The sequence below is a fragment of the Dendrobates tinctorius genome, unplaced genomic scaffold, assembly GCF_039654945.1.
Source record: "Dendrobates tinctorius isolate UK_male_01 unplaced genomic scaffold, ASM3965494v1 ptg000016l, whole genome shotgun sequence".
NCBI classification, from domain to species: Eukaryota; Metazoa; Chordata; class Amphibia; order Anura; family Dendrobatidae; genus Dendrobates; species Dendrobates tinctorius.
Window position 1 is genome coordinate 2,302,667 of NW_027361684.1, and position 144,179 is coordinate 2,446,845.

Sequence of the window (144,179 nt, forward strand, 5' to 3'; positions counted from 1 at the left end):
GGTCTTCTTACAGATAACCTTGGCCTGATCATGAGGATTTTGTTCAAAAAAGTGCCACACTGCACTCTTCCTACTTTGGCAGACATTTTGCGGCCTAGCACGCTGTGATCTTTTGACCCTCTGGACAAGCTGTCCAGCAACTCTTTTGATTTTTGGAACCTGTCTTTGGAGTGCTCCGGGCCTGCCAGATAACAGCTGTTGCGATGTCGATGTCTGCTGTGGATGCTCCTCATCTGAGCTATTGGAAGCAGCACCCTCTTCCCCCAATGGATGCCAATCTGGGTCAACAACTGGGTCATCCATCACCTCCTCTTCAATGTCATGTGCACCTTCCTCTGTGTCACCGTGTATGGTGGTATAGTGTGCAGGAAGGGGCACCTGAGTCTCATCAGGGTCAGAATCTGGCTCTGTACACTGCGAGGACAATGTAGTGCTCTGAGTGAATGTACCAGCAGAATCATCTATCAGCGGCTGTGCATCAGTGCACTCCATGTCAGATTCATCTAGGCCTGGGTAATTCACCATTTCACATGATAATCCAGACATGGTATGTGAAAACAGCTCCATGGAGTAATCAGTAGTATGGCCTGCATCATGCTTCAATCTTGGTTGGGGTGAAGGACACAAGGAAAGGTGTGGTTCATGAACATGAGCCTCCAATGACGACTCAGTGCTTTTACTTTTTACAACTTCAGAAGAGGAGGCGATAGAGCTGGAGGCTGAGTCAGCAATGTTAGACAAAACTTTTTCCTGATGCTCTGGCTTTAAAAGCGGTTTGCCAACTCCTAGAAAACTAAGCCTTCGAAGCCTTATGGAGCCAGACGATGACGCAGGCTCAACACCTCCTTCATTCGGTCCTATTTTGCTCTTGCCACTACCATCAGATCCACCACCAACACCATCATTACCAGCTGCCAACCCCCGCCCAATTCCACGGCCTCTTCCACCAGCCTTCCTCATTTTTTGTAGAAATGTAGACAAAATAAAACAAACTATATAGTAATGTAAAACAAGGTACAAGGTGTCTATAGGACAGGGGAGATTTTGAATTTCTGCACACACTTGTGGACACTGGACACTTATGGATTGTGTGAGGCCCACTGAATATCACAGCGCTATGTCACAGGCTCGATGGCACAGGTGTGAAAAAAGTGACTACAGGATAAGGGAGATTTTGAATTTCTGCACACACTAGTGGACACTGGACACTTTTGGATTGTGTGAGGCCCACTGAATATCAGAGCGCTATGTCACAGGCTCGATGGCACAGGTGAGAAAAAAGTGACTACAGGATAAGGGAGATTTTGAATTTCTGCACACACTAGTGGACACTGGACACTTTTGGATTGTGTGAGGCCCACTGAATATCAGAGCGCTATGTCACAGGCTCGATGGCACAGGTGTGAAAAAAGTGACTACAGGATCACAGAGATTTTGAATTTCTGCACACACTAGTGGACACTGGACACTTTTGGATTGTGTGAGGCCCACTGAATATCAGAGCTCTATGTCACAGGCTCGATGGCACAGGTGTGAAAAAAGTGACTACAGGATAAGGGAGATTTTGAATTTCTGCACACACTAGTGGACACTGGACACTTTTGGATTGTGTGAGGCCCACTGAATATCAGAGCGCTATGTCACAGGCTCGATGGCACAGGTGTGAAAAAAGTGACTACGGGATCACAGAGATTTTGAATTTCTGCACACACTAGTGGACACTGGACACTTTTGGATTGTGTGAGGCCCACTGAATATCAGAGCGCTATTTCACAGGCTCGATGGCACAGGTGTGAAAAAAGTGACTACAGGATCACAGAGATTTTGAATTTCTGCACACACTAGTGGACACTGGACACTTTTGGATTGTGTGAGGCCCACTGAATATCACAGCGCTATGTCACAGGCTCGATGGCACAGATGTGAAAAAAGTGACTACAGGATAAGGGAGATTTTGAATTTCTGCACACACTAGTGGACACTGGACACTTTTGGATTGTGTGAGGCCCACTGAATATCAGAGCGCTATGTCACAGGCAGAAATTGGCTAGTGTATCACAAACTACAAGGTGTATGTAGAATTGGGCAGAATAGGAATCTCCCTAGAGTGTAGGTCTGTAAGAACGGAACAAGTCCTCCACTTATCCTTCCACAGTGACACACAGATAGCTTCACTGTGGCCGTGATAATAGCCGTTACACGGTACTGAGAGGAGCATGCACGTACACGGCTGTCCGGTGTACGTAAAATTGTCAAGCTCCGTGTTTTTTAAGTATACGGACTGACACACGCTGTCTCGCTATAGTTTTGAATGTGATCAAACAGCAAATATATTTAACTGTTTGAAAGCTAGACAAAACTAGTAGGTGCAGGTCTGTAAGAACGGAATCATAGAATCATAGAATCATAGAATCGTAGAGTTGGAAGGGACCTCCTGGGCCATCTGGTCCAACCCCCTGCTCAAAGCAGGATTCGCTAAATCATCCCAGTCAGATGTCTGTCCAGCCTCTGTTTGAAGACTTCCATTGAAGGAGAACTCACCACTTCTCGTGGCAGCCTGTTCCACTCATTGATCACTCTAACTGTCAAAAAGTTTTTTCTAATATCTAATCTGTGTCTCCTCCCATTCAGTTTCATCCCATTGCTTCTAGTCTTTCCTTGTGCAAATGAGAATAAAGTTGATCCTTCTACAATGTGACAGTCCTTTAGATATTTGTAGACAGCTAATAAGTCTCCTCTCAGTCTTCTCTTTTGCAAACTAAACATTCCCAAATCCTGCAACCTTTCCTCATAAGACAGGGTGTGCAGACCGGTCACCATTCTGGTTGCTCTTTTCTGAACTTGCTCCAGTTTGTTGATGTCTTTTTTAAAATGTGGTGCCCAAAACTGGACACAATATTCCAGATGAGGTCTGACCAAAGAGGAGTAGAGGGAAATAATGACTTCACGTGATCTAGACTGTATGCTTCTGTTAATACATCCTAGAATTGCATTTGCCTTTTTTGCTGCTGCATCACACTGTTGACTCATATTCAGTCTGTGATCTATTAGTATACCCAAGTCTTTTTCACATGTGCTGTCACTTAGCCCTATTCCTCCCATTCTATATATGCTTTTTTCATTTTTATTGCCCAGATGTAGTACTTTGCATTTCTCCCTGTTAAAAACCATTCTGTTAGTTGCTGCCCACTTCTCCAGTTTATTTAAATCTTTTTGAATCCTCTCTCTCTCTTCTCTAGTATTAGCTATCCCTCCTAGCTTTGTGTCATCAGCAAATTTAATCAGTTTACCCTCAATTCCTTCATCTAAATCGTTGATAAAGATGTTGAACAATACAGGGCCCAGGACAGAGCCCTGTGGTACCCCACTTGAGACATTCTTCCAACTGGATGTGCAGCCATTTACGACCACTCTTTGGGTCCGATCACTAAGCCAGTTATGAATCCACCTAACAGTTGCCTTGTCCATTCCATACTTAGTCATTTTTTCAATAAGGATTGTATGAGAGACTTTGTCAAATGCTTTGCTGAAGTCAAGATATACTATATCTACAGCATTTCCTTGATCCACCCAATCAGTGATACCATCATAGAAGGAAATTAAGTTAGTCTGACATGACTTATTAGTTACAAACCCATGCTGACTCTGTTTGATCACTTCATTCTTATCCAGGTATTGACATACATGTTGTTTAATAATTTGTTCAAAGATCTTTCCTGGTATAGAAGTCAGACTCACCGGCCTATAGTTGCCTGGGTCCACCTTCTTCCCCTTTTTGAAGATAGGAGCAACATTTGCTCTTCTCCAGTCTTCTGGCACTTCTCCTGTTCTCCAAGAATTTTCAAAGATTATGGAGAGGGGTTCAAAAATTTCTTCTGCTATCTCCTTCAGTACTCTGGGGTGTAATTCATCTGGACCTGGAGACTTGAATTCATTTAGGTTAGCTAAGTGTTTCCTCACTATCTTTCTGTTTATAGATATCCTGGATTCTTCTATTCCCTTAATAGGACAGTGAATAACAGTTGGTGTTACATTTCCTTTCTGAGAAAAAACAGATGCAAAATAGGAATTTAAAAGTTCAGCCTTCTCAACATCCTGTCTTACCATTTCATCATTTTCATCCTGTAAAAATCCTATAGCATCTTTGACTTTTCTTTTACTTTTGACATATCCCCAAAATCCTTTATTATTGCTTTTGACATCTCTTGCAAGCCTCAATTCATTTTCAGCTTTAGCTAATCTGATTTGTGCCCTGCAGGTTCTGCAGACAGCATTATATTCTTCTTTAGATATGCCTCCCTCTTTCCATTTTATAAACATTTTTTTCTTCCTTTTTAGCATGTGCTTAAGTTCTGTGTTCACCCATCCTGGTTTCCTTAAATGCTTCCTATTCTTCCCTCTTTTCGGAATTGTTAACAACTGTGCTTTGAGAATTTCATTTTTCAAGATTTCCCATCCTTCCTGGACATTTTTGTCTTTAAGGATATCCAGCCATTGGATCCCTCCAATTATCTTTCTGAATCCCTTAAAATCTGCCTTTCTGAAATCTAACCTTGACGTCTGAGTCTTCACAGGTCTTCCGCCTCTAGTTATCCAAAATTCTAAAATAGCATGGTCGCTACCTCCTAGGGTTCCAGCCACTTTTACCTCCTCAACCATTTCCTCCCTGTTTATAAGGATTAGATCCAAGGTAGCAGTTCCCCTTGTTTTCTCCCCTACCTTTTGGAAGATAAAGTTGTCAGCAAGAGAGGATAAGAATTTCCTTGACCTGTTAGTTTTGCCTGAGAGAGATTCCCAACAAATGTCTGGATAGTTGAAATCTCCCATGACAACTATGTCATATTTTTTGGAGAACTTGGCCATTTGATGCATAAAGAGTTCATCCATAGCTTCAGCTTGCTGACGGCACCATCGACGTAGCCAGTTGTTCACCTGCAGAATCTTATTCCACCTCCTTGTTCCATGGCCATCCACTGGGAGGATGGAAGAGAAGACCACCTGCGCTCCCAGTTCTTTCACTTTCTTGCCTAAGTCTTCAAAGTCTCTGCAGATGGTTTCCAGGTCGTGTCTTGCGGTGTCATTTGTCCCCACATGTAGTAGCAGGAATGGGTAGTCATCTGTAGGTCTGAAGAGTCCTGATATCCTGTCAGACACATCTTTAATTTTTGCACCTGGAAGACAGCACATTTCTCTTGAAGTTATATCCGGTCTGCAGATAGCGGCCTCTGTTCCTCTCAACAGGGAATCCCCCATGACCACCACTCTCCGTTTCTTCTTCACAACATTTTTCTTTCTCCATCCAGGAGGACTCTGAAGGCGTACAAGGTTGCTGTTTGTTGGCAAAGTCTTATCCTGATGTATTTCTTCATCGTTTTCCTGCGTGAGAGCCTGGTACTGGTTTCTGAGCAGTATGGGTGCTGACTGCCTCCTGATCCTCCTGCTTCTCTGGGTCACATGTCTCCATTCCTCTGTTTCTTCAGGTGCACTTCGAATTTCTTCTCTTTCTGTAACATGAAGAGATAATTCTGCTCTGTCCAAGAACTCTTCACCTTCCTTAATGATCTTCAACATAGCTAACCTCTCTTCGAGATTTTGCAACTTTTCCTCCAACAGGGACACAAGCTTGCATTTGTGGCAGGTGAAGTTTGGCTTTTCCACTGGTAAATCTGTGAACATGTAGCAAGAAATGCAGCTCACCAAATGGCTCCTGGCCTCTTCCATCTTGAGATTTCTTAGAAACGATGAAAGATGAGCCAAAATATCGGCGCGCGGTTTTTCCGATTTCCTCTTTTCAGCTGCAACAGCCAAAACCCAGTGATCGTTGAGCTCGCGGAGACTCTTCACTTATCCCAGAAGGCACTGGGAATATGCAAATGATCTCCTCAAGACTCTTCCCCTGGTTTTCCGATTTCCTCTTTTCAGCTGCAACAGCCAAAACACAGTGATCTTTGAGCTCGCGGAGACTCTTCACTTATCCCAGAAGGCACTGGGAATATGCAAATGATCTCCTCAAGACTCTTCCCCTGGACATGTCCTCGACTTATTCTCACAGAGTGACACACAGATAGCTTCACTGTGGCCGTGATAACAGCCGTTACACGGTACTGAGAGGAGCGTGCACGTACACGGCTGTCCGGTGTACGTAAAATTGTCAAGCTCCGTGTTTTTTAAGTATACGGACTGACACACGCTGTCTCTCTATAGTTTTGAATGTGATCAAACAGCAAATATATTTAACTGTTTGAAAGCTAGACAAAACTAGTAGGTGCAGGTCTGTAAGAACGGAACATGTCCTCGACTTATTCTCACAGAGTCACACACAGATAGCTTCACTGTGGCTGTGATAACAGCCGTTACACGGTACTGTGTGAGGAGCGTACACCGCTGTATGGTGTGAAAAAATGCACGCTCAGTACCTCAGCAGGACAAAAAAAAAAATTGGGATTGCTTTTAAAAAAGCAGTTTGCAGAGCAGTGGGTAAACAGCAATGCAGCTGTCAGGAAGTCTTAGAAGGCAGCCTAACAACCAACACCGCTGATCCACCACAATATAGCCTCCCCTTGCACTGCACACACAGTGACTGGTGTGTTGTACAGGCAAAATCGCTAGCAGCAGAAGCAGTTTTTTTTTCTTCTTCCCTGCCTAACGCTCTCCCTACAGAATCAGCAGCAGCAACCTCTCCCTATGCTAAGATCGGCAGAAGTAAGATGGCGGTCGGCGTGCACGCCCTTTTATAACCCCTGTGACGCCCACCAAAGCAAGCCAATCACTTGCATGCCCTTCTGAAAGATGGTGGTGACCCCTGCCTATGTCATCACGTTGCCCACAGTGTCCGTGGATCCTGATTGGCTGAAAAAGAGCGCAAAACAAACTTTTGAAACGGGACTTTGGCGCGTAAGTCGCCGACCTCGTGGCCGACCTCATCCTAGGGTCGGGTTTCGTTTCATGAAACCCGACTTTGCCAAAAGTCGGCGACTTTTGACATTTTTCGACCCGTTTCGCTCAACTCTAATTATTATTATTATGGATTGACCTTTCTGCTAGAAGCTCTGAAAGGAGTCAGCATAGGTTTACCACCATATTTTAATAGCCGGGCATGCAGAGATGGATTGAAATGTATTAAAGGGGTGGTCCGAAATACAAATTAATTTTCATTCTAAATCCTTTTCTATTTAATACAATAATCTAAACTATTTTTTAATATACTTTAAAATTCCACATCCTTCTCTCACTGCAATATCTAACTGCCATTGTTTTTTTTTATCATACTTCATTTTTGATGACACTTCATTTGAGAATTCCCTCTGCATGCTGACATACTCAAAGGAAGTGTCATTGGGGACAAAGGCTGCAGTCACTGCCACAGCCTCTGCCCCATCCCTGAAATGAAGAATCATCAGTCATGTTCGTTTCAAGGGCTGGTCTCATCCCTTCTCTGTCATTGTGCAATGTGCACAAAGACAGTGCGCTCTCTTGCCAGCTCAGATGAGAAGTGATGAGCCGGCAAAAGAGTGAACTGTCAGTGCGTAAGATGAATATTCGACGTGTAGAAGCCAGCACTGTACCCCACAAGGGACGTCACTTGCGGGGTGCTGTGCTGGTCTCTGCTTGCCAGGTATTCTTACAAGGTGCACTGGCAGTCGCTCTGTTTCTGGCTCGTTACTATTCATCTGAGCCGGTGAGAGAATGCACTGCCATTGTGCACATCGCAGCTCTTGAAACGAAGTTCACTGATGACACTTCGTTTGAGTATCCCAGCATGCACTGGGATTCTCAAACGAAGAGTCATCAAAAAAGGAAGTAGGAAAAAAGAATAGCAGTTAGATAGTGTAGTTAGGGAAGGATAGTGAATTTTTAATTAAAGCATATTACAAAAAAAGTTTAGATTATAGCAATAAATAGACAAGCTGAAAATTAATTTGAATTTTGGACCATCCCTTTAACACTGTATTTGAAAGCAATGTGGTACAGATCACAAATATGATTGTGTGCACAAGGACCTAAGCAACTGACCCTTTACATTGTGATTTCATGGATGACAAAGAAGAGGAGGAAGATAATGTGAAATGATACAATGGAAATAAATGGTAGTTTGTATAAAGAATGTAAATTTGAGCAAACATTTAGATGTTCTTCATTTCCAGATGTTACACAAGCAGAGCCACAATAGAAGCCACATGTCTAACCACACTATGTTGATTATTCTCCACATTGCCACAGGTATTATTCCAGATTAAATCAAGTATAAGTGTTATCAAACTCTCTGGCAGGGACACAAAGTTCCCATACTATCTTCTATACAAACTGCATAAGAGGGGAGAAAAAAAAGTAAAAATGTGTGCAGCTATAAGGGGTGACCTTTCATAGTGATCAGATCCAGAAGTCCCACCACTACTGTACATTATTTACATGAGCTACTGGCCTTTCTCCAACCACAAATAATCACTACAGGATCTCTATAGAATATAGTCTGGCCTGATAGGAAAAAAATATGAATTCTATGGATGCCATAATACACACTATGAAGGGGCAGACACTGACAGCTTGGGGCCCCTGTGCAAGAAATACATAGTAACATAGTAATTAAGGTTGAAGGGAGACTTTAAGTCCATCTAGTTCAACCCATATCCTATCCTAACTTGCCCTAACATGTTGATCCAGAGGAAGGCAAAAAAAACCATGTGGCAAACAGTATGCTTCACATTGGGGAAAAAAATTCCTTCCCGACTCCACATACGCCAATCAGACTAGCTCCCTGGATCAACGCAACACTAAGGAAACTAGTGTATATACCCTGTAATATTATACTTTTCAAGAAAGGCATCCAGTCCCCTCTTAAATTTTAGTAGGGAATCACTCATTACAACATCATACAGCAGAGAGTTCCATAGTCTCACTGCTCTTACAGTAAAGAATCCGCGTCTGTTAGTATGCTTAAACCTTCTTTCCTCCAGACGTAGAGGATGCCCCCTTGTCCCCGTCACAGGTCTAAGAGTAAAAAGATCATTAGAAAGGTCTTAGTATTGTCCCCGCATATATTTATACATTGTAATAAGATCACCCCTAAGCCTTCGATTCTCCAAACTAAATAACCCCAAGTGTAATAACCTGTCTTAGTATTGCAGACCCCCCAGTTCCCTAATAACCTTGGTCGCTCTTCTCTGCACCCGCTCCAGTTCAGCTATGTCTTTCTTATACACCGGAGACTAGAACTGTACACAGTATTCTAAGTGTGGTCGCACTAGTGACTTATATAGAGGTAAAATTATGTTCTCCTCCTGAGCATCTATGCCTCTTTTAATGCATCCCATTATTTTATTTGCCTTTGCAGCAGCTGCCTGACACTGGCCACTAAATGTGAGTTTGTCGTCCACCCATACACCCAGGTCTTTTTCAGTGACAGTTTTGCCCAGTGTTTTACATTTAAGCACATAATTATACATCTTGTTCGTTCTACCCAAGTGCATGACCTTACATTTATCCCCATTAAAGCTCATTTGCCATTTATCAGCCCAAGCTTCTAGTTTACATAAATCCTCCTGTAATATAAAATTGTCCTCCTTTGTATTGATTACCCTGCAGAGTTTAGTGTCATCTGCAAATATTGAAATTCTACTCTCTATGCCCCTTACAAGGTCATTAATAAATATGTTAAAAAGAAGTGGGCCCAAAACTGACCCCTGTGGTACCCCACTGCTAACCGAGTGTGCTCCATTAATAACCACCCTTTGTTTCCTATCCCTGAGCCAGCTCTTAACCCACCTACACATATTTTCCCCTATCCCCATTGTTCTCATTTTATGTATCAACCTTTTGTGTGGCACTGTATCAAAAGCTTTTGAAAAGTCCATGTACACCACGTCCACTGCAATGTCCACAAATGTGTCTGGGCCCCCTTGCTTTTATGGCAGCAAAGCTCTCTCTCTATTATATATATATATATATATATATATATATATACTGTATATATATATATAGCCACACACACATACAGTACATGTGTACATATATTACATAGTCTCCTTTATTATGTATATTGTCGCCCCTTATTACTCAGTGCCCTCTCTTGCTATGTACAGTGCCGTCCCTGACATATCAGATTTTATAGCGCCATGTTTTTTATTACATACTGTCCTGTCTTGTTAGATGTATAATACAATGATGGGTGATGGAGCATCGGAAAGCTTATTTTCTAATGGAGGAGCTGATGGACTGGTTGTCTGGTCACCGGCTCCTCCATCAGCAGTTATTTTATATCTAACAAGAGAGGGGACTATGTAATAAAAGAGGGCGCTGTGAATAACAAAATTAACAGGAATACACTATGTAAGAGACAGCACTATACATAACAGCAGAGGAAGCTATATAATAGTGGACGGAACCATATATAACTAGAGAGGATGGTACGTAATAAGGGACGGTGTTATACAGAATAAAAGAGGAAACTATGTAACTAAGGATTGGTGTTATACAGAATTAGTGAGTACACTATATACTAAGGGATTGTGTGATACATAATAAGTGACTACACTATATACTAAGGGACTGTGTTAGACATAATAAATCCATTATAAGTCCCCCTTCCTCCCATCCCAATCCCCCACACCCCTCATTGTCCTCCTCCCCCTGCATCCCATTACTGTCCTCTCCCCCACCCCATCATTACCCATTCCACCACCTCCTTCAGGGTCCTTTCCACCACCACCATCATTGCATTCTCCCCCACCACCCCATCATTGCCCTTTCCACCACCACCATCATTGCTTTTTCTGCCACCACCCCATCATTGCCCTTACCACCACTTAAATCATTGCTTTTCCCCTACCACCCCATCATTGCCCTCTCCATCACTTCCATCATTGCCCTTTCCACCACCTCCATCATTGCCTTCTTCCCCACCACTCCCATCATTGTCTTTTCCACTACCACCATCATTGCCTTCTCCCCTACTGCCATCATTGCCTTCTCCCCCACCCCCATCATTACCCTTTCCAGCACCTCCATCATTTCCTCCTCCCCCACCTGCCCTATCATTGACCATTCCACCACCTCCATCATTTCCTCCTCTCCCACCACCAACTTTGTCCTTTCCCCCACCCCCATCATTGCATTCTCCCCCACCACCCCATCATTGTTCTTTCGCCACCACCCCATAATTTCCCTTCCCACCACCTCTATCATTGCTTTCTCCCCTACCACCCCACCATTGCCCTCTACATCACTCCCATCATTGCCCTTTCCACCACCTCCATCATTGCCTTCTCCTCCACCACCTCCATCATTGCCTTCTTCCCCACCACTACCATCATTGTCTTTTCCACTACCACCATCATTGCCTTCTCACCCACCCCCATCATTGCTTTCTCCCCCATTGCCTTCTCCCCCACCCCCATCATTGCCCTTTCTACCACCTCCATCATTTCCTCCTCCCCCACCAACCCCATCATTGCCCTTTCCACCACCTCCATCATTTCCTCCTCCCACACCATCCCCATCATTGCCCTTTCCACCACCACATCCTTGCCCAGTCCACCACCTCCATCATTTCCTCCCCCCTCCACCCCCATTATTGCCCTTTCCACTACCTCCATCATTGCCTTTTCCCCCACTACCATCATTGCTCATTCCACCAAGTCCATCATTTCCTCCTCTCCCACCATCCCCATCCTTGCCCATTCCACTACTTCCATCATTTCCTCCTCCCCCACCATCTCCATCATTGCCTTCTCCCCATTACCCCCAAGATTGCCCTCTCCTCTACCTACACACACAGACACACACAGCACCATTCACCTCTCTGCACGTTCCCCCGCAGCGCTATGCATGCCCGCACACACACCACCACTCATCTCTACACTACACACACAACACATACAGTATAAATACAACAAAACACACAGACACCACCACTCATCTCTACACACACACACACACACACACACACAGCAAAACACACACACACAGCACCTCTCACCTCTCCATACACTATCCCGCAGCTGAGGCATCACCGGAAGCTTCCTCTCTCGCACAGCTGGCCTCTGAATGACTACGTCATCCAGCAGCGCTGCTGTCTGTGTGAGAGGAAGCGTGGGCAAGAAGCAGGACAGATCCCTGCAGCTCCGCTCCGCTGCCATTTTCTCTTGTAGGCAGCGGAGCTGCAGGGATCACTCCCTGCCCACTGCACATGAGGGCAATCTGGCCAGGGGATCCCCAGAGCCTCGGAGCTGGATAAACAGGCCAGATTGCCCTCATTATTAGCCACCCTGCAAGAGCCCCCCTCCACCTCTGGGCCTCGGTACAGCAGCACAGGCTCCACATGCGGTATGTCCGCCCATGACACCATGTTTGGAGGCCAAAAGACACTGCAGATCACCCCAATAAGCACCATATCAAAAGTGAAGTTTGGAGGTGGGAACATCATGGTGTAGGGCTGTTTATCCACATATGGCACTGGCAAACTTGCTGTAGTTGAAGGAAGGACGAATGGATAAATGTACTGAGATATTCTTGAGAAAAATCTGCTGCCATCTTTCCAGACGATGAAGTTAAAACGAGGGTGGGCATTTCAGCAAGACAATGATCACAAACACACAAGCAAGGAAACTCTCAATTAGTGTCAGAGAAAGAAATTAAAGCAGCTAGAATGGCCCAGCCAATCACCTGGCCTGAATCCAATAGAAAATTTATGGAAGGAACTGAAGCTCAGAGTTCAAGGAAACTTCAGGATTTGAAGAGTATTTGTGTGGAAGACTGGGCCAAAATCACATCTGAGCAATGCAATACCTTAGTTTCTCCATACGTGAGGCATCTTGATGCTGTCATCACCAACAAAGGCTTTTGTATGAAGTAATACATTTCAGTAAGTGTGTTCAATACTTGTTCCTGTCTCATTTCTCATTATTACACATAACTTTATTTATGGACATCTGTGGCTTGATTCCTTTACCTGTGTGGATTGGAGGGGTTGCTACCAACATCTGGTGAGAATTCATGTCAATAGCACCCTTAGAAATATATTTACTTAGAAAATTGGTGAGGTGTCCAATACTTAATTATTTAACTTGTTGTATATACAAGGACTGATTTGTTTCAAAGGTAAAATGGGTTTTCCACTACTCTAAATTATTCTTAATGGGGTTTTTTTTAGTTGAACTACAATTCTACAATCTCACAATGAGATTGCAGATTGGTGAATCCTAGCTGTGCATTAGGTATACTGTCAGGATCCTCCTAAATTGCCAGATCCAGCAGGACGTCCGATGTCGGCTAGAGTCTCATCTGCTTCAGTCAATGTTCAGTTCAGAGATGTGGATGAGAATCTAGTCGGGATTTGACCGCCAGAATGTAGATTGTATGCTGGCGGCCACGTGTCTAGCTGCTTGATCTGGAAATTGAGGGGAATTATGACAGTGTACATAACGTAAACTGTCAGAATTCGCCAATATGCAGTCACAATGTGGTAGCTGCTATTTAACTCAAGCCTGGAAAATCCCTTTAATGGGTCCATTGTGGAGTTAAAAAAAAAATTCTTCCTACACTGACCCCTTGGAATGACACTGGTTCTCTGCACCCGCTACTGTGTCCTTCGTCAATCATGGTGCACAAACTTCAGAACAGGGGTGGGGGCTCACATAGATTCTGCAGTCAATCAATGACCCTGATCGACTGCAGCCTTCACATTTTGTACAAATAGGAAGGGTGTAGCCCTCCACGGATGTTGATGCTCAAGACTGAAAGGACGACACCTTAACAAGCAATTAGCAACTAGTCTGGAAGGTAAGTATGGGATTACCGTATTTCTTATTAACTCATGCTTTACCTAATGAGAATAATTTTTAAAGAAGGAAAAACTCTTAAAACTTTAATCATTTGAAAGTCTGAAGAAACTCCTGATAACAAGTGTTACATTCCCACAATGAGCTTTTGGCGAGTATTTCATTTTGTAGATTTTCTACATCTTTAACCCCTTAGAGACAGCCAATTTGGTACATAATAACCAAGTCAATTTTAACAATTCTGAGCACTGTCACTTTATGAGGTTATAGCTCTGGAACTCTCCAATGGATCCCACTGATTCTGAGAATGTTTTTTCGTGACATATTGTACTTCATGTTAGTGGTAAAATTTATTCGATATGGCTTGCGTTTATTTAAGAAAAAAATGAAATATGGCAAAAATATTGAAATTTTTTTGCAATTTTCAAACTTTTTATTTTTGTGCCCTTAAATCAAGAGAGTCATATAGCACAAAATAGTGAGTTAATAAATAACATTTCCCACATATCTACTTTACGTCAGCACAATTTTGAAAGCATAATTTGTGAGGATGTTTTAAGGGTTAAGCGATTTCTAATTTTTCCAACAAAATTTAAAAAAAACAAACATTTTTTTAAGGACCACCTCACATTTCATGTGAGTTTGGGGGGTCAATACAACAGAAAATGCCCAAGATTGACGCCATTCTAAAAACTACACTCCTAAAGGTGCGCAAAACCTCATTCAATAAGTTTATTAACCCTTCAGGTGCTTCATGAGAACTAAAATGAACATTTTACTTTTTTCACAAAAAATTTACTTTGGAACCAAACTTTTTTAACAAGGGTATCAGGAGAAAATGGACCACAAAATTTGTTGTGCAATTTCTCCTGAGTGCGCCGATACCCCGTATGTGGGGGGAAGCCACTGTTTGGGCACATGGCAGGGCTCAGAAGGGAGTGAGCACCATTTTTCCATCAGAGATTTTCCGCTGCTGGGGGGCGCTATACTGTTATTTCTCAGCGCTGTTAAAAAGCGGCACTGAGGAATAAGTACCCTTAACTGCCGCCGTTGAAAGGCACATCGGCGGTCAGTAAGGGGTTAAGCAAATTAAGTTACTTGCGTTTTTTTGTCTCTTCTTGTTGTATCATGTTTAAAAGATAGCTGCTTTGTTTTTGATGCATTGTTTGGCTTTGACAAAACTTTATTGATATGGTCAGGTGCTGTTTACATGCGTTTTTGATGCGTTTCTGCAGCCGAAAAGCATTAATAATAATACATGCATTTTTTACCTATGGATATTTTGCATCTGATGCAAGTTTATGCAAAATAGAAATTGTCATTTTGCGTATTTGAAACACACACCACGGGTCAGTTTATGCTGAGGAAAAACAAAAAGAAAGCTCAGTGGGCACGAGATCTCTATAAATCCCATAGGCAGTGGCAAAAGCTCACTGTGGGCACATAGCCTAACACTCCTGCACTCACCACCGTAAATGTCAAGGTTGGTTCATATGACAATATAAAAACTTGCTCAGAGTTCCATCCAGGATTTTTTTAAAATTTTTTAATTTTTTTTACAGCAGCAGCTTTTAATCATTTGCAATCAGCACCATTAAAAGTTTTGTATGTTACAGAATTGCAATGCATCTGGAAAAATCTTGAATGGGTGATTCTTATCCAATTTTCGTAAGAAATTGGTGCATGCTTAGATTTTTTTTACTACGCAGATTTGGTCAGTGAAAAAAAAAAAAACTTATCTGCAGTGAGCCAATGAATAACATTGGTCTGAGTGTTGTCCATTTTTTTCACGGATGGCATTCCGACCGAAAATACGGTCATGTGAACGAGGGAAAGTATCCTTTAGGCAAAGGTGTGTTATTATATGCTGCTACTTAAATAAAAAACCATCCATGTAACGTACATTAAAGATGAGATTATACTGGCCGGCTCTCCGTCCCGTCAGATAGAGGGAGGTCAGAAACAGAATCTCCCCCATGAAAGGTCAGTGTCCTCTAGAAGGGTACATGAAAGAGGGTTTTAGCTGTGAGTTATGCCACTTAAAAAATGTTTGGCATATCAACAAGATGACAATTGATGCTAAACAACCTGAAATAAAGATGATTGCACAGCTGGATTGAGCACCTTTTACATCCATACCTTGTTTTATTACTTTTTTTTTCCAAACCATAAGCAATCTACTCCTTCTTTTAAGCCCAGATAACCATGCAAGTTGCTTACAATGAGCTCAAAAAATTTCAGATCTTCATCCATAACATGATCTGTGTAGGAACTTGTATTTCTTTGTTTGCCAAGAATAGTATAAAATCCCGAACATCCAAAAAAGGTCTTAAAAGTCCAAACCTACTATGAAGCACAAATGTTTTTGATTATCTCAGCCATTGTCTGGTAATGTGAGTGGTGATTTCAGACCCACGTCTGGACTGGAATGTTTACTGTTGCAGATGTTGAGGATTGCAGCTCTGCCGGCTCTATAAAACCGCCACATTTCACTTGCCTAAAGTAGTTGTAATATCTTGAAAGGTCATAGACAAGCTGAGAGGAAGCACACTAAGGTTGTAACCCTAATACCGCTACTGATTAAGAGCATTGTAATAGCTGACACTAGACTTATGTAGTTGTAACATCTAAAAAGGTACAAATATGACTTCTCATATCTTCCAAGGATAGAGTTTAAGTAAAATTTCTGGAAATTTGCAGCTTCACATAAATTTGAAGATTTTCACATTCCAATCGCAGTACACAAAAAAAAACCTTGCCTAACACCATTTCCCACACTGCAGAAGCATTATTGAGCAGGTTAATGTAATTTTGCGTTTCCATGCGTGCCTGATAAAATATTGTCCTGCAGCTATGACATTTAGCGAGTGTTCTCATACATTGTACAGTGGTGATCAGTACCGGGGCCATCACAGATCAGCAGCTCCCAGCGGAGCACAGTTTGTACAGAAGAGTAATTCTCCATCTCCAGAGTGATAGCTTAAGTCTCTCTTCGGTAGCGTAAGATCGTATGGTGAGCAAGTCGTGTCAAGTGTAGGCTCTTATGCCCAGTGAGGTCCTATCTTGTGTAGAGTGTAAGCTCTTATGGTCAGCGGGTTCCTCTCTCTCTCCTGTAGAGTGCAAGCTCTTATGGTCAGCGGGGTCTTCTCTTGCTCTATCTCTCGTAGAGTTATCTCTAATGGTCAGCGGGGTTCTCTCTCTCTCCTGTATAGTGTAAGCTCTTATGGTTAGCGGGGTCCTCTCTCTCTCTCCTGTAGAGTGAGAGCTCTTATGGTCAGTGGAGTCCTCTCTCTCTCCTGTAGAGTGTAAGCTCTTATGGTCAGTGGGGTCCTCTCTCTCCTGTAGAGTGTAAGCTCTTATGGTCAGTGGGGTCATCTTTCTCCTGTAGAGTGTAAGCTCTTATGGTCAGCGAGGTCCTCTCTCTCTCTTCTGTAGAGCGTAAGCTCTTATGGTCAGTGGGGTCCTCTCTCTTTCCTGTATAGTGTAAGCTCTTATGGTCAGCGAGGTCCTCTCTCTCTCTCCTGTAGAGTGTAAGCTCTTATGGTCAGTGGGGTACACTCTCTCTCCTGTAGAGTGTAAGCTCTTATGGTCAGTGGGGTCCTCTCTCTCTCTCCTGTATAGTATAAGCTCTTATGGTCAGTGGGGTCCTCTCTCTTTCCTGTATAGTGTAAGCTCTTATGGTCGGCGGGGTCCTCTCTCTCTCTCTCTCTTCTGTATAGTGTATGCTCTTATGGTCAGTGGGGTCCTCTCTCTCTTTCCTCTCCTCCACGTGTATTTTCCAAGTAATTTCAAGTCCTGGGAGCCTTACCCCTCCAATCTGATATTGATGACCCTTTCTAAAAATAGGTCATCAATAGCATATACCTAGACAACCCCTATAAATATATATCCCTGTAAGGCCCCATTCACATCATTTTTTTGTTACATTTAGTAAATTTAATGCATACACCAAAAAAGCGTGCACAATAAATATCTACATATGGATCCAGAAAATCACACAGAGGTTAAACAAGGGCTTTTTGGAAGTCACAAAAAGATGGAACATGCTCACAAGTCGTTTTGACATTTGCTATGCATTCCATTCTGTTCATTTCGTATAACTTTTTTTTACCGAGTCTTTAGGTGGGTTCTAAGCGGAATCCATCTGACAAACGATGGTTCGTGAAATTACCCTTAACCGTTAACTAATCACATGGGGTCCATTGGACCTCAAGCGGGTTTGTTTTTGTCATATCTCCACAAGTATGGAAGGTAGGCAACCGTCTGTTTCCAGTTCTAGCAAGTGATCAACTAGCTCAAAATATATAGGCATTGCAGCGGGCCAGTCATGTATAAACTAGAAATGTAAAACTAATCTACTTTATTTAAAAAAAAATATATATTTGTAAAGGAGTGTTGCTGCTAGTCCCAAACTACTTTAATTACGGGAAAAAGCTGTACAAAGGAGAGATTAAGTAAAACTCTCTCTGTATAGGAGATTTGTATATAGATACTGAGACTGTAAAACCCGATTGAAGTTTGGGCATACTATTTACCGCGTCTTCAAGAGCGGTTTCTGTGTCTTGTTGTTGTTTGTGTTTTTGTACATGTGCAATTTTCTTAGCGACTATAGTCCTTTTTTTATATATTTTTTTGAAATAAAGTAGATTAGTTTTATATTTCTAGTTTATACATGACTGGCCCGCTGCAATAACCGTCTGTTTCGGTAGCTTCCTAGCTCAGGCACCCCTCCCTCCTCAGTGCGTCGTGAAATGCGACGTCGACTACAGCGAGGTGCGAGCGACTAATTGTGTAAGTATGTTGGAGCGACTAACTGAAGGTTAAGGGTGATGCTGGCACAGTTATGCATCTCTCACAGCCTCTGTTCAACATATATGTTGGGAGATTTTCCTAGTTTGTATGTCAATTGTAATCTAGATGAGGCTAAGCTTCACTTAGACAACTATTGGATTTTTACTAATAATAAGCACCCAAATAGAAACCGTATGTAGGATAAAGACCAATTGGACTCATTCTGGAGGTAGTTTCATGCCCAATTGACTTGTACATTGTCTTATTATGTCAATCATACAAGTTCATGCATCTAATTGTATACAGAAATATTTTTCTCTCTAATTCATTTGGCATCCAAGAAAAGTGTGTATGGCAATGTGAATGAGGCCTCACGCTTGGTCCTACTCCAGTTCTCTATTTGCCCAAGAAAAAACTGGGTGGGGCGTGCATCACTCCTAATTCGTTTTAGTATTTTGCTGCATACATGTTGGAAGATTTGCTCAAAATTTTCAGACATACAAGATTAGTCTACTGAAAAAATGTTTCAAATTTTTTGTTTTCTGCTCCAATTCTTGCAAGAGCCATAACTTTTTTTTTATATTTCTGTCAATATAGCCATCTGAGGGCTTGTTGTTTGTGGGACAAGTTGAACTTTTGAATGACACCATTTATTTCATCATGTGATGTACTGAAAAGCAGGAAAAAATGTCTAAGTATGTGGAATTTGCAAACAAAGTGTGTTTGGGGGGTTATTTACCATGTTTACTAAGCGGTAAAACTGACTTGGCAGCATAATTCTTCAGGTCACTACAATTACGCAGATATCAAACATGCACTTTTTTATTTAAGTGGCGAAAAAAATCAGAAATTAGTAAAAACAAACAAACTCTTTTTCTTGTGTCGTCATTTTCCGAGACCCATAATGATTTCACTTTTCGGAATACGGGGCTCTGTGACAGCTAATTTTTTGCCCCAGAGCCGACCATTTAATTATACCTTTTTTGGTAGATATGGTGTTCTGATCTCCTCTTATTGCATTTTATCGCAATGTTGCAGCAGCCAAAAAATGTAATTCTGGGGTTATGATTTTTTTTTCTCGATACGCAGTTTACCGATCGGATTCATTTATTTTATATTTTGCTTAATCGGACATATACGAACGCAGCGATTCCAAATAATTGTATTTTTTTAATTGTTTTATTTTAATGAAGAAAAAGAAAGGCGATTTGAACTTGTGTTTTTTTTATTTTTCCATATTTTTAAAAACTTTTTTTTTTACAGTAGTGTATTAACACTGTTATGTATAGAGAAAATCACAATCTCCTTTCAACGCCAGCTACAGGCAGGTCTTCAAAGGAGACTCGTCATGACAAGCATGGAGGGTTCAGCAGACCTTGGCTGTCATTGCAACCAATCACTGGCCCATGATCACGTCACGGGTGCGCCAATGGGCATGTGGAATGACATGCCCCCTGCCAACACATGTTAAAGGCAGGTGAACAGCTGTTAAAGACATAAGATGGCTGATTAAATCTGCCATCATCTGCCAGGAAAGATGTGGGTGTGCAGACGACCCCCATGCCGGTCATTACAACTCCTGTGAATGACAGCCCATGGCCGGCGTTCATAGGAGATCGTGAATGATTTTTACTACACCTGGCAGGGCTGAATCCCTGCTATGTATAGCATAGACGATCGCAGCTTCAATTTTCCTAAGGGGACTACTGAAGCAAGTAAAAAGTGTGAACATTTTTTTTTACCTCTTCATGACCTTAGGCATTCCCAGTACGTCTTGATCGGCAGGTACTTACTAACATTAAACGTACTGGGTGCATCATGGCTAAACTGTGGCACCGCGACTGCTGTGGCAGAGATCGCATCTATGTGCCTGCATCATCTTAAAGCAGAGAACATATCGGCATCCAATTCTAAACAGCCAATCACAACGCTTTCAGTGTTACAGATCACATTGCCTAAAACACTGACGTCCAGTCTACGATTGGTGCTGTAAGAGCACCGATCATAGCCTGGTGCCTAGTAACCATGGAGTCACCAGAGCGAGCTCTGATTGGAACGATTGACGATGACGTCGATCGCACCAATCAGAGCACACATACGCGATCTGACCCCACAGTGACCGCTCTGCACTTCCCCCTTCCAGCGATGCAGCAGAGCAGTCACTGTACTGATCTGTCACGCTGTGCTGAGCTTTGTGGTGCCACAGAATTTTTGAAGCCTGTGCATCACTGCTGTTCATGCTCCTGCTACTTGTGAAGAAAGAAGAGTTCCTGATCCTTGCCTGATCTTTTCTAACCAACCCCAATCCCCCTCTACCCTCTTTTCCCCCTACTCCTCCCGACTCCCCCTTTCTGCCACTCTGATTACTGATCAGTAATTGATAGTTCGTTTTTTGCCAGTTTTAATCTTTTTCATGCATCCTGCAGCTGCTGAGCATTGATCAGTGATGCAAATCACGGATCTGCACTCGTACTTGCTGTTTTCCAGGACTTCTTTTTGTTCCTGCCTATTTTTTCTCCCCCTCCCCTTTGCACCACCCGTGTGCATGTCTCCTGCAGCTGCCGAGCATTGATCTGCGACTCCAATCACTGATCAGAACTCGAGCTAGCTGTTTTCCACTTTTTTCCCTAACTATTCTTTATTTCCTTCTCCCTTTGCACCACTCTGTGTGTGTGCCCTACAGCCGCTGAGCATCTTATTATAAGTACACCACTGATTAACACCCATGCTCTTTTTTGCAAGGACTTTTTTTCCTGTCTTTTTTTATCCACTTTTTGCACCACATCAGTGCATGTGTCTTTCAGATGTCGAGCGCTATTTGGTGACAAACATCACTGACAGGCCTCCGATTGTTTTGTTTCTTTTTGTGAAAAAGAATTGAGTCAAACATCATTTAGATTAGTTGATAGTAGTAGATAATGGACAGTAAAATTATACTTTAGTAATTGTCATCTACTACAGTATTTTTATTGAATTGAGTTAGGGTTCGTGTCAGAAAAAGAATCATATCCTTGCGTACTACAGCCATCATACACTGATCACTTGTTAGGCGTCAGGTTTCTGCGTCTGTTCTGCAGGAATCCAGACGCTTACATTCTACGGTCTCTTGCTGTTTATCTACCGCAGGGGAGATTGCCTTGCAGCAAATCTCTCCAGGGGCTAAGTCCCTCTGTCCTCCTACTGAGCATGGTCATGAGACGATTTCCCATTGGAGATCGGGAGTCATGTGGTCAGGTCCTGCTCCAGATCTCATTGGTCCATCTCGGAGATCTGGAAACTTCCGGAAGGTCCCGGCTGCTATAAAAAGCGCACGTGGCCATTCCGCCATGCGCTAATATAGTCTCTAGTTGCTACTGTGTGAATGATGATGGATGTATGATTCTGGTGAATGACTCATTTGAAACCCCTTCCCTCTGATATTACGTATGTGGACAGGGACTAAGCTTAGAGTCAGCGCCAGCGCGCCACTACTACATCATCCACAGTTGCTAGTGTCTGACATTGCGCTTGCGTACTAGCTTTGTCGTCTAGCGGCAGTGTCCTACGCCGTGCTGCAGCCCTCCTTGGCGTCTGCAGTTGCACGGTAGATCTAGATGGATGCAGTTCCGCTGTTTTTGTCTCTGCTCCTGTGACCAGATACCGTGTGTGCATTTACTCTGAGTACTGTGACTCCAACAGGCTCAGCCTTATTGTATTTGTCTTTGTTAGTACCTCTGTGACTTAACAGAGATTGCTCTGCGCACCTGGGTGATGTTTAACCCACGTGCGCATTTCCGCCATATGGCTTGCCTGCTACCACTTAGCAGCAGTCATATCATCTACTGCACGGTAGACCCCGAGCGGGAACACACTTTATTATTATTTTTATTTAGTGTGTTCCGCTGTTCCTAACATTATACTAGCGCCAGGGTCTGGCTAGTGATGGCAGAACAGCAGCAACTCTTACAGTATATTCGGCAGCTGGAGGGCTGGTTGGCTACCCTTGAGAGTGCTATCTCAGCTGCGAAATCCACTGAAGCTGCTGTACAGGCAATCGCAGACGCGGTTTCACGTATGTCCACGTCCTCCCACGCGCCGACAGTTACCCGACTCCCGTTGCCCAATAGATTTTCTGGCGATGGCGCCTCCAGTAGGGGTTTCGTCAGCCAGTGCTCTATCCAGCTGGAGTTACTGGCTGCGCGATTCCCTACGAAACGGGCCAAGGTGGGGTTTATTGTTTCCCTTCTGTCGGCCAAGGCGTTGGAGTGGGCTACGCCACTATGGGAGCGTGGTGACCCAGAGGTTCGGACCGCTGCTCAGTTTTTAGCAGCTTTTAAGTAGGTCTTCCTGGGACCACAGGTCACGCACGACACCTCTCTTCAGCTACTTGCTTTGACTCAGGGATCCCTCTCGGTTAGTCAGTATGCCGTTTGTTTTCGGACACTGGCTTGCGAGCTGGAGTGGTCTGACAAAGCCCTCATCCCTGTGTTTTGGAGAGGTTTGGCGGAGCATGTTAAGGATGCTCTCTCTACCAGAGAGATTCCTGCAAGCTTGGAAGAGCTGATTGCCATTTCCACACACATTGATCTCCGTTTTTCGGAGCGCGGCCTGGAGCGTGCTGAATCCAAACGGAAGGTTACCTCGGCTCCCAACTTTTTTGAGCCTCTGGAACCACCCGAGCCTGAGACTCCACTCCCAGAGCCCATGGAGGTTTCTTGCGCAGTTCTCGAGGCGCCTCCTGCACAAAACTCCATTTGCGGTTACCATTGTCAACACGCTGCTTCTCAGGACATCTGTGCCCCGCAATGGCCAAACCCTGTGCCGCCGGGCTAGACCTTTGTCCCTCCATGCCATCGGCAGAGGGTTCTCGCGTGGGCACACGCCTCCAGGAGGGGTGGTCACTGTGGCTACATGCAGACCACAAAACTCCTGGCGGGGTTGTATTGGAGGCCACACAGGGCTCGGGACGTTAAAAAGTATATTCGGGCCTGCGCCTTTTGTGCTCGGAATAGCTTCCTTAAACAGAGAGTGGAGACGCCAGCCGACACACTGCGGTGTTCCACATTAGCTTCTGCTCCTGGTGATTTTGCTGCCTCCGTTGTCTCCCACGCGTCCCTTCTCAAACCTGGCGACCTTGCCGCCTCTGATGCTTCCATGTGTCCCGGTTTTCCTTGTCACCTACCGGGACATCAGACTTGCCTTCGGACGGGTCTGAGGCCTATGCCCCTGATGGGCACAAGGTGGTGGATCGGAAGGCTCAGGGAGGAGGGGGCCCTAGGAGGGGGGTAATGTTAGGCGTCAGGTTTCTGCATCTGCTCTGCAGGAATCCAGACCCTTACATTCTGCGGTCTCTTGCTGTTTATCTACTGCAGAGGAGATTGCCTTGCAGCAAATCTCTCCAGGGGCTAAGTTCCTCTGTCCTCCTTCTGAGCATGTTCATGAGACGATTTCCCATTGGAAATCGGGAGTCATGTGGTCAGGTCCTGCTCCAGATCTCATTGGTCCATCTCGGAGATCTGGAAGCTTCCGGAAGGTCCCGGCTGCTATAAAAAGTGCGCATAGCCGTTCCGCCATGCGCTAGTATAGTCTCTAGTTACTACTGTGTGAATGATGATGGATGTATGATTTCTGGTGAATGACTCCTTTGAAACCCCTTCCGTCTGATATTATGCATGTGGACAGGGACTAAGCTTAGAGTCAGCGACAGCGCGCCACTACTACATCATCCACAGTTGCTAGCATCGGACATTGTGCTTGCGTACTAGCTTTGTCGTCTAGCGGTAATGTCCTACGCCGCACTGCAGTTGCATCCCTCCTTGACGTCCGCAGTTGCGACGCTGCACGCATGGTAGGTCTAGACGGACGCAGTTCCGCTGTCTTTGTCTCTGCTCCTGTGACCAGATACCGTTTGTGCATTTACTCTGAGTACTGTGACTCCAACAGGCTCAGCCTTATTGTATTTGTCTTTGTTGGCATCTCTGTGACTTTTCTCTGTGATTTATCTGCGCACCTGGGTGACGTTTAACCCACGTGCGCATTTCCACCATATTGCTTGCATGCCACCACTTAGCAGCATACATATCATCTACTGCACGGTGGACCCCGAGCGGCGAACGCACTTTATTATTATTTTTATTTAGTGCGTTCCGCCTTTCCTAACATCATTGACACACATCAGTAGTCAACTTCCGGTTGTTGGTTTTTTTTAACCCCTTCATGACCCAGCCTATTTTGACCTTAATGACCTGGCCACTTTTGCAATTCTGACCAGTGTCCCTTTATGAGGCAATAACTCAGGAACGCTTCAACGTATTTTAGCGATTCTGAGAATGCTTTTTCGTGACATATTGGGCTTCATGTTAGTGGTAAATTTAGGTCAATAATTTTTGCATTTATTTGTGAAAAAAATGGAAATTTGGCAAAAATGTTGGAAATTTTGCAATTTTCAAATTTTGAATTTTTATTCTGTTAAACCAGAGAGTTATCTTACACAAAATAGTTAATAAATAACATTTCCCACATGTCTACTTTACATTAGCACAATTTTGGAAACAACTTTTTTTTGTTAGGAAGTTGTAAGGGTTAAAAGTTGACCAGCGATTTCTCATTTTTACAACAAAATTTACAAACCATTTTTTTTTAGGGACTACCTCACATTTAAAGTCACTTTGAGGGGTCTATATGGCAGAAAATACCCAAAAGTGACACCATTCTAAAAACTGCACCCCTCAAGCTACTCAAAACTACATTCAAGAAGATTATTAACCCTTCAGGTACTTCACAGGAACTAAAGCAACTTGGAGGGAAAAAATGGACATTTTAATTTTTCCAACATAAATTTTCTTTTAGCATCAATTTTTTCATTTTCACATGGGTAATAGGATAAAGTGGATCCTAAATTTCTCCTGAGTACACAGATACCTCATATGTGGTCATAAACCACTGTTTGAGCGCACGGCAGGGCTCAGAAGGGAAGGAGCGCCATTTGACTTTTTGAATGGAAAATATGCATGAATATTTAGCGGTTGCCATGTCGCGTTTGGAGAGCCACTGTGCACCTAAACATTGGAGCTCCCCCACAAGTGACCCCATTTTGGAAACTAGACCCTCCAAGGAACTTATCTAGATGCATAGTGAGCACTTTGAACCCCCAGGTGCTTCACAAATTGATCCGTAAAAAAAAGTACTTTTTTTCACATAAATTTTATTTAGTCTCAGTTTTTTCATTTTCACATGGGCAACAGGATAAAATGGTTCCTAAAATGTGTTGGGTAATTTCTCCTGAGCACACCAATACCTCATATGTGATCATAAACCACTGTTTGGGCGCACAGCAAGGCCCAGAAGGGATGGAGCACCATTTGACTTTTTGATTGGAAAATTAGCTCCAATCGTTAGCGGACACCATGTCGGGTTTGGAGAGCCCCTGTGTGCCTAAACATTGGAACTCCCAACAAGTGACCCCATTTTGGAAACTAGACCCCCGAAGGAACTTATCTAGATGTGTGGTGAGCACTTTGTACTCCCATGTGCTTCACAGAAGTTTATAACGCAGAGCAGTGAAAATAAAAAATCATTTTTTTTTGCTCAAAAATGATTTTTTAGCCCGCTATTTTTTATTTTCACAATGGTAACAGGATAAATTGGACCCCAAAAGTTGTTGTCCAGTTTGTCATGAGTATGCTGGTACTCCATATGTGGGGGAAACCACTGTTTGGGCGCACGGCAGGGCTCAGAAGGGAAGGAGCGTCATTTGACTTTTTGAATGGAAAATTAGCTCCAATCGTTAGCGGACACCATGTCGTATTTGGAGAGCCCCTGTGTGCTTAAACTTTGGAGCTCCCCCACAAATAACCCCATTTTGGAAACTAGACCCCCTAAGGAACTTATCTAGATACATAGTGAGCACTTTGAACCCCCAGGTGCTTCACAGAAGATTATAACGCAGAGCCGTGAAAATAAAAAAAAAATTTTCCTCAAAAAATTATTTTTAGCCCACTATTTTTTATTTTCACAAGGGTAACAGGATAAATTTGGACCCCAAAAGTTGTTGTCCAGTTTGTCCTGAGTATGCTGGTACCCCATATGTGGGGGGGACCACTGTTTGGGCACACGTTGGGGCTCGGAAGGGAAGTAGTGACGTTTTGAAATGCCGACTTGATGGAATGGTCTGCGGGTGTCCTGTTACGTTTGCAGAGCCCCTGATGTACCTAAACAGTGGAAACCCCCCACAAGTGACCCCATTTTGGAAACTAGACCACCCAAGGAACTAATCTAGATTTGTGGTGAGCACTTTGAACCCCCAAGTGCTTCACAGAAGTTTATAAAGCAGAGCTGTGAAAATAAAAAAAAAAATTTTCCCTCAAAAAATGATTTTTAGCACCCAATTTTTTATTTTCCCAAGGGTAACAGGATAAATTTGGACCCCCAAATTTGTTGTGCAATTTTTCCTGAGTACGCTGATACCCGATATGTGGGGGGGACCACTGTTTGGGCGCACGTCAGGGCTTGAATTGGAGGGAGCACTGCTTAACTTTTTGAATGCAAAATTGCCTGGAATAAATGGTGGCGCCATGTCGCGTTTGGAGACCCTGTGATGTGCCTAAACAGTGGAAACCCCTCAATTCTATCTCCAACCCTAACCCCAACACACTCCTAACCCTAATCCCCACCCTAATCATAACCCTAACCACACCCCTAACCCCAACACACCCCTAACCCTAATCCCAACTCTAACCCTAACCACAAGCCTAACCGTAATCCCAACCCCAACCCACGCCAACCCTAATTCCAACCCTAACCGTAATTCCAACCCTAATTCTTAGCCTAACCCTAATTCCAACCCTAACCCTAGCTCTAACCCTAACCCTAGCCCTAGCCCTAATGGAAAAATAAAAATAAAAATATTTTCTTTATTTTATTTTATGTCCCTACCTATGGGGGTGATAAGGGGGGCAGTGATTTACTTTTTTTTATTTTGATCCCTGCGAAAGTGATCAAAATAAATTAATGAATCTGCAGGTCGCAGATTCCCGGCAGGCGCACTGCGCATGCGTCCGCCATTTTCCAAGATAGCGGCGCCCATCATCCGGGACGGCGGCAAACCGGGATGACCAGAAGGACTCAGGAGCCACTGTGCAGGGTGAGAGGGGGTGATCGGAGGGCGGGAGACCGGAGGGAAGGCGGGGGGAGCAGATTTTGACAGCGGCTGCCGATCAGTGCCGTCAGATGGTGGCGGCGGCCGATCAGCGCAGTCAGTCAGTTGGGGGGGGGTCGGTTCAGTGTCTCCAGCCATGCCCGATGCTATTTCAGAATCAGCCATGGCTGGATTTGTAATATTTCATCAAATTTCATTGATGAAATATTACAATCGCTCTGATTGGCAATTTCACTTTCAACAGCCAATCAGAGCGATCGTAGGCACATAACCCTCTGTGGTTAACTCTAAGGTGTCCTCTGTGTGCTGGTCGGGTGACCTTTCCGTGACCCCGGTCACCCGACCCACAGGGGGCAATCAATTCATGACGCCACATAGGCGTCATGGGTCGTTTTGGTATGACTTTTCATGACGCCTACGTGGCTTCAAAGGTCGTGAAGGGGTTAAAAAATAGAATAAAAAAAATTTAAATTAGGTATATTAAAAATATACAGTAGTAATCGTTGTTTACTACAGCATTTTTTACTGAATTGAGTTAGTATCAGCATGGAAAAAAGAATCATCCATACATCTGTCCTTCAGCCATCCAGCGCTGATCACTGACACATCAGTGATCAATCTCCCATCATGGCCTTTTTTTTTTTTTTAAGAATAAAGAAAAAATTTAGTTTAGGGACAGTAAAAAATATACTATAGTAATCGCCGTCTACTACAGTATTTTTTACTGCATTAAGTTATGGTTAGTGTCAGCATGGAATAAACAATCACATCCGTGCAACCGTCCTACAGGCATCGAGCGCTGATCAGCAACACATCACTGATCAACGTCTGGCTGTTTTTTGTTTTGTTTTGGGTTTTTTTGTGTGAAAAGAAAGTTAAAAAAACAAACTTATATTTGATAGGATTAGATTGTTTTATCTTCTAAATCAAAAAGTTTACACCAGGCACACACACACACACATCTGAATGAAATTTGGCACACATATAAACACATATTTGAAAAAATGTCGTGTCACTCGTCCCAAACCCAATATACAGCAGAGGAGGCATATGTTTATAGGTTTTCCTTGCCTCCAACACCTTCCTTTGTTGTTCCAACTCATACTCTTCCTCAAGTGATGCCAAACTGCCACATAAACACCTTAATACAGAAACGCAACCAGTGCCCACTGTTACTAACCCCATATGTACCTCACCCACTAAAAACTATGAGCAACAGATTCCTAATTTTGTGGCACAATTAGGAATCCAATTTGACACCACCAGCCTCACATGAATGGTCTTTTTCAAAATCTTTTTCTCTGAGGATTTTGTGAAACTCATGTCACCAAGACAAATTAGTACATCAAGCAATTTTTGTCACAAAACCACCCTTCGTCATTTTCTTAAATGGATCCCTGTAAATGCAGTAGAAATTATGATGTTTTGGGGCCTGGATCTTCACATGAGGTTAGTGAAGAAGCTAGAACTTCGGTAATATTGGAACGTTGACATTTTGTATAACACCACTGTGCCACATGGTCATAACTAGAGTTGAGCGACTTTTGGTTTTTTAGGGTCGAGTTTCGTTTCGTGAAACCCGACTTTTCCAAAAGTCGGGTCGAGCAAGATCGGCCGATTATAGTGAAAAGTCGGGGTCGTTCCGAAACACGAAACCCAATGTAAGTCAATGGGGAATAAAAGTCGGCAGTGAGAGGAGGACAGGAAACACACCAACAGTGCCCATTTGAATGCCAAAAGCATCAATTCTTCTTACTTAAGCTTGTCAACCTTAATTAACTTCATAATACAAGTTACGCACTGAAAAATGGGGGTTATTTGGCTAAAGTTGTGGGGGGGTAGGGCTGGCTCCAGGTTTTCATGTGCCCTGGGTGAAAGAGCGCCCCTTTAACACATACCACAACTCATCATGCTCCGATACGGCAGAGAAATAGCGGTATAGTACAATGAAAAATACTTCACTTTTTACATCTCATGACGAGGCCCATCTATTTCTCCATACAGAATCATTGGTCCCATATAATGTTTGAAACAGTATATGATGAGCTCCACATAATGCTACAGTGTATTTTGGTCCCCATGGATGAAGCTCCACTGTCTTATCGGCCCAAATAATGCTCCAAACATAATGGGCCCCATTTCTAATGCTCTAGTGTATAATGGGCCCTGTAAATGCTGCTCCAGTGTCTGATGTCCACCTTTGGAATGTTCCAGTGTATGGTGGGCCCCATCTATCATTCTCCAGAGTATAGTGCTCCCCAAAAATTGCTGTCCCAACATTGAAAACAATCAAATAAGTCTCCTCGCTAGGGAATCCCTGTACTAGTCTGGACTCCTCGTCGTCCCCATTTTCCATCTCACTACACAGTATTTCAACCTTGCAAGTGCTGTGATCCTGAGCAAGCAGGGGGGGCCCACTCGTTGGCGACGGCATTGGCACAGGGCCCCTGATAGTACGGTGGTGTGTCTGATGGCGGGTGGGCCGAACCTGCACTTTCATCTGCAGCTTTCTCTTTGTCACCGTGTAAGATGGAACTGTATATGGGAAGGGTAACCTGAGTTTCATCAGGGTCAGATTCAGGCCGTGTAGCGTGTGAGGGGAATGTAGTGGTCTGGGTCAATGTACCAGCAGATTCATCGAGCAGTGGTTGGGCATCAGTGCACTTGTGTCGCCCCCAGGAGTACGGTCGCCACAGTGGCATTACCTTCCTCCTAGGGAGTGTGATGTCATGCTTGGGAGCAACGAAGGATCTCTCTAGCAGGTTAACTGATTGGGCGGCGTTATTCCCACGAGTCATGACCCTCCAAACAGCGTTCATGAAGGCAAAGTGTTTGTTTTACGTGGGCAGTATGGTTGCAAAGCTGAACCTTAAAGGAATGTCCAGAAGGGCACCACCAGGAGTGGAGCCTACGGTTAAATTCGACTCCACCTGGGAAACCTCAACCATGCCAGCTACAGAACAGATGCACACATTGCAAGCTTAATACCGTTAACGAACGAGACTCCGTCATGCCCCGCGGTCCGAGTCCGGCTTACTAGAGGGACACGTGAGGCTCTGGCACATGAGATTGGCCAATAACTGGTGTGTCATGCCCTTACATGTCCGTGGCTGCATGTGCGCTACACTGAAAAGGCCAGCGTTTGTCGCTTACAGGTGCAGATAACCCGCTGAACAACGTTAGTGATGGGGATCACGGATTACAATTATTACCCGCGAACGATGATTTCCCAGTAAGTGCAGGTAAACTGCAGTTCCGGAATTAGGCCTAACCGTCATTCCTGAAAAAATGAAAAACTTACGTGTGCAAACCACAGGTGCTGTAGCTTGCTTAACAGCTCGCCAGCCGTTCTCACGCCCAGTATGGATTACACGTGATTGCACAAAGGTGAGAAAGGGTACCGTATCCCCGGATAACATGTATGGATAGCGTACACATTCAAAATATATGTCTATACATCAGGAGGCAGGCTCAGACGGTGTTAGGCCCAGTATGGCTTGCACGTGATTGCACAAAGGTGAGAAAGGGTACCGTATCCCCGGATAACATGTATGGGTAGCGTACACATTCAAAATATTTGTCTATACATCAGGAGGCAGGCTCAGACGGTGTTAGGCCCAGTATGGCTTGCACATGATTGCACAAAGGACAAAGGTGAGAAAGGGTACCGTATCCCCGGATAACATGTATGGATAGCGTACACATTCAAAATATATGTCTATACATCAGGAGGCAGGCTCAGACGGTGTTAGGCCCAGTATGGCTTGCACGTGATTGCACAAAGGTGAGAAAGGGTACCGTATCCCCGGATAACATGTATGGATAGCGTACACATTCAAAATATATGTCTATACATCAGAAGGCAGGCTCAGACGGTGTTAGGCCCAGTATGGATTGCACGTGATTGCACAAAGGTGAGAAAGGGTACCGTATCCCCGGATAACATGTATGGATAGCGTACACATTCAAAATATATGTCTATACATCAGGAGGCAGGCTCAGACGGTGTTAGGCCCAGTATGGCTTGCACGTGATTGCACAAAGGTGAGAAAGGGTACCGTATCCCCGGATAACATGTATGGATAGCGTACACATTCAAAATATATGTCTATACATCAGGAGGCAGGCTCAGACGGTGTTAGGCCCAGTATGGCTTGCACGTGATTGCACAAAGGTGAGAAAGGGTACCGTATCCCCGGATAACATGTATGGATAGCGTACACATTCAAAATATATGTCTATACATCAGGAGGCAGGCTCAGACGGTGTCAGGCACAGTATGGATTTGACGGCCCAGACTACACAGCGGAGGAGCAGGGAGAGGTAAAGATTGCAAATGCTGGGGCCCTGCCCAAGCAAGAGGGGCCCACTCGTGGGCGTCGGTACTGGCACTGGGCCCCTCATAGTACGGCGGTGTGTCTGACGGCGGGTGTGCACCACCACCGTCAGAGACACTTGATTGCACTATGAGGGACCCTGTGCCAGTGCCCGCGCCCAAGAGTCGGCCTACCCACCTGTCCAGGGCAACGGCACTCGCACGGTGTCGTGCGCTAGGTGGTGACCCCGGCCATGGGGGGGAGGCAGCACAGTTAGGGAGTTTTAGAAAGTGGCATATGTTGATGTTGGACATTCAGCTGATGCAAAAGGCGAAATAGGTCAAGTCCCAGGAAGAGGTGGACCAAAGCAAGCCATTTTTCTGTCACCCTATGTGTCATCAGGGGAAGGTGGGACAAAATCCTTGGAAACCCATGCATGGTTCATTTTAATGAAGGTTAGATCATCCACATTTTGGGTTGACAGACGGGTCCTTTTTTCTGTCAGGATTGATCCAGCTGCACTGAAGACTCTTTCCGATAGCACACTTGCAGCTGGGCAAGCGAGCTCCTGTAAGGCATATTGTGCCAATTCAGGCCAGGTGTCCAGTTTAGCGGCCCAATAGTCAAAGGGGAATGACCTGTGTGGGAGAACATCGATATGGGAGGAAAAGTAGTTTGTAACCATAGTTGACAACTGCTGTCTCCTGTCACTTTCCATCGATGCAGTATTACCAGTTGTGTGAGCGGTACTTGAAAAATCAGTCCACAACAATGTCATGAAACCCCTGTCTCCAACGCCACTTCTGCTGTGTGCACCATGAACACCTCTGCCAAGCTGCCCCCGGCCCGTACGGCTCGTGTGAGAACCATCACCGCTGCTGTGTGCTGGGAATGCCTCAAGCAACCGATTTACCAGAGTTGCTTGTTTATTAGCCAATATTAGGTCAAGGTTCTCCTGTGGCATGATGTTTTGTAATTTGCCTTTATAGCGTGGATCCAGGATGCTGGCCAGCCAGTAGTCATCATCGTTCATCATTTTGGCAATGCGGGGGTCCCTTTTTAGGATCTGCAAGGCATAATCTGACATGTGGGCCAATGTTCCCGGTGTCAATGATGCACTGCGAGTGCTGGTTGAAGGAGCACTTTCTGGCAAATCCACATCCCTCCAGTCACGCACAAACCCTGTACCAGACCTTGCCACACCAACATTTTCACTTGCCCCACGAGATGCATCCTCCTCCCCTAAGTAATCATCCCCATCATCATCCTCCTCCTCTTCTTCCTCCACCTCGTCCAGGAGAGGTCCCTGAGCAGACAATGGCTGAATGTCATCAAGGATTCCCTCCTCCTCTTCCTCCTCATCAACATTGGCTGCAGACGCCTGCTCCTTAAGGTGCGTCAAAGTTTGCATGAGCAGACGCATAAGTGGGATGCTCATGCTTAGGATGGCGTCGTCTGCGCTTACCAGCCGTGTGCATTCCTCGAAACACTGAAGGACTTTACAGAGGTCTTTCAACTTCGACCACTGCACACCTGTCAACTCCATGTCTGCTCTCAAAGTGCCTGGCCGTGTATCCTCCCACAAATGCATTATGGCCTGCCTCTGCTCGCACAGCCGCTCCACCATGTGCAGGGTGGAGTTCCACCTTGTTGCAATGTCGATGAGGCGGTGGTTGGGAAGGTGGAGCAATCGCTGCAGCTTCTGCATACGAACGGAGTGTACAGGCGACCGGCGGATGTGCGCGCACAGTCTTCGCACCTTCTGGAGCAGGGCTGTTAACTCCGGATAATTCTTGAGGAAGCACTGCACCACCAGGTTCAAGGTGTGAGCCAAGCAAGGTATGTGGCTGAGTTTTGAAAGGGCTATGGCTGCCACAAAATTACGGCCGTTATCACTAACTACCTTGCCTGCCTCAAGATGTACACTGCCCAGCCATGACTCAGTTTGTCGCTTCAAGTACTCGGCCAGCACCTCGGCGGTGTCTGTCGCCCAAACACATCATCTGCAACACAGCCTGCTGACGCTTTCCACTAGCTGCTCGATAGGGGGACACCTCGTGTGCAACAGTGGCAGCTGCAGATGGAGTGCTCGTACGACTGCGCTCTGTGGACGAGCTTTCGCTTCTGGAGGAGGAGGAGGAGGGTCGAACGCCTACAGCCAACTGTTTCCTATACTGTGGGCTAGGCAGCACTGTCCCACCACCGCTGTCCCCTGTGGACCCTGCATCCACCACATTAACCCAGTGCGCAGTGATGGACACGTAACGGCCCTGGCCATGCCGACTGGACCATGCATCAGTTGTGAGGTGCACCTTTCCACTCACTGACTGCTTGAGTGCATGGACAATGCGGTCTTTTACATGATGGTGGAGGGCTGGGATGGCTTTGCGAGAGAATAAGTGGCGACTGGGTAGGTCATAGCGTGGTACTGCATAGGCCATGAGTTCGCGGAAAGCTGCGCTTTCCACCAACAGATAGGGCATCATCTCAAACGAGATTAGTTTGGCAATGTGGGCGTTCAAACCCAGTGTACGCGGATGAGAGACTGAGTACTTTCTTGACCTACTCATAGTGTCTGAGAGGGTGAGCTGGACTTGAGAGCTGCATATGGTGGAAGTAGCGGTGGACAGGGTGGACTGAGAGAGGGTTGATGATGGTGATGGAGTTGGTGTTCTTTCTGATGGCCTAGATTCAGTATTTCGTTGATATAACAGTGGGATTCCCTGACTGCTGTGGCCTTGCAACGACACCTCAACATTTGCTGCTGTGCTAACCGGTGGGCTTACAGTGGGGGAAACAATGTAGCGTTGCTGACTACCTTCTTTGTGATCAGTTGCATATGTGGCACTTGAGGTTTGGTGTTGTGTCCACGCTTGCAAGTGCATGCTGGTTAAATGTCTAAGCATGCAACTGGTATTCAAATTTTTCAGATTTTTCCCTCGGCTAAAGGTCTTTGTGCACTTCTTACAGATAACCTTGGCCTGATCATGAGGATTTTGTTCAAAAAAGTGCCACACTGCACTCTTCCTACTTTGGCAGACATTTTGCGGCCTAGCACGCTGTGATCTTTTGACCCTCTGGACAAGCTGTCCAGCAACTCTTTTGATGTTTGGAACCTGTCTTTGGAGTGCTCCGGGCCTGCCAGATAACAGCTGTTGTGATGTCGATGTCTGCTGTGGATGCTCCTCATCTGAGCTATTGGAAGCAGCACCCTCTTCCCTCAATGGATGCCAATCTGGGTCAACAACTGGGTCATCCATCACCTCCTCTTCTATGTCATGTGCACCTTCCTCTGTGTCACCGTGTATAGTGGTATAGTGTGCGGGAAGGGGCACCTGAGTCTCATCAGGGTCAGAATCTGGCTCTGTACACTGCGAGGACAATGTAGTGCTCTGAGTGAATGTACCAGCAGAATCATCTATCAGCGGCTGTGCATCAGTGCACTCCATGTCAGATTCATCTTGGCCTGGGTAATTCACCATTTCACTTGATAATCCAGGCATGGTATGTGAAAACAGCTCCATGGAGTAATCAGTAGTATGGCCTGCAATCTTGGTTGGGGTGAAGGACACAAGGAAAGGTGTGGTTCATGAACATGAGCCTCCAATGACGACTCAGTGCTTTCATTTTTTACAACTTCAGAAGAGGAGGCGATAGAGCTGGAGGCTGAGTCAGCAATGTAAGACAAAACTTTTTCCTGAAGCTCTGGCTTTAAAAGCGGTTTGCCAACTCCTAGAAAACTAAGCCTTCGAGGTCTTGTGGAGCCAGACGATGACGCAGGCTCAACACCTCCTGCATTCAGTCCTATTTTGCTTTTGCCGCTACCATCAGATCCACCACCAACACCATCATTACCAGGTGCCAACCCCCGCCCAATTCCACGGCCTCTTCCACCAGCCTTCCTCATTTTTGGTAGAAATGTAGACAAAATCCAACAAACTATATAGTAATGTAAAACAAGGTACAAGGTGTCTATAGGACAGGGGAGATTTTGAATTTCTGCAGACACTAGTGGACACTGGACACTTTTGGATTGTGTGAGGCCCACTGAATATCAGAGCGCTATGTCACAGGCTCGATGGCACAGGTGTGAAAAAAGTGACTACAGGATAAGGGAGATTTTGAATTTCTGCAGACACTAGTGGACACTGGACACTTTTGGATTGTGTGAGGCCCACTGAATATCAGAGCGCTATGTCACAGGCTCGATGGCACAGGTGTGAAAAAAGTGACTACAGGATCACAGAGATTTTGAATTTCTGCACACACTAGTGGACACTGGACACTTTTGGATTGTGTGAGGCCCACTGAATATCAGAGCGCTATGTCACAGGCAGAAATTGGCTAGTGTATCACAAACTACAAGGTGTATGTAGAATTGGGCAGAATAGGAATCTCCCTAGAGTGTAGGTCTGTAAGAACGGAACAAGTCCTCCACTTATCCTTCCACAGTGACACACAGATAGCTTCACTGTGGCCGTGATAACAGCCGTTACACGGTACTGAGAGGAGCGTGCACGTACACGGCTGTCCGGTGTATGTAAAATTGTCAAGCTCCGTGTTTAAGTATACGGACTGACACACGCTGTCTCTCTATAGTTTTGAATGTGATCAAACAGCAAATATATTTAACTGTTTGAAAGCTAGACAAAACTAGTAGGTGCAGGTCTGTAAGAACGGAACATGTCCTCGACTTATTCTCACAGAGTGACACACAGATAGCTTCACTGTGGCTGTGATAACAGCCGTTACACGGTACTGTGTGAGGAGCGTACACCGCTGTATGGTGTGAAAAAATGCACGCTCAGTACCTCAGCAGGACAAAAAAAAAAAATTGGGATTGCTTTTAAAAAAGCAGTTTGCAGAGCAGTGGGTAAACAGCAATGCAGCTGTCAGGAAGCCTTAGAAGGCAGCCTAACAACCAACACCGCTGATCCACCACAATATAGCCTCCCCTTGCACTGCACACACAGTGACTGGTGTGTTGTACAGGCAAAATCGCTAGCAGCAGAAGCAGTTTTTTTTTTCTTCTTCCCTGCCTAACGCTATCCCTAAAGAATCAGCAGCAGCAACCTCTCCCTATGCTAAGATCGGCAGAAGTAAGATGGCGGTCGGCGTGCATGCCCTTTTATAACCCGTGACGCCCACCAAAGCAAGCCAATCACTTGCATGCCCTTCTGAAAGATGGTGGTGACCCCTGCCTATGTCATCACGTTGCCCACAGTGTCTGTGGATATTGATTGGCTGAAAAAGAGCGCAAAACAAACTTTTGAAACGGGACTTTGGCGCGTAAGTCGCCGACCTCGTGGCCGACCTCATCCTAGGGTCGGGTTTCGTTTCATGAAACCCGACTTTGCCAAAAGTCGTCGACTTTTGAAAATTTTCGACCCGTTTCGCTCAACTCTAGTCATAACCCATAAACGTTTTGAGACCCTCTCCAAATGTTTGCATTACAATTATAATGCACAGTGTTCTCCCTGAGATGAGCCCAACTTTGACTGACTTTTCAAAGTTTGGCCAGTCATTGATCACTTCTGCAACAAGTTTGTTGAGGTGTATGTGACGACAGAGCACTTAATCTTAATTATCCAGACATAAATTCAATAATCCAGGAGGCATTAACTTATCTTTATGTTGACTCTTTTTGGAGGTTGAATTAATATTTGCAAATTTGTGAATGGCTGTTATTTTCCTTTTATATCAGCTCCTAGAGTTTATTGTACTGTTATCTTTTCAAAATAGGGACGCAAGGTCACTGAACAATGATGTTTACCCATTTCCCCTTGACCTGTGGATGATGGCTTGAAGGACAGCAGTTGTGAACTATTTAAAGGAGATATGCCTCTATAACACGGCATCCAAGAGATCCAAAGAACCAGAGACTCTTTACAAAATCACAGACAGGAACACTACAGGATAGCTGCCACATCATGGCTCCATCACAAGGGACACGGATTTGACATTCTACAGGATGCAGCTTGAGAAAGCTAGGAATGGACCTACCGGTCACCTGACTTCATGGAGATGTTTGGAAAAGCCAGGTTGTGACCCTCTGGTGACCTGGCCTTGTACCTCAATGGACTGTCAGCTTCCTAAGCTTGGTGAAACCGGGTGTATGTGTCCAAATCTGCGCTGCTGATAAAGATGGATGGCAGACAATATTCTTCAAATCTTTATTTCAAAACATGTTATATACTCATTGCTTTTCGAGGTCAGGGAGGACCCTTTTCCTCAGGACAAAACCTTACAAACCTTATAAATTTCTTGAATGTGTTTTTTGGGGTATTTTCTGTCATATAGACCTCTCAAAGTCACTTCAAATGTGATGTGGTCCCTAGAAAAAGTTTTTGTAAATTTTGTTGGGAAATGAGAAATCCCTGGTCAAATTTTAACCCTTACAATTTTCCTAAAAAAACAAAATTGTCGCAAAATTTGTGCTGATGTAAAGTGGACATGTGGGAAATGTTATTTATAACTACTTTGTGTGACATCTATCCGAAATAAAGGCATAAGAATTCAAAGTTTGATAACTGCAAAATTTTAAACAAATTTTCACTTTTTTCACAAATAAATGCAAGTCATATTGAAGAAATGTTATCACTATCGTGAAGTACAATATATCATGAAAAAAACAGTCTCAGAATCAGAGGGATCTGTTGAAGCCTTCCAGAGTTATTACCTCATAAAGTGACAGTGGTCAGAATTGTAAAATTTGGCTGGTCATGAAGGTGAAAGCAGCCTTGAGGGGTAAAGTAGTTAAAGACAGGGAAAAAAAAAAAACCTCAAAAACAAAAAGTTCAACTCATACCCATTTTGCCCCATTAAAAATAAAGCAATGAAAAAATACACATTCAGCATTCAGAAATGTCCGACCTATCAAAATATAAAGTAAATTAATCAAATGAGTAAACGGCTTAACAAGAAAAAATAAAATAATCAAAACATGAGAATTCGTTTTTTCGCCGCTGCCAACACTGTATCTACCCCAAAATGGTATCAATAAAAACGTCTGCTCAGGTCACAAAAAATAAGCCCTCACTCAGCCCTAGATCCTAAAAAATGAAAAATAAAAAAAGTTATGGCTCTTAGAAGAAGGTGAGGAAAAAAACGAAAGCACAAAAGAGGAAGGTCACAGGTTATGAAGGGGTTAAATAAAGGGCAAATTAAAAAAAAAAAAATAATAAGACATACATGAAAGGTGGAAACACAATAATGTATAGCGGTCCATAGTTTATAGAAAGGTAAAACACAGAGTAAAATATTAGATAACTTCACAGCTTGTTTTACTGTTCATCCTGTACATGAAACTAAAGATGGGTGAGATAGGAAAGTGATCAATGTAAATTATGAATAACCACAGCCATGGTGCAGATATTCAAGATTATTAAACAGATTCTCAATAAAATCCATTTGAGAAACAAACAAAAAAAAAAAAAAAATCAGAATTTTTTAAATGAGATTTTTTTTTCACACTTAAAATGATCTAGGAGAAACAAATATTATACACCGATGTCGGTTTGAGAAATATATTTCTTCACTGCCCCATATCTAGGTAATAGTGCTATAATTATAGGTCACCACCTTTGTAACTGATAACTGTTTCAACTTGTCTTATTTATTACCGGAACGACAATGATTAATATTAATGATGGTGAAATCTCTACAAGGTTATGATCAGTTTTCCTTGATGAGTGATGCAATCTTATTCTTTTTTCCCACATTGCAACATATCTAAAAACATTATGGAGCAACACGTTATATCTAAAAAATGTCTACTGATATCTCTTATTGCCAAGTTTTTCTTAATACAAACTTTTAACCTAGATGTGAAAGTTGTTCCGAGTCCCAATTAAATGCTACAACTTCTCACTGGTGCATTTATAATGAATACTTGACATTAAAGCCATAAGGTCATCTATCTAACTGGAAATATAACAAATGGAAAGAAAGGAGACTAAATGGCAATCCACCAGTTATACAGCCATTAGGTAGCCTGTCAAAAAACTTCAAATTTACCTTTGCAAGCAAAAGCATAATGGAGAAATATTTTAACATTTAGAAGAAGACAGATGAGTATTAAATCATAGTTTTTATAAGCAGAGCTCATGTAATAGACACTAAATGGAGTGTAAGATTGCAGAAATATTGTAATCCAGGCCGGTTCAACAGATGCAACTTATGGCGTCTGTAGGAAAATGCCTTTTCCTTTATATCTAGGTATAAATGTGTAAAGAAACGGAACCAAAAGATGGCTACACGTGAGATATTTATCTGCAGACCATTGTAGAATGGGAGCCGCAGACATCTTAGTAGAGCTCACCAAGTGTAGCTTCTTCTGCAGAAGAAATGTGTCACCCATACGATTGGCTTAAGTCTATAACTACATCACATCATATTCTGGTCTCAGTGGCCAAAACGTTAAGGAAATATCAAAACTTTAGACGTAAGACTTTTACTTTTTTTTTTTTTAAATTGCACGCAAGAAATAGTAATGTGTCCTTACCTTAACACTCCCACCATCGTTGGCAAATGTGTGAAGAAGGTGCAAAAATCCCACAAGAATGCCCCAAACGCAGGTCATATTGGTGCGCAGTTAAGCCTTGGATGATAATGTACAGCTGCAGGAGTCTATTATAATGCACATGGTGTTAAAAAGTCTCATAAAAAACAATGATATAAAAGCCACCAGTAATTGTAAGAAATTTCTAATTAGTGGCTGATAATGGAGCAGCTGCTGGATGAACCTTGTAGATTTGTGTAATTTCCTTTCTTTTGAAACATTATGTACGGAGATAAATGACTAAACTGTTTCTAAAAGTTTTTTCAGAAGTTTTCTACTACGACATTATTAGATTCATAAGAGGCTTCATCATGGTCTTGGTAATTCAGGGCTGAAAGAAGGGAAGGAGCAGTAATCCAAACTCTGTATTGAAACTTTCTTCACAGCGTCCAAGGAAGCATGTGTGTTAAATCTGATACAGGGCTTGGCAGTAAAGGCAGACAAACCTTGGCTCCTTTCCCATTCTGAGACTTAGCATATCACAATAGCCAATAGCCTTTCAGCATTCTCCTAAATGACATCCTGCTGATGTCTATTATATCAGACCAAGATACCCGAAATAGAGATCCCTGGATGAGCTGCGCACAATGACTCAGACTAGCAGTTTCCAATTATTTTTATTACTTTTTACACACCGGTAAAGGGATTATAACGATATGATCATGTAACAACTGAAATATAAAAAAAAAAAAATACATGTACAGTTCTGAAAAAATAATAATTTAGGACCCTAACGAAACAGCGATTCTAGCAAGACAGTCCGTCCAGGTGTCAAGTGGGCCACCAGTAAGCCACCATTTCTTGGCTAAAGTTTTTAGATACAAGGCAAAGTAGTTTTCCAGGAGTCAGAAATAATCAATTTGTCAACCCTGCCCAGTAGCACTACATCGATGCACAAACTAGACAAGCTTTACTTTAAAGAATCACCACATATTTTTTATTCTTTTGCTTACACAGTATGTTTCAGTACTGGATTTTTTTAAAGAATAATGTAGAGATTTTATGTCTATGTTGGGTATACCTGTTTTAGTTTATGTGCAATGTTGGGGTTGTCTGCCATTTTTCCCTTTGATACGGTTCCTCTAAGGTAGATTGCATTTCCTAGTATACCAGAGTCTCTTCTTCACATTGCCCTATCGACCACATAGAACTGCTGTCAGCTGATGCGTATAGCCGAGTCATGAGGTATCAAATGCGTCCGGGACATTCCTACAGACGTCACTTATTTCCTGAGGAGTTGGAAAATCTCCTGGATAGGGAGCATTTCTACAGTATTCATGTTGTCAATATGCAGAAACAGTTAAAGGTGTTGTCCACTACTAGGACAACCCCTTTTTGATCTAATTGTTTGGCCCTGATCAAATAAAAAAAAGCCTATACTCACCTCATGTGCCGGTGCTGTTCCAGCGGTATCAGTACTCGTGGCTCCAGGTTCTAATACGGTTGTATAACACATGGTTCCCAGAGCGTAATCAGCACTGGCGTCATTGTCTCCACCTTTGGACATTTTGAAACCTCACCACAGTCTTCATCCCAACCCTAACCCATCTCTTCAACCTATCACTAACAACTGGTGTTTTCCCCTCAAGCTTTAAACATGCCTCAATCACACCTATCCTCAAAAGCCCTCTCTTGACCCCCTCCTCTGTATCTAGCTATCGCCCTATATCACTTCTCCCCTATGCCTCAAAACTACTGGAACATCACGTCCATCTTGAACTGTCCCTCCCACCTCTCTTCTTGCTCCCTCCTTGACCACTTACAATCTGGCACCACTACACCGAAACTGCCCTAACTAAGATCACCAATGACCTATTAGCCGCCAAGGCCAAGCGACACTACTCTGTCCTCCTCCTCCTGGACCTGTCCTCTGCCTTTGACACAGTGGACCATTCCCTATTACTACAGACCCTCTCATCTCTTGGTATTACAGACTTGGCCCTATCTTGGATCGCGTCATACCTAACAGACCAGACATTCAGCGTCTCCCACTTGCACACCACCTCCTCATCGTGCCCCCTATCCATTGGAGTCCCGCAAGGTTCAGTCCTAGGGCCCCTGCTCTTCTTCATTTACACCTTCGGCCTTGGACAGCTCATAGAACCTCTAATACTCTCGCACACCTCCAATCTATTCTAAACTCTGCTGCCGGACTAATCCACCTGTTCCCCCGCTATTCCCCGGCCTCTGCCCTCTGTTAATCCCTGCACTGGCTCCTCATTACACAAAGACTCCAGTTCAAAACCCTAACCATGACATACAAAGCCAAGCACAACCTGAGTCCTCCATACATCTGTGACCTCGTCTCCCGGTACTTACCTTCACGCAACCTCTGATCCTCACAAGCTCTCCTTCTCTACTCCCCTCTTATCTCCTCTTCCCAAAATCGCATACAAGATTTCTCCTGTGCATCCCACTACTCTGGAACTCTCTACCACAACATATCATACTCTCGCCTACCATGGAAACCTTCCAAAAGAACCTGAAGACCTACCTCCGATCCACCAAATCGGTGCACGACCAGCTCTACCCTCGCCTACTGATTCCTCACCCATCCCTCGTAGATTGTGATACGTTGTGGGCAGGGTCCTCTCTCATCCAGTCGTGACTTGTATTGTTTAAGATTACTGTACTTGTATTTATTATGTATACCCCTCCTCACATGTAAAGCGCCATGGAATAAATGGCGCTATAATAATAAATAACAATTTTGAACAGGAAGAGGAAGTCCGGGCTGCAGCTGATCTCTGACTTCCTCTTCATGTTTAAAATGTCAGAAAGCAGAGACAGTGACACCAGCACTGATTGGGCGTCAGGTATCACGTGTCATACAACCGTACCCGAGACCTGGGAAAATGAGTGTCGACACCGCTGGAACGGCACCGGCACGTGAGGTGTGAGTATAACCTTTTTTTATTTTATTGGCGCCAAACATTTAGATCAAGAAGGGGTTGTCCAAGTAGTGAACAACCCCTATAAAAGCTATGGTTGAGCAGGGAGCCACCCGTATCCTGAACCACTTAGGGCTCATGTAGATGACAGTATTATCAGTCAGAGTGTGTACCGACAAATTATCAGATTGCACACGAAGCAATGTTATTCTATGGAGCCGTGCACATGTGGCGCCCCTGAGGCTTCAGTCACCACAGAGGTACTGTACCTTCTCCTAAGGTGTAGTGCCCCACCATCCAGGTAAGGTGGGAACTCCTTCCACATTCCAACACCTGCACCCCACACACAGGATAGTTCAGCAGGGACCCATCCATGCTTTATGCTGGAAAGGTCATAGGGTGCCTTTTGTGGTCCCTGGCTTCGTAACACGAAAGGTACTGGGGAGGCGGGTGGAGTTAGATACAAAAGAGAGGGAAGGTGTAGGATTTCAAGTCAGTCTGACAGAAGGTTAGTCTGGGGTGAGTCCCAGAGAGAGAGAGCAGGCTGACAGCAGGTCAGCCTGAGAGGAGCTCAAGGCAGAGGAAGGCAGTCAGTCAGGAGAGGCTGAGGACTGGTCTTAGTGGAACGAGCTCCTCAGGGAAGGAAGAGAAGGAGAAAGAGATGTAGACTGAAGACTACAGATTCCATAAGAGAGAGATAGAACAGATCGGAACGAAGGAGAATAGAAGGACGGTGGGAAGCAGGTTGAGAAAGAGAGAGAACCCTTCCAGTCCAGTGAGCTCAAAGGCCGGGGCCCGGTCTCGAAGTTGATTGGATCTTTACGTCCGGCAACAGACACCGGAGGAGTAGTGAGCCGCTAACGCCTCGCTCCCATCATAGACTTGGGACACAACAGCAAAACGGATAGAGAGCCGGGACACAGTGAGGAGTCCCCGAAGCACGCTACAGCTGTCATACGAGTAGAGACTAGGAACACCTAGAGAGAGGCATTCCAGGGTAACTAAGTACTGGAGTGCTTCGCACCTAAAGGCGCATTGGAGGAGTCGTTCAGTAAACTACATGTTGGCGGAGTGTGGAAGGGAGAATCCTAACCTGCCTGCAGGTTGGCCGGAGCCCTGACCTGGAGAACACAGTACGAAGGCAGGCAGTTGTGTGAACTGCAAACAGTGAGTAAAGCTTTGGAACCGCATACTCTGGTGTCCTCCATTTATTCCTGCACCTCTACACCTGGGTACCAGCCGCCATACCATTCTGTGCCTCTCCTTATCCATTGCACCTACACTGCCCTGGCACTACAGCTCCACCTGTGGGGAGCTATACCATCTCTGCTGCACCACACCATCAGTCCCAGTGGATCTGCATGCAGCGTTGGCTTACCACCTTACTTGCCAAACACCACGGGTGGCGTCACGAACTATTCATATAAACTCTAACACCATTAACATCACCGCCATTGATATTGGGCACCCAGGGCCACAGACCGGGTCACCGCAGCTGTGACACATTCCCGCCTTGACACCGGCCCGGTACCGAGTACCCCGCTGCCCTGGGTGTGCGAGGGCAACCCACACATGTCTGATTTTTTACTCTGACAGAGCCGGTTGGTGGTGGGTAAAAACGCAGTATGCACAAGTTTGATCTAATATTCAAATCACACTCGGCCATGCAAGTCACTGAATGTGTGGGAAACCTCAGACTGCACCTGGATGACAGTGCAGTCTGATTTTCAAGGACTGACAGAACTGAGAAAATGGATGCAGAGAAGATACTTAAAAATTTTTTCTCTGAGAAAACATACTCTTGTGTGACCCTAGCCTCACTCTGGAGACAATCATTTCTTTTCATTACTTTGGAATGGTATAGAACTATGTGGTTTTTGTAGATCGAAAAAGTCTGTGTTGCATTCTGCAGAGATGTAGATGAAAGAAGTCATCATAATGGGCTGGGCCGAATGGAGGAGAAAAGGGAAATGGAATGGCTACAATCAGAAAGAGCATCACAGATGAGTCACTATATTCATCTGCACATAATACACATATATGGTCTACTGAGCACCTGTGTATAACTCATATCTAGTCTACCAATAAATGGTCATTGTATGGTGGTAATATATGTGTTACATGGGACTGAAAGTAACGTCTACTACATTAACTGTACTCAGAGAATTGTCACTGGTATTTATGATATTACATAGGATTGTAGAAAACAGGGAACGAGATATTAATTGGTTACTATTGCTTATATTTTAGCGGTGAGGAGGGGGCATGTATATGGGTGTGGTCTGCAAGTAAGGGCATGGCCAGAAAATAAGGGCGTGACTTGCCTCCTAAACGGAAGACGGTTCTCAAAATGTTGGCAGGTATGGTGATACTATGTATTTATATCTCCTATTGTATTACTGATTTATTATATAAAGCAGAAATAATGGTCCTGATTTAGGAAAAATGACTAAAAGTAAAAAAAACGCAGTGAAAAAAATGCTGGAGTGCTTCTTTAATGCTGGATAACCTGGAATCCACAATTTGGGATATTTACGGGGGGTTTTCTATGTACAGACAAAGGTACCAGAGTAAAAAATGTAAAATATAAAGGGTAGATGATTACAGACAATTCCTTGGTCAAAACATATATAAGAAATATATATTCGCATCTCTCTAGATTACAGAACACCCATTTTCAGGTTTTTGATACAACGGGGAATGGTGATGATCATTGCGGGAGAGGTAGTCACTAGAATCTCCTGTAAACAGTTACCGCTGGGGGTTTGCTGCCCATGTAACTAATGGCAGACCCTCCATGGGGAGAGAGGATTTTTGCAGCAACCTTCTGCTCTGGCTCATACATAGGTCTTGTATAGAGCAACCTATAAAAGTTGTAAAGTGTTAGAAATTAATGTTTACAACTTTACAAGTAATCTCGGAACAGACTCAAATCAGTTTGTCTTCCGTTTTGTGAAGGTGACCGGTCTTGTTGAGGTGTTCTGGGAACATGGCTCCTGGGAACCCTGGTTGGAAAATATTGGTTTAAGGGTTTACCGTGTTATTACCAGGAATGTATAACAATTCCATTTGTTCTCATCTAGTCTCTTCTTCAACATTTACACACATATTCTGGCATCACAGGTAGAAATACGCAATATACTGTTTTTAAGACCAGCAAAAATCCTGAATCCAAAACATTATTAGATTTTAACAGAATTCTTCGAAAATTCTACATAATGTTCTCCGTTTATCTGTTTCCAATCTTAGATTTCCATGTTTTGGCATTTTCAAATCCATTTTTGTAGAAGTGGTAATCCTCAATGGTCTTGGAAATTTCCTCTCTTGTGTTCATCACGAATGGCCCTGCAATAAAAAAAAAAAAAAAAAAATACATTCTTAAAATTGTTGAAACATTATTTAAAGGGAATCTGTCATCGGGTTTTTGACACCTAAAGTGAGAGCAGCATAATGGAACAACAGAGACACTCCAACGACGTGTCACTTACTGGGCTGATTGCTGTAGTTTTGCTAAAAATCCCCATTTTATCATATTTTATTATAATTAGAGGACTAGTAATCCTACTGCTGTGTAGACCTCTATGTTCATGAGCTCTGTATAACCACGCCCCCCACAACTGATTGGCAGCTTTCTGCCTAAGCACAGTGGACACAGAAAGCTGCCAATCAGTGGTGTGGGCGGGGTTATACATAGCTTAGCAGTCAGAGAATTTATAGCAGACGAAACAGGGATTTTATTAAAACTACAGGAAGCACCCCAGTAACTGACACATCTCTGGAGACAGGCTATTTCCCACTACATCATACTGCTCTCTGGCAGGGTAGCAAAAACTTGGTGTCAGATTCCTTTCAAGAACAGTAAAGGCATGGCATTTTTAGGGCCATCACTCCCCCCCAGACTATTCCCAAAGCTATATGAGCGTGATTAGTTATATGTGAAACAGCTGATGCTTCCCATTGGTTTTGTCAGTGGCTTTCTACTCTCGTCTTCTTGAAGACCCTAGTAATATGGTCTTTCAGCTATTTAGATCACAGAAAGCGATGCATTTCACTGGGAAACGCCATCATTTTCTGCTATTGGGTCACACTGCTTACACTTTTGCATCACCATCTTGGAGTCTCCTGCATACCTGAGGGTGGGGAGCAGCGATAAGATTTGAAGGAGCTGTAGTGCTAGACAAGAGCTGATACTTCATTTTGAGGACTGGCATATAAACTATAGAGGAGTTATTGAAACTCACATTTGCAATAATTGGTCCTCTTATTCTCGACATAGGAGAATAAAAGGGTTGTTGTGATATAGATTACGTATCCTAGATCAGTGAGGGTGAGGAGTGTGGGACCCCTCCACCAGATATTGATAACCTATCCTGATGCCCACCAGACATTTTAAATGGCTGACATCTCAGCCGGCTCTCCCATACACAAGCCTGCAAACCCCATTTAATCTCTTCTCTGTCATAAGTCCTTGAATTCTTGTCAGTGGCTTAAACAAGGCACAAATTTGGATGCAGATCTACTTAAAGGGGGTTGTCCAAACTGGGGATTGCTGTCTAAAGTTACTCCATGTGACGGCTATGTGCACACGGTGCGTATTCTGTTTTGGAATTTTCCACGCAGATTTCACTAAATCCGCAGGTCAAATGACCCGCATTTTTCCTGCGGATTTCGTGCATTTTTTGCGCAGTTTTACTGCATGTTTTGTGCGGATTTCTAGAATGGAGCAGGTGGAAAACTGCAGCAAAAGCGCACAAAAGTAGTGACATGCTGCTTTTTTCATTTTGCACCAAATCTGCGCGGAAAAAAACGCAGCATGTGCACTGCGGATTTTGTTTTACATAGGCTACAATGGTACTGTACATCACATGCAGTTCTGCTGCGTATACGTAGGGCCAAATCCGCTGCAGATCCGCAGCAGAATCCGCACCGTGTGCACATAGCCTGAATCTTCACAGAACTGTCAGAATTCACCGGTGAATGAGCCAGGAGCAGCGGCACGTGACTGCAAGTATGCAAATTGCATAAATGCAGTCACATGCTGACTAGACCTGCGTTGTCTCACTCAATACAAGTGAATGGAGTGTGGTTAGACACATCTAGTCAGAATGTGGCCAGAAGTATGCAAATCGGTGAAGCCTAACAGCATGCTTTGTGTGCACTGTGAGGATTCGCTAGTCTGCAGTCACACAGAGTGATTGCAGACTAAGGCTAAGTGCACACATAGCAGAAAATTTCTGCTGGAAAACCTGACTCCCTTCCCAGAAACTGCGCGTTTTTTTTCTGCGCGTTTTCACCGCGATTTTTATGCTTTTTTTGCCGCGTGTTTTCTAAACGCATGGAAATAATCAGAAACATGGAAAAATCTGAAAAACTAATGAGCATGCTGCGTTTTTTACCACGATGCGTTTTTTCGCGGTAAAAACGCATCAATGTGCACAAAAAGTGGAAAATGTATAGAAATGAATGGGAAGCTTGTTTTTCCCGTGGATTTTTTGGCAAATCCCCGGGAAAAACTGCGAAAAAAAACGCTGTGTGAACACAGCCTTATAGTTTAATATTGGACAACCCCATTATGTCTATGGCATAAAAATACATGATATTCTGAGTTAAAAACAACCATGAGTGAGAGACTTGTTAGAACCAATGGCATACTGGCATCCAGTATATGCTATTTTCTGACACATCTAGGTAAGATGTCAGACAGCAAGACACTGGAGAACCTCTTTAGTTCCAAAATACTTAATAGATATTACACTATATAAAGGCAATAGCACAGTGCTCTCCATAGGTTAGTAGGTATCAGTACTGTATGTATGAGCTGTACACATGTATTCTACCCTACTGTCTGAGGTCTTTAGGAAAAAAATCCTTCTATGGTCCTAAACAGAACAACATGGTAGACAGACGTCCAAGTCTGCGTTAAGAGGTTCATTACTAGATTACTAATAAGGCAATAACAAAATATCTAGGGGATGCCAGCGCTGTGATCTTGGTCAGCTCCAGGTCAAGTTTCCAAAAAAAAAAAAAAAAAAAAAGAAGAACTACACAGTGGGTGTTGTGGGGGATTCCCGTAGGGAATCCCTGAGAAGTAAATTCAAAATGTAAAACCGCACTGAATCAATCTCAGTAGGCAGAAAAAGATGTACGGATCCTATAATGGCAGATTCCGCACTTGCACCTCAGTACACGCAGGTCTGCAAAATATTTTACATTGTAAATATGTTCTGAAGTGACATTAACAAATCACACATTAATTAGAATGGGGTTTATTTATTACAGTATCAAATAATCCAAAATGTTCATTTGTCTTCCAATTGTGTTTGGTACAAAGCTGCAGAATAACCTGGAAATCCCCAAGATCAAAAGAATAAATATAATGTTCCAATAGACTTCACGAATAACAAACAAAAAGGGGGAGGGTGCAATGGTATTTTTTGAATTTTGCAGATAGAAGCAAATTTTTGCACCGTATATGAAGGAAGTCATGAGCTTCCAGGTGCAGAAGTGCAAGTAATGTGCTACATATAATTTCACATAGGTAGTATGAGCTACATTCACCAAAATGTGTACACTCATTAGGAATACCACTCTTTTAGGGTACGTGCACACGCTGCGGAATGGGGTGCGGATTTGGCCGCGCGGATTTTGTGAAATCCACAGGTAAATCTGCAGGTCAAACGACCTGCGGATTAGCCTGCGGTTTTGCCCTGCGGTTTTTCATCTCCTCGATGGAGGAGATGGCAAACCGCAGCGGAATCTGCAGAAAGAATTGACATGTCAATTCTTTCTGCGGTTTTGAAACCACAGCAAATTCACGCGGAAAACTCCGCAGCGTCTGCACAGCGAGTTTTTTTTTCCATAGGTTTGAATGCTACTGTACACCACAGAAAAAACTGCTGCGGATCCGCAGCAGAATCCGCAGCATGTGCACACACCCTTAGAGTTGAGCAGGAAGATGCGATAAGGACCAGAGAGGAGACAATGATGGCGCAGCAAGGATGCGCATCAGACCGGTCCACTCTCATTTACATACAACGCGGGAGCATATCATATGGTATTTTTGGGGTGTACAGAGGGAATCAAAGTACTTGCATTTCCCATAGAATAAGCATTCTGGGGTCTCTCTTAAAATTTAGCATTGTACCATTCCTCTGTTATATTCTTTAAAAATATATGAATATATTGACAACATGCTGGGGGATAACCATTTTCCTTGTTAAAAGAGGTAGGTGTATACATAGTCAGCAATAACTGGACAATGGTAGATAGTCAAGGAATGCACCTCGCACTGGCAACACTCAGTAGTCAATTTACTTAGGAGATATAATAAGTTATCAGGTGTCCTTTAATAAGATGTGTAGTAGAGGGGTTACAAGGACACTAAACTTCAGGAAGGCAAATTTCCAACGGATGAGAGATGATCTTGGTGCAATTAACTGGGCCGATATTTTGAGACATAAAAATACACAAAGAAAATGGGAGACGTTTATTATCCTCCTGAATAGGACCTGTGCACAATATATACCGTATGGGAATAAACATGTGAGAAATAGGAGGAAACCACTATGGATAAATAGAGCTGTAAGGGGCGCAATAAGAGATAAAAATAAAGCATTTAGAGAATTAAAGCAAGTAGGTAGTGATGAGGCATTAAATAAATACAGAAGATTAAATAAATTCTGTAAAAAGCAAATCAAAACAGCAAAGATTGAGACAGAGAGACTCATTGCCAGAGAAAGTAAAAATAATCCCAAAATATTCTTTAACTACATAAATAAGACACTAAAAAATGATAGTGTTGGCCCCCTTAAAAATAGTCTGGGTGAAATGGTGGATGAGGAAAAAGCTAATATGCTAAATGACTTTTTTTTCAACAGTATTTACAGAAGAAAATCTCATGACGGATAACATGATCAGTGATAAAAATTCTCCATTAAATGTCACCTGCTTAACCCAGCAGGAAGTACGGCGGCATCTAAAAATCACTAAAATTGACAAATCCCCGGGCCAAGATGAGATACACCCCCGAGTACTGCAGGAATTAAGTACAGTCATAGATAGACCATTATTTTTAATCTTTAAAGATTCCATAATAAAAGGGTCTGTACCACAGGACTGGCGTATAGCAAATGTGGTGCCAATATTCAAAAAGGGGACAAAAACTGAACTTGGAAATTATAGGCCAGTAAGTTTAACCTCAACTGTGGGTAAAATCCTGGAGGGTTTTCTAAGAGATACTATACTGGAGTATCTGGAGAAGAATAACCTCATGACCCAATATCAACATGGGTTTACAAGGGACCGTTCCTGTCAGACTAATCTGATAAGCTTTAATGAAGAGGTAAGTTCCGGACTTGACCAAGGGAATGCAGTGGACATGGTGTACATGGACTTTTCAAAAGCTTTTGATACAGTGCCACACAAAAGGTTGATACATAAAATGAGAACAATGGGGATAGGGAAAATATGTGTAAGTGGGTTAAGAGCTGGCTCAGGGATAGGAAACAAAGGGTGGTTATTAATGGAGCACACTCGGACTGGGTCACGGTTAGCAGTGGGGTACCACAGTTTTGGGCCCGCTTCTTTTTAGCATACTTATTAATGACCTTGTAGGGGGCATAGAGAGTAGAATTTCAATATTTGCAGATGACACTAAACTCTGCAGGGTAATCAATACAGAGGAGGACAATTTTATATTCCAGGAGGATTTATGTAAACTAGAAGCTTGGGCTGATAAATGGCAAATGAGCTTTAATGGGGATAAATGTAAGGTCATGCACTTGGGTAGAACGAACAAGATGTTTAATTATGTGCTTAATTGTAAAACACTGGGCAAAACGGTCACTGAAAAAGACCTGGGTGTATGGGTGGACGACAAACTCACATTTAGTGGCCAGTGTCAGGCAGCTGCTGCAAAGGCAAATAAAATAATGGGATGCATTAAAAGAGGCATAGATGCTCATGAGGAGAACATAATTTTACCTCTATATAAGTCACTAGTGCGACCACACTTAGAATATTGCGTACAGTTCTGGTCTCCGGTGTATAAGAAAGACATAGCTGAACTGGAGTGGGTGCAGAGAAGAGCGACCAAGGTTATTAGGGAACTGGGGGGTCTGCAATACCAAGACAGGTTATTACACTTGGGGTTATTTAGTTTGGAAAATCGAAGGCTTAGAGGTGATCATATTACAATGTATAAATATATGCGGGGACAGTACAAAGACCTTTCTAATGATCTTTTTACTCTCAGACCTGTGACGGGGACAAGGGGGCATCCTCTACGTCTGGAGGAAAGAAGGTTTAAGCATACTCACAGATGCGGATTCTTTACTGTAAGAGCAGTGAGACTATGGAACTCTCTGCCATATGATGTTGTAATGAGTGATTCCCTACTAAAATTTAAGAAAAGTATAATATTACAGGGTATATACACTAGTTTCCTTAATATTGCGTTGATCCAGGGAGCTAGTCTGATTGCCGTATGTGGAGTTGGGAAGGAATTTTTTTCCCCAATGTGAAGCTTACTGTTTGCCACATGGGTTTTTTTGCCTTCCTCTGGATCAACATGTTAGGGCAAGTTAGGATACTGGATCAACATGTTAGGGCAAGTTAGGATAGGATATGGGTTGAACTAGATGGACTTAAAGTCTCCCTTCAACCTTAATAACTATGTTACTATGTATGTATGTTACTATATACCAGAGGATGGGCACAAATTAGAGTTCTAAAAAATGATCAAGAATTGGTATTTCATGGGAAATACAAATATCTACTAAAACAGCCAAAATCAGCACAAAATTACTGTTCAATCCAAGCACAGTTGCTTTGCGCACCCTCGGTGTGGCTGAGTTGTTTAGTGCACTTTCCTACCTACTTGTTTTCCATCCATCTCTTGTCTCTTCTCTGGGTCCCTTAACACCTTCACACCAATCCCCACAGGATAGATACTTACAGCTGCTCTGAAGTGAAATTCTTCAGGAGCGCTGTCCTGCTGGCTCTGGAGGTGCTGCAGGACTTTACCGTGAGTTATTCACGCTCGCGCACCACTGCAGAAGAGGCTGGATGAGCACTTGTCACCGGCCGGGATAGTGTTCCTGAAGAATTTCACTTCAGAGCTGACGCAAGTATCTATCCTGTGGGGATTACCCAACAGTGATCATCTATTGGACACGGAAAAGGTGCCTGCATCAAGTGGAAGAGAGGTAAAATCGCACCACCGATTATTATTATGCATTTATATAGCGCCATTTATTCCATGGCGCTTTATATGTGAAAAGGGGAAATATAGACAAGTATAATATATACAAGAATAATAAACAAGTGTAAGACAAGGGACACACAAGTACATAAGGAGAGAGGACCCTGCCCGCGAGGGCTCACAGTCTACAGGGATGGGTGAGGATACAGTAGGAGAGGGTGGAGCAGGTTGTGCGGTGGTTTATCAGGCTACTTATGAACTCACGGCTGATACTGTGACTTTATATTGATAAGTGATTTTTAGTGCATTGCACGCTATATCTGGTACCACATAGGATATCTTGGACTCATTATCTCAATCTACCATATTCATGAAGTTATATTATTAACCTTACTTTCATGTTCTGGGTTAAAAAAAAAAATGTTCTATGAAACTCAGTCTTGTCAAAATGTAGAAATCGTTCTTGTGTTCTGTGAGATAAGGATTAAAATCTTAATTTTCAAAGGGGGTGTACTAATTGATGATGAGCACTGTGTATACATTTTATTTATGTTTGTATGTAGTAGCAACAACTGAATGAATGTAGTTCGGTGTCTGTGGAGAAGTACAAAGTCCCTAATAAACACTTTATTTATAGTTGAAATATTATATACTTTAGATATGGGATGATCTTACCGTGCTGCACGACAGGTTCATTGATTGGTTCTCCAGCAATCAAAACCAAGTGGGCCAGCTGATCACCCTGCATTATAGTGAGATACATTACTTTTGGCACAATGCTTTGATACTATACCATCTTACTACTGCTTTGACATTACAACGATAAGGATTACATATAATGACGCAGAACTAAAGGTCACATGTGGCTGCCGCCGTCTGCTGATGTGCGGCTGAAAACAGCAATCACATAATTTCTTAAATGGAATCTGTCACCCTTTTTTTTTTTGACTATGAGCTGTGGCCACCGCCATCAGGGGCTTATCTACAGCATTCTGTATTGCTGTAGATAAGCCCACGATGTAACCTGAAAGATAAGAAAAACACGTTAGATTATACTCACCGGAGGGGGCGGTCCGGTCCGGTCCGATGGGTGTCGCGCTAAGGTCCGGCGCCTCCCATCTTCATACGATGCCGTCCTCTTCTTCCCTTCCTGTAGTGGCTTAGGCGCACTGGTCTGCCCTGTTGAGGGCAGAGCAGAATACTGCAGTGCGCAGGTGTCAGGAGAAGTCTGGTGCCTGCACACTGCAGTATTCTGCTCTGCCCTCAACAGGGCAGACCAGTGCGCCTAAGCCACAACAGGAAGGGATGAAGAGGACGGCATCGTATGAAGATGGGAGGCGCCGGACCTTAGCGCAACACCCATCGGACCGCCCCCTCCGGTGAGTATAATCTAATGTGTTTTTCTTATCTTTCAGGTTACATCGGGGGCTTATCTACAGTATTACAGAATGCTGTAGATAAGCCCCTGATGTCAATGCCAACAGCTGATAGTCAAAAAAAAAAAAAAAAAAAAAAAAAAAAAAAAAAGGGTGACAGATTCCATTTAAACACCTGCAAAAACCATACGGCTGAAAAGAAAGAGCATTGTAAAACACAAAACAGTGCCATGCAGTGTTCCAGTTTTTCATCAACCAAAGTATCAAACTGTGGCTTAAGGCCAGCTGCAGATACAATTTTCATGGTAGATGTACAGATCGCAATTTTTGTTTCGACAATGGGTCTTTGGAACTGAACTCAAAAGCTTGAGTTCAAGTTAGGAGACCATAACCAGTCTGGATATGACACTCCATCCACAGAAGTGTGAAGCCAAGCTAATCCTTACTCCTCATGCATATAGAAGACTCCACTGAATTATTTCACTGCTGCTGAGCACATATCTTTAACCCCTTCATGACCAGGCTATTTTCTGTTTTTCCTCCCCTTCTTCCAAGAGCCCTAACTTTTTTTTTTTTACTGATGTTTAGATCGCCTCTTATTGCAATGTTGTGGCAGCCAAAAAGTCGCAATTGTAACATTTTGATTTTTTTTCTTGTTACACCATTTATCGATCAGGCTAATTTACATTTTGATAAATCAGACTTTTCTGAATGCAGCTATACCAAATATGTTTGTTTGTTTCAATTGTTTCATTTTTAAAGAGACCTGAGAGGGGTGGTTTTAACCTTTTTTTCATATTGTTAAAAACATTATATTTTTCACTTTTTTCTGTATTTAACAGTCCCTTTAGGGCATTTGAAGCTATGATCATCTGATGGCTCATGCTATACAGTTGTGGCCAAAAGTATTGACACCCCTGCAGTTCTGTCAGATAATATTCAGTTTCTTCCTGAAAATGATTGCAAACACAAATTCTTTGGTATTATCTTCATTTAATTTGTCTTAAATGAAAAAACACAAAAAGAATTGTCCTAAAGCCAAATTGGATATAATTCCACACCAAACATAAAAAAGAGGGTGGACAAAAGTATTGGCACTGTTTGAAAAATCATGTGATGCTTCTCTAATTTGTGTAATTAACAGCACCTGTAACTTACCTGTGGCACCTAACAGGTGTTGGCAATAACTAAATCACACTTGCAGCCAGTTGACATGGATTAAAGTTGACTCAACCTCTGTCCTGTGTCCTTGTGTGTACCACACTGAGCATGGAGAAAAGAAAGAAGACCAAAGAACTGTCTGAGGACTTGAGAAACCAAATTGTGAGGAAGCATGAGCAATCTCAAGGCTACAAGTCCATCTCCAAAGACCTGAATGTTCCTGTGTCTACCGTGCGCAGTGTCATCAAGAAGTTTAAAGCCCATGGCATTGTGGCTAACCTCCCTAGATGTGGACGGAAAAGAAAAATTGACAAGAGATTTCAACGCAAGATTGTGCGGATGTTGGATAAAGAACCTCGACTAACATCCAAACAAGTTCAAGCTGCCCTGCAGTCCAAGGGTACAACAGTGTCAACCCGTACTATCCGTCGGCATCTGAATGAAAAGGGACTGTATGGTAGGAGACCCAGGAACACCCCACTTCTTACCCCGAGACATAAAAAAGCCAGGCTGGAGTTTGCCAAAACTCACCTCAAAAAGCCTAAAACGTTTTGGAAGAATGTTCTCTGGTCAGATGAGACAAAAGTAGAGCTTTTTGGGCAAAGGCATCAACATAGAGTTTACAGGTGAAAAAAAGAGGCATTCAAAGAAAAGAACACGGTCCCTACAGTCAAACATGGCGGAGGTTCCCTGATGTTTTGAGGTTGCTTTGCTGCCTCTGGCACTGGACTGCTTGACCGTGTGCATGGCATTATGAAGTCTGAAGACTACCAACAAATTTTGCAGCATAATGTAGGGCCCAGTGTGAGAAAGCTGGGTCTCCCTCAGAGGTCATGGGTCTTCCAGCAGGACAATGACCCAAAACACACGTCAAAAAGCACTAGAAAATGGTTTGAGAGAAAGCACTGGAGACTTCTAAGGTGGCCAGCAATGAGTCCAGACCTGAATCCCATAGAACACCTGTGGAGAGATCTAAAAATGGCAGTTTTGAGAAGGCACCTTTCAAATATCAGGGACCTGGAGCAGTTTGCCAAAGAAGAATGGTCTAAAATTCCAGCAGAGCATTGTAAGAAACTCATTGATGGTTACTGGAAGCGGTTGGTCGCAGTTATTTTGGCTAAATGTTGTGTAACCAAGTATTAGGCTGAGGGTGCTAATACTTTTGTCTTACCCCTTTTTGGAGTTTTGTGTGAAATGATCAATGTTTTGCTTTTTGCTTCATTCTCTTTTGTGTTTCTTCATTTAAGACAAATTAAATGAAGATAATAATACCAAAGAATGTGTGTTTGCAATCATTTTCTGGAAGAAACTGAGTATTATCTAACAGAATTGCAGGGGTGTCAATACTTTTGGCCACAACTGTACACAGCAGGGCAAAAGGGTAACAATATTCTGAATGTTTGACTTTCAGGCTCCATATCTCACCATCCACTACATCTTTGAACATGTGACTACCATCATTTATAGATAATCATCTTGGCCATCTCATACATAAATTTGACTTGCAACTATTTAGCATTTGGTTAGTTATTTGAGTTGAACCGGTGACCTTTCCTTTGGGAATCAACCTAATAACACACTGCGCTATTAGGGAATGTGAGAAAAAGTTGTAATTTTGTAATTCGCAGTATACAGCAGTGGTCCCCAACCTTTTTTGCACCAGGGACCGGTTTCAAGCAAGACCATTCTTCCATGGCCCGGCAGGGCGGGGATGGAGGTGTGGCAGGGGTGGGGCTTTTGTCATAAGGGGGCGGGGCTATGGACGGTTGTAGTGTAGCAGTGCATACTTATAATTAAATAACATTTATAATGTGACTCAACTCACCATAGGTTTTGAATGAGTGCTCCATCACCCCATCACTCCCTTCTCCCCATCATTGCCTTCACCCCATCACTCCCTTCTCTCCATCATTGCCTTCACCCCATCACTCCCTTCTCCCCATCACTCCCTTCACCCCATCACTCCCTTCACCCCATCACTCCCTTCACCCCATCACTCCCTTCACCCCATCACTCCCTTCACCCCATCACTCCCTTCACCCCATCACTGCCATCTCTCCATAACTCCCCTCACGGTCTTCTCCTCATGTCCCCATCTCCTCCAGGGCCAGGCTACACAAACACAGACCAACACACATACACACACACACACACACACATGTACACACACACAGACATACATGTACACACACACAGACATACATGTACACACACACAGACATACATACATACATACATACATACACACACACACATTATATATACACACACATCACCTCTCTCCTCTCACCTGCCCGCCGCCCGCGCTTCCTCGCTCTGACACAGCAGCGGCCGCGCTCCTCTCTGTGTCAGTCAGAGACAGGAAGCGCGGGCGGCGGGCAGGAAGCTGGACGCAGTGGACGGGTCCTTGCAGCTCCGCTCCTGCTATCCCCTCTTGCAGGCAGCGGAGCTGCTTGGATCGCTCCCTGGCCGCCGCTAAGAACTGCTGCTCGCCGCCCCAGCCCCTGCTACGCCACTGACCGCCCCTGGCTCCCCTTGTGTCCGCGGACCGGCAAGGGCACTGCAGCGGCCCGGTGCTGGGCCGCGGACCGGCGGTTGGGGACCCCTGGTATACAGGATGAAAAACATTTTTCCACCAGCAGGAACAAAATAGTAACAATGGAGTGACATACCAAGAATCTGCATAACTAATAATATGCTCAATAGTTGCAAGTCAAATTTATGAATGAGATAGCCCAAAGGATGGTCTATAAATGATGGTAGTCTCACGCTCAAAGCGGAAGCGGATAATGAGATATGGAGCCTGAAAGTCAAAGGTTCAAAACATTGTTTTGCTTGTCACTGTATAGTGAAAATCACGATCTCCTATGAACGTCAGCTAAAGGACTCATTTCCACTTGCGATGAAATTGGACGAATGCAATCAGATTAAAAATCCTATTTGTTCTGACCAATGTTATGCTATCATTGTGTGCTCATCAGCTTTTTTTTTCCCAGCTCGGATCGGATCATGATCGGACTGGAAAAAAAAATAGCGGCATGCTGCGATTGTAATTGGAAATCGGATCGAATTCGGCAATAGAAGTGCGGTCCGATTTTTACACACCGATATCCTTTGAAAAGCCGGCAATTCAGCAGTGCTACCCGACAGGATAGAGTAGATAGATTACATACAGTAAATACACGTAGAATAAATAGATATATAGATGTCCGTGACAAATACAATTAGTGCAGTGTGTGCAGCTTACTGTACATGCATTTAATTGTTAAAAGATTATTTTTATGAAAAAAATGAAGCCTCTCCATTACTAACCTCTGGGCTTGAAGTCACCTGACAATACAAAGGTGACATCAACCCCCCCAACTATTACACCATTTGCCACTGCTACAGGGCAAGTGCGAAGAGCGAGGCTAAGTGCCAGAAATGGCGCACATTAGAAATGCACCTTTTCTGGGGCTGCTGAGAGCTGATGTTTTTAGCCTGGGGGGACCCAATATCCATGGCCCCTTCCTAGGCTATTAATATTAGTGCAAAAGTATTGTGGCATTTGCCACTTTTTTCACTGGGAACGGGTGGTTTTTATTATTATATGAAATTAAAGTCGGTTTTATAGGGATTATATGTTCACTTTTTGCTAATAATATTAGCTCGCAGCTGTCACCTAGCCTTTGCTGGTTATTAATTAATGGGGGACCCCATTTCATTTTTTGGGGAGTCCCCAATTTTAATAGCCAGTAAAGGCTACTTATAAAGTTGTGAGCTGTTATCAATAGCCTAAGAAGCTTCATGGGTATTACCTCCTTCCCAGGCTATAAACATCTGCCCCCAGCCATCAGCTTTCCCTCTGCTGGTTTAGAAAACATTACACAGGAGCCCACTCCATTTTTTTCAGAAAAATAAACTTTTAATAATTAAATACATGTATAGTAAGCTGCACATGCACTGTACTACTTGTAATATGTCACTGACATCTGCATAAATATACACACACAAACACACTGTATGTAATCATCTCTTGTCACACTGTGATTTTACTTTAAGTGGCAGATGAATTGCCGGCTTTTCACCTATATATGTGTTTTGAAGAATATTTCCCTTGAAAACTGATGCTAGGCATTAAAATAAACACATGGCACTTGCATTACACTTGTCCTACTTTGCAGGAATAAATTAGGACTAATTGTAAAATTACTAGTGTGACTCCGGCCAAATGCTGGATATCACAGGAGTATCTTAATGATAGGCACAGGAGTCTTTAGTAAACTCCGGCTGTCACGGCTTCTCTCTGTTGGTCCGCAATCACATCATGGGGGAGCCGATGAGCGCATGGAATGATGCGCTCCACTGCTAGCACGTGCCAAATGCCGCTGTCAGAGATTGAGCTCTACTCCACTTGCGGCTGTTAGCTGATTTATTCAGCTGTCATCTGCCAGGAAGGATACAGGCTCAGCTTGCATCAAAGTCAGGGATAAGACATACAAGGTAGCTGTTCGTCATATATTGTGAAGGGGGTTAACCCTTTCCCCCCACAGCTAATTTGTCTGTGTGCTTCGGTTTTTTCTTCCCCTTCTTCCAAGAACAATAACTTTTTTATTTTTCTGCTGGCATAGCTGTATGAGGGCTTGTTTTTTGCAGGACAAATGTAGTTACGAATTACACCATTTGTTTTCACATTTCAAGAGCCTCAGCATTTTTAACCTACACAAAAAAAATCTTGTTCCTACCTGATTATCGAATTGTACACAGTCACCATCATCCAGCACGGCTGTGTGGTGAGCCTCGATTTGTCGCTGGGCATCAGATGGACCTTAAGAGATAAAAATGAGGAGTATTAACAATGAACACAACTAATGAAACTATGGTGCAGTGTACTAACAAAACGTTATCTAAAATAAGCAGTGGATGAGGTATTGGCCACACTCCAAAACTTGAAGCCAAGAGTAGAGAGGAGACAATAATGTCAGATTATTAGCTTACATGACACTACTCTGCACAATGCCTTTTTATTCCTGGCACCCAATGGTTCTATGATGGCACCGCCAGCTGGAAAATAACCTTTCTACACAATTACCTGGTCAATGGAGTTTTGGGTTTCTACAAGCACCAATGTGTAAAGGGATTGTCCATCTTTGGGGACAATATTTTTTTTGTTACTTAAATATGTGGAATTATGGCTAAAAAGCAAATTTTCAATTGGATTTCTTTATAAATTTGCACCGTTTGCCTCCTATAACTTCAGTATTAATGTGACGACACAGTGTTTAGTCTTAATTATGCCAAACATATTATTGGGTAGGCCCAGGGTTATGAGCTATTGTTCATATGAGCCAGAATGTTGAATCTTGTTGTAGGCTGAATTGTTGTTTGCTGATTTGTTGAAGGACTGCTGATTACCTATTATCTCGGCCCCTACAGCTTATTGTTCTGCTATCCTCGAGGGACAAAAACGCACGTTAATTAAACAATTCATATTTGCTAATATGTTGATTACCCATAGTATCAGTCCATGCAGCTTGTTGTTCTGCAAACATTACAGGACAAAACTATAAAAAGGGGGATCTGCCTCTGTTTCCAGGGAGACTTTACAAGACCGCAGCCAAGAAACCATGGCTCCAACCAGAGAAATACAGATTTGATACACTGTCCATTGCCTAACCTATGTTTGGAGAACACAGGTTTGGACAGTCAGGTCACCTGGCCACATACCTCAATGGATTGTTAATTTCCTAAGCTTGACGCTACCTCTTCTCTGTGAGTGCCTGCCAAAAATCGGGGTGCCATTGGTTGGGGTAGAATGAGGTAATGGGGTAAGCCACATTATTTCTTATCAGTCCTGTTGGGGACATGATTTTGTGGCAATTATTATACTAGAGGTGTGCCCGATGCTATCGCATTGGGTGGGAAGTGTGTGTGTGTACGTGTGTGTGTACGTCCCACAGCTGCCCACCCACCTCTGTGCAGTCACAGCCGGCAGGAAAGAGGGTGGTTTGCAGCCTGTGCTGGAGATGTGAGTACGTGCGTGTGTGTGTGTATATATGTGGGAGTACGTATGTGTGAGTACGTGTGTGTGTGTGTGTGTGTGTGTGTGTGTGTGTATGTATGTACGTGTGTGTGAGTGTGTGTGTGTGCGTGTGTGCGCGTGTGCGTGTATGTACATGGTGAGTAGGCAGTGGCGGGTCTAGCGGGGGGGGGGGTCTGGTGGCGCGGCCAGCAGCGGCGGGTCCAGCGAAGGCGGCGGGGGGTTTCAGCAGCGGCGGTGGGCAGCCGGCAGGAAAGACCGTGACTTGCGGCCTGTGCTGGAGATGGGGTGCGGCACCACCAGAGGGCACCCACACCCTGTCTCCAGCACAGGCCGCAAGCCGTGGTCTTTCCTACCGGCTGTGACTGCACGGAGGTGGGTGGGCAGGCAGCGGCGGGTCCAACAGCAGCGGCAGGGGGGTCTGGCTGTGGTGGTGGGGGTGTCCCACTGGTGGTATTGTGGAAGGGCCTGGTACCACCAGCAGGTGCCATATTGGAATACCCATGACTTGGGTATTCCAATATGGCGGTCGGCGTACTTCTGGTGTGTCGCGGTGGATTGTGGGATTTGGGGACATCCAGACGGAAGTGGATGACAAACAATTTAAGGCAATTATATATATAGATTGGTATGACAGGTTCTCCTCCTGTAGCTTTCCTCACACACTCCACATCTATTCAGTCCATACATTGGCTGCTACTGGAGGAGCATGTGACCAGCCCTGTACATCAGCCTTGTCCAATTGAAAACCTCACATGAGAAAACTCCTTTTCTATTGGAGGAAATTGATGGACAGGCCTGGTCACATGTTCCTCCACCAGCAGCCATTGTATGGACAGGAGAGTTGTGCAGTCTGTGAGGAAATCTGCACTGATGAGAGCAGGAGGAGAACCTGCCATACTATTGCAGTAATCCAGATGATAATTTAATTTATTTTTGCAAAGAGCCCAAGTACATTTAGTTTTCTACATTTACCCATAAAAGGTTCTCTGCTCCTTTACTTCTTGTGATATTGAAATTGACGTGATGAAGGATCACAGATATCAGAGGGCATAGAATAAATCAATCAGCAGTGATCTTGTGTTCTTACAGTGTTATTGAGCCTAAATATTCATTGGAAACTCACCAACATGTATCTCTCCTTGCAGCGTGTAGATGAAAGCAGTCCAGCCTGTAATTTACAAAAAAAGAGAACATGATTTTTTGCTGGATGACACCACCAAGTTAGTGCAGAACTAAAACTCAAAGAACCTTGAAATCCGCACCACACACAGTCACCACTAGGTGACTTGGCTCACCGAAAATGGTCATGTTATCAGCCGCCAAGACCCTTTTACCTGTGAGTATAACATACTGTATATACAGTATGTTCTTTAGTTTCCATCTTCTTATAACTTTTGAAGCATTAATCCCCAACCATTGGCCCAGGAGCCATATGGTACCAGAGACCCCCCCCCCCCCCCCGTATTCTCACCAGAGGAGACCCGTTTTGACGTTATGTATTGCCTATTACATTATTGCAGATATTTCTTAATCACCAAACAGCCCCATTTTGTATGGTGCAACAGTATGTCAAACTTCACACCCAAGAAGCAAGATATTGTCAATTTGCAAACATTTTTGTCACATATTTCAAAGTAATGTTTTTCTCTCTCTATCGCCATGACTCAGATGAACGGCACAAAAGTCTGGGGACCTCTGTATTAGAAAACTGTAATAAACCATTTGGCACATAATACCTGGGCACAATAGTGGCACCATGTACATTTCTCAGAGAAAGTGTAAAGTTTACGCATGATATATGCAGCTTTTTAGCCAGTGACATAACAGATAAACAGTACTAATGTCATGTCCCGGACTATACAGCTGCACATAACAAGTAGAGCGAGCGAGGCTCCTCTTTGTCTGGAAGACATTTAGATCTAATTCATATTGGAAATCCTGTTCCCCATACATAGTTCCTGACATTTTTTTCTCTTGCATCTGCACAACATTTACAACCAACATTTGTTTTTTTTTACAAACTGGAAAATCAAATTGGTTAAAAAAAAAAGATTGTAAATCATATATCTATTGCTTAAAGCGATTTTCTAATGAACTTAGGACCGGTGGATAAATTTACGAGAGCTGGGGACATCCCCCAATCACCAGCTATTCTACGGATAGTTGATAAACATTGTTCGCTGCATAACCCCATAATTATAATGATTATGAGCTGCACAACGAGACCCTCAAAGAATAAAAGAGATCGGCACCGAGCATCAAGGCTGGTGTTTTGTACTTATATTGCATCCACAGTGAAGGCTGCTGGCCGGTGAAGTGAATTGGGGGAAAAGCTTTCGACAAGAACCAAAAACAAAGCGACAAAATCAGATCTAATAGTTTAGGTAGGGAAAAGCTGGGTTCAAGTCCAGGGAATCGGGGAAAAACATGGTGAGCAAAAAAAGTCCAAAAGTGAAATCCAGAAGGGCATCCAAAAGGTTAATCAGCAGAGTCAGCATGGAATTAAAACTAGGTCAATAATATACAAACGAACCAGTGTAATGGTTAATCAGCAGAGTCAGCATGGAATTAAAACTAGGTCAATAATATACAAACGAACCAGTGTAATGTTCGCAGTACAATAAGTGATAATGGCAGAAGAAAGTATGGGGGATTTACTGTCCACAGGGTGCTACCATCCTGTAACTGGTCCACTGGCTGGACCCAGTGACTATGGGCAACATTTTTTTAGTGGTTTCTACCTGCAGAGAGGCTGCTGCCAGCACTTGGGACCGGAGCTGCGGCTGCATGTATTTTTGGTGATGCCAATCACCCAATGAACAAGCAAAATGCTCTTTCATTGGGTAAAATTATTTTTAAGATTTATTACAAATCATTGTTTTCAGCAGCACATTCACAAGACAATGTGCTGCCGAAAACAAAACAGTCTATGTGCACAGAACGATCTATTACTATTCTGTATGCATTAAAAACGCACTCGGCCTGACTAAGCAGACCATTAAATGGCTACTACTGATCGGCGAACACGTAGCAGATAGGTGGTTGTTTAATGTCTACCCTTGACTAGCATAAGACTACCTGGTTAAAACTCCTAAAGTTGTGCTCATGTAGGATAATATAATGTTGGAAAAAAGCCTAAAAAAGCAATAAAACAGAACATTCATGACATTTGTAAACTATATGAACAGCATTTTGGATGATCAAAGGTTAAAGAACTCATTGTGACAAAATAAGGCTAAGAAGAGAATTTAAGAGATGATGGGGGAAATTCCTTAAGAGTTCTGCTCAACTTTTGGTGACATTTGTTCTTTTCTAGTCTTGGCATTCACATCTGGCACAATTAAGTTCTAAAATAGCTCTCAGGTTCCTACAGGGGACCTCCTTTTATGATGTCCATATGCACTAGTAGGGCATTTTGACAAAAGTTGCTCTGTTGGAGAAGCCCATCAACAGACAAATTAAGCTATAAGGAGAATTTTGGACCCCAAGGGAGATTGGAAGGCACGGAGAGGATTCTCGCAAACATGAGGTGAACATACAAACTCTGTGGAGATAGCAACCATATGTTCCAGGAATATTTTGTTGGTTAAGTTATTTTTTAGCAGTAGATATGTTACATGGATTTTATGACAAATTTTATTACAACATAAAATTACATATGAAAATATTTTGATTTTGGAAAATGGCATCTGTGAAGTCATCAAAAGGTTTTAGGAAAGTAGACATGGCCAAAAGCAAGACTCTAAAAAGTAAAATATTACTAATAAATGAAAAAATGATGTTACTTTAGTCATGGAAAATCAAGTTTGTCTGGATACATGAACTGTGTTTTCTACTTCCAGACATGCAGATAAACTCTTGTCAATTGCCAATATGGCTGCCACAGTGGCTTTACCTTCCTCCAGGGGAGGGTAATGCCAGGCTTGGAGGCAATGACGGACCTCTCTCACAGTCAATCTATGCATGCAACACAGTTCCACTCCAGGCCAGCAGGGGGAACTCTGAACCAGAATTAAGGGGAGGAGTGCTCTCTGAGGGCCAAGAGGAAGAAGTGGTTAGTTAGTCTGCGGAGGGTGAAGTGTGCAGACGTGTGGAAGGAGCGCTGAGATAGAGCTGAGAGGAAGAGCTCATCTCCCATGAGAGCGCATGAACTAGAGCCTGCCACACCAGCGGTGGATGCCGTGTTCACACAGGTCCTGCTGCCACCCATCAATGACAGACATTTGAAACTACAGCCAGCTGCTGTTCTTACAGCACGAAATTGGGGTTTTCTATGAGTCACAGGATTTAACAATCCCACAAGTTCCGATACCATCTGTAATCAGGACCCTGGACTGCATTTACCAAGTAAAGGTACAGAAATTGCACCCCGCTGTGTCTTGTCTGCTTCCTACCTTTCCGGCACCGCTACATCCCCGTGCCAACCACATCTACACTGCCCTGGGACTACAGCTTCACCTGTGGGGAGCTTTTACATCTTTGCTGCACCATACCATCAGTCCCAGCGGATCTGCATGCAGAGTCGGCTTAACACCGCTCTTGCCGAGCACCACAGGTGGCGTCACAAACTATTCATCTAACTACATTCTACCATTCACATTTTCCTATTACTTGGGCGCCCAGGGCCACAGTCCGGGTCACTGCTGCTGTGACACATCCCTCTGATACCGGCCCGCTACCGAGTATACCACAGCCCTGGGAGGGCGACCCACCCTCCTAGAGCCGAAGCCAAGAGTTAAAACTGTGTCGAATGTAAGAAGCAAAGCTCCATAAAGATTTATTAATTCAATATGAATGGAAAGTTCTTCTCTGATCAGAATCAAATCAGCATCAACTGAACCATCTAGGAAAGTTTAGATATGGCTACGCACGGATTCGGTCACAGGTTTGACGTTGAATTCACCCAGTAAAGCGTGAAAATATGAGAATGTTGTGGAATTGAAAATCTGCAGTAAACAGATATTTTTGTGCAGATTTCTACAGCTACATGCAGATGGGGTTGGGAAAACACCAATTATTTGTACTGGTAATTGCTGTAGAAAATTTTTGTTTGCAACGTACTTGCACCCATGACTTTGCACTGCCGCCCTCTTGTGGATATCAGCCTTAACCCCCACAATATAACCAATTTTTCGTCTTCCATGTAAATTACGAGCACATACTCAAACCACAGGAACATATTTCTTTCACACGTACGTTTTCTCCACATCCGAAAAAACGGTCCAATTATTCTGCTCAAACTTGCATCAGTTTTTCTAGGATTCTAATAATCCATGAAAATTGGACTGCATTCGGATGCCTATTGGAAGTAGCGATCCTACAAGTCAATATCGACCCTTTAACGAGCCTAACAATATGACTTAGGATAAAAGCCAAATCAGAATCTCAATTTGCAGACAGTGTTTCGGGTGTACTGCCCCTCATCAGTGCAAAGTATGAGATCTGATTTGACTGGGTGAGTCTCCTCGTGCTGGAATTCCAGACATGGCAGGTCACTCTCGATAGGAGAAAACTTACCCCTCAGGGCATAGATGTATAAACTCCAAAACGACTACAGAACCAGAAATAAATATGTCTGAATCTGTCCTGAAACAAAGACAGAGAAAGGCAAAAAAAAAAATTTTAGAGAATATATATATATATATATATCTATCTCTATCTCTGAAGCGATACATAAATGTTACTCCTTTTGGACAGAAATCAAGATTTTATGAAAACTATTGCAAAGAATTATGGTCTCCACATATTGTATTAAGTAATGTCCATATGTCTATATCAGGAGTGTAAGTGGTGTAAGTGTCTTAAATATGCTTTTTTTCCCCCAAATCTCTTTATGATTTATTGATTTTTTTCAATAGGACATGTCATAAAATGCTGGTCTGTGAGGAAACTAAAAATGTGTGTTGTTTTCCATCAAACTTCCATTGCTCTTTACTGGGTAGAATAATGTGGCATATGGCTGTATTCTATCCAGGCTAAAAATAGCAGTTAAATGACTTTCTAATTAGAAATAGGTTGGTTTTTGAGCTGCTGAAGGCAGTTACTTTTTTTTCTTGGGTTATATACGTTATATAATGGTTGGATAACTTCTCCTAAAAGAAAAATGACAATACTAACTTAAGAAGTGCCAAGAAGATTGCATAGATTTCTAACAGAAACAGCGCCCCACTTGTAATTTGGTTGCATCTGGTATTGCAGCTCAGCGAAACAGCGCCACTATTAGAGATAGGCGACGTCTAGAAATGCAGCTCACCCCTATACAAGTTTAAGAAAGCTAAAATATATGTTGCCGGCACTGCTGTGACATCTAGGAGGAATGCAGCCATGTTGTTCCAATCTCATGCAACCCCTTTAAGGGTCGGAAATGTTTAATATCTGAGGAATGAGCGTGACCTCTCTACGCTAGTGCCCTTTATCAAGTCTGGCCGTCACAAAGTGTTCGTGCCACAATCATATTCCCAGGAACCACATTCCAGACCCCAGCAAAGATCCTTTTCTTCCCCCCAAAAAAGTTCTCTCTGTTTTGTTTCACGTTTGTTTATAATGAACTTGTCTTTGTGTTTTGCGCGCAGAGACATATTTGGAGAGAAAGAGGAAGGAGTCTACTCCAGCAAGATAAAAGTGAACATTCTACATTATAACTTTTAGACACATAAAGCAAAGTTTGATTTTGTATCCTCCCTTACAAAACTGTCTGTTTTACTTACAATGGATCTAAAAAGTCACACTCCTGTTACATGCCACGTTTTCGTCATGTAAAAATAAAGTCATTCATACCAAGAAGAAATATTTCAGATATTTTTCCACATTTGAGGTTTCCCAGAATCTGCACAAATTAATTGAGAAACAAACTGAAATCAGTTTAAAGAAGAAAAAAAAAAAATTGCAAAAACTAAAATAACGTGGTTGCATAATTTTGAACACCCTCTTATAATTGGGAAGGTATACAGGTCATAGAATGCTGAATAAAATGATACCTTGATATCTGAGATTTGATGTTTTATTCTAGTGAAATCCAGATCTTTTCTTAATATGTAAATTAACTGTTAAGATCTATGGGCTGGACATAGATCTCCCTAAAGGTACTGTCACACTTAGCGATGTACCAGCGATCCCGACCAGCGATATGACGCGGTCAGGATCGCTGGTACATCGCTAAGTGGTCGCTAGTGAGCTGCCACACAGGCAGATCTCACTAGCGACATCGCTGGGGACGGGGGTCGCTACTTACCTGTCACACCAGGCGATCCTGCGTCCTCACAGCAGGAAGCGCCACAGGAAGCTGACGACGAGAAACAGTCCTGAACGTTCTCGCGCGATCAGCGATAACCAGCGGGGGAGCCGGTCGCTGGTAAGTATCAGACACAGAGATATCGCTAGCAATATCGCTATAACGTCACTAGTTATAGCGATATTGCTAGCGATATCTCTAAGGCTACTTTCACACATCAGGTTTTCGACGTCAGGCGCGATCCGGCGTCGTGCCGGAACGCCGGATCCGGCAAATGTTTCTGAAAACCGGATGTGACGGATCCGGTTTTCTGCCGGATCCGTCTTTTTCTGGACAGACAAAACCGGATCCGTCTCATCCGGTTCATCCGTTTTTTCGACGGATTACGCCGGATCCGGTTTTTAAAATTGACCCTTGTGGCCTTCCGAACGGGATTGGCTACTGGAAAACTATATATAGCGTGTTCCTACAGCCCTTCTTTGACAGGTTGTAGAGGAGAAAGTGCAGGTTGGAGAGAAGAGCAAGTTACTGGCGAAGATGGATGTTGTGATTGGAAATATTTTGAAGAATTTGGCGGATTTTACAGCGGAGGCGAATCGTTTGAGGGTGATTGTTCTGGAGAAGGAGAGAGCGAGACAGCAGCGCATCAGGCATCGTAGACAACGTTTGTGGATCCACCCCATCACAGCCAAGAGAATGACGCGTGGGGTCTATTCTACACTATGCATGGACCTTCGACGAAAACCCGGATAAATTTTTTGGATATGTTAGGATGAAAATGGAGAATTTTGATTACTTGGTGGAGCGCATTGCACACCTCATAAGAAAAGCGGACACCTATTGCCGCTTCTCTGTTTCACCCGCAGAGCGTCTGATGGTGACTTTAAGGTAAGCCACATTTATTGGATATGATCGCATCAGAGCACACTTTCACTGCAATCTTGTTGGTGGTAATTTGTATCTCCAAGTGTTATAGGTCAGTTTTGGTATGTAATGCTGTGATTTAAAACTAATTTATTGTTTTTTAATTCCCCACAGATTTCTTGCAACTGGAGAATCCCTTTCGTCACTGCATTTCCAGTACAGACTCGGGATTTCCACCATATCTGGAATTGTGAAGTACACATGCCGTGCACTGTGGGACTCCTTAGCTGAAGAGTTTTTACCAGAGCCCACAACAGAGAGGTGGATTGAAATTGCTGACAAGTTTCAACAGATATGTCAGTTTCCCAACTGCTTGGGCGCTGTGGACGGGAAACATATCCGCATTGTAAAGCCAGCTGGATCGGGATCGGAATATTTCAATTACAAGAAATATTTTTCAATTGTCCTCATGGCCATCGCTGACGCGGAATACAAATTTATTGCGGTTGATATTGGGGCCTATGGCCGCTCCAATGACTCTCAAGTTTTCAAACTGTCTGCCATGGGGCGTAAACTGTATGGAAACACCTTCCAGTTCCCACCACCTAGACCGCTGCCGCAAACATCTGGTCCACCTATGCCATTTGTCTGTGTAGGGGATGAAGCCTTCCAGCTGTCAGAACACCTTTTGAAACCGTACTCTAGCAGAGGATTGACAAGACCAAAACGCATTTTTAATTACCGCCTCACAAGAGCAAGAAGAATGGTTGAATGTACCTTTGGTATTCTGACAGCCAAATGGCGGGTCCTATTGACTGCGATCAACCTCAAGACAGAAACTGTGGACGAGGTGATCAAAGCGTGCGTGGTACTCCACAATTTTGTTATCTGCAAGGAACCCATTTCCATTGAGGACACCTCTGAAGAAACCACCTTGCAAGATTACCATGACATTACCACTAGAAGTTCTGTGACGGTTTCAGTAATGAGGGACAATTTTGCACTATACTTTATGTCACCTCAAGGCAGAGTACACTGGCAGGATGACAGAGTGTGAAAGATTTGTGCCCTAACCAAACTTGTGTACCTTCTGGACCAACAGTATATACCTTTGCCAACCAAAGTTGGCTATCTTGTCATGGTCTCTATTTTTAGCTTTAGGCCACAGGTGTGTACCTGGTTGTGTTTTATGCAAAGTATTTCACCTTTTAACAAAAGTTGTGTACATTGTTAGGAAATCACCAACAATAAACACAACTTTTTAGGTGAAATACTTTGCTTCAAACACAACCAGGAACACAACTGTGGCAAAAAGCTAAAATTTACCCACAGTTATATACCTAGTTTTGAATACCATTTCACCTTTTAAATACCCTGTATTTAACCTTTTTCGCCGCAGAAAGAAATGACAGACAACCAGTGTAAAATAATTTAACTTTTATTGAAAAATGGTTTTTTTAGTAAACTTTTTTAAAATTTTAATAAACTTGTTTAATAAAACTTTGAAACTATAAAACTGAAACCATAAAACTGGTCATTTTTATTTAAATACACACATTATAATTCTGTGTAGTGTGTGGTGGAAATACTGCTGTAGGGGCTGCGGGACACTTCGACACTGGGAGTGTGGAGAGAGGACTAGGATCGTGGTGGGGAAGGAACAGTTAGAGGTGAAGGTGTGGAAAAAACTACAGAATGGGTGGACATGTGGGAAGCAGAAGAGGTGGTGGGTGGTGGAGTGGAGGGTTGGGCAGGGACTGTAGGAGCAGATGATGTTGATGGCAAGTTGTATGGGGAAGGAGTTTGGTACGGGGCAGGTTGCTGGAAGTGGGGAGATGTCTGGTACGGGGCAGGTTGCTGGAAGTGGGGAGATGTCTGGTACGGGGCAGGTTGCTGGAAGTGGGGAGGTGGATGGTGCTGGGGAGGTGGATGGTGCTGGGGAGGTGGATGGTGCTGGGGAGGTGGATGGTGCTGGGGAGGTGGATGGTGCTGGGGAGGTGGATGGTATGTAATAGGAGGGGGAGGATGGAAAGTGGCTGGAGGTGGATGGTATGTAATAGGAGGGGGAGGATGGAAAGTGGCTGGAGGGGGTGTAGATGTAATAGGAGGGGGAGGATGGAAAGTGGCTGGAGGGGGTGCAGGTGGAGGAACTACTGTGGTGGGAGGAGGAGGAGGTTGGGAGGTAACTTGCTGGAGAGCAGCGTGGCATGAATGCATTACATGCATCTGCTGGGCAGGAGAGAGCGTTTCCATGCGCTCCACAACAGACCTGAAAAAGGTGTGGTTTGGCGAAGATCTTGCTTCTGAATGCATGGTTTGCAGAAGTGTCTTCACCTCCAGAATGCTGGAGTTGATCTGCTGATAGCCTGCGGATATTTGCTCTGACAAGACTTTTAGACAGTTCTGGAAAGATGCATTCAGATGCAAGAACTCTGGCGCATAAGTCTTTTCCTGACCCCTCTGCCGCTGCCGCCCAGTACCCGCAGGTGTACTAGAGGTGGCAGGGGCAGAAGGGTGGAGTAAAGGGAAAGCGATCTCCTCACCAGCAGCTTCATGTAATGTAGGCGGCCACGATGCTCCTGTGCTGGTGGATGGGACAGATGGGTCGAATGTGTGGGAAGGCTGGGAAGGTGCAGATGTACCGGGGCGGTCGAAGTGTCCCTCGGTGCCGGTCTCCTCAGGGATCGCCTCAGAAGGGTCCAATCGTGCCGGCTCCCGAGTGCTGCTCACCGTGCTGTGGAATAAAGAGAAAAAAAAACAATTAAAATACTGACATGGTATGGCCCTGGCTGAAAAAAATTTTTACATATAACATTTTTTTTCACATGTGGTGTGTAATATTTACCTTCTGGTGACCATTGTTTCCCGGAGGAACGACAGGGCTTCTGCGTACTTGTACTTGCTCCTGCGTCCTCCAGATCCACTCGGGGCCCGCATCTCTTTATTGAACTCCTTCTTGAAACGATCCCTCACAGACCGCCACAGATTCACAATTCTGTTCCCTGAAACGAGAAAGGAGTGGTTAGTATACAACATCAGTGTTTCACAAACTCCAGTCCTCATGGTCCCCAGGGGTCATGTTTTCAGGATTTCCATAGTAAATAGAAATCCTGAACACATGATCCGTGGGGACCACGAGGACTGGAGTTCGGGAAACACTGGTTTACATCAAGCAACCGGTACTGTATATACTTACGCTCTTTAATCTGGGCCCGAGCTTCGAGGTCCTCCCAGCGGCCCACAAGGAGAGAACAGATTTCCTCCCAGAGTCGTCGGGTAACAATCAGGTCAGCGTGGCGGCGGTCAGCCATATTCCAGAGCGGCTCCCTTTCTCTGACGAGATCGATGAGGCGGTCCACATCAATCCCTCCATCCTCACCGTCAGAGTCGGGAGCACGCTGTGAAGGCTGTTAAAGAAAAAGACAAAAATAACATAATTAGCCTCCACAAAAGAAATGAAATAAAAAGTGCAAAAAAACAAAGCAAAAATATTTATACTTACACGCTGGTGACCGCCGCGTTGCTGTCGCCGACGACCCTGGGAGGCACTGCGAGGACCTCTTGGCCAAGCACCAGATTGGGAAGACTAGAGAAGAAAACAAAAAAAGTTATGTCTTTGGATGTAGGCATTTGTTTGCTGTGTGTGGTCTGCAGAACATTGTTTTCTATGTGTTGTGTGTAGTGTGATGTTGTGTTTCTGCGTTTGATGCCAAAAACTTACGAATTGTGAGCCCACTCCAAGTGTCTGTCCACCCCTTCCTTCTTCTTCTGGGAGCTCCTCTTCATCTTGTGATTCCTGTTTTGAAATAAAAGGCAATGAATAGACATATATTACAGAGAAGATGGATTTTGGAAATAAAAACTTACCGTCAAACGCTGACGATGCGAGGGAGGGCTCCCAGAAGATGTGCTGTCCTCTTGCTGGCCAGACTCCATGGCTGTGGGTGGTGTTACAGCTGCTGCCAGTGAAGCCAGTGCTGCTGCTGCTGCTGCTGCATCTCTTGGGCGGCTGTTGAATAAAGAGAAACAAAGGGCCAATGAATATCTTGATATTCGATAGCCCTAGTTTGGAGGAATGGGGGATTTGATAATTACAGTCTCTCATCTGCTGCTGGCCTCCCCTCCTCAGCATGTTCTATTTGCTGCTCCATTTGGGGTGGTGGTGGTGCGGATGGTGCTGCAGTGGTCTCCTGCCTTCTCCTGCGCCTGGTTGCTGTCTTGGGTGGCATGTTGGGTGTGGCTGTGGGTCCCACTGTCTTGCTTTTATATATGTCTTGTGGGCAGAGCTACTGAGCATGCTCAGACCAAAAAACCGGATCCGGCCGACGGATCCGGCTTTCGCCGGATCCGGCGCATTGCGGCGCTCATAGGCTTTCGTTGTGTGAAAAAGCCGGATGCGCCGGATCCGGCGTGTCCGGCTTTTTCGACGGAGACAAAAAACGTTACAGTCACCGTTTTTTCCAGACGCCGGATCGCGACACATTGCCGGATCCGGCGAAAACCGGATGAAACGCATGGCCATCCGGCGCAAATGCAAGTCAATGGGGGGGAAAACGGATCCGGCATTGCATTTCGCCGGATCCGGTTTCTGTCAAAAGCGCCGGATCGCGCCTGACGGCGAAAACCTGATGTGTGAAAGAGGCCTTAGTGTGACAGGCCCTTAAGAATCTTCCTCCAGGGTTTATTGCAAATGAAACGAGGCATTACCAGTGTGAGACATGTAATGACTGACAGTCTGCTCTCATGATCTACATGTCTCACACTGGTAATGCTCCCTTTTCACATAAAAAAAAAAAAGTTTGAGGAAGATTCTCAGGGAGATCAGTGTCCGGCCCATAGATCTAGATAGATAATTTACATATTAAGAAAAAACGTGAATTTCTCTGAAATAAGACAAAGGATTACAGATATCAAGGTATCATTTTATTCAGCTTCCTATGGTCAGCGTCCCATATAGATGGCTTTGGAGAGTTGACCCTACTGACAGAATCCCTTTAAGCCCTTAATGACCAGAGCTTTTTTCGATTTTTCGTTTTTCGCTCCCCTCCTTCCCAGAGCCATAACTTTATTTTTTCGTCAATATTGCCATTTGAGGGCTTATTTTTTGCGGGACGATTTGTACTTTTGAACGACATAATTGGTTTTAGCATGTCATGTACTCGAAAATGGGGAAAAAATTCCAAGTGCGGTGAAATTGCAAAAAAGTGCAATCCCACACTTATTTGTTTGGCTTTTTTGCTAGGTTCAATAAATGCAAAAACTGACCTGACATTATGATTCTCCAGGTCATTATGAGTTTATAGACACCAAACATGTCTATGTTCTCTATTATCTAAGTGGTGAAAAAAAAATTCCATTAAGCTTGCTTAAAAAAAAAAAAAAAAAAAAAAAAAAAAAAGTGCAATTTTCCGAGACCCGTAGCGTCTCCATTTTTCATGATCTGGGATCTATTGAGGGCTTATTTTTTGCGGGCCAAGGTGAAGTTTTAATGATACCACTTATGTGCAGATACGCTCTTTTGATCGCCAGTTATTGCATTTTAATGCAATGTCGCGGTAACCAAAAAAAAAGTAATTCTGGTGTTTTGAATTTTTTTCTCCCTATGCCGTTTAGCGATCAGGTTAATGCTTTTTTTTTATTGATAGATCAGGCGATTCTGAACACGGTGATACCTAATACGTGTGTTATTTTTTTTTTTAATAGTTTTATTTTGATTGGGGCGAAAGGGGTGTGATTTGAACTTTCTGGGGTTTTTTTTTTTTATATTTTTAAACATTTTTTTTTTTTTTTTTTTTTTTTTTTTTTTTTAACTTTTGACATGCTTCAATAGGAGGCTTGAAGCATGCACAACCCAAATCGGCTCTGCTACATATGGGCGATGAGCAGATCGCCCATATGTAGCAGATTTACTGCAGTGCTTTGAGCGCCGGCCACCGGGCAGCGCTCAAAGCGATCTGCCTGCAACAACCATAGAGGTCTCTATGAGACCTCTAGTTGGTCAGGCAACGCATTGCCGACCCCCGATCAAGTGATGGGGGTCGGCGATGAGCTCACTTCCGGCCCGGCGGCCAGAACCTCTAGTTAAATGCCCACTGCCAGGGCTTGACAGCGGGATTTAACTAGTTAATAGGTGCAGGTGGATGGTGATTCCACTGGTGCCTATTGCGGGCACATGTCAGCTGTTCAAAGCCGCGACACGTCAGCTGTTATGAGGTGGGCTCACCGCCGGAGCCCACATCAAAGCAGGGGAGTCTGAATGCTGACGTACTATCCCGTCAGTCAGAGAGGGGCTAAAGTGATTCTGATTAACCCCCATATAAAGTTTTGCTGTTCTATTAGGATTTTTGCGACATTTTCTTAGTTGCATTTTACAGCAAAATCTATGGTCCGTAAACAGCTTACAACACAGCAAAGGGATTTCATTGTTGAGAGTTATCAGTCAAGTGAAAAGTTTGTTCCCCCCCCCCACCCAAGACACTAGATATACCATGGAACACTGTGAAGACTGTCATTAAGAAGTGGCTTAAATTTGGCACAACAGTGAAATTGCCCAGAAATGGAGGTCCCTCAAAAAATAATGAAAAGACACAATGAAAAATGGCCTAGAAAATCTGCCAAGAGGCCTTCAACACTAATGGAGCTGCTGGAATTTCTGATACTGCTCATATTCTTCATATGTCTTGCCTGTGGAGTAGGGTGGCAAGACGAAAGCCTTTTCTTATAAAGAAAAAACACCCAAGCTGGGTTCTTTTTCTTACAAAAACTGCATCAAGTCTGCCAAAGTGGGAAACAACAACCCTAAGCATACATCCAAAGCAAAAATAGAATGACTTTGCCAAAAGAAGATCACAGTTTTGGAACGGCCCAGCCAGAGCCCAGATCTGAATCCAATTAAAAATCTATGGGTAACCTGAAGAAGGCGCTGTACGTAGAAGTTGCCCTCACAATCTGACAGATTTAGAGCACTACTGCAAGGAATAGTGGTCAAAGATTGCCAAGAACATATATCTCTCCACATAATGTTGTGACCACATATTAGACTGAGGTTCAGAATATGTATATATCTTTGCAGATGTAAGCAAAGCTGCGGTTACGGCTCACTTTGTTACTAATAACTTCAGATTCGCTGTGTGATGTTCTTCCTCGTGACCTTCCTCGTACACACTGTACTAGATTACTGATGACAAAACCAGATCTGTTTCTCCAGGAGGAACCAGCGAAGATCTCAACTTACCATCTGAAGCCAGCAAGACAAATCCCTGGCCAAATAAACACATTAACTAGGGAGTCAACAAGCTAATTTAGTGTTCAGTGGAGGCAGTCTGTCAGAAAGACATTACCCATGTCGCAAGTAAATAGGCGAGCATCTGTGTCAGACAGCAGGTGGAAGTGAGGCAGAGTCTGTCCAGCTGTTTGGCATGTCAGTGTTTCCTATGTTGGCTGACGTGTAAACTCAGCACATGGAAAACACTGAGCCAACGTGCAGAGATGATGGATCAGGAGAAAGCCACATATCATACAACCACAGCTGGACAGTCAGTGTGAAGATCAAGGCATGAATACTACTAGTTCATTTTCTTTGTCAGCAAGCAGGCATTTAAGATGACCTATCAACTCTTCTGGCATGTTAATTTTAGTATATACATGTCAGCTTGACCAAGCAGACATCTACGGCAGTGGCTTGTCTACCACGAGAAAAGGAGGGTTGATGACACGGCTCCACCCCTCAGTGTGTCTGGGATGCGGTTACTGAGAGATCGGCCGTCCAATCTGGTATAGGGGCGTGCTGTGCTGTCAGTGTGTTGATTGCTCGACTATCCAATCTGAGACTGAGCCGTCGGCTGCTTCATGTGTTCATTATTCCAGTTAATGGCCATGCTTCTTAACTGAGCTGTGTTACCCAGACCTTTGGCAAATGTACATTTATCTTGTGAGGTTTGTGCTTTGTGCTCCCTGTGCCTTGAGTTCTGTATGCTTGATCTGTTGCCTGACCTTGGACTTCGTTCAGACCATCCGCCTGTCTAACCTTTTCAGCTCTTATCCGTTATCCTCCCGATACTCTGACCTCAGAAGGTTAACAGACTATGCTTTTGTCTCTTCCTTCTGTTTATGACGTACCCTCCTGTCTTCTGACTTGGACTTCTTGACCACTCTGACCCACGGAGTGACTTGGCCGTGAGAGTCACAGTCGGTCATTGCAATTCACACTCAAATCCTTCTCTTTCCATAGTAAGAAGGTGGCGGAGACCCTCGGCTGCTCCCTTTCCCCTTCACACTGATATCCGACGGTTCCCCTTGTATTTTGCACTGTTACTTACACTACCGTTCAAAAGTTTGGGGTCACCCAGACAATTTTGTGTTTTCCATGAGAACTCATACTTTTATTTATCAAATGAGTTGCCAAATGAATTTAAAATCCAGTCCAGACATTGACGAGGTTCGAAAAAAAGATTTTTATTTGAAATAATAATTTTCTCCTTCAAACTTTGCCTTCGTCAAAGAATGCTCCCTTTGCAGCAATTCCAGCATTGCAGACCTTTGGCATTCGAGCAGTTAATTTGCTGAGGTAATCTGGAGAAATGTCACCCCATGCTTCCAGAAGCCCCTCCCACAAGTTGGTTTGGCTTGATGGGCACTTTATGCGTACCATACGGTCAAGCTGCTCCCACAACAGCTCAATGGGGTTGAGATCTGGTGACTCGCTGGCCACTCCATTACAGATAGAATATCAGCTGCCCGCTTCTTCCCTAAATAGTTCTTGCATAATTTGAAGGTGTACTTTGGGTCATTGTCCTGTTGTAAGATGAAATTGGCTCCAATCAAGCGCTGTCCACAGGGTATGGCATGGCATTGCAGAATGGAGCGATAGCCTTCCTTATTCAAAATCCCTTTTACCTTGTACAAATCTCCCACTTTACCAGCATCAAAGCAACCCCAGACCATCACATTACCTCCACCATGCTTGACAGATGGCGTCAAGCACTCTTCCAGCATCTTTTTAGTTGTTCTGCGTCTCATAAATGTTCTTCTGTGTGATCCAAACACCTCAAACTTGGATTCGTCTGTCCAGAATGTTATGTGTCCACGCTGCGTACTGGCAGTGCTTTGGACGGAGCGGAAACCCCGCTCCGCCCAAAGCGCTGCCCCCTGTTGTATGAGCAGTTATTCCGGATGTGTTCATTTTACACATGCGGAATCACAGCATCGTATCCATAGACTGGGTTATTTATCTTGTGGAGACAGAGCATCTCCGCAAGATAAATAGACATGCTGCTGTCTGGAAAGACGTGCCTCATGTCTGGATACACAGGACTGCCGGATGCGGCCCTGCACGCATAGTGGAGACGGGATTTCATAAAACCCCCTCCACTATGCTGTAACATGTGGACGCTGCGGCTGGACGCAGCGTCCAATCCGCAGCAAATCCTGATGTAATCCGGACAGTGGAAACATACCCTAACACTTTTTTCCAGTCTTCCTCTGTCCAATGTCTGTGTTCTTTTGCCCATATTAAGCTTTTCCTTTTATTAGCCAGTCGCAGTTATGGCTTTTTTTTTTTTGCCACTCTGCCCTGAAGGCCAGCATCCCGGAGTCGCCGCTTCACTGTAGATGTTAACACTGGCGTTTTGCGTGTACTATTTAATGAAGCTGCCAGTTGAGGACCTGTGAGGCGTTGATTTCTCAAACTGCAGACTCTAATGTACTTGTCTTGTTGCTCAGTTGTGCAGCGGGGCCTCCCACTTCTCTTTCTACTCTGGTTAGAGCCTGTTTGTGCTCCCCTGTGAAAGGAGTAGTGCACACCGTTGTAGGAAATCTTCAGTTTCTTGGCAATTTCTCACATGGAATAGCCTTCATTTCTAAGAACAAGAATAGACTGTCGAGTTTCACATGAAAGTTCTTTTTTTTCTGGCCATTTTGAGAGTTTAATGAAACCAACAAATGTAATGCTCCAGATTATAAACTAGCTCAACGGAAGGTCAGGTTTAGAGCTTCCCTAATCATCCAAACTGTTTTCAGCAGTGCTAACATACTTGCACAAGGGTATCCTAACCATCCATTAGCCTTCTTACACAGTTAGCAAACACAAAGTACCATAAGAACACCTATGAAGATATTGCATTACAAACCAGACAATTGCAGCTAGAATAGTCATTTACCACAATGTATAGAGTGTATTTCTGAATCATGTTATAGTCATTGGAAAATACTTTTTCATTCAAAAATAAGCAAATATCTAAGTGACCCGAAACTTTTGAACGGTAGTGTATATGTACTGTAATGTTTGCTAACTGTATTGATGTTATGCTCATTTATTTGTTGTGTTTGCCTTGTTCCCATGTTCTGCTCTTATACTGTGCCTGTATATGATCTGTGATTAGTTCAGGGTAAGCACAGGTTAATTTAGGGGGCTGAGCCAGCAGCCTCCAGGGAAGAGGAAGCTCCTGGTTCCTGGTTAGAGCCCAGACAGGATGGTCTGAGGCAAGGTGTGTGTCCCCATCTGAGGAACAGGTGCCTCCCTGTCCAGGACAGAAGGAGCACCCATCTGGGGTATTTGTGCATCCCCGTCCGGGACAGAAGGGACACCTGGATGGGGAGAACATTGGCTGCCCGGACTGTCAGGCACAGGGACTGAGTAGTGCCCCGCCAAGGACTATAAGCGTCCAGGAATTGGCTTGAGGACTGTGACTGTACTGCGGCTGCCATTGCTGCCGCTGCTGATTCAGAAGCAGAAGAACTTAGGAGCAGGAAGGTTGATTGATTTGCTGCAACTACATTTTTCCTCCTTCTTCTACTTATTACTATTTTCTCTATGCATTCAATAAAATGTTATCTCTTTTGGATTTTAACTGAGTCCCTGGATCCTGTTTGCCTGTGCTGCAGCAACTGCGGAGAAGAGGTAATTTGTCTGGGGTTCAGTTGTCCTGTATATTTTATGTGCAAGGGGCCGGGGTGCTCGCTGACTGTTTGCTCATTGGACTCTGTTCGTGGACTGTAGCTTTAAGTGACTCAGCTAGGACTACTACCCCGTGCCAACTTGTTACACTATCATCTCTTGAGGGTTAGACGATAATGGATGGTAGGCCGATCCTGTAGTATTATTGCAAGCATAAAGGTAGAACGACTCTGCCAACCAAAAATCATTCCTTGCATTTTGTTAATTTTGCTTACAAATCTAATTGACTTAGAGAGGGTTGTAACAAAATGTATGAAATACAGCCTACTGACTACAGGTGTAACTATAGCAGAATGTGAGGGGCCCATCAGAATTAGCACTACTTTCAACCGTAGGTGTGTCTTTGGATGTTCCTTTAGTTGAAAACTGGCTCCGTGCCCTACACTTACCCTACAACCATAGACCTACCAGAGGCTCGTGTAATGACGACAAGCTGAGCCTGCACAGCTGAGGTCCTAAGTGTGGGGCAGGGAGCAAGCCAGGAGAAAGGAAGAGGACTTAGCCGCTCAGTGTGGGAGCGGGGACAGGAAAGATATTAGGTTGTTTTGTTTTTCAAATTATAAATAGTAAAGCACTGTGAGGGCAGACCGCGGGGGAACAATAGGAGCCAGAAGGGACCAATATTAATGTATTGGCGACAAATGGGGACATTATCAGTATATAGTTCTGCATAATGTGACTAATGTTGGGGGACCAAATAGAAGAAAAATTATTACTATGTGAGGGTATCATGAGAGACATTAATGTATGGGGCCATGTAGGGGACAATCACTTCTATATCGGGATCACAAAGGATGTTACACTTGTATGGGGGCATAATAGGTGGACAATGCTAGTTTATGGGTGCCACGGTGAACTTAGTTCTACTGCATTTGGGTACAAAGGGGACATAGGCATTACTACTCTGTGGTGACACATAGGGGAACTTAAATACTGTATTGTATTTTTGAGGTTTCTTTTACTCTGTGTGGGACAAAAAAGGAGTATCTGTTCCTGAAAGACTGGGGAAAAATTTGGGAAGGGTGCTCTAGAAGCGATCAGCCAAAGATTTTTTTTGTAGAGACGAGTTATGGCCAGATGAAGAATAAAAGAGAACAAGAATGTCTTCGATCAAAGACGTCACTGGGGAGCATCTGGAGTTACCTGTGCTGTATATACTGGTACCTTCAACTATATGGTCATTATATGGGGGTAATGTTAGCATTTGTTTTGTGATTTTTATTAATAATCAGTATGGTGTTATTATTCAGTCACTATGTGGTGGTAATATGTGATCTGGTCATAGTGTTGCGGTATTTATGCCTTGTATGTGGTCTAATTGGTACAGTATATACAGTAGGTCTTGATTTAGTGATTTTTTGCTCAGTAACATGATGATGGTTATTTTCAAGCACTATAGTAGTTTTACAAGGTCATGGTGTGGCGACATTATTTGTTTCATGTATGTGGTAATATTGGTCTTGATACAGTGGGTTTTGTTCAATAATAGTACGAGGATAATATTTGTTATTCAGTTACTATATGACTATTGTTTAGACATATTACTTAGACAATTATTCTATTGCCTTGCATATTTTTTGTCACATTTATATATTGTATTTGTATTATTAGCTTAGGAAGAGTCTAGGTCCACATTTTGCCCTGGAACCCATAGGGTGAGTTACACCACTGCTACCTGCTGGGAAGTATTCTAAAATGTTCTGGAAACACATTACATAGTGAAGAAATGTTGCTTACCTTTAGGTACGGCCTGGGTGAATTTTGCACCCTTTTCTAGTTTGAAGTCCAGGTACAGAGTAGGTGTCCTTGTGTAGACTTTTGACTGCAATAATTAATAATAATAATAAATATTAGATAACTCCACGGTACAGATATGTCGAGAGCAACAAAGACGTAAGGGAAAAGGCAGGGATTCTAGAATATTTGGCATTTTTGACTATCCACCCTCTTTCTTGAATGTTTTATTTACCAAGAACTTCAAATTTTTGGGTAGCAGTTAGTCAGCATAGTTGGACTGGCCCACCAAAGACCCAAGGAATCTAAGGGACCCGGGCTCTGAAACAATAATGGGCCGCAATGGTCCAGAAGAAAAAAAAAACAAACAAAAAAACACTACATTTTTTCACTATTTTTGACTTTTTAAACAAATCACTTATTATTAGGGCTTTTTTCTTATATTATCCTATCCTATCTGACCTTATTTAGGATAAGTCCTATGAGCAATGCTAATATCAAGGTTCAGATAAAAATCAATGAAGAGAAGAAATGGAGAGGAAACAAAGCGCAAATAGGGTGTTATCTGGGTATAAAATATTAGAGCATATGCACAATTTTGCTCACCTGGGTGGGTTGTGGGCACACACCCACTGATAAGGCTTGAGGGTGCTGCAGACCCACAAGGAGATAAAAGCATAAACTGGAAACAAATGGCTTAACCTGCGCTGTTGTTGAAGAAGGAATGAATGAATGAATGAACTGCCTGCATTTGGGTCAGTATCCTTCATTCCTTCTCTAACGGCAGCGCAGATTAAAATTTGTTTCTAGATTAAGGTTCAAATAAAAGCAGATGCACAAAATCTGTATAAATGGTGGTTGGGTGTCAGAATAATTTATTCTGGTGACCCCAATACAAAAATGTTGGTCAGTCCGAGACTTAGTATCCAAGTGGGTTGGGTTCCATACACATGCTTCTGAAGCACACCCGCGTCTGAGAAACTGAAACATTGACAAATCCCCCGCCCAGATGGCATTCATCCATGGATACTGAGGGAATTGAGCTCCGTAATTGGCAGACCACTGTATCTTATATTCTTAGACTCTCCTGTAACAGGGGTGGTGCCACAGGATTAGAGGATGGCTGATGTGGTACCAATATTTAAGAAAGTTAAGAAGGTGGAGCCGGGCAACTACTGTCTGGTAAGCGTGACATCAGTAGTGTGCAAAATTTTTGAGGACATCATAAAGAGAGATGACCTCAAGAAATATATTGCAGACAATAATATAATAAATGACAACCATTCATGAAAGATAAGTTATGTCAACCAAGATGTTGGGTTTATATGAGGAGGCGAGTGCAAATCTGGATGTTGGTAATGCGGCTGATGCGATTTATCTGGATTTTGCAAAGGCATTTGATACTGTGCCACATAACAGCCTTATATTGAAGCCACAGAAGAAAGGACTGGTGGAAACTATATGCAGATGGGTAAGGAATTAGCGAAATGACCAGAAACAAAGTTGTCATAAATGTTATGTTCTCTAAATGGGATATAGTCAGCAATGGGGTCCGCAGGGATCTGCATTGAGAGCAGCGGGGATCTGTGCTAGGACCGATTCTTTTTAATCTCTTTATTAATGACCTTGTGGATGGGATTGAGAGTAGAGTGTCAGTCATAGCTGACAACACCAAACTATGTAGGATACTAAAATCTGACTGAGTCATTACAAAACGATCTGGATAAGATGTCTGAATGGGCAAACATCTGGCAAATGTGATTTAATGAAGATAAATGTAAAGTATTGCACCTAGGACAGAGTAATCCTATTGCTCCATATACATTAAATGGGACAATATTTGGGACTACAGAACAGGAGAAGGACTTGGGTATTCTGGTTACAGTAAGCTGAGCAGCAGTACTCAATGTCAGGCAGCAGCCGCAAAAGCAAATAAGATTCTAGGATGGATAAAAAGATAAAGTCCTGTGATCCCAACTTATTATTACCCCTTTATAAATCACTTGTGAGGCCACATCTAGAATATGGGATCCAGTTTTGGGCTCCCAATTTATAAAGGATATTCAGAAATTAGAGTCAGTTCAAAGTGGGCAACTAGATTACCGTATATACTCATGCATAAGCCCATTTTTTGGGGCTGAAAGTCCCCCTCTCGGCTTATACACTAGTCATATACCTGGGGGTCAGGGGGGAGGGGGAGCGGGAGTGTCACAGATTATACTTACCCCCCCCGGCGCGGTTTCTGCAGCCCCCCTGCTTCTCCACGGTCTCCCTTCCTGTCTTCAGCGGTCACGTGGTACCGCTCATTAAACTCAGGAATATGCGCATATTCATGAGTGTAATGAGCGGTATCATGTGTCCGCTGAAGGCAGGAAGGGAGACCGTGGAGAAACGGGGCTGCAGAGACCGTGCCGTGCCAGAAGGGGGCAAGCATAGTGATATTCACCTGTCCCCCGGTCCATCACTGTTCACTGCATCCTCTGACTGTGACGTTTAGCCAGCAGAGGGAGCGATGACGTGGTGAGTACGTGCTGCGCCCTCTTCTGGCTGAACATCACTGACAGACGACGTGGCAGACAGCGGTGAGCAGCGATGGACCGGGGGACAGGTGAATATCTCAGGTGTCGGGTCCTGAGCAGGAGAGGAGAGTATGGCTTTTTTTTTGCAGCAGCAGCATATGGGGGCATAATCTATGGGGCAGCATATGAGGGCATAATCTATGGAGCATTTTATGGGGCCATAACCTTTATGGAGCATTATATGGGGCATATTATTCTATGGAGCATCTTATGGGGCCATTATTAACCTTTGTGCAGCATTATATGGGATGTATTTTGTATGGAGCATCTTATGGGGCCCATCATGAAATGTATGGAGCATTATATGGGACTCTTGATTCAATGTGGATATTCAAAAACATTTAACCTACTGAGGTCTCAATTAATTCTACTTTTATTGGTATCTATTTTTATTTTTGAAATGTACCAGTAGCTGCTGCATTTTCCATCCTAGGCTTATACGCGAGTCAATAAGTTTTCCCAGTTTCGTGGCAAAATTGGGGGGGGTGGGAGTCGGCTTATAAACGAGTATATACGGTATTACAAGGTATGGAAGGCCTCCCATATGAGGAGAGGTTAGAAAAGTTGGGCTTGTTTAGTTTAGAAAAAAAGACGCCACAGAGGAGATCTCATGTACATGTATAAATATGTGTGTCGTCAATACAATCAACTGGCGCATGACTTATTCCTTATAAAGGCCATAATGAGGACTAGGTGGCACTCATTATAAAAGCACTTGAAAAGTCATGGAATAAATGTGATAACCGAACAAAGAGGTGAAATGCTTAAACATAAAAAATACAATACAATATTTATAACATTTTCCATTCGAAGGTGGAAAGATGTTTGCAGCTGATGCTCCGGCAGATCCGCTCTAGTTATACATTACATAATTCCACATAGCGGTAACTCACCACTCGCACACTCATTGTATCTTTCACTATCAATAATTGGATCAAGACAAGAAGAGATAAGTGAAAAATCATGTTTGGTTATTATTCAAGTTTCCAGTTTACATACTTGCTGTCGGAATTGCTTTTGAGTTTTCAAAAAAAAAAAAAAAAAAAATTGATAAGAGAAATAGGGGAGATGAAAGGCGGCTGCTTCTTCCATACAGAAGGCAGAAGTATAACTTCAAGTAAGGAGTTTTTTTTTTTTCTAAAGCATACTTGACACCAACATCAGTGTTAAAGGAGGTTGTCTGGGCTGATCAATTTTTTCTTATTATTTTGCTCGCTGAGCAGCATTTCCTGCATGCTGAGATGAATGAAGGACTTGTGAGCATTGAGAAGTCATGGAGGGAAGTATTGGTACTTTTGTTTTTTTCTGCCACTTTGATCACCTTTAAAAAGGAATCTGTCAGTATGATCAATCCTCCTAAGTTGTCTATATGGACATGTAGGTCATAGGAAGCTGGATAAAATGATCCTTGATATCTGCGATGCAATTTTTTTTTTCAGAGAAATCCAAGTTTTTCTTATCTAAAAATTACCTGTTCAGGACTATGGGCCGGACACTGAATATGCACGAGAATCTGCCTCTAGAGCTTATTCTTAAAAATGGGGTATTACCAATATGTTTTTAATTGAAAGCCCAAGATCGTGCTTTCTTCACCCAAGTGCTCTGAACGGTGCCACAAAAAACAGTGCATAAGGATGCGTTGCATCGAAACCCACTATGAAAAGAGAAGAACCCCCAAAACTGTTCCTCGTCCCGCCGAGCCAGACGTTCACAGCAAGCGTCAGGGACAAGTGACCTCCCCTTGAAGAAGCCATAGGAGACCCAATCTTGCTCCCGGTTCCAACCAAGCGAGAGCCATTGACTATGGGCAACCCTCTCAAGAGAGGAGAGAGAGGTTGTGCAGGGGAGAGTGAAACCTGATGGCCACACAGTCAACCCCTAGACCATTCAGGAGGGAATCCATAAGGGAACCGCATCCCAAGAAGTGCTCGTGACTGACATGTGCCAAAATAAATTTAACACACAGTAAAAAAAAAAAAAATTAAATGAATAGTGGAAGGTGTTTACAGTGTAAAAAGCTGACCGTACTCCCCCTGTCAAGAAATTAAAAGTTCCCCCATTCTCGCCAGAAGACCCGGATTGGGGGTGTGTGCTAAAAAAGTGTGAAAAGTTGAAGCGCAAGTGCCAACATTCAAGTGTGGTTCCTAATGAGTTAAGGCATTCCAGACTAATCACTCCTGGGGCACTTCACACCTCCGGCTTTCAAACTTACCTGTCCTAATGGTGTAAATCCTGGGGGGGCCATGCTTTTCCGCTGGATGACTATATAAGCCACCTGCAGTGCTAAGAAATTCACACTGAGTTTGGTGCGCAACGTATCAGTCTAGTACGGTTGCCCAGGCCAAAGCTGCCTTCTTGAAAGACACAATATTTGATCTTAGCCTAAAGGCCGAGTGAGACATATAGTGTATGCAAACTTCTGGTTTCAACTGTATATAAAAAGACACATATCCATGCTTTCATCTGACATGAAATCAGAATAAACCTTTCCCATTTTAGGTCAGTTAGGATTACCATAATTATTAATATTTATCAAATGCCAGAATAATGAGAGAAAGAGAGACTGTTTTAAGGCATTTTTATTACTTAATGCAAAGTCAAAAGTTTACATACATTTCATTAGTGTTTGGTACCATTGCCCTCAACCTGAATGACTTGGGTCAAACATTTGGGATATCCTTCCACGAGCTTCTCACAATAGTTGGTCGGAATTTTGGCCCATTCCTCCAGACATAACTGGTGTAACTGATCCAGTTTTGTAGGTCGCCTTGCTTGCACCGGTCATTTCAGCTTTGCACATAAATGTTCAATAGGATTGAGATCAGGGCTTTGTGATGGCCTCTCCAAAACATTGACTTTGCTATCTTTAAGCAACTTTGTAACTATGTTGGCAGTATGCTTTGGGTCACTGTCCATTTGGAAGACCCTTTTCTGCCCAAGCTTTAACTTCCTGGCTGATGTATCGAGATGTTGCTTCCGTATTGCGACATAATCTTCTTTTCCCATGATGTCATCTATTTTGTGATGTGCTCCAGTCCCTTCTGCTGCAAAACAGCTCCTCAACATGATGCTGCCACCATCGTGTTTTACAGTTGGGATGATGTTCTTAGGCTTCCATGCTTCTCCCTTTTTCTTCCAAAAGTAACAATGGTCATTATGCCCAAAAAGTTCAATTTAGTTTCACCAGACCACAGGACATGTCTCCAAAAATTAAAGTCTTTGCTCCTGTGTGTGCATTTGCAAACATTAATCTGGCTTTTTTATGTTTCTTTTGAAGTAATGGCTTCTTCCTGGCAGAGTGGCCTTTCAACCTATGTTGATACAATATTCGTTTTACTGTGGATATTGACACAATCTTACCAGCTTCTGCCATCTTCATAAGGTCTTTTGCATCTGTCCTTGGGTTGTTATCCATGTGTCAGACCAAAAAACGTTCATCTCTGGGACACAGAACCCATCTCCTTCCTGATCGGTATGATGCCCGGACATTCCTATTTTGTTTTACTTGCGTATAATTATTTGTACAGATGAACAAGGCACCTTCAGGTATCTTGAAATTGTACCCAAGGATGAGCCAGACTTGTGCAAGTCCACAGTTCTCTTCCTGACATCTTGGCTGAAGCAGTGTGTTTCAGGTGTGCATTAAAATACATCCATAGGTGTGTCTTTAATTAACTCAGATATTGCCAAAAAAAACAGAAGCTTCCAAACACATGACATCATTATGGGGAGTCTAGAATGGTTTAAAGGCATAGTAATCTTCGTGTATGTAAACTTTTGACTTTACAATAAGTAATAGAAATGCCTTAAAACATTCTCTCTCTCTCTTTCTCTCTCACTCGCTCATTATTCTGGTATTTGACAAATACTAATAATTATGGTAATCCTAATTGGCCTAAACCAAGAAAGATTTATTCTGATTTCATGTCAGATATTGAGAAAAACATGATGCGTCTTTTTATATAGTGTATAAACTTCTGGTTTCAACTGTAATAACACAGAATAGGAGAACTGAATATTACCCCCTTCCAAACACGCTAGTAGCTACAGCTCTGCTGCATTTACAACACTGGCTACCTCTAATATAGAAACTAAGCACTGAGAGGAACCTGCGGATGTGTCAGGTATAATCACACACAACTCTGCAGTGAGATCAGGAGAGCAGAGAGCGACCATCACACATTGCACTAGTAATTCTTATATGTCTCACACTGGTAACATCCCCTTTTATTTAAAATAATCTCTGGAGGCAGACTCTCATTGACATCAATAGATCTTACGAGCTCATATAAAACATAAGAAAAAGTCTTAGTTACTCACCGGATAACGGTATTTTTCGGAGTCCATGACAGCACCACCTGAGAGAGGGGATCCACCCTTCAGGAACAGGAAATCCTACAGATACATAAGGGCGGCACCTCTCCCACGCATCAGTTGGTTTACAGAGCACAAGAGGACCACCAAGGTTAGTAGCATGATTTATGTACAATACTTTACTTAACTATTTAGTACCAGTGTACATATAAGAAGTGCACACCCAAACTAAACGACAGGGGAGGGAATCTATGGGTGCTGTCATGGACTCCGAAAAATACTGTTAAGCGGTGAGTAACTAAAACTTTATTCAGTCGTCCATGACAGCACCACCTGAGAGAATTACAGAGAGTAATAATTACTTTAGGTAGGGACTACAGCCTGCAGAACCCTGACACCAAAAGGAGAGGTCTGAGGAAGCACCCAGGTCTAGTCTATAATGGTTGTAAAAGGTGCTCGGAGAGGACCAGGTAGCTGCCTTACATATTTGGTCGATCGAGACTTCCGATCTCTCCGCCCACGAGGTTGCCATGGCTCTGGTGGAATGCACCCTCAACTTGCCAGGAGCCGACCTGCCCTTTGAGGTGTATGCTAACGAAATGGCTTACCTAATCCATCTAGCTAGCGAGCCTTTTGACGCCCTAAGGCCCTTCCTAGTGCCCCGATAGGAGACAAATAAGGCATTATCTTTCTTCCAGGGATCGGTGACTGCCAGGTATTCCAGGAGGCATCTCCTGACGTCTAGAGTGTGTCGTTTTCTTTCCCTTTCATTCACTGGATTAGGGAGGAAGGAAACTGGAGGCTACCTTAGGCAAGTATGCTGGATCAGGTGTAAGTATTACCCTGTCGTCTCTAAATTGAATATAAGGAGGAAGCCTAGATAACGCCTGGATGTCACTCTACGGGCTGACGTCAGTGCTACCAGAAAGGCCACTTTAAGAGACAGATTTTTCGTAGAGGCTGATGAAATAGGTTCAAACGGGGCCTCTGTCATGGCCGTGAGGACTAGGTTTAGATCCCATGGCATAAACTTATCATTTACTATTGCCCTGGATCTGCCTGTCGCTTTAATAAGTCTACTGATCCAATAGTTACTGGCGATGTTGCAATTAAAAAGGGCCCCTAAGGCTGATACTTGTACCTTGAGGGTACTGGTAGAGAGTCCCATGTCCAGCCCTCTTTGTAAGAACTCTGGGATCTGTGTTATCAGTGTGGACTGCCCAGCTACTACCCCTGAATTCTGAAGGAACCTTTTCCAGATCCTAACGTAGATCTTGGTTGTGATTGGCTTTCTGCTCTTAAGCAGGGTATTAATCAAGGCTGGGGAGAACCCTTTCTCTTTTAGCAGTGACTGCTCAAAATCCACTCAGATGTAGGCCAGCCACCTGAGGATGGTAAACTGGGCCCTGGGATAGAAGATCCGGTATGTCTGGTAGGACCCATGGGGTCGGACACTGATACGGTCCTGAGGCATGAAATCCATGCCCTCCTGGGCCAAAACGGGGCAATCACTATAATTTTCGCCTTGTCCTTCCTGACATTCCTCATCACCAGGGGTAGTAGAGACAGGGCAGGGAAGGCGTATGCTAGCCTGAAGTCCCACTTTATCAGAAGAGCATCAACTGCCAGAGGGATTTCTCTGGGATTTAGAGAGCAAAACAGACATTTTCCTGTTCTCCCTTGTGGCGAAAAGGTCCACTTCTGGCTGCCCCCATTTCTGAGCGATCAGGTCGAAGATGGAGGTCTTTAAGGACCATTCCCCTTGTCTTAGAAGGTTGCGGCTTAGGAAATCCGCCGTGGTGTTTTCTTTTCCTTTTATGTGCAGAGCTGTTAAAGACAGAAGATGTTGCTCTGCCAGTTGGAACAGCCGCTCTGCTACATTCATTAGGGGTCTGGAACAAGTCCCACCTTGGCGACTGATGTAAGCCACGGTGACCTGATTGTCAGAGAATATTCGAACAAGGTGACCCTGTAGATACATAAGGAGGCTTTTAACCGCTTGCTCCACAGCTGTTAGCTCTTTCAGGTTGGAGGACATTTCCACCTGATGGTGATCCCATAGGTCCTGGACTAAGACCTCCCCCATGTGGGCCCCCCAACCAGTAGAGCTTGCGTCCGTGGTAACTACCCGGGTTATGTTATATTCCCAGGGCACCCCTCTGGCTAATTTTCTTTCCTCCAGCTACCAACCAAGGGATTTTATAGTACGTTGGGACAATGTCAACTGGCCTTCTAGGTAACCCCCCAGGATTTTCTGATGAAGTAAAACCTCGCCCTGTAGAATCCTTGTATGGAACTGGGCCCACCGGACAGTGGGTATGCAGGACAAGAGGGAACCTAGGAGCTACATTGCTTTCCTGAGGGACATGGTGGGGTTACTGGAAGCGTTCAAGACCTGATAACATAGGCGAAATAATTTTTTGGGTGGCAGACGACACTCCTGATTCTGAGAGTCTAGCATTAGGCCTAAGAACTGCTGAATTCTCATGGGCTGTAGGCGGGACTTTTTAATGTTTAGTAGCCACCCTAACTGTTCTAGGGCCGCCATCGCTTTCTGCAACTGATCCAGACAATGGTCTGCTGTTTTGCCTACAATAAGGAAGTCATCCAGGTTGGTGGATTACCAGGATATCTGCTTCGCACAGATAGGCCATAACTTCCGATATAACCTTAGTAAATACTCGGGGGGTGACTAATACCAAAGAGAAGGGCGACATATTGGAAATGCTGTACCGACCCTTCTAAATGAGCCGCCACTCTAAGGAAATGATGATGAGACGCATAGAAGGGTATATGGTAATAGGCGTCTTTTAAATCCAACACCACCATAAAGCTGTTTTCAAACAGTAACTTTATTGTGGAATTGATTGTTTCCATCTTAAATGGGCGAATGGCCAAAAATTTATTGAGTGCCTTCAGATTGATAATGGTCCTGTAAGAGCCATCTGGCTTATGGACCAGGAATAGAGGGGAGTAGAAGCCTCTGCCCTTCTCCGCCTCCGGTACCTCTATCAGGACCTTCTTACAGCATAGGTTACGGATTTAGGTCTCCAGAGCAGCTTGTTCCGACAGGGAAGACCTGAGAGGGGTGATCTTAAAACTATTGCGGGGGATACAGGAGAATTCTAGCCGTAGACCTGACGCTACCAACCCCAGGATCCAGCTACTGTTTAAAATCAGTGACCAGGCCGGGTAGAAGGCAGATAATCTACCCCCCACCGGAGCCGCTAGTCATTGGGGAGGCTTCTTGGTCTCTCGGGATGATCCTTCCTGACGTCCCGCTCCAAACATAAACCCGGTACCTTTCTTCCTCTTATCTTCCCATCTGCCTCGATCTCTGGACGACCTTCTACGGAAAAATCTCTTCCTAGTGAAGGGGTGCCTATAGGAAGGGGTTGGCAGGGTAGGGAATTTCTTTTTATCGTCCCCGGCTTTTTCCAAGAGTTCATCTAGGACTGGATCGAAGAGTTATTCGCCCTCACACGGGATGGAGAAAAGATGGGATCTGGCCTGGATATCCCCAGGCCAGCACTTCAGTCATATAGCCCTTCGGGCCACATTAAATAGACCTGCGGCTTTGGCCGCCATTCTTGCCAAATCTGCCGAAGCATCTGCTAAAAAGGCTGCAGCATTCTGGATTGTAGGAAGGGTCTTCAGGATGGACTCTCTCGAGGCTCCGTCCTCTAACTGTGACTCAAGCTGGTCCAGCCAGACCATCATAGACCAGGCTGTGCAAGTAGCTGCTACCGCCGGCCTTAGGGCACCAGCTGACATTTCCCATGTGCCTTTCAGATAGGAATCTGCTTTTTTGTCCAGCGGATCTTTCAAGGAGGCCATGTCATCAAAGGGAATAGCAGACTTTTTGGATGCTTTAGCCACCGCTGCGTCCAATTTTGGGGCTTTGTCCCATCTGGTCACCAAGGGGTCCTCAAAGGGATATCGTCACTTAAAGGCCGGAGGTAGGGAACCCTTCCTTTCCGGTTTCTTCCATTCCCTATTGATCAGGTTCTGGACCTTGTCGTTTAATGGGAAAGATTTACGTTTCCTGGGGTCTAGGCCGCCGAACATCAGGTCCTGTGCTGACCGTTCTGGTTTTGTGTCTGATACCCCCATGGTGGCCCTTACTGTCTTTACCAATTTATCCACCTGTTCTAGACCCAGGCAGAAACGATTGGAGTCCTCCTCTGAAGAGGACGCAGAGGAAGAAGCTGAGGGTTCTGAGGGATCTTCATTTCCCCTAGGGTTGGCTGAGGAGTCAGACTCTGAAAAACTCATTTCCTTTTTCTTCTTAGAGGATTCCCCTTGGGATAAAGACTTTAGAGCTTTAACTTCCATCCTAATAATTTCCCTTGGACTCGTAGTGAAGTCAGGGGTTTCTTCAGTCACCTGCAGAAGTGGGGAAAGTGTAAGGAAGTATGTATGGTAATTAGGGACTACCACCCCCTAGCTTTTTTTTTTTTTTTTTTTTTTTTTCTTCTTCTTCTTTCCCTACCGTCTGCCGTATACATGACTGACACAGTTTTTTAGGGTTGGCGTCTGGCAAGGGACAACTGCATAGGGCACACTCCCTGTTTTTCGCTTTACCAGAGCACTTCTTCCCCCATAGGAGAAAAAAATATAAGGGGAACACTGCATCAGGGCACACTCCCGAAGATCTTGTACCCTGAGCAGTAGGCGTAGGTACCGGATCACGTGGGGGGCGAGCTGGATCCTTCAACCTGGAGTAACTTCTGTGACTGGATTGCCAAGTTCGTTTTTTCAGCTGGGAGTTTGCCTGGAACCACTCTGAGGCATGTTCCTGCTGCCGGTCCAGCTGGGCCACGGGAGCTTCTGGCTCATCCATTCCTGCAAATGGGCCAAAAGCAGCCCTGCAGCTTCTGTGGCTTTTTATGGACCTTCCCCCTCCCGGAAATCTGGGTCAGCAGGCATCATGGCCAGGGGCTCCATTTCCCCCCTCCCAAGACGTCCATAGTCTCCCCCCCCGCCGCTATGCTGGCACCCACGCCGCTGCGACCGGGCGACGCACAAAAGAGAAAAGCCGGCCGGCGTCCGACTTCCGGTCCAGCGTCACCGTCCCCCCCCGGCTGCATCACTTCCGGTATCTCCGTGAACGCGTGGGGACGCGCAGGCCGACGGCGGCGTCCAACCCGGCACAACGCTCCCTGCACGCCACCACAGCCGGCCCCAGACAGTGACCCAGACCGCAGGACGACCGCACCAGGAGGGCCAGGATTCTGGGGAAAATTTCTACTTACCTGCCGGCTCTGGCCCTGGACCCCGCTCCCACCTGCTCCGCACACCGTCGTGGAGCCCTGCCCAGGCCCACCGTGGCGCTTCCAGGGGATCCCGCACTGACCGAGGTAGGAGACCCCCCCGGCTACCTGAGTCGGACAGCCAGCCTGGGGATTCCTCGTCCATGATGGTACGATCTGTAGGGAATCCTGTCCTCCAGGAACAGGAAACCAACTGATGCGTGGGAGAGGTGCCGCCCTTATGTATCTGTAGGATTTCCTGTTCCTGAAGGGTGGATCCCATCTCTCAGGTTGTGCCGTCATGGACGACCGAACAAACATGGATTTCTCTGGAATAAGACATCAGATTGCAGATATCAGTGTACCATTATATTCTGCTTTCTGGGACTTACATGCCCATATAGACGGCTTAGTATGGTTAATCCTACTGACAGATTCCCTTCAAAATTAAAGCTGATCATCTGTTAAAAGTAGATGTGGATGGAATTCATATGTACAATATCCAAATGAAAAGTAAAATAGTGTGAATTTTTGCTTAAGAACCTTTGTTATAGATACATTATTAAAAATTCTAATTCTTAAATTCAAGTAATTTATTCCGCAATCAGAGAATCGGGCTTTATTTTCTTATCATACAACCAACCAAAGAAAAACTGACCTTAATGCCCATCGACTCTCCAGAAATAACTGTAACAGTTACTCCATCTTTTGATGGTTTGGGAATGTCTGCACTTTTCAGCTCCTGATATTCTGGTGGAATCATCTTCTCAGAACTTCTCAAGTTAACCCACAGTTGTAGCCCATGCGCTGGTTCATCTGTACAAGGCATCTCTGCATGGACAATACCACGGCCAGCTGTCATCCACTAAAATTGGAGATTGAAACACAAAAAGAAAACACAGAATGACAAATGTACAGAAATACCCTGAAGTAACAAATATGACAGTAGTCAGCAAGTGCTGGTAAAAAGATGGCAACAAATACAGGGTATTTAGTCTATACTTTTTTTTTGCTAAAAAATGTATACCAAGCTACTCCACCTCGTCAAGGTAACCCTTAATGGAGCAGACCCTAGCTAATGTATTTAAAACCTGAACATATGAACAGTGTCTAAATGAACAGGATTCAGACAGGCACTTCCTAGTATGGGCACGTGATGTAAGACAGCTCTTTATGTGCATGTCATTAGATAGGGACTGCTCCATTAAGGGTTACCTTGACGAGGTGGAGTAGCTTGGTTTAAATTTTTTTGCAAAAAAAGTATAGACTAAATACCCTGTATTTGTTGCCATCTTTTTACCAGCATCTTTTTAGTAGTCATCGGATGGCAGAACACTACCAAGGAATGATAACAGGCATCTACATTCACATATGTACCGTATATCTACAAAGTTAATCGCAATGCAATTTTGAAAGTTAGACCTATAGAAATTTGGTGCAACATAATACAAGCAAATAGTGCAATGTAATACACAAAATGAAATCAATATGAAAGAGATACAAATGTATTATAGTAATGATATACCCAAAAATAAAAATAAAATGTCTCGCTGCATCGGCCTCTACCTCAGACCCTGAAATATTGTCTTCAGAGACGATAGTTTTTTTCATTACGGAGATAGGAGATGGCAGCTGGTGCTCACAGAGTTCTAGCGAGAACTGTAACTGTCATTTTCAGGAGAACTTGCAGTATAATCCTTGTGTCCGCCTCTAGCTCCTCCCTCATCCCCCCTGCTTCATAGAATTGTAAAAGCACCAATTGTCATCTTCTAGTTCAGGAATGTGGAAGTCTATCTTCACTGAAAACAGAATTTACTCATGAATGGAGAGTGAAATATCAATCCAGGAGAAGAAAAAAAAAAAAAAAAAGCAGGATTTCTCTGATCTGAAAATAAACGACTTTGTAATATATCTTAAGCATGACTGATTTATGAAATAAAAAAATAAAATGATGGTCAGTCTTTAATACAATGAACAGGATTCTTTAGAGGCTATAATTCATAATTAGAACTATAATGTAGTTGGAGAATTACCTGCAGGTCTCCAGGATCCAATCTGCCAACGTGTCCACAGAAATCTTCATGTGCCATTGAGCCTCCACTCAGTAAATACGATACCTAATAAAATGCATTAAAATGTCTGTTACTATACCGTTATCGAGATATTTAATCACTCGCATGAAAGAACACCAGATAAGGGCTCGCTCACACTGGCGAGTAGCCGGTGTATAACTCGGACGAGTGCTCTCCGATGCCTCATTACCTAGCATTCGCTCCAATGTAATAACACAGAGCAGTGCCGACTGGCATTTATTGTCCATGCCGAGTTGTCATGAGAAAAAAAAAAAATTGCTGCACTCTGTTATTGGCAGCGTATACCGGGCAGCGCGCACCCACACAAGTCTATAAGTGCATGCAAAACATCAGACTGCACTCTGATGTTATTCCAATGCAGTCTGATATACGCCGACTCACAGGACGGAGAAGATGGAGAAATTAAGCTCACCATCTTCTAAGCACCCGTGATCCAATTCTCGCATGAGAGAGGATCGGATCACCGTTATAGGACACTCGGCTCACGCTTGCAGCAGCGTTTGAGCCGACGGTTATTTGCACATAGCATATGATTCACTCGCATGAGAGAATCATCGGATGCGACTCGCCAAGGTGAGCAAACCCTAAGGCCGGGGTCACATTTGCAACTGCAATGCGAGAAACTCGCGCGAGTCTCTCGCACCAATACCCGGCACTGCAGCCAGCAGATACCAGGCCTGCTGCTGGCCGATGCTCTTCTATGGCCCTGGATTATCACAGTCTACTGCACTATTTCTTAAGGCAAAAAAATGGCTTGATAAAGTATGGCTATGTCTGCGTCATACAATAAACTTAATAATAATATGACCAGAGCCTGAAAATAGTGTTCGTATTTTGCAATTAGATACAACTGGACACCAAGTGATGCTTAATTTCTTGTATGGCAGTGCTGATCAGGAAGTGGTGGGTCAGAGGCCACCAGGGGTAAGGGCTGCTGAAGAATGATAGCCAATTTATGGCCAGGGGACAACCCATTTTAGTGATCTAAATGCCATCACTACAAACTTCCACAAGGTAAAATACATGGACGCCATACACCAAAAACAATGGCGGAAAATGTAGAAGTACAGTGCCCTCTAGTGATCATTAGGAGACTGTACACTAAAAAAAGACCTGGCTGACGGCTGAGCATTAGGCAGCAATGACTTTCGTAAATCTCACTGAGATATGCATAGCAATAAAGGATCATTTTACGTTTTATTGTGACTATAATGGGCAAATGGAAATTTTCCTTTAATTAAATTTTTTGGCATTTAAGATATTGATAGTGGGGTCTCGTCTGAGAGGTCTAAAGTGTCACACTGCAGCCCGGTCAAAGTTCACACGTAGCGGAACTCCCGCGGAAGTTACCGCGAGAATTCCGGAATTCCATTCTGCGGGAAAATCACATTTTAAATTCCCGCGATTTTCTCACAGAAAAACTATCGATTTGCAAGCTTAGGTAGCTTGCAGAATGCTAGCGTTTTCCAAGCGATCTGATTGACAGGTTGGTCACACTCGTCAAACACAGTGTTTGACGAGTGTCACCAACTTTTTACTATTGAGGCTGCCTATGCGGCATCAGTAGTAAAAAGATCGAATGTTAAAAATAATAAAAAAAATAAATAAATAAAAAATCTGGTTATTCACCTTCCAGCGTCCCGCGCAGCGTCCCCAGGCCTCCGCGATGCTCCGGCAGGTCCCGTTCCCAGTGATGCATTGCGGCAATGACCTTTGATGACATCGCGGCCTCGCGAGACCACTACAGTATCGCGAGACAGCAACGTCAAAGGTTATTATCGCAATGCATTACTGGGAACGGGAGCTGCCACGTGTATCGCTGAAGCCTGAGCGACGTCGGAAGGTAACTATAACCCGAGTTTTTTAATTTTAATTCTATTTTTTACAGGGATATGGTACCCAAAGCCCGGAGGACAGTCTCCTCTCCTCCGGACCGTGGGTACCATCTGCAAATGTTCTGCTTACTTTTCGCATGGTGGGCACAGCCACATGCGGAAAGTAAGCAGAACAATGCGTTCCTATGTGGGCGGAGTTACCACGATTTCGCAAATTAATGAGCATGCTGCGGATTTTTCCGCGATGCAATTCCACCGCGGGAAAATCCGCAGCATTAGCGCAGCATTGCGGAATCCCATAGGATTGCATGGGATGCTGTTTTTTTGCGTTTCCAGAGGGGAAAAAAAAAAAAGTTTCAAGATATTTTCCGCCTAGTACTATTCTATTGTTCCCACTAGGTGGCACTCTTTTCCAGAAGTTATGGTAACTGACTTCATCCAATTAAGACGAGCTCTGTGCACAGGAAGACTTCAGATTCTCAGCTTTTGGTCAGTATTTAACATCAGTATTTGTAAGCCAAAAATCAGGAGTGGGTGATAAATACAGAAGTGGTGACGTGTTTCTATTATACTTTCCTCTGATTGTTCCACTCCTGGTTTTGGCTTACAAATACTGATTGCAAGCAGCCAATCATTGGTGGGGGCGGGGTTACACAGACTAGCGTGATTGGCCAGCACAAGACCTAGTCAGGCAGGGATAATCTCCTGCCGATAAAACACTGATTGTATTGAAAGTACAGCACACAGCCAAGTAGTACGCAGTAGTCAGACTCACTTGCCCTAGATTATGCTGCTCTCAGATTAAATAAGAACACCTGCTGACAGATTCCCTTTAGGAAAACTTCAGCATGAAATACATAATGGGCAGTATGTGATCTCCCTACAATCAGGGAATGGTGCCGCCTGATGCCTCATGGATGGCGCACTACAGATGGTTTATAATACCTTTGACCTCTAAAGTGAACTTAATACCCTGGTGTCTACCATGGTACTAATAGTTTTCAATGACAACTGTGCAATGCTTAATTTGCCATATGGTCAGACTGCAAATGAGCAAAAAGATATTATTCAACGCTAATAGCCCCCATATCTGGATCTACTATTAACGTGAATCTGTCAGCAGGTTTTTACTGTGTAATCTGAGGACAGCATGAGGTAGGGGCTGACACATACATTTCAGGGATATGTCACTTATCAGGCTGTGCCCTGTTTCCATACAATGAAGGTTTTATCACCCAGAGATTATCACAGTCAGAACTGATGCTCCTGTGAGCCCCAGGCCGACCATGCCCCCTCCTGTGAAAGCAGCTCACTGTCTATAGATAATGCACATACAGGGCCTGGTGAGGGCGGGGTTAGCTTTCTCAGCTCTGCTACATGCTACATTTAAAAACTCTGTGTCACAAATGCTGCACCCAGTAAACTAAGTGACACATCGCTGGAATCAGGGTCTCTTTTCCTACATTATGCTGCTTTCAGATTGGGTAGCAAAAATCTGGTGACAGATTCCCTTTAAATAACAATATATAGAGGGGTTTCTGTGTTGCGCGTTTTCTTATAGCTCTCTAGTTTATTAACATCACGAAGGCTCTGTAATTACTTTTTTTTTTCTTATTTTTCAAACTCCCTCCTTATGGCCCCCACTGACCTGAGTGTAGCACTAAGGTCCACACATAGCCTCCCTTGTCACTTTTTGTGCCATGTATGGGACATGTAAATTGTACATACACTGTGTCTCTACAGTGGTCACGTTACGTTGGCAGGTTGTGAGTGTAAAAGGGCCATGCACAGACCACAGCACCGCTCACCGCTGCAGGACTCACATGTACCAGTACTCAGGTCAGAAATCAAGGGTAAGCACACAGGACATCTGATATTATAATCATTAAATGGGTTGTTTTAACAGATTTAGGAAGAGGTTACTCCCTGTTTTTATTTATTACCGTTTCAAATCCTCTGTGAGGGTGGTCTGGGAAGCCTGCGGGTTTGCCCCCTTTAAATTCATCCAGCATCAGAAATGGATCCAAATTTCTTAGCTAAAATAAAGAGGAGCCAAAATAAGAGAAATATTAGTATCAAAATAAACCAAAATTAATACAAACTACTGGGAAAAGAAAACATGAAAAGTTAAAAAAAATTGTCAAATTTTAACTTTTTAAAAAAAAATTTTTAAAATTTGTCAAAGTTGGTGGAAATATTTCACAAAAATCGGCCATGTTTTTCTAAAGAACAAAATCAAAAGAGGTTTTAGAATGCATCAGTTTTTTTTCCACTGAAAAATGTCCAGTAAGCGAAATCACAACTATCACTTTGGTATCGAATCTTCTTCCGGACATCTGAAAAAAGTGAGGAAAGGATTCCGTATAACTTGCATTATTTCATTAGAATTCTTGCTGAATCTGGGCTCCATGCAGGGCCGGACTGGCCATTGGGCAAATCTGGCAAATGCCAGACGGGCTGTTCAGGCCAAAGGTCACATTGATTGGGATGATATTAACAATATCGTCATCTTCAGGATGGAGCCACTGGTCCCCTGCTCCATCACTTACTCCAGCAAGACGCCTGCATATAGAGATTATAAGGCTGTATTTTTTATTTTTTTGTGGGCTGTGAATACATAATACTGCATGTGGAGATGTGGAGGGACCACTATACTACATAGGAGGTTGTGGGGGACCATCATACGGTATGGGGGGGGCGGTGTGTAGGGGGATCCATCATACTGTGAAAGGGCTATCATATTGTGTTAGAGGCTATGTGGGGAACCTTCATGCTGTGTGGGGACCATCATATTCTTTTGGAGGCTATGGAACGGGACCATCATACTGTGTACGAGGGCTGTAGGGGGAACCGTCATACTATGTGCGAGGGCTGTGGAGGGAACCGTCCTACTGTCTACGAGAGCTGTGGGGGGACCATCATACTGTGTATGGGGGTTGTAGGGGGAACCATCATACTGTGTATGGGGGTTGTAGGGGGAACCATCATACTGTGTATGGGGGTTGTAGGGGGAACCATCATACTGTCTACGAGGGCTGTGAGGGGACCATCATACTGTGTGTGGGTGTTGTGGGGGGACTATCATACTGTGTATGGGTGTTGTAGGGGGAACCATCATAGTGTATGGGGTGTTGTGTGAGAGGGACACCTGACGTGACAGCAGAATAGTGACTGCAGATCTGTTGGTGAAGGGAGCAGCACGCCTGATGTAACGGCAGGATAACGGATACAACCCTGGAGGTGAATTGAGTATAAGACAAGATATAACAGCATAAGAGTGACTGCTGCTCCGGATGTGTCTGGAGTATAACACATGATGGAACAGCAGAATAGAGAGTGCTGCTCTGGATGTGACTGGAGTACAAGCCGTTATTGGTAATGTGGAGTTGATTAGTGAGGATGCAGAATTACTAAATAGTGTCTTCAACTCTGAATATACCAAAGAGGAGAACGCTGCGGATGTAGTCAATCCCAGCACTACTAATACATCATCTAATACACTCAGGTGTCTAAATGTAGATCGGGTCCAAGCAAAGCTACATAAAATCAATGTGAACAAGGCCGCGGGAACACATGCGCTGAATCCAAGGGTTCTTAACGAGAAACTATTATTTTATTTCCTCCACCACACACAAATCAATAGTACACGTGAAAATAAGCAACTTTGTAATATATCTTATCATAGAAATCTGCTTCTTTCTCATGGACTGAACATTGATTCTCAAAATTCTAACTTTAAGGGAAAAATTTGTGTTCAGTAAATACAGATTTTCCCATTACTGAAATAGGAGATGATAGTTGGTGCTCATAAAGTTCTATGGAAAACTGTAACTATAGTTTTAGGCCACGTTCAGTATTTTATCTCAGTATTTGTAAGCCAAATATACTTTTCCTCTGATTGTTCCTCTCCTGGTTTTGGCTTACAAATACTGATGTAAAAAAAAAACTCAAATACGCAACGTGTGCACGTGGCCTTAAGATCAGTTGAAGAAAAATGTCTGTGTGACTCTAGAGCCTCCATCCATAGAACTTTATAAGCACCAACAGTCATCTCCTATCTCAGTAATGGGAGAATCTGATTGTAACTGTATACAGATGTTACCCATGGAATGAGAATGAAAGGAGAAGAAAGCAGCTCATTTCTCTGAGGAGATATATTACAAAGTTGCTCCTTTTCACATGTAGTATTGACTTATGAAACAACAATTAAAACACCGGGTAGTCTTTAAAGTACTCCGCTCAGTTATTGCTGGCCCCTTGTAAGCAGCTGGCAGGTAGATTTCTGGATAGGAGGCACGTGTCCCTGAGGTTGCTGAGGATTTTAGCATTGAGCAATATTTATTTGACAAGTCAGATATTTTGGTGGATCTAGGGTCCAGGATTTAGGAGCGACTGTGGAGCCTGGGTGGGAGGGTCACTGCCGTACTCCACTCCAGGCTTTACACCTGCTGCAGCTCTAGAGGTGAATAAAAAGGAGACGTGCCTGTGTAATACAGAGGAGAAGGGGAGCGCCGCTGGAAAGAACAAACTGCTGCTAAACAGTGATGTGCTTATTAGGACTGCGCCTCCATCATATCCAGACTGCTAATCACCTGATGAATGAGCATAATACTCATTCATCAGGTGAAATGATCTTTTGGTCTGAAGAAAAAAAAAAAAAATGATCATCGTTCTTGGCAGCATATTACCCTGTGTAAACAGCGCTCGTGCTGCTGAGAACAAGCCTATGCGCAGTGAATGATATCATACAGACTGTTCGCTGAGTGCGGTCTGCTTGTATAGATGGGTTATTATAGAAAGCACGATGCCAGTCTTTGGTCGTTACACTGCACATTATGCAGGGTCATCGGCCGTACGGTATACTCGTCTCCTATAGGGTATATACCAGACTACAGTAGATCTGTGCTCCATTCTCTATTGTAGCTTCTGGTATTGTGAAAATGTAAAAAGATTGACCGGGGGTACCTCTCTTGCGCAGGTTACAGAACTGTCGGGCCTGTCACCCTTGTTGCCCGGGGGAAAGCTTTCCAACCCGGACCGACCTTTGCACTCGACATCAGGGGGCGTGACTTTGATAAAAGGCGGTGAGCGCAGGAAAGGGAGAGGAGACTTGGCGGGAAGACAGAGTGCGCAGCAGGGGAAGGTTGGCGCTCCGTCCCTTGAGCATCGTGATAGCGCAGGCCCGCACTGTAGATTCCCTGTGTCCAGGTATACTGACAGTGGACAGCAATCTGCCGTGTGCCCGTTGTCTCTCGTGACCGAAAGTTTCAGACACGCCAAGCCGGTGGTTACAGCGTGCATGCCGCCTAAAACAGATCGGGTGACCCCAATTTCTTCAGGACGACATCGGAGTCATCACGTGCCACTTGTGTGGGCGCCACCGGTAGAACCTAAGGCTCTGCAGCCAGGAAGCCGGCCGACTGATAAGTTAACCCTTTCATGAACAGTTGCTTTACCTTATACCTCACCTTGCACCCACACCGTGCTAATACCACCTCCCATACCCCCTGCTTAAGCCATTATCTAAATGCGTGAAGGACTTGCTCTGCCTCCTGTCTGTCACTGCATCCCGCTCACAAAAACACGAGCCGCTTTCAAGAGTCATCTAATGATTCATGTGTCTGGAACGTTCCCCATGTTTTGTTCACAATCAGGTTCACCAAGGACGACGGTTCTGGGTAATTGTGTTTTACATTATTGACCCTCTTGCCAAATTTCGCCTACAATAGTTTGTTGAGGGATCACGCAGGGGCGCAGCGGCTGGCAAATACACAGCAGAGATTACGTAACTCACTACAGAGGAGCAGAAACTGTAGAATATCAGGAGCCACTACTGGAAAAACGTAGGGAGCCGAGCTTCGGAAAAATTGCTTTATAGTCGGATACATCAATGAATGGCTTTGGGAAGTTATTAGAAAGATATGAAACTCCTACCTCCGATCTGCCAATGCTCCGGCGGACACGGGCACCAACTCCCTCCGACTGCTCAACACTCAGGACGACTTTTGTCACTTTTCTTCCGGCCATTCTTGCAAGCTGAGACAAAAAGCACAAGTCCTCGTCTGGTCCTGGAGGCTGCGATCTGTAACAGGCACCAAAAGGTTCATCTGCCGGAGGGTTCAGTGTTTGCCGTGCACGCCAGCACGAAGCATAGAGCGCCAACACAACAGAGCAAAAGGCAGGAAATTCCAAGTTCCCTGCTTTGTTTTCTTAACTAAACAAGTTGGAAATGTTACCAGGAGTAAAGACCTCCCAAGAGGGAGCAATGAATTAATTCTACATTTAAAGAGAAACCTAATGGACAAGATAAAAAGATGTGAGCAAAGCCAAGCACACTGGAATATGACAGTGTGTAATTTAGGCTATAGCAACAGGAGAGAAGCTGGAAGACTTGTGACAAATAATGGAAAGTAAAAAAAAAAAAAAAAAAAGGGATTTTAGATTTAAAGTGACTCTTGAGCCACCACTAGAGAGCGCTAGAGAGCTTACTGCATACAGACCTACACTGAGCTCAATAACACAGTCAGTAGGCGCCCTCTAGTGGTGAATGCAGGAATACGGCATGTTATCCATTTAATATGTCTGTGAGGGGATTATTGGCTCCCCATCAGAAAATGCATATGCCGGCTGAATAGCTGCTGCTGTCTATGATCAGAATGGTCATTAATCATGAAATTAGCATTTAGGAGGATTATCATGTGCCATAGTATCCTGGGGCCTAAAGATAGCCCCTTCGGACTTCATAGGATAATGATAATTAATATCGCAGTTTATTGCATAAGCGATCAAGTTAGGTTCGAGTCCCCTAATGGGACAAATAAGTAATGTAAAAAAAGGGTTAAATCCACCCTCTTTTCCCAAAACTTAAAAAGCAAAATCTAAAAAAAAAAAAAAAAGTTGCATATTTGGCATTAGTGTAATTTTCAGAATAAAATATCGAAACATTTATTCTGTAAAGTTACTACTGAAACAGGAAAAAGAAATAGAAATCACTTTTTTTTTTTTTAATTTTAAAAGAATATGGTCATTGACATAATTTTTTAAAGGAAACCTGTCCCCAAATACTGTTACGGTATCTCGCAGCTATGGGGTTAATCTGCAGGTAAATAGCCCTCTAAAGCCACGCGAGTGCCGCAATTTGCTTGGCGAGAGGACATTAACTTTGGCTTTGTTCACATGCTGCGTTTTTGCTGCGTCTTTTTATGCAAATTTTAAGCTGCGTTTTACAGTACCAGCAAGCTGACATTTCAGAAATCTCATGCAGTTTTTTTTTGTGTTTTTTTCCTGACTTTGAAAACTGCTGCGTTTTTCCATATTGCAGCATGTCACTTCTTTCAGCGTTTTTTGCAGCGCTTTTTCATCCATAGGAAATGATGAGTAAGTGCAAAAACGCAAATCCAAGTTCATGGGAGAAATATTTTTGCGTTAAAGGAGCATTCCCATCTTCAAGACCCTATCCCAATATGTAGTAGGTGTAATAATAATAACATTAGCAGATACCTCCAATTAGAAATTAAGTATAGTTCTTCTGATTCACCATGTTGCTTACCACATGTGCAGAGCATTGCAGCAGCTTAGGTAGCCATGGTTACAACCAGTGACAGCTAGTTATTAGTGGACATAACCATGGGTACCTAAGTTACTGCAATGCCCTGCACATGGGTAAGTGACACAGCGAATCAGAAGAACTATACTACATTTCTAATTGGAGGTATTTGCTATTATTACACCTACTACATGTTGGTATAGGATCTTGTAGATGGGAATACCCCTTTAACCCCTTCATGACCCAGCCTATTTTGACCTTAATGACCTGGCCATTTTTGGCAATATTGACCAGTGTCCCTTTATGAGGTAGAAAAATATTTAGAATTGAGAGTCCTCAGTGGTTGATACCTTTTAATGGCTAACTGAAAAGATGGTAACACATTGCAAGCTTTCGAGACTACTCAGAAAGCTTGCAATGTGTTACCATCTTTTCAGTTAGCCATTAAAAGGTATCAACCACTGAGGACTCTCAATCCTCAATATTTTTCTACCTCATAAAGGGACACTGGTATACATCTTTCCTGTACCTTTATGAGGTAATAACTCAAACGCTTCAACGGATCCTAGTGATTCTGAGATTGTTTTTTCGTGACATATTTGGCTTCATATTAGTGGTAAACTTAGGTCAATAATTTTTGCATTTATTTGTGAAAAAAACGGAAATTTGGTGAAAAATTTGAAAATTTCGCAATTTTCACATTTTTAATTTTTATTCCGTTACACCAGAGAGTTATGTGACACAAAATAGTTAATAAATAACATTTCCCACATGTTTACTTTACATCAGCACAATTTTGGAAACAAAATTTTTTTTTGTTGGGAAGTTATAAGGGTTAAAAGTTGACCAGCGATTTCTCATTTTTACAACAAAATTTACAAAACCATTTTTTTTTTTTTTTAGGGACCACCTCACATTTGAAGTCACTTTGAGGGGTCTATATGTCAGAAAATACCCAAAAGTGACACCATTCTAAAAACTGCACCCCTCAAGCTACATTCTAGAAGATTATTAACCCTTCAGGTGCTTCACAGCAACTAAAGCAATGTGGAAGGAAAAAATGAACATTTTAATTTTTCCAGTAAAAATTTTCTTTTAGCATCAATTTTTTCATTTTCACATGGGCAACAGGATAAAATGGATCCTAAAATTTGTTGGGCAATTTCTCCTGAGTACACCGATACCTCATATGTGGTCATAAACCACTGTTTGGGCGCACGGCAGGGCTCAGAAGGGAAGGAGCGCTATTTGACTTTTTGAATGGAAAATATGCTGGAATATTTAGCTGTTGCCATGTCGCGTTTGGAGAGTCCCTGTGCGCCTAAACACTGGAGCTTCCCCACAAGTGACCCCATTTTGGAAACTAGACCCTCCAAGGAACTTATTTAGATGCATAGTGATCACTTTGAACCGCCAGGTGCTTCACAAATTGATCCGTAAAAAAAGGACTTTTTTTTTTTCACAAAAATTTTATTTTAGCCTCAGTTTTTTCATTTTCACATGGGCAATGGGATAAAATGGATCCTAAAATTTGTTGGGCAATTTCTCCTGAGTGCACCGATACCTCATATGTGGTCATAAACCACTGTTTGGGCGCACGGCAGGGTCCCGAAAGGAAGGAGCACCATTTGACTTTTTGAATGGAAAATTAGCTCCAATCGTTAGTGGACACCATGTCGTGTTTGGAGAGCCCCTGTGTGCATAAACATTGGAGCTCCCCCACAAGTGACCCCATTTTGGAAACTAGACCACCCAAGGAACTTATCTAGATGTGTGGTGAGGACTTTGAACCCCCAAGTGCTTCACAGAAGTTTATGACGCAGAGCAGTGAAAATAAAAAAACATTTTTTTTTCCTCAAAAATGATCATTTAGCCCGCTATTTTTTATTTTCACAAGGCTAACACGAGAAATTGGACCACAAAAGTTGTTGTGTAATTTGTCCTGAGTACACCGATACCCCATATGTCAGGGGAAACCACTGTTTGGGCGCATGGGAGAGCTCAGAAGGGAAGGAGCGCGATTTTGGAGTGCAGACTGATGGGATGTTCTGCGGGCATCATGTTGCGTTTGCAGAGCCCCTGATGTGCCTAAACAGTAGAAACCCCCCACAAGTGACCCCATTTTGGAAACTAAACCCCCCAAGGAACTTATCTAGTTGTGTAGCAAGCACTTTGAACCCCCAAGTGCTTCACAGAAGTTTATAAACGCAGAGCCATGAAAATAAAAAATCATTTTTTTTCCTCAAAAATGATTTTTTAGCCCGCTATTTTTTATTTTCACAAGGGTAACAGGATAAATTGGACCCCTACAGTTGCTGTCCAGTTTGTCCTGAGTACGCTGGCACCCCATATGTGGGGGGGAACCACTGTTTGGGCACACGGCAGGGCTCAGAAGGGAAGGAGCGCCATTTGACTTTTTGAATGGAAAATTAGCTCCAATCGTTAGCGGACACCATGTCGTGTTTGGAGAGGCCCTGTCTGCCTACACTTTGGAGCTCCCCCACATATCACCCCATTTTGGAAACTAGACCCCCTAAGGAAGTTATCTAGATGCATAGTGAGCACTTTGAACCCCCAGGTGCTTTACAGAAGTGTATAACGCAGAGCTGTGAAAATAAAAATATTTTTTTTTCCCTCAAAAAATGATTTTTTTATCCCACTATTTTTTATTTTCACAATAGTAACAGGAGAAATTGGACCCCAAAAGTTGTTATCCAGTTTGTCCTGAGTACGCTGGTACCCAATATGTGGGGAGGGACCACTGTTTGGGCACACGTCGGGGCTCGGTAGGGAAGTAGTGATGTTTTGAAATACCGACTTGATGGAATGGTCTGCGGGCATCATGTTACGTTTGCAGATTCCGTGATGTGGCTAAACAGTGGAAACCCCCCTCAAGTGACCCCATTTTGGAAACTAGACCCCCCAAGGAACTTATCTAGATGTGTGATGAGCACTTTGAACCCCCAAGTGCTTCACCAAAGTTTATAACACAGAGCCGTGAAAACAAAAAAAAAATCATTTTTTTTTTTTCACAAAAATCATTTTTTTAGCCCCCAATTTTTTTTCCCAAGGGTAACAGGAGAAATTAGACTCCCAAAGTTGTTGTGCAATTTTTCCTGAGTACACTGATACCCCATATGTGGGGGTAAACCACTGTTTGGGCACACGTCGGGGCTCGGAATGGAGAGAGTGCTGTTTGACATTTTGAACGCAAAATTGGCTGGAATAAATCGTGGCGCCATGTCGCGTTCGGAGACCCCGTGATGTGCCTAAACAGTGGAAACCCCTCAATTCTAACTCCAACTCTAACCCCAACACACCCCTAACCCTACTCTAATAATAACCCTAACGCCAACACACCCCTAACCCTAATCCCAACTCTAACCCTAACTGCAAGCCAAACCCTAATCCCAACCCAGCCCTAACCCTAATTCCAGCCCTAACCCTATTTCTAACCCTAACCCTAGTTCGAACCCTAAATGGAAAAAAAAAAAATATTTTTTTTTTTTATTTTATTATTTGCGCATGGCTATGGGGGTGATAAAAGGGGGGTGAATTTACTTTTTTTTCATTTTGATCACTGTGAGAGTGTATCACAGTGATCAAAATGAAAAATGAACGGGCAACCGGCAAATTCATGGGCGCCGCCATCTTGGACAATGGCAGGTGCACTGCGCATGCGCCCGCCATTTTGCAAGATGGCGGCGCCCATGATCCGGACACCGGGAGCCACGGCGGGACACCGGGAGCACAATCGGAGGTCCCGGGGGGATCGGAAGGTGGGAGGGAGCAATAGGAAGGGAAGGGGGAGCAGATGATGACGGCGGCGACCGATTGGCCCCGCCAGTCGGTGTGTGGGGGAACGGGTGTCGGTGTCCAGCCATGGCCGATGCTATTGCAGCATCGGCCATGGCTGGATTGTAATATTTCACCAAATTTCATTGGTGAAATATTACAAATCGCTCTGATTGGCTGTTTCACATTTAACAGCCAATCAGAGCGATCGTAGGCATGTGGGGGCTAAGCCACGCCCCCAGGGATTAACTGTAGAGTGTCCTCTGTGTGCGGGTCGGGTGACCTTTCAGTGACCCCGGTCACCCGACCCGCAGGGGGACTATTTATAGCATGACGCCTACGTAGGCGTCATAGGTCGTTTGGGCACGACTTTTCATGACGCCTATGTAGGCGTCATGGGTCGTGAAGGGGTTAAATCTTTTCTAAATTTTCAATGTATAATTTGCTAAAATGCAATTCTCAAATGTTACCAGGAGGGGGCAGCAGAGGTATTTAAACATTTCGGACCGGATTTCATAATTATTTTTTGACTTGTTTTTTTCACAGACGTATTTTGAGACAAAACTAAACCACAGAAAACAACTTGAAAAAAGGTGCGAACTACTTGATAATTTTGTTGCAAACCAAAAAGTCACTAATTAAGGGATTAAAGATAGTAAAAAACTGGTGGGAATGCAATGATGGATCGGGCTCTATCTGTATTGGGGGCCAGGTCTGTGGCTCTCCACCTACATAGATGCCTCCCTTATTGATAGGTTGATCCTGTGGATGGAAGAAAAATTCTTGTAACTGGACTACCCCTTTAAGATATTCTTGAATTTTGTCTTTAAGAGAAGGCGAGTCAGGGAGTTAGGCCGTGGCTCCTGGGTGTGAGGATTGTGTAACAAGAGAGAAGCTCGTCTGACAAGTGAGGACCGAGCGTGACATGCGTGTACGGCGTTGTACAATTCTCTAGACCCTGAAGTAGCACCACAACGGTTTTCCGTGGCCACCGTGCAGGAGCCCTGCGACCTGCCTGGAATCCCCACTGCCTCCCCTAGATAGTCGGCCCGGGGCAGTGTTCCCGTTGTGGCGTGATGTGTACGGGACGCTGCACCGGGCCTAATAATTAGAAGAGATGCAGCAGGTAAGAGGCGGCGCACACGGCTAACGTCCAGTGGCTATGGACTACTACTCATGTAAATTGATTTGTTCATCTTTAATCAGTTTTTGATTTTTCACGGCCAGCACTCGTACCTGTGATAGTCTGTGGGGTCATTCGCATGTCTGAGGCTCAGATCAAAGTGAGCAACGCAATGCAATGGGTCCGTTAAAAAAAAAAAAAAACCACAGGACTGCACTCGGATGACATCTGACTGTGGTCCGATTTTCACAGACCGCCAGAGTGGACAGGGTGGAGAATTTTTTGTATTTTATTTCTATATACGATAAAAATGGATGAAATTCTGAGGCTATGTTCACACACCCATGTGTTGGGGTCTGTGATGGCCGAACCATCCACGGGTGTCCTGACCTGAACTCAACAGCCTCACATGAATGGCAATATATATATATATATATATATATATAGGAGAATAAGAGCATAAAATACATAATATAATAATACACAGAAACACCTAAGAAAGTCTACAATGTGCACGATAATGTCAAAATCATGCTAGAAAACTGCAAGAGTGTTGCAAAGCAGAAGGGATGGATGTGGCCTACCTGCTCCCTGGGAAGGCTGGGACACAGTGAGGAGCGCCGCATCCAGCAGCTTTCTATAAAGATGTGAGAAGCTGATCACCATGATTCAGCAGAAACTGCGCCCAGTAGTGGCGGTGTCAGCCTCCCATGATAACAGCAGCTCACTATTAGGCTGCACTATTTAGTGTCTGTTTACAGGAGGATTATGGGATCTAGCAATTGTGACGGGTCATGAAACCTCAGGCAGTATACAGGGGGGTCACATCAGGGTAAACCACAGCGCCGCCCCCATTGTGTGCCCTCTGGAAACGATAGCGTTAACAATCCCATCTGGAGCAGATTGCATTTTAGAATGCGGATTTAACTCTTTACTATTCAAAGATTTACACTCTCTATAGAATTCCAGTGTGGAAAGAGTTAACGGAACATTCTACAAGGACCGGTCAGAAGTCTGATCCTTTCCAAAAGTCTCATATGCAGAGAGTATAGACAGAGATATATAGAAGACCTGGGTGTAATATAGAGGTACACCTGTGAGAGACGCTATACCTGAGTATAAACAAGGAGCTGCTGCACAGCACAGGAAGTCCCTCCTCTCTGTGACTGATGGGGAAAGGAGCCAATAAGGTGGCAAAAAAGATCCAAGGTAACCATGGCAACGGAGTGCACGCAGATGTTGTTCTGTTCCTATTGGTGATACACTTGTACTGTTCGGGTCACTATGATCCGTTTAAAGTCTGCAAATTCTGACATTTAGCTACTCTAAGTGAATTATTTCAATACCAGATGCATTATTTGACTGTATGTGAATATGGTTGGTCAGAAACAGATGAAAAATAAAAATCAAAACTTCCGTTTGCTTTATTTTCTCTAGAAAAGGTTCACGTCTTGCTATAGTCAGGCATTCTTACATTCTGCACAGAAATAACTCACATGCGCTTTACATAAATATTTACGACTAGAACACGTAGTGTTTGTTTTATCACAGGAAGATGGACAAATGCCGCCTCCTTTTTATTGTTTTTTCCAGTGCTGGTGGGGTCGCGGTGTTGAGCATGTGTTGGATGCGATATACTATGGCTGCTGGTACTTCGCTTCAGTGTTTTACGTTTCTTCTTTAAAATAGATGGCATAACAAGAGACATTCCTAATTCTTCCAGAAAGTCTTCGCTTATGCAGTTTACTGGCGCTCCTATGGTGGTTTATTTCACACCATGAGAGCAGTTTCACACGTCGGTGTCTCCGGTACGTGTAGTGACAGTTTTCTCACGTACCGGAGACACTGACACACGTAGACACATTCGAATGAATGTGTCTATGCAGATGTCAGCGTGTTTTCACGGACCGTGTGCAAAACACGCTGACATGTCCGGTTTTGTGCAACAGCACTGATCACACAGACCCATACAAGTCAATGGGTCCGTGTAAAAACGTACCGCACACGGATGGCGTCTGTGTGCTGTCCGTGTGTGATCCGTGTGCGTTTTTAAAAGTCAAAGGGTTAACATTGAAAATAATTTTTCAAAAACACGGACACACGGACAGCACACGGATGGTACACACGGACATACAGATAGCACACGGATGTCACACGGATGGCATACGTATGCACACGGACACGGATAGCTCCGGTACCGGAATTATCTGGACGTGTGAAACTGCCCTAAGACAAGTGCATTATAGGCAGATACATCAACAATGTTATAAAATAAAATCATTGGCCACCGATTGATTTTGTGTCCACTTGTATATGTAGCTATTAGTTTTTCTAGTGGATCACCTACCCCTTTGGCGGCATTATAGCCTAATATCATCTGAGACTTTTGTCATCTTGACTACTTACTCCATCGTCATGGTGCATCGTGCTCATCACAATTACCTGTTTTTTGGCGGGAATGTAAGGAACCACAGTCCCAGCGGTCGGCGCTCATAGCAAGTGAGCATGTCTGCTACAGACAATCTAATGATCGATGAGGCGATGGGAAGATTGCAGCTTCTAGCCTCCCAAGGAGACTGTTGAAGCAGGAGAAAAGTAAAAAAAAAAAAATGTTTTTAAAAATATTAAAAAAATAAAAAAATATAAAAGTTCAACTCACTCCCCATTCAAAATAAAACCATAAAAAAACCCATTTGGTATCGCAGCATTCAGTATCACCCAATCTTTCATGATATAAAAAGAATTAATCCGACGGGTAAACAGCGTAGCAAAAATAAAAATCAAAACGCCAGAATTACATTTTTGGTAGCCGCAACATTGCATTAAAATGCAATAACGGGCGATCAAAAGATCGTATCTGCACCAATATGGTATCAATAAAAACTTGAGCTCAGTATGCAAAAAATAAGCCCTCACCCAGCCCCAGATCAGGAAAAATAGAGACGCTACGGGTCTTGGAGGAAAATGACGCCATTTTAAAAAAAATAAAATTTGGATTCTTTTTTCACCACTTAAATAAAAAATAACCTATTCATGTTTGGTATCTATGAACTTGTAATGACCTGGAAAATCATAATTGCAGGTCAGTATTAGCATTTGATGAACATGGTAAAAAAAAAAAAATCCAAGAAACAGTTGTGGAATTGTGCTTTTTTTTTTGCAATATCACCAAATTTGGAATTTTTTTTCCAATTTTTTTCCCATCTTTTCCCATTTTTCAGTACACGATATGGTAAAACCAATGGTGTCGTTCAAAAGTACAACTCATCCCGCAAAAAAACAAGCTCTCACGTGACCGTATTGATGGAAAAATCAAAAATCTCTAAATGATTATGAACTTGTTTTCTTTGCATTATTTGAGGTCTGCAAGCACTGCATTTTATTGTTATTTTGACCGTTTCTCATTTTCTGAAAATAAATACAAAATTTAGTGCTTGGAAATTCGGAGACATGTCAGTAGTTTATAGAATAAAAGAGCAATTTACATGTTACTCAAAAATATACCTATAAAGAGAAAAATCAGACAAACTGAAAATGTTGCAGTGGTCTCTTAATGTTTGCCAGAGCTGTATATTAGTATGTGCCCCCATATAGCCCCCCATATGCAATATGAGCTCACACATATATAACAGTATGAGCCTGTACATAACCTCCTGCATACAGTGTGAGCCCCCATATAGCCTTCTATATTCAGTATGAGCCCGCACATAATCTTCTGTATACAGTGTGAGCCCCCAAATAGCCTCCTGTATACAGTGTAAGCCCTCATATAGCCTTCTATATTCAGTACGAGCCCTCACATAGCCTCCTGTATACAGCAGTGTGAGCACGCACATAACCTTCTGTATATAACATGAACCCTCACATAGCTCCCAATATACAGCATTAGCCCCACATAGCCTCCTGTATACAGTAGGAGTCTGCACATAGCTTCCTATATACAGTATGAGCACCAATATAGACTATATCTTGCTCCGCAAAAGGTTGTCCAGGTCTGTCATTGTGTGACTGGTGACTAGTGAACCCTCGCGGTGCACGGCTGCCAGGATTGTTCATTGCTGATACCAAGAGCGGGTGGTCATGTGACCACAATTGTGCGATATGCATACTCACAGCCACATATAATCACTAGACATTTGTAGCCTCAATCAAAACACGTGAATTGAGCAAAGCCGTGAATTTCAAGTCAGAATGTGGTTATGAGTAGGCAAATCATATACTGTCACATGAGTGGACTGAAGAATCCTGACAGCATGTGTTGTAAGGGAGGGACAGGACTGTAGTCGTGACCTGAATTACTGCAACATCTATGTCCAGTCCTTCCCCTACAGAAAACTGTACTCTTCTCTTCAGCATACCTGCATCTCCAAATTCAGCTCCCCCCGGGCACTTCCCAGGCAACGACGGTCCCTCTTCCAGCAATGGAGACCCAGTCCAAATTAACTTTAACATTCTCTTTACTGAATACATCACACGTTACCTCCACAGTTAGTACATCATGACATTTACTTGTTTCCTCATCCTTTCTGGCTGTCGCTTCTGTGCAGTACACGCCTGGATAGGACCGTCCTAAACTGCTCCACAGTTCCTTCCTGGCATAACCTCGCCATGATGACAATTCTTTCTGCTTGTTTCGCCCCAGACTCGAAATCATCAGTCACCAGGTTTGGTTGGCTCTGGTAAAGCATCCGGCCCGTCTGTAAAAATCTCGTCAAAGCTCCAACTTCCTTCATCTCCTCAGTCCAACCAACTCCTGCTCTAAAAGCATCTCCCCAGGCGATAAGTCGCCACATCTTTCCTTTCCTGTTCTGGCCCACTGCTACGATGCACAGTGGCCATGGATAACGTGGGCTGCAGCACTTTAACGTTATGTGGCTGCCGAGCTGACCATGCCTATAGTCCATGTGGACACTTGGGCACCCTGGCGTCTCCCCTATCTTCCTAGAAACTTCTCTCTTACTACCTGGCAGCCCCTCCTACACTTAACCCTCTATAAACATCCTATCAACTATACCTAACAGTGCACACTAGTATGCCCCCATCTAGTCGCTCGTAAAGAAACTACATCTACCCATATCTATAGGAACTATATACTAAAGTGCCCTCCTCTAATGTCCCCAAAAGGATGCACTTTACTTACCCTAAACTGTACATGAACATCAGTCACATTATATTATACTAAAGGAACACAAAACAATATAGTACAGTTCTCTACAGAATGGTAACACATGTATACATGTGGCAGTACCATAAAATATGAGCGATAATACATATTTCTATGTAGCAGTACCGCAGGCATTTATCTTAGACATTATCAACAAATGAAACACAATTAGAAGGAGGGAAGCACGAAGGTCATTATATCTCACCCCCACAGTGTAGTGCGTATTCACAACATTGCAGTCACATAGACAGACTGCAGACCTTTGTGGCTAACCTGGACATCTCCTTTAATTTTCAGTCAATCCTCTTGTGCTGCTGCAGACGTTACTACTAGAGTTGAGCGACTTTTGGTTTTTTAGGGTCGCGTTTCGTTTCGTGAAACCCGACTTTTCCAGAAGTCGGGTCGAGCAAGATCGTCCGATTATAGGGAAAAGTCGGGGTCGTCCCGAAACACGAAACCCAATGTAAGTCAATGGGGAATAAAAGTCGGCAGTGAGAGGAGGACAGGAAACACACCTACAGTGCCCATTTGAATGCCAAAAGCATCAATTCTTCTTTCTTAAGCTTGTCAACCTTAATTAACTTCATAATACAAGTTACGCACTGAAAAATGGGGGTTATTTGGCTACAAACTGTGGGGGGGGAGGGCTGGCTCCAGGTTTTCATGTGCCATGGGCGAACGAGCGCCCCTTTAACACATACCACAACTCATCATGCTCCGATACGGCAGAGAAATAGCGGTATAGTACAATGAAAAATACCTCACTTTTTACATCTCATGACGAGGCCCATCTATTTCTCCATACAGAATCATTGGTCCCATATAATGTTTGAAACAGTATATGATGAGCTCCACATAATGCTACAGTATATGTTGGTCCCCATGGATGAAGCTCCACTGTCTTATGGGCCCAAATAATGCTCCAAACATAATGGGCCCCATTTCTAATGCTCTAGTGTATAATGGGCCCTGTAAATGCTGCTCCGGTGTCTGATGTCCACCTTTGGAATGTTCCAGTGTATGGTGGGCCCCATCTATCATTCTCCAGAGTATAGTGCTCCCCAAAAATTGCTGTCCTAACATTGAAAACAATCAAATAAGTCTCCTCGCTAGGGAATCCCTGTACATGTCTGGACAGGTGCTGTAGCTTGCTTAACAGCTCGCCAGCCGTTCTCACGCCCAGTATGGATTACACGTGATTGCACAAAGGTGAGAAAGGGTACCGTATCCCCAGATAACATGTATGGATAGCGTACACATTCAAAATATATGTCTCAGGAGGCAGGCTCAGACGGTGTTAGGCCCAGTATGGATTGCACATGATTGCACAAAGGTTAGAAAGGGTACCGTATCCCCGGATAACATGTATGGATAGCGTACACATTCAAAATATATGTCTATACAGCATGAGGCAGGCTCAGACGGTGTTAGGCCCAGTATGGATTGCACGTGATTGCACAAAGGTTAGAAAGGGTACCGTATCCCTGGATAACATGTATGGATAGCGTACACATTCAAAATATATGTCTATACAGCATGAGGCAGGCTCAGACGGTGTTAGGCCCAGTATGGATTGCACGTGATTGCACAAAGGTTAGAAAGGGTACCGTATCCCTGGATAACATGTATGGATAGCGTACACATTCAAAATATATGTCTCAGGAGGCAGGCTCAGACGGTGTTAGGCCCAGTATGGATTGCACGTGATTGCACAAAGGTTAGAAAGGGTACCGTATCCCCAGATAACATGTATGGATAGCGTACACATTCAAAATATATGTCTCAGGAGGCAGGCTCAGACGGTGTCAGGCACAGTATGGATTTGACGGCCCAGATTACACAGCGGAGGAGCAGGGAGAGGTAAAGATTGCAAATGCTGGGGCCCTGCCCAAGCAAGGGGAGCCCACTCGTGGGCGTCGGTACTGGCACTGGGCCCCTCATAGTACAGCGGTGTGTCTGACGGCAGGTGTGCACCACCACCGTCAGAGACACTTGATTGCACTATGAGGGACCCTGTGCCAGTGCCCGCGCCCAAGAGTCGGCCTACCCACCTGTCCAGGGCAACGGCACTCGCACGGTGTCGTGTGCTAGGTGGTGACCCCTGCCATGGGGGGGGAGGCAGCACAGTTAGGGAGTTTTAAAAAGTGGCATATGTTGATGTTGGACATTCAGCTGATGCAAAAGGCAAAATAGGTGAAGTACCAGGAAGAGGTGGACCAAAGCAAGCCATTTTTCTGTCACCCTATGTGTCATCAGGGGAAGGTGGGACAAAATCCTTGGAAACCCATGCGTGGTTCATTTTAATGAAGGTTAGATCATCCACATTTTGGGTTGACAGACGGGTCCTTTTTTCTGTCAGGATTGATCCAGCTGCACTGAAGACTCTTTCCGATAGCACACTTGCAGCTGGGCAAGCGAGCTCCTGTAAGGCATATTGGGCCAATTCAGGCCAGGTGTCCAGTTTAGCGGCCCAATAGTCAAAGGGGAATGACCTGTGTGGGAGAACATCGATATGGGAGGAAAAGTAGTTTGTAACCATAGTTGACAACTGCTGTCTCCTGTCACTTTCCATCGATGCAGTATTACCAGTTGTGTGAGCGGTATTTGAAAAATCAGTCCACAACATTGTCATGAAACCCCTGTCTCCAACGCCACTTCTGCTGTGTGCACCACGAACACCTCTGCCAAGCTGCCCCCGGCCCGTACGGCTCGTGTGAGAACCATCACCGCTGCTGTGTGCTGGGAATGCCTCAAGCAACCGATTTACCAGAGTTGCTTGTTTATTAGCCAATATTAGGTCAAGGTTCTCCTGTGGCATGATGTTTTGTAATTTGCCTTTATAGCGTGGATCCAGGATGCTGGCCAACCAGTAGTCGTCATCGTTCATCATTTTGGCAATGCGGGGGTCCCTTTTTAGGATCCGCAAGGCATAATCTGACATGTGGGCCAATGTTCCCGGTGTCAATGATGCACTGCGAGTGCTGGGTGGAGGAGCACTTTCTGGCAAATCCACATCCCTCCAGTCACGCACAAACCCTGTACCAGACCTTGCCACGCCAACATTTTCACTTGCCCCACGAGATGCATCCTCCTCCCCTAAGTAATCATCCCCATCATCCTCCTCCTCTTCTTCCTCCACCTCGTCCAGGAGAGGTCCCTGAGCAGACAATGGCTGAATGTCATCAAGGATTCCCTCCTCCTCTTCCTCCTCATCAACATTGGCTGCAGACGCCTGCTCCTTAAGGTGCGTCAAAGTTTGCATGAGCAGACGCATAAGTGGGATGCTCATGCTTAGGATGGCGTCGTCTGCGCTTACCAGCCGTGTGCATTCCTCAAAACACTGAAGGACTTTACAAAGGTCTTTCAGCTTCGACCACTGCACACCTGTCAACTCCATGTCTGCTCTCAAAGTGCCTGGCCGTGTATCCTCCCACAAATGCATTATGGCCTGCCTCTGCTCGCACAGCCGCTCCACCATGTGCAGGGTGGAGTTCCACCTTGTTGCAATGTCGATAATGAGGCGGTGGTTGGGACGGTGGAGCAATCGCTGCAGCTTCTGCATACGAACGGAGTGTACAGGCGACCGGCGGATGTGCGCGCACAGTCTTCGCACCTTCTGGAGCAGGGCTGTTAACTCCAGATAATTTTTGAGGAAGCACTGCACCACCAGGTTCAAGGTGTGAGCCAAGCAAGGTATGTGGCTGAGTTTTGAAAGGGCTATGGCTGCCACAAAATTACGGCCGTTATCACTAACTACCTTGCCTGCCTCAAGATGTACACTGCCCAGCCATGACTCAGTTTGTCGCTTCAAGTACTCGGCCAGCACCTCGGCGGTGTGTCTGTCGCCCAAACACATCATCTGCAACACAGCCTGCTGACGCTTTCCACTAACTGCTCGATAGGGGGACACATCGTGTGCAACAGTGGCAGCTGCAGATGGAGTGCTCGTACGACTGCGCTCTGTGGACGAGCTTTCGCTTCTGGAGGAGGAGGAGGAGGAGGAGGGTCGAACGCCTACAGCCAACTGTTTCCTATACCGTGGGCTAGGCAGCACTGTCCCACCACCGCTGTCCCCTGTGGACCCTGCATCCACCACATTAACCCAGTGCGCAGTGATGGACACGTAACGGCCCTGGCCATGCCGACTGGACCATGCATCAGTTGTGAGGTGCACCTTTCCGCTCACTGACTGCTTGAGTGCATGGACAATGCGGTCTTTCACATGATGGTGGAGGGCTGGGATGGCTTTGCGAGAGAAGAAGTGGCGACTGGGTAGGTCATAGCGTGGTACTGCATAGGCCATGAGTTCGCGGAAAGCTGTGCTTTCCACCAACCGAAAGGGCATCATCTCAAACGAGATTAGTTTGGCAATGTGGGCGTTCAAACCCAGTGTACGCGGATGAGAGACTGAGTACTTTCTTAACCTACTCATAGTGTCTGGGAGGGTGAGCTGGACTTGAGAGCTGCATATGGTGGAAGTAGCGGTGGACAGGGCGGACTGAGAGAGGGTTGATGATGGTGATGGAGTTGGTGTTCTTTCTGATGGCCTAGAATCAGTCTTTCGTTGATATAACAGTGGGATTCCCTGACTGCTGTGGCCTTGCAACGACACCTCAACATTTGCTGCTGTGCTAACCGGTGGGCTTACAGTGGGGGAAACAATGTAGCGTTGCTGACTACCTTCGTTGTGATCAGTTGCACATGTGGCACTTGAGGTTTGGTGTTGTGTCCACGCTTGCAAGTGCATGCTGGTTAAATGTCTAAGCATGCAACTGGTATTCAAATTTTTCAGATTTTTCCCTCGGCTAAAGGTCTTTGCGCACTTCTTACAGATAACCTTGGCCTGATCATGAGGATTTTGTTCAAAAAAGTGCCACACTGCACTCTTCCTACTTTGGCAGACATTTTGCGGCCTAGCACGCTGTGATCTTTTGACCCTCTGGACAAGCTGTCCAGCAACTCTTTTGATGTTTGGAACCTGTCTTTGGAGTGCTCCGGGCCTGCCAGATAACAGCTGTTGCGATGTCGATGTCTGCTGTGGATGCTCCTCATCTGAGCTATTGGAAGCAGCACCCTCTTCCCCCAATGGATGCCAATCTGGGTCAACAACTGGGTCATCCATCACCTCCTCTTCTATGTCATGTGCACCTTCCTCTGTGTCACCGTGTATGGTGGTATAGTGTGCGGGAAGGGGCACCTGAGTCTCATCAGGGTCAGAATCTGGCTCTGTACACTGCGAGGACAATGTAGTGCTCTGAGTGAATGTACCAGCAGAATCATCCATCAGCGGCTGTGCATCAGTGCACTCCATGTCAGATTCATCTTGGCCTGGGTAATTCACCATTTCACTTGATAATCCAGGCATGGTATGTGAAAACAGCTCCATGGAGTAATCAGTAGTATGGCCTGCGTCATCCTTCAATCTTGGTTGGGGTGAAGGACACAAGGAAAGGTGTGGTTCATGAACATGAGCCTCCAATGACGACTCAGTGCTTTTACTTTTTACAACTGAAGAAGAGGAGGCGATAGAGCTGGAGGCTGAGTCAGCAATGTAAGACAAAACTTTTTCCTGATGCTCTGGCTTTAAAAGCGGTTTGCCAACTCCTAGAAAACTAAGCGTTCGAGGCCTTATGTAGCCAGACGATGACACAGGGTCAGCACCTCCTGCATTCGGTCCTATTTTGCTCTTGCCACTACCATCAGATCCACCACCAACACCAACATTACCAGCTGCCAACCCCCGCCCAATTCCACGGCCTCTTCCACCAGCCTTCCTCATTTTTGGTAGAAATGTAGACAAAATCCAACAAACTATATAGTAATGTAAAACAAGGTACAAGGTGTCTATAGGACAGGGGAGATTTTGAATTTCTGCACACACTTTTGGACACTGGACACTTTTGGATTGTGTGAGGCCCAATGAATATCTGAGCGCTATGTGACAGGCTCGATGGCACAGCTGTGACAAAAGTGACTAGAGGATAAGGGAGATTTTGAATCTCTGCACACACTTTTGGACACTGGACACTTTTGGATTGTGTGAGGCCCACTGATATCTGAGCGCTATGTGACAGGCTCGATGGCACAGCTGTGACAAAAGTGACTAGAGGATAAGGGAGATTTTGAATCTCTGCACACACTTTTGGACACTGGACACTTTTGGATTGTGTGAGGCCCACTGATATCTGAGCGCTATGTGACAGGCTCGATGGCACAGCTGTGACAAAAGTGACTAGAGGATAAGGGAGATTTTGAATCTCTGCACACACTTTTGGACACTGGACACTTTTGGATTGTGTGAGGCCCACTGATATCTGAGCGCTATGTGACAGGCTCGATGGCACAGCTGTGACAAAAGTGACTAGAGGATAAGGGAGATTTTGAATCTCTGCACACACTTGTGGACAGTGGACACTTTTGGATTGTGTGAGGCCCACTGATATCTGAGCGCTATGTGACAGGCTCGATGGCACAGCTGTGACAAAAGTGACTAGAGGATAAGGGAGATTTTGAATCTCTGCACACACTTTTGTACACTGGACACTTTTGGATTGTGTGAGGCCCACTGATATCTGAGCGCTATGTGACAGGCTCGATGGCACTGCTGTGACAAAAGTGACTAGAGGATAAGGGAGATTTTGAATTTCTGCACACACTTGTGGACAGTGGACACTTTTGGATTGTGTGAGGCCCACTGATATCTGAGCGCTATGTGACAGGCTCGATGGCACAGCTGTGATAAAAGTGACTAGAGGATAAGGGAGATTGGATTGCTTTTAAAAAAGCAGTTTGCGGAGCAGTGGGTAAACAGCAATGCCAGCCTGTCAGGAAGCCTTAAAAGGCAGCCCAACAACCAACACCACTGATACACCACTATATAGCCTCCCCTTGCACTGCACACACAGTGACTGGTGTGTTGTGCAGGCCAAATCGCTAGCAGCAGAAGCAGTTTTTTTGTCTTCTTCCCTGCCTAACGCTCTCCCTACAGAATCAGCAGCAACCTCTCCCTATACTAAGATCGGCAGAAGTAAGATGGCGGTCGGCGTGCACGCCCTTTTATACCCCCTGTGACGCCCACCAAAGCAAGCCAATCACTTGCATGCCCTTCTGAAAGATGGTGGTGACCCGTGCCTATGTCATCACGTTGCCCACAGTGTCCGTGGATCCTGATTGGCTGAAAAAGAGCGCAAAACAAACTTTTGAAATGCGACTTTGGCGCGTAAGTCGCCGACCTCGTGGCCGACCTCATCCTAGGGTCGGGTTTCGTTTCATGAAACCCGACTTTGCCAAAAGTCGGCGACTTTTGAATTTTTTCGACCCGTTTCGCTCAACTCTAGTTACTACTATGGCGTATTAACCGTCTGAAAAGGTCTCGTAACTTCAAGAGTGTGCAACTTTCATGGAGTAGGAGGCTTCTATGAGGACCAGCCTAGTCATAACCAAAGCAGATATTTCATCTAGAACATAAAGGGCATTTTGCAGAGCTGCATATTATAGGCCATTTTCAAAAATGCGACTATTCGGTCCACGTGCACTGTGCAGACTGGTTGCGGGTCTCCAATTAGGACTTTTGCTGTGGGGCCCTATTATTTTCTATACACACCCGAGTGAATAATGAGTGTGTCTACTGTGTGCGGCCTACGGCAAAACTAAAGCTAAAGCTGAGTGGTTCACACTTAGAGTAACTGATTTGCATTAACGTGCGTCAGGGAGTTAGTTTTGCCATGAGCCACCCAGCAAACCCGCTCTACCAGTCTGCCAGGACTTTAGTTACGGAGGAAGAGACTGAATACTAGAAAAGTGTAGAGGAGGCTGGATGTTCTCAGGACCGGTGCCAGCATCCAGCGAACTTGACCCTGTTAGGACTGCAAGTATGGAGTGGGCTCAGACCTGTGTCTGGTGCTGCTGCCATCCAAATCTAACTTCCTGTGGCTGGGTTTCATAGGAGAAAAGTAATTTTACAATATACTGCACGGCCATGAATGTTTAGTATTTATGTATTTGCAACAGATTTTTTGCTGTTGAAAGCAGGTATTGGCATGCACTCAATGGCGGATCTTAATAGGGGCGGATGGGGCGGTCGCCCCAGGCCCAAGGTTTTTTGGGGGCCCAGGGGCAGGGGCAGGGGCGGGCTGGGCCGGGTGGCAGAGAGGCAAATGCCCCCAGGACCGCTCCCCCAGCACCTGTACAGGGCTGGCCGTGCCCTGTGCTGTGACGCCGCCGGCAGCAGACAGCCGCCCGCGTCACATTCTATGAGGGGCCGGGAGCTGTGCACGGCCGTCACCTTGACGGCTGTACTTCCGGGTCAGATGTCGGGCGTGCGCGATGACGTCATCATGCACGCGCCGACATGTCCCGGAGGATGCTGAAAGCAGAGGCGCTGCTGGGGAGCGAGCCGGCTGTGAGGTAAGTATGGGGAACTTTTTTTATTTTTTTTTATTTATAAAATGAATTAAATGGGGGAGGGGGTGAGTGGGGGCTGTACACAATGAAGGGGGGGTGACTGGGGCCTGTATATGATGAAGGGGGGGTGACTGGGGGCTGTATATGATGAAGGGGGGGTGACTGGGGGCTGTATATGATGAAGGGGGGGTGACTGGGGGCTGTATATGATGAAGGGGTGACTGGGGGCTGTATATGATGAAGGGGGGGTGACTGGGGGCTGTATATGATGAAGGGGGGTGACTGGGGGCTGTATATGATGAAGGGGGGGTGACTGGGGCCTGTATATGATGAAGGGGGGGTGACTGGGGGCTGTATATGATGAAGGGGGGGTGACTGGGGGCTGTATATGATGAAGGGGGGTGACTGGGGGCTGTATATGATGAAGGGGGGGTGACTGGGGTTGTACAGGATGAAGGGGGGATGAGTGGGGGCTTCACAGGATGAAGGGGGGATGAGTGGGGGCTTCACATGATGAAGGGGGGTGAGTGGGGCTGCACATGATGAAGGGGGGGTGAGTGGGGCTGCATATGATGAAGGGGGGTGAGTGGGGCTGCACATGATGAAGTGGGGGATAAGTGGGGCTGCACATGATGAAGTGGGGGATAAGGGGGACTGCACATGATGAATTAAGGGGTAAGTGGGACTGCACATGATGAATTAAGGGGTAAGTGGGACTGCACATGATGAATTAAGGGGTAAGTGGGACTGCACATGATGAATTAAGGGGTAAGTGGGACTGCACATGATGAATTAAGGGGTAAGTGGGACTGCACATGATGAATTGGGGGTAAGGGGAACTGCATATGATGAATTAAGGGGTAAGTGGGACTGAACATGATGAATTGGGGGTAAGAGGGACTGTACATGATGAATTGGGGGTAAGGGGGACTGCACATGATGAATTGGGGGTAAGGGGGACTGCACATGATGAATTGGGGGTAAGGGGGACTGCACATGATGTGGGGGTAAAATTAACTGCACATGATGATGGGGGAGTGGGGCTGCACATGAAGTTGGGGGGGAAGGGGACTGCACATGATAAAATGAAAGGGGGGATAAGGGGCTGCAAATGATGAAGCGGCACTGCAGATGAAGTGAGTGGGTGATAGGGGACTGCAATGGATGAAGTAAGGGGACTTCAAATTAAAGTGGGGACATTAAAGTGGATCCCCTATGGCCAGGATCACGTTGGGCGATTTCGTGCGTATTGGCCGTAGGTCTACAGCTTATGTGCAACGTCTTTTTAGGCCATGTCCACACGTGGTGGAATGGTGGCGGGTTTTCCGTATGGACCCGCAGCAAACCAAGTGCTGCGGTCCGTACGGCTGTCAATTCCCGCACGGGGACCGCAGCGCTCAGGTGGGAAGGGGGGTACAGGGGCCCAGGTTTTATGAACAGCCCCGGGCCCATAGTCCACTTAATCCGCCACTGCATGCACTTGTGAAAATTTGGAGGTGTTGGTAGTGTGGGGATATCACAGTAAGTCCAGAAAGAAAAAGTCCACAGCACTCTCGAGAATGATGGTTTCGGTGCTTTTATTATACATTCAACTGCAGTTTGTACATAGGCGTACACTAGATGTGGTGTGTGACAGACATTTCGACACATCCTGGGTTTTCGGTCATAAGGTCGCTAAAAGGTAAGAAAAGGAAAACAAAATAATATAAATGGGTGTGTTTGTACAGTATGCGGCATACAAGAAAATAGCAAAAAATGCAATAGTACAAACATTTCTGTGGCGCCCCTGAGGCTCAGTCGCCACAGAGGTACTGCACCTTCTCCTAAGGTGTAGTGCCCCACCATCCAGGTAGGGTGGGAACTCCCTGCCGCACTCCAACACCTGCTTCCCACACACAGGATAGTTCAGCAGGGACACCTAGCAGCTTCAGGCTGGGGGTAGCAGAGCACCCTTCGTGGAACCCTGCTTCGTAACACGAGATGTGCTGGGAGGTGGATGGAGTTAGTATAAAAAGAATGGGAAAGATAGAATTTGAGTTCAGACCCTTAGGGGGCCGTCAGAGAGAGTGAGGTCAGTCTCCCAGAGGGGAGTCGAGGTGAGTCCCTGAGGGGGACAGGCTGACAGAAGGTCGGTCGGGATGGAAGCCACTCAGACAGGAGTGAGGGTCCCTGGAAGAGAGAGAGAGAGACGTAGAACTGTAACCTACATTTCCATAAGAGAGAGAAAGACAAGTACGGAATGAAGTGGAAGGAGAACAGAGAGGAGGAGTGGGTTGGATAGGAACCCTGCCTATAGGTTCTCAGCGCACGGCCGGGGCCCGGTCCCCGAGGTTGTATGGACACTTATGGTTCTGCAGCAGACACCGGTGGAGTAGTTGGCTGTAAATGCACTACTCCCATCCAAGACTTGGGACACAACAGCGAAACAGATAGAGAGCTGGGATTCAGGAGAAGGGAGTCCCCGATGCAGGCTACAGCTGTCTGTCATACAAGTGAGAGAGTTGTTAGGAACATCTGACAGGAGGAACTTCAGAGAACCACGGTGCTGGAGCTCTTCACATCAATAGGCGCTATAGAGGAGTCATTCAGCAAAGGCACATGTTGGAGGGGTGCTGGCGGGGAGAGCCCTATCTTGCCTGGAGGTTGGCTGGGCCTCTGTCCCGGAGGACACGGTACCGAAGCGGGCACCTGTGTGCACTACGAACTGTGAGTAAAGCTTTGAAACTGCAAGCCCTGGTGTCCTCCATTCATTCCCGCATCAGCACCGCTACATTGGGGGTATCAACATCTACACCATTCTGTGCCCCTACTAGTCCATCGCACCTATACACTGCCCTGGGACTACAGCTCCACCTGTGGGGAGCTACACCATCTTAGCTGCACCACACCATCAGTCCCAGTGGATCTGCAAGCAGCATTGGCTTACCATCTTACTTGCCAAATACCACGGGTGGCGTCACGAACTTTACATTGCAACCAAACACCACCGCCATTGATATTGGGGCCCAGGGCCACGGACCGGGTCACCGCTGCTGTGACACATCATCCCCCTGACACCGGCCCAGTACCGAGTACCCCACAGCCCTGGGTGAAGCCAGCGGGGGCGACCCATTTCCATATTCAAATATGAAATTCAAATGTTAGACATCAATGGAATAACACAGTGGTGATATAAATCTTTCATGTTAGATACTGTTGTAGCGGATCAGCATTCGAGATAGATAACCAAATCTTGATGTAATGCACAGAAGGAGGGCTGGAACAAAATGGCATTGTATATGAACAGAAATACAGATAATGCACTGTAGTGTGCAGGTTTCAGAGAGTTACACAAAATCCAGCAAATTGCATTGGTGCACTGGCTAAGAGGAGAAAGAGACGCCCAGCAGGTGTTAAAATGATACTAAAAATCTGTGTACAGAAGTGGAAATGTTAATTGAATTTGCATAGTAGAGTAAAAATCTGAGAAACACAGAGTGGTGGAGGAGAAATAAATGACCTGTGTCTAATGTGTCGATCAGAACTAGCAAGCACTTCCAGCACCATTGCATGGGATATGTAGGAGGGTCACAAGAGCAGTTTAAATAGAGGTATAATAGTTTAAAAATCTTTCCACGTGCCGCCATGCCCCATTTTTCCATGTGTAGCCATGCCACATCTGTCCTGGATCCGCCTTGAGCAACTCCATGTTGTGCTAAAATTTTTCAACTTTTCAAATTGTTTTACACAAGTTTTCAAGAAAGCAGGCATAAAAGCTTTTATGAATCAGGGCCTTAGTGCTTATGCAAGTGGGTTTTAGAACAGACCGCCTGAAAAAAATGTCCCATGCACATACCATTTGATCACCATTGGGTTCCTTCAGTGTCAGTGTACCACCATTGCTTTCTCCAGTATCAAGCGCCGGTTTTCTTGTCTTTTCAGTGATGTTATCAGCTTATTACACCCCATTATTATAGGCCGGGACTTTTGTTTGCTTTGGGACCTGTGTGGGAAGGGGATGGGATTCGGTTGCTCGGATAAGAGGCAGGTTGGCCCTAAAGAAGTATCATCACGCTCAGAGTCTGACGTGTTTCTCTTCTGTGTCCTTGTTGGGATCGAGGATGTAGTGTCCCCTGAGGCTGACATTCCTGAGTTAGGGGTCATCGGCGAAACTTTTCGGTCCACCCAACATAGGGACCTAACTCCAAGGGAGGCATTCAAAAATGCAACCGTCATAAATGGTATAGCGCATGAGCCACAGGCTGACACCAGATTTCCCTATTTTATGGTAAGAGGGGACTTATTGTACTGTGTTACAAAAGTGAGGGAGGAGATAATAGAAATGTTATTGGTACCAGGGCTCTATAGATGAAGGGTGTTGGACATGGCCCAGTCACATGTCTTGGGTGGCCATCTGGGGCTAGACAAAACTCAAGAACAGGTCGTGCAGAGGTACTATTGGCCCAGATGTCAAAAGGAAATGTTAAAGTATTGCAGGTTCTGTCCCACCTGCCAGCTAACCGCCCCCAGCTCTCACTTTTGAAGCTACCTCATGCCATTAACCATCATAGATGTGCCATTTGAGAGAATTGCAATGGACTTGGGTCTGTCCCCTAGTTAAATCTGCTTGTGGGCATCAATATATATTCATTATCCTTGACTATGCTACGCTGTCCCCTAAAGCGGTTCCCCTGAGAAACTCCTCTGCGAAAAGTTTAGCACACAAATTAGCTCATGTTTTTTCACGGACAGAGTTACCAAGGAAAATCCTGAACAACCGAGGAACATCCTTTAAGAGAACAGTGATGAGGAACCTGTGTAAGGCCCTGCAAATTACACAACTGGAGACTTCATTGTACCATACCCAGACAGACTGGCTTGTGCAAAGATTCCATAAAGCATTGAAGAGTTTGCTTAGGAAGGTTATAGAAAAAGATGGCTGCGACTGGAACTGTCGCCTACCGTATCTGCTGTTCTCTATCTTTGAGGTTCCACAGGACTCTTCTGGGCTCTCTCTGTTCGACCTTCTGTATGGGCGACATCCGCAGGGTCTCCTTGATATAGGAAACCTGGGAAGTCAAAATCATACCCTACCGGAGCGTCATCGAGCGTGTAGCTCAGATGCAGGAGAGGATTGCGAAGGTGATGCCCATCATAAAAGGACATCTCCTTCAGGCACAAGAAGCTCAAGCTAGGGTCTACAACCAGTCAGCTGGGGTGAGGCAGTTCAGCCCCAGGGACCGAGTCCTCATACTAATTCCCACCGTGGAGAGTAAGTTCTTGGCCAAGAATAGGTGGTGCTCGATGTACAACTCCATTCCTCGATTCCTCTGCACAGCGCTATATACTTGCTGACAAGGTAATTACTTTGCAGCTGATATGCTGTGAGGCGGCTCTATGACACACTGCTTGTCAGTTGTCCTATACTCTCACAGCTACTACTAGTGAACTCTTTCTGAGGAAGCATTGTAACTTCAAAACGTGTGTAAAAGGGAGCAGCTGTTTATTGGTCTTGTCTGTGGTATGCTGTTTGACATGTGGCCATTGCTTGGCTTTCCTTGCTCTACTGCTCCTTGATTTATACACTAGCATTTATGATCTTATCTTAAGCAGTGATCATGTTGTGCCTCTAGTGTCATACATGTCCTAAAGACGTAAGCTTATAACACTTACCGTATATGCTATAAAAATTCCTGAATGTTTACATGAGCACTTTCACTTTATTAGTTAGTATTTAGAATGAAGGACATTATCTAATATTCATTTGTGTATAAGTCCTTAACCTGTTGTGCATTGTTTGTTGTATGTTTTCTGCCACTAGGTGGAGATTTTGCACCACGAAAAATTGCTTTGAACTTGAGAGTGTGGTTTTTAGTTTTTATACTTTTTTATACCATATGGGTATGCCACTTATAACAATAGACATATGTATATAACTTTTTTAAATATTATTGTGGGACAGATGAAAATATATTGTGTATACTTACCTGATAATTTCTTTTCGCTGCATTTTCTCTTTTTATATGCTTTTATGTGTTTTTTAATTGTAAAATTAAAGATATTGTTTTTTCTGAATATAATTTTTTTTAAAATATGCTGTGTTTATGGGAGTAATCTTTGAAGGCTTTAACATTTCTTGATTGTGTCCTCTCAACCTGCATGCTTCAAGAGGGAAGGAGGACATGCTGTTTAGTGATGCACAGAACTTAGAGCGGCCACAAGAACATGACCGTGGGGAACTGCAAGTTTATGATAAGGAGGAAGTTGATGATGAGATACAGTTACCGCTAAGTCTTGTGAAGTCAGGAGGACTAGCGTGCGGCGGTGGACCTAGCCTGGGAAGCTGGCATGTAGAGCAAGGCCAGCAGTGCTGAGGAGGAGGGATAGGCTGCCCCGAAACAGACAGGAAGAGGCAGTAGGGTGACCAGAGAGAGAAGGTGGGAAACCGCTGAGCACTGACAGTCCTGAATCTCTCCATCAAAGAGTTAGGTGTTCCCCAGTCTGGGACTTTTTTAACCCCTTAACCCCCAGAGCTTTTTTCAGTATGGCGTTTTCGTTTTTCACTCCCCTTCTTCCCAGAGCCATAACTTTTTTTTATTTTTCTGTCAATATGGCCATGTGAGGGCTTGTTTTTTGCAGGATGAGTTGTACTTTTAAATGACACCATTCATTTTACCATGTTGTGTACTAGAAAACAGGAAAAAAATTCCAAGTGCGGTAAAATTGCAAAAAATGTGCAATCCCACACTTGTTTTTTGTCTGGCTTTTTTGCTAGGTTCACTAAATGCTAAAACTGACCTGCCATTATGATTCTCAAGGTCATTACGAGTTCATAGAAACCAAACATGTCTAGGTTCTTTTTTATGTAAGTGGTGAGAAAAATTCCAAACTTTGCTAAAAAAAAAATTGCCCAATTTTCTGATACCCGTAGTGCCTCCATTTTTTGTGAGCTCGGGTCGGGTGAGGGCTTATTTTTTGCTTTCCAAGCTGACATTTTTAATGATACCATTTTGGTGCAGATACGATCTTTTGATCGCCCGTTATTGCATTTTAATGCAATGTTGCGGCGACCAAAAAAATCTAATTCTGGCATTTTGATTTTTTTTCTCGCTATGCCGTTTAGCGATCAAGTTAATCCTTTTTTATTGATAGCTTTGGCGATTCTGAACGCAGTGGTACCAAATATGTGTATGTTTGATTTTTTTATTGTTTTATTTTTAATAGGAAGAAAGGGGGGTGATTTGAACTTTTATACTTTTTTATCATTTTAAATACATGTGCGCCCGATGTCGGTAAGGGGTTAAAAGAAACCTGTCAGCAGAATTGTGCACAGTAACCTATAGACAGTGTCAGGTTGGCGTCGCTTTACTGATTAAAATGATATTTTGGTTGATGAAATTTGTCTTGTGATTGTTGTTTAATCTTTATTTTCAGTTTTGAGTTAAGGAAATGCCCGTGTTCCGGGGCAGCCTATGGGGGGGTTTCATGTGGTGCTCTGCTTAGGTATTCATTAGTGTGGCTTCTGACAGGTCACTGATCCCTCAGTGACCTGCACCCTATTTTGCATAATAAATATTATATACAGTGGGTATGGAAAATATTCAGACCCCTTTAAATTTTTCACTGTTTCATTGCAGCCATTTCATAAATTCAAAAAAGTTCATTTTTTTCTCATTAGTGTACACTCTGCGCCCCATCTTGACTGAAAAAAAAGAAATGTAGAAATTTTTGCAAATTTGTTAAAAAAGATAAACTGAAATATCACATGGTCATAAGTATTCAGACCCTTTGCTCAGACACTCATATGTAATTCACATGCTGTACATTTCCTTGTGATCCTTATTGAGATGGTTCTACTCCTTCATTGGTGTCCAGCTTCGCCTCAGACTTGCAGGCTTCAGCCCTATTTAAAATCTGCCACATGGTGAATACTCTGTGCCCTGCATGACTCTTGGACCACTTTTCCCTTTCTGTTACTGCTGCTGTCAACGGGATCCCCTATGTCTTGAGGTCTCACAGGAGTGATGCTGCAGTACCGCCTAGGGCGCTAGTACCCCGGAATGTGCGTGAGGACATAGAAAGTAAGCAAGGGAAAGTGCAGGAGGAATGCTGTGTGAACTGTAATGTAACTGATGTGTCCGGGACCATTGACGGAAAAAGTAAAAGCATTGATTATGCATCAGAACCAGTATCTGTGTCCGTTATTTCAACCCTGAGCACTGGAACCAAGTGTGCAGGAGCTGGGTCGCACTGCAGTGGAATCCCTGATGGTGGACCAGCACTTCGAACAGGTACGCCAGTAGAAGCAGGTGATTTTTCTGTGGGAGGAGGTCAGGACACCAATGCCCCTGTGTCCTCGGCTATGACTACCTTCCTGGCCCTCTCTTACATTGGTACTGTGTTGAAATGCGTTGTGAATAAAAACCATTTTCCCTCATCATCATTTCTGAAGAAATGATTTACTCCAGCAGCTCAGCCCCCCTACATGTTCATCCAATTGGATCCCACATGTTTTTAAAGGCATATACCCAAATTTTTTGTAAGTGGTTTAACCCCTTTCTGCCAGATGATGTACTATCCCGTTTGTCATGATCCAGGTTGAATATGACAGGTTTTGAATAAGTAACCTTTTTTTTTTTCCTTAAGCTGTTTGCTCAGGGTTGGTTTTGCCCCCAGTGGCCATTAGGGTTAGTAAACAGTGGTGTCTTTTGTTCTAGTTTGCCCCTGGTGGTGGTTAGTGTTATTGCATATGATAATGAAGCAGGTGTGATTCCTTGGCTCCTGCCTATAAAGAGTGTCAGGTGGTTGCAATCACTGTTGGTGATATTGGTCTTTTCCAACCATCCTTGGTGAAGGAAGGAACTTGAGAGGCATCCCGGGCAGCTCAGTCAGAATCCGGGATTGGCAGCCATGGTGTCAGCGAGGAGTTCTTGCAAAGCTTGGAGGAGTGGCAGCTATGGTGTCAGTGTGGAGTTCTTGCAAAGCTTGGAGGAGTGGCAGCTATGGTGTCAGTGTGGAGTTCTTGCAAAGCTTGGTGGAGTGGCAGCTATGGTGAAAGCTGCACTCAGATGCTGGACTCTGTTGCTGGAAGAGAGCTGCACTCAGATGCTGTTCTCTGTTGCTGAAAAGCTGCACTCGGACAGTGTGGAGTTCTTACAAAGCTTGGTGGAGTGGCAGCTATGGTGAAAACTGCACTCAGATGCTGGACTCTGTTGCTGGAAGAGAGCTGCACTCAGATGTTGGACTATGTTGCTGGTAGAGACCTGCACTCAGATCCTGGACTCTGTTGCTGGAAGAGAGCTGCACTCAGATGCTGGACTCTGTTGCTGGAAAGCTGCACTCGGATGCTGGACTCTGTTGCTGTAAAGCTGCACTCACATTCGGGACTCTTTTGCTGGAAAGCTGCACTCAGGTGTTGGATCCGGTTGGAGGAAAAGATGCACTCAGGTGTCGGACTCTGTTGCTGGGAGCATTAGCAACAGAGCAAAGCTAAGTGGTGTTTGCCTGTTTGTCACTTTCCTCAATGTGTGTTTTAGTGCAGTGGTAGGATTAGTTTCTGCACCGTCCACTTCACTAGTAAGGGATTGGTTCAGGGCGAGCTAGGGATTTCAGGTATCCTGATCGGCGCCCGGTGCGGAACTGACCTAGGGGTCGTTAAGAGTGTAGAGACACTGACCAGAGGCGTATCTAGGCTTTCTGGCACCCGGGGCAAGAATTTGGTTCGGCGCCCCCCCCCCCAAGTACATATGCGACTTGCACAGTTAATCATGTACCCAAGAGCTGCTCTCCCTAATGCTCTCAATGTTCAGTAAAAAAACTGAAAGCAGGAAGAGAAGCTCGTTGTCACAGGACCATAACTATGAAAATCGCATATGAGTGAAGTGTCCATGTGATGAGTCCTGGAACCTGCAGAGCTGAATCCTGACATTGCAGCTTCTGAATTCTCACAACTAATGCACCTGCACACTTTTAGGATTCTCCCTTGCCGATATACAGTCATGTCAACACAAGTATGTGATTTGTATACTTCTGGCCACATTCCAACTAGACGTGCCCGGCCTCGCTCTGTTCATTTTCATTGAGTGAGGCCACACATGTCTAGTCAGCATGGGACCGTATGTATGTAAATTACCGACACGAGAGAATCCTGACAGCGTTCAGTGAGCACTGTGAGAATTCAGAAGTCTGGAGTCACATAGAATGACTGCAGACTCAGCACAAACCTGGACAACCCCTTTAATGCTCCTAACAAATAAAAACATGAGAATTAGTCAGTATCACAAATATTTACATCCAGGTACCTTATAGATGACGTCGTCTCTGCAGTCGGTCTCCTTTTCTTCTTCTTGTCCAGACCCCATGATGAGTTTTCTCATCCACATCTCGTCTCTGCAGACTTCCATCTTCTCCGGTCTTCTGCAGCAAATCCCCACACGATGCCCTTAAAGATAGAAGTGTCATTATAATGCCCCTAAATACAAATATCTGCAATATACTGTCGCCTCACACTATTCCCCTCCCTCCTCATACTGTCTCCTCTAACATCCCACCTGTTCACCATACTGTCTCCTCATATATTTACCCCCTCACTCTCTATACTGTCTGCTCACACATATCCCCGACTCCCCATACTGTGTCCACATGCATTAACCCGTTCGCACCCCTTACTGTCTGCACCCATCCCCCATACTGTTTCCTCATACATACTCTTCATTTTGTGTCCTCAAATCTCCCCACATACATTAAATACCATCCCCACTCCAAATCCCCCCATCCCCAATCCCCCATACACATTAAGTACCCCCCATCCCCACTCAATAACCCCTCGTCCCTACTCCCAAATCCCCCCACACATTATGTACCCCCACTCCAAATCCCCCACATATTATGTACCCCCACTCCAAATCCCCCCACACATTATGTACCCCCATTCCCACTCATTAACCCCTCCACACATTAATCCCCCATCTCCACTCATTAACCCCCATCTCCACTCATTAACCCCCATCTCCACTCATTAACCCCCATCTCCACTCATTAATCCCCATCTCCACTCATTAACCCCATCTCCACTCATTAACCCCAATCCCCACATTAACCCCCCACTCATTAACCCCCCACATTAATCCCATCTCCACTCATTAACCCCCATCTCCACACATTAACCCCCACTCATTAACCCCCATCCCCACATTAACCCCCATCTCCACTCATTAACCCCCATCTCCACTCATTAACCCCCACACATTAACCCCATCTCCACTCATTAACCCCCCCACTCATTAACCCCATCCCCACATTAATCCCATCTCCACTCATTAACCCCCGCACATTAATCCCCATCTCCACTCATTAACCCACACCCCCACATTAACCCCCCTCTCCACTCATTAACCCCCATCTCCACTCATTAACCCCCATTCCCACATTAAGCCCCATCTCCGCTCATTAACCCCCATCCCCACCTTCGGTGGTTCTTCAGCTCCACAGAGGAGCACACTTACCACTCTGGGCGCCGGGAGTGACGTCAGCAGCGTGATCACATGACCTGATCACGCTGCTGACGTCGCTCTGACCCGGCGGTCAGAGCTTCAATTGTACTGGCGTCTGTATAGACGCCAAGTACAATTGCTGCCTGGGAGTCGGCGCGGCCTCCTTCTCTGCGTCGGCTGTCAGCTTGACAGCTGACACAGAGAACCGCCGACTCCCAGGACTGGTAGCGGCAGAACACAGCCGCCGGGGGGGGGGAGGGAGATACTGGCATACTGCGGACCGCTGCATTAGGCGGCCGGGCGGCTCGACTGCGCCCCCCTGCTGCCTGCGCCCGGGGCAACTACCCCGGCTGCCCCCCCCTGGATACGCCACTGACACTGACTCAGGGGAGTGCAGGAGGTCTCCACTTCCCCACCTCCTATCGGAGGGCCCACCGTTGTATCTGTTTCCCCTTCCCCCGTGTCTTGTTGTTTTAGTTACCAGCCTGCGGGTCGTGTCACACAGGACGGGTCCACGTGACACCGTTCATGTGCGCCGGAACTTAATTCCCATGGACGGGATAGTACGTCATCATCGATCATCTGCGCTCACGGGGAGAGCGCGGCTGATCGAGGCCGGGTGTCAGCTGACACCCGGCACTAAGTGCCAGGAGCGGGCACTTTAACCCCCGACACACTGCGATCAAACATGATCGCAGCGTCCCGGGAGCAGGCAGAGGGGCTGAGTATAATATAACTTGTTTTTCTTCTCTTTCAGGTTACGTCGGGGGTTATCTACAGCATTACAGAATGCTGTAGATAAGCCCCTGATGGCGGTGCCGGCAGGTGATAGTCGAAAAAATATGTGACAGATTCCCTTTAGGCTGTGTACCCACGTAAGTGTTTTTTTCGCGTTTCTTAAGCGTTTTTACAGGCAAAAACACTTAAAAAACGCTTACAAGAAGCATCCCATTCATTTTAATGAATACCGCACTTTTTGTGCATATTGATGCGTTTTTTCTGCAGAAACATCTGTATTTCTAACTATATTCTATGAGCAGGAGGATGCTCCTGTAAAAAGCGCATAAAAAAAGTGCAAAAAATGCACAAAAAACGCACAAAAATCATGCTAAAAAATGTGCAAAAAACGCGCGTTTTTCCTGGGAAGGAATCTGTTTTTTTCTGCATGCGTGAGTACATACCCTAAATCTTTTACAGGACCATTTACAGTTTCCTATGTTACAGAATTGTAATTTATCCATAAAAATTGGATGCTGTACTGATGGTCCATATGTCATCTGATAATTTCCTTTTATGATTTTTTTCTCACACCGAGTACAACCGAGAGAAAATTTACAGATCTGCGCTGCCTCATTGAACAACATTGGCCCGAATGCAATCCCTTTTTTCCTCGCATTGCACTCGTCCGATTTATACGCAAGTGTGAGTGAACCCTTAAGAGAAGCATTCACCAGACAAAGCATTGTTTCACTCTTAAAATGCAATGGTGTCCTTGATGACCGATGTCTCTGCCTATCCTTCATTTTGCCTTTCATGACAAATTAAAGTCCCTGGTTTGAACGTTAAACATACTGTACATATACAGATGTCAGTGACAGTGTGTGGGCAGCTTACTGTACATGTATTTAATTATTAAAAGATTATTTTTCTGAAAAAAATAGTGTGGACTTCCACGTAATTTTCTTTACCAGCAGAGGGAAAGCAGATGAGGGCAGATGTTTGTAGCCTGGGAAAGGGGTAATACCCATGGAGCTTCCCAGGCTATTAATATCATCTCACAGCTGTATGCTTAGCCCTTACTGGCTATTAAAATGGGGGACCCCCAAAAAACTGATCTAGGGTCCCCCTGTAATTAATAACCAGCAAAAGCTAGGAAGACAGTTGCAAGATATTAATAGCCTAAGAAGGGGCCATGGATACTGGTCCCCCAGGTTAACAACATCAGCTCTCAGGCGCCTCAGAAAAGGCGCATCTATAAGATGTGCCAATTCTGGCACTAAGCCTAGCTCTTCCCACTTGCCCTGATGCAGTGGCAAGTGGGGCGACAGTTGGTGGGGTAGTTGATGTCACCTTTGTATTGTCAGGTGACATCAAGCCTAGAGGTTAATAATGGAATGAACTGTTAGTTAGTAATGAAATTATTGTTTTTATTATAATTCATGAACACAAGTAATGTAGTAATGCATGTTACATTTGTAATGAAATATAATTGCGCCACTGATGCACAAGTAAACAAAGAGTGAATATACAGGTAAATTTTGCAAGGGTTATTATAAAACAGAGAATACTGTATCAGTGAGTTAAATGAAACCCGCCATTAATAGGCGTACAACTCGCACTGGTTGGCATGGGTTAAGATTGTGCAGATCAAGTTCTTGGATGATCTGGGCAGTCAACACGTACCCATTTTTTAAAATCTTTTGCCAATGTGTCCTTTCCGAGCATATCTCCAAAGATACTCCATCTTGGTTGGTTACATTCAGATAAAGAATAAAAATGAAGATGACATCTGTTTCTTTAAAACCTCCCTATAGCAGCTTGTGACCAAATGTCTTAGAATGATGTTTGTGGTTCATCATCTTCATAGGCATTATTTTGTTCCCCTACAGTTTCATATGTAGCAACTGGTACGCTATGATCATTTGCTACAGCCACAGCCACGGGATCAACCAAAATCTCAGAAACTTTTTCATCTTCATCTTTCATCATCATCTGTTTTTCTCTATCAGCTTTTCTTTTCCTTTTAGGAAATACAAAGAAATTGCATTATTGTGATGAATGAAAATATACGTAAAGCAGTAGATTACGAAATGTAGCATCTGACAAGTCATAGTACAACCAGACTGGTTATCTGGCTCTAGCTGGCATGCAGCCCAAAGTGCCAGCAATGGGCCATAAGTATTGTAGAGATATGGTCACCATGGGCAGAGCCATGGTCATGGGGCCTGTATGGTGGAAAATAGAATTAATATTACTCCATATGACTGAGTTTTGTGTATTTCATTTACCGCCTCATTGTACCTCTCTATGGCATAGAAAAGTGCCATAATACAACATGCACCATGAAATATTCCATGATGGTTTTTCTTCTGTCAACTGAATCCAGGGGTCGCCTCCTTATGAAATCAGATGCATTTTGGAGGTAGAGCATAGTCTTTATGGGTGCTGTGTCACAGATAAGGGGATGTTACTAGCCTCAGGAATGAGAAATGGTAATAATAATATTTCTTTTTATGTTTAAATGTGAGGAGAGCACCAGGAGGGAGATTTACAGGATGGGGGCCATTATAAAATAAAGGCCCCATGATGGGGCCATAACTAAAGGTTATAGAATGAGGGGTATTTATTACAGGATGGGGCCATAACTACAGGTTGGGGGACAATGTTATAGAATGAGGGGTATTTATTACAGGATGGGGCCATAACTACAGGTTGGGGGACAATGTTATAGAATGACCACCATCGCACTCTAACAAGCATCTCTATTCTTCCGACAGGTATGTCCATCCACCCAGCTCTCCTGCTCTCCTGCTGTCTGTCTATGAAGGACACACAGTGCGTCACCCAGCTTTGCACATAGACTTGCCTCTGCACCTAGCATTCACATGGTATGTCCATCCACCCAGCTCTCCTGCTCTCCTGCTGTCTGTCTATGAAGGACACACAGTGCGTCACCCAGCTTTGCACATAGACTTGCCTCTGCACCTAGCATTCACATGGTATGTCCATCCACCCAGCTCTCCTGCTCTCCTGCTGTCTGTCTATGAAGGACACACAGTGCGTCACCCAGCTTTGCACATAGACTTGCCTCTGCACCTAGCATTCACATGGTATGTCCATCCACCCAGCTCTCCTGCTCTCCTGCTGTCTGTCTATGAAGGACACACAGTGCGTCACCCAGCTTTGCACATAGACTTGCCTCTGCACCTAGCATTCACATGGTATGTCCATCCACCCAGCTCTCCTGCTCTCCTGCTGTCTGTCTATGAAGGACACACAGTGCGTCACCCAGCTTTGCACATAGACTTGCCTCTGCACCTAGCATTCACATGGTATGTCCATCCACCCAGCTCTCCTGCTCTCCTGCTGTCTGTCTATGAAGGACACACAGTGCGTCACCCAGCTTTGCACATAGACTTGCCTCTGCACCTAGCATTCACATGGTATGTCCATCCACCCAGCTCTCCTGCTCTCCTGCTGTCTGTCTATGAAGGACACACAGTGCGTCACCCAGCTTTGCACATAGACTTGCCTCTGCACCTAGCATTCACATGGTATGTCCATCCACCCAGCTCTCCTGCTCTCCTGCTGTCTGTCTATGAAGGACACACAGTGCGTCACCCAGCTTTGCACATAGACTTGCCTCTGCACCTAGCATTCACATGGTATGTCCATCCACCCAGCTCTCCTGCTCTCCTGCTGTCTGTCTATGAAGGACACACAGTGCGTCACCCAGCTTTGCACATAGACTTGCCTCTGCACCTAGCATTCACATGGTATGTCCATCCACCCAGCTCTCCTGCTCTCCTGCTGTCTGTCTATGAAGGACACACAGTGCGTCACCCAGCTTTGCACATAGACTTGCCTCTGCACCTAGCATTCACATGGTATGCCTTTCAGCTAACCCCAGCTTACCCCAGTGTTATTTATGACCTTGTTTACTCTGGCTTGATCATATACATCTGGTCCACTCTTAATTGTCTGGCCAAGATGAGCAGAGACCACTCCTCTCTGCTTCACACCTGACTGCACTTAGTTGTACATATATTGCAGAGTACAAGTCTGCATAGACTTCAGTCTGCATTGTGATTGCTATAAGTGTGTGCTAGAAGTGTGAAGATTAATTTAAGAATTAAAACCAGAATTGGACCAGAAGGGAACTGGACACAGTCACTGTAAACAATGTTTCTGTTTGTTTTCACTTTCACCCCAATAATCCTTCACTTTCTGCTAATTCCCCTAATCCCTACTCCTAGTAAGGAACTGTTCATCTCTTCTTCAATCCTCCCCATCCACCTCACCTCCGCCTCAAAACTGTTCCTTAACATACAATCCTCTGTCTCCAAACACAGACAGCCCCCTCATGCCCTCTCCTGCTCCCACCTGCTAACACTTTCTCTGCTCCTTCTCACTGCTGGTGATATCTCTCCAAATCCTGGTCCTCCTCACCACATTCCCACAGTCATTTCTACCTCCCATCCACGCTCTATCACAACCTTCCGTAACCTCTCCAACCTTATACCCATTCACCCAGCCCCCGCTTCCCCAGTCCCACTAACAGGAGCTCTGTGGAACGCTCGCTCTGTCTGCAACAAGCTTTCCTACATCCATGATCTTTTTGTTACTACCAAACTCTCCTTCCTCGCCATCACCGAAACCTGGCTCACCCCTTCTGACACAGCCTCTCCTGCTGCACTTTCGTATGGCGGCTTCCACCTTTCTCACACCCCCCGCCCCAGCAGCAAACATGGTGGAGGAGTTGGTTTTCTCCTGTCAGATACCTGCTCCTTCACCCCAATCCCACTGCCACCCTCTGTTACCCTCCCTTCCTTTGAGGTGCACTCTGTGCGCATCTACTCCCCCTCCAACCTCCAACTGGCTGTCATCTACCGCCCCCCAGGGCCAGCCACCACCTTCTTTGACCACTTCACCACCTGGTTACTTCATTTCCTTTCCGCGGACATCCCTACTATCATCATGGGCGACTTCAACATCCCCATTGACACTTCCCTCTCAGCTGCCACTAAACTTCTATCTCTCACTTCCTCCTTCGGCCTCACTCAATGGTCTTCTGCAGCCACTCACAAAGATGGCCACACACTAGACCTCATCTTCACCCGCCTCTGCGCCCTATCTAGCCTCTCTAACTCACCTCTTCCTCTCTCTGACCACAACCTGCTCACATTCTCTTCCCTCTTCACTCCATGTCTACAATCCCCACCCCACAAACTTTCACACCCTCGCAGGAATCTTAAACACCTTGACCTACACTCATTCTCCGAATCCCTCCTCCCTCTTACAGATATAAGTTCCTTACACAATGCGGATGACGCTGCCGCTCTATATAACACCACAATAGCTGTAGCTTTGGAATCCGCTGCCCCACTTACACATACCAAAACTCGCAAAATCAACAGACAGCCCTGGCACACCAGCCTGACCAAAGAGCTGAGGCGAGCTTCCAGGGCTGCTGAGCGCAGATGGAAAAGATCCCACTCCAACGAGCATTTCATCGCATTCAAACAGTCCCTCACTACTTTCAAGACCACACTCGCCACAGCTAAACAAACCTACTTCTCATCTCTCATATCCTCCCTGTCTCACAACCCTAAACAGTTATTCAACACCTTCAATTCTCTCCTCTGCCCCCCAGCACCTCCTCCCTCCCCACTCATCTCAGCTGAAGACTTTGCCTCATTTTTCAAGCAGAAAATTGATAACATCAGGGACAGTTTTGGTCAACAACCCCCAGAGCCCTTCCTCCCGACTTCCCAGCCCTCCACCTTCAAAACCAACTTCTCCACCATTACAGAAGATCGACTCTCCACTCTACTCTCAAGATCACATCTCACCACCTGTGCACTCGACCCGATCCCATCCCACTTCATCCCAAACCTCACCACAGTCTTCATCCCAACCCTAACCCATCTCTTCAACCTATCACTAACAACTGGTGTTTTCCCCTCAAGCTTTAAACATGCCTCCATCACACCTATCCTCAAAAAGCCCTCTCTTGACCCATCCTCTGTATCTAGCTATCGCCCTATATCACTTCTCCCATACGCCTCCAAGCTACTGGAACAACACGTCTACCTTGAACTGTCCTCCCATCTCTCTTCTTGCTCCCTCTTCGACCGCTTACAATCTGGCTTCCGGTCACACCACTCCACTGAAACTGCCCTTACTAAGGTCACCAATGACCTCTTAACTGCCAAGAGCAAGCGACACTACTCTGTCCTCCTCCTCCTGGACCTGTCGGCTGCCTTTGACACAGTGGACCATTCCCTATTATTACAGACCCTCTCATCCCTCGGCATCACAGACTTGGCCCTCTCCTGGATCTCATCATACCTAACAGACCGGACATTCAGCGTCTCCCACTCACACACCACCTCCTCACCTCGCCCCCTATCTGTCGGAGTCCCACAAGGTTCAGTCCTAGGGCCCCTGCTGTTCTCTATTTACACCTTTGGCCTGGGACAGCTCATAGAATCTCATGGCTTTCAGTATCATCTTTATGCTGATGACACACAGATCTACATCTCTGGACCAGATATCACCTCCCTACTAACCAGAATCCCTCAATGTCTGTCCACTATTTCATCCTTCTTCTCCACTAGATATCTGAAACTCAACATGGACAAAACAGAATTCATCATCTTTCCCCCATCTCACGTGACCCCCCCTACGAACCTATCAATTACAGTAAATGACTGCCCACTCTCCCCAGTCCCACAAGCTCGCTGCCTCGGAGTAATCCTTGATGCTGATCTCTCCTTCAAACCACATATCCAAACCCTTTCCACTTCCTGCCGACTTCAACTCAAAAATATTTCACGCATCCGTTCATTCCTCACCCAAGAATCTGCAAA

At 44.5% G+C, this 144,179-nt stretch overlaps 3 protein-coding genes and 1 long non-coding RNA gene across 5 annotated transcripts in view; all 4 read right to left on the reverse strand.

The window, feature by feature from the left end:
* VEGFD (vascular endothelial growth factor D) overlaps positions 1-40,978 on the reverse strand; it is a 110,887-nt gene extending 69,909 nt beyond the window's left edge. The window contains exon 1 of the mRNA XM_073565254.1: positions 40,522-40,978. Coding sequence (XP_073421355.1) covers positions 40,522-40,599 — 78 coding nt within the window. The 5' untranslated portion in view covers positions 40,600-40,978. The remainder of the gene's footprint in view (positions 1-40,521) is intronic.
* A 4,970-nt stretch (positions 40,979-45,948) lies between these two features.
* Positions 45,949-112,759, reverse strand: PIR (pirin). Of its 2 annotated transcripts, none has more exons than XM_073565256.1 (10): positions 112,662-112,759; positions 105,020-105,167; positions 101,029-101,121; positions 97,191-97,274; positions 95,816-96,022; positions 83,016-83,100; positions 63,353-63,397; positions 60,932-61,014; positions 54,346-54,412; positions 45,949-46,814 (listed from the first exon to the last, which is right to left on the reverse strand). In XM_073565256.1, the coding sequence occupies exons 2-10, from the start codon at positions 105,110-105,112 to the stop codon at positions 46,699-46,701; spliced, it is 873 nt and encodes a 290-aa protein (XP_073421357.1). In that variant the 5' UTR covers positions 105,113-105,167; positions 112,662-112,759; the 3' UTR covers positions 45,949-46,698. The 2 variants fall into 2 exon arrangements, with proteins under 2 accessions (XP_073421357.1, XP_073421356.1); XM_073565255.1 differs by lacking the exon at positions 112,662-112,759 and adding an exon at positions 112,134-112,310.
* LOC141078974 (uncharacterized) lies at positions 71,747-83,003 on the reverse strand. Its single transcript, XR_012228187.1, has 2 exons — positions 73,521-83,003; positions 71,747-73,326 (listed from the first exon to the last, which is right to left on the reverse strand). It is a non-coding gene; the product is annotated as an uncharacterized lncRNA (long non-coding RNA).
* Positions 112,760-138,713: 25,954 nt separating the features above from the next.
* Positions 138,714-144,179, reverse strand: part of ACE2 (angiotensin converting enzyme 2) — a 129,293-nt gene continuing 123,827 nt past the window's right edge. Inside the window, exon 18 of the mRNA XM_073565258.1 lies at positions 138,714-139,327. Within this exon, the coding sequence (XP_073421359.1) occupies positions 139,141-139,327 (187 nt within the window). The 3' untranslated portion in view covers positions 138,714-139,140. The remainder of the gene's footprint in view (positions 139,328-144,179) is intronic.

What these genes read in the sequence shown, in the direction of transcription:
- PIR (XM_073565256.1), bottom strand. Translation starts at nt 105,112, where the DNA reads ATGGCCGGAAGAAAAGTGACAAAAGTCGTCCTGAGTGTTGAGCAGTCG. An exon ending in GGAGCATTGGCAGATCGGAG is followed by an intron (nt 101,122 to 105,019) that starts GTAGGAGTTTCA and finishes TCTTTATTTTAG; the next exon opens with CTAAGAAATTTGGATCCATT. An exon ending in GCAAGGAGAGATACATGTTG is followed by an intron (nt 61,015 to 63,352) that starts GTGAGTTTCCAA and finishes TTATCTCTTAAG; the next exon opens with GTCCATCTGATGCCCAGCGA.